This window comes from Lacerta agilis, chromosome 6 (genome assembly GCF_009819535.1).
Source record: "Lacerta agilis isolate rLacAgi1 chromosome 6, rLacAgi1.pri, whole genome shotgun sequence".
Taxonomy (NCBI): domain Eukaryota; kingdom Metazoa; phylum Chordata; class Lepidosauria; order Squamata; family Lacertidae; genus Lacerta; species Lacerta agilis.
The window spans coordinates 65684274-65822017 of record NC_046317.1 but is presented as its reverse complement, the minus strand read 5'-3'; the positions used below and the strand labels follow the sequence as shown (position 1 = coordinate 65822017).

Genomic DNA, 137744 nt, shown 5'->3' with positions numbered 1-137744 from the left:
GTCCAATTAATCATGCCTGCCTGTTCCTAACTCCCAATCATCCATCTGTTAGAAGAGGGGATAGGTGGTAGGCGTCCGGGTTGCATAGAAAGTTCCCAGTTCTCAATTCCCTAGGCCAGTAGCCAAGTTCTCAAAGCAAACAGAGAAACCTGTGAGATCACTCTTGCAGCACGTACCAGTTACTCTTGGGGTTATCTTCTTCTTATTATTATTCTGGCAGTATCTAGCATGTTTATTTTTTAATACATTTTTTATTGTTTTTGATTAATAAAACATAAAATATCACATTACAAAAATCAATCAAATACATTTGCTCCGCTGAGCTCGTGACTTCCCTCCCTCCCTCCAACTGGTTTTCTATTTCCTCATGCTATATACCTTTCTGATATCGGTCTCTGTCCTTTAATACATATCAAGTATTCTCCTGTTTATGGTCAGAAACTAGTTATTGTCCTATGTTGTAGGAGCTTTGTCAGTCCTGTTAGTGTCTTCAAGTTTTTACAATGATCTCTTAAATATTCACTAAATTTACTCCAACCCATCTGGAACTTTTGGTCACCTTGGTTCCGTATTTTTACAGTTATTTTGGCCAGTTCTGCATATTCCATCATCTTCATCTGCCATTCCTCAATTGTTGGTAATTCTTGTAATATCCATCTTTGGGCTAGCAACATTCTTGCCGCAGTGGTGGCATACATAATATTTCGTCTCCTTTAGCAATCTCTTCTCCCATCAACCCAAACAAAAATGCTTTGGGCTTCTTGGGGAAGGTATATTTTAACAACTTTTAAAATTCATTATAAATCATTTCCCAAAAGGTTTTCACCTTATCGCATATCCACCACATATGGTAAAAATCTCCATCCTTTTCATTACATTTCCAGCATGACTTATTTTTCATCCTATACATTTTAGCCAATTTAACTGGGGTCAAATACCATTTATAAATCATGAGATGAGAGGATGAGATGGTTGGACAGTGTACTCAAAGCAACTGGCATGAGTTTGGCCAAACTGCGGGAGTCAGTGGAGGATAGGCGTGCCTGGCGTGCTCTGGTCCATGGGGTCATGAAGAGTCGGACACGACTGAATGACTGAACAACAATAAATCATTTTCATAACATTTTATTTCAAGACTGTACATGCTGTAAATTTTAAGTTCTGATTCCATAATTTTGACGATTCACATTGGATATTGTGCCCAAAATCTATAGCCCATTTCGTCATTACCTCTTTCATCTCCTCATATTTAGTGTACAAGTCTAACAAAAAATTATACATCTTTGACAACAGTTTAATTTCCCCCCCCCAACAATTCAGATGGAAATTTATATTTGTTACTCTCAAATCCATAATTACTCTTGTCTTCACTAAACATATCATTTATTTGATATTGCAACCAACCCGTAATCCAATCCTCCATTTGTTTATATGGTCTGTTTTTCTATCCCTTCTCTGTTTCAATCAACATTTCACCATAGGTGGCCCACCTCCCTTCCTTATTTAATTTTTTAACAGTCAATGCTTCTATTGGGAATAGCCACCAGGGTGTTTTTCGTTCCAATTAACTTCTTATATCTGTCCCAAACTTCATAAATCAACTTTCGTATCATGTGGTTTAGAAATCCTTTGGGCACTTTCACACTTGGAGTTATATTGACTTCCAAGATGGGGTTTACAGGTGCGACGGAACCCCTCTCAAATTCCCCGTTACTATTTATTTCTCTGTGGTGGTGTGCTGTGTACTCTTACACACCCACCCCACCTGTACTTTGAGGTCCGTCTAAACTGCCAACATTCCCCCCCCCTCCACTCGGGGTCCTGTAGTAACAAGGGTACTCCAATCCAGCTACCGTGGCCAGTTATAGGCTTGGCTCTGGGATACTAGGATGTAAAGTCCTTTTGGCCTATAGTCCAGGACTTCACTCACTACTGTTACTTCAGCTCACAGGGCAACTATGTGGCACTTCTAGGCTTTTAGTCCCTGCACCCCTCCTTAGTGTAACTCCAGGACCTAACCTATCACCCTGTAAGTATTTTGGTCCACTTCTCCGAGTTCACCCTCTTTTGAGCCCTCCTAACTTGCTGGATAAAATAATCGACGATATATCTTGGCACAACAAGAACAAGGCTTTATTTTTCACCAAACATAACAGTCTTAATATTTCTTTTGTGTACGAGCTTAGTTACGATAGAGCATATCCTCCTTCAGTTGAACATCATTATTTCAAACCTAACCACCACTATCTTGGCCACACCCTCTACCTTCCAGTCACCACTCTCCTTCCGCCCACTCCTCCTCTCTGGAGGGCTGCTCCCTCCTTTTAAAGTGCGGAATGTCCCACCACCCAACAGCAAACTGTCACTCTAACAGAGTGCAACTTAACTCTTAACTCCCTGGGGATTCTCTGAAGCCCTTAACCTAGGACCAATCCGTTACAACAGGCCTTCCAGGATGCATAGGTTTCACCATTTGGCTTTCCACAATACAGTACAGTGTTAGATGATTGAATTCACTCTCACAAAAGAGAGTGGATGGCTTTAAAAGATTAAACCGATTCATAGCAGGTAAGACTTATCATTGGCTACTAGCCATATTGGCTACATTCTTATCTCCACTGTTGGAAGCACCATGCCTCCATAGCAGTTGCTGGGAATCGTAAGTGGGCAGAGTGCTGTTACTATCAGGTCCTGGGCTCTGGGCATGCCATAGCCATTTGGTGGCCATTATGAGAACAGGATGCTGGACCACATGAGCCTTTAGTGTGATCCAGCAGGGCTGATTTTATGCAGGGGGGAGATGTACTGCTGTAGAAGCAGATCTCTGTGCAATGTTGTTTTCAGTAATGTTACATTCAGATGGTGATCCAGGAAGCTCATTGCCAAATGGCTAGATTACCTTATATCTTGTGCAAAATATTTCATATTGCAGAACAATACTCAAGATGTTTCAAAATCTTGTGAAGTAAACAAAAAAGGGGATGCAAGGACACACACACACACCAGCTCGAACCCAAGAAGGTTCCCATGCATTTCACAACCCTGAAAAATACTGCATTGCTGACTCATGTTTAGCATGTGGTCTTCTAAGATCCCTATATTTTTCATATATACAGCTGTTAAGCCATGAAGTACTCATCCTATATTTCTTCATCTGATTCTTCAGACCTAAATGCAGAACTTTATCTGTGTTGAAATTCATTTTGTTTTGATTTACTTCTCCATTCTTCCAGGATGCATGGGTTTCACCATTTGGCTTTCCACAGTACAGTGCAGTTAGATGATGAAATTCACTCTCACAAGAGAGTGGTGGCTACCAACTTGGATGGCTTTAAAAGATTAAACCAATTTATAGCAGGTAAGTCTATCATTAGCTACTAGCCACGTTGGCTACGTTCTTATCTCCTGTTGGAGGTACCATGCCTCCATAGCAGTTGCTGGGAATCATAAGAGGGCAGAGTGCTGCTACTCTCAGGTCCTGGCACTGGCCATTCTGAGAATAGGATGCTGGACCAGATGAGCCTTTAGTGTGATCCAGCATCTACTCCACTCCTTTGTCTTAGTTAGGTGTCATCACACATTTTTGTCCTGTGGAGGCAAGTGGAATTTTGAGTGTGTCATGAGCACCACCCTCTTCAATAGGACCCTCTCTCTCTACTCTGCTGGGTCACTCCGTACCCTCGATGCAGAAATTCTGCAAGCACTTATCATGAACTCCTGTGCCCCCTGAATGAATCTCTTCAACTGTGAAGACTGTAACTATGACTAATTCATCTGAGCACCACAGGAGGGTGCAATACAGAGGAGACTCAGTGTGGAAAGTGTGAGGAAATGGACCACCAAACAGGATATTGATGATCACCTTTGTTTTTTTTACTTTGGAAATCTTAGGCCCTGCATACAATCTCCATACTGAAGCACGAGAAACCAATCAAAATGAATGTAATCAGAAACAAATGTTTTAATTAAGGATCATATTTACAAGGATTTTTCCAAGGTATTATGGAAATATATAATTCTATCAAGTCAAATATTGCAGGATCAATAACCTCTTGTAGACCAAGTTGCAATTAGTCAAAATATAATACAACCTATGAAATCATTATTAATAAGAAATTCAGCACCAGCCTTTGAGATAAGAAAATATAGATATGTTTGGAGGGCAGGTACTTTCAGAAAGAGCACTTGAGAAATTAAGATCAATTGATTGGGGGGGGGGGAGAATGCACTAAAATAACAGTACACATAGCTGAGTCTACTAAGCTCAGTCCATTTTTATGCTACACAGTAAAAATATAACAAGTAACACATCTTCAAAGCCGTCATTGCCACAGAGATACTAACTTTATAAAAAGCTCAACATTTAGATCTTGTGGCACTTGGGGATTTTCATTCGCTATCGAATTACTAAAATACAAATACACTGACATTTTCTGTCGTGAAGCATTAATTGTTTCTTAGCTTCATTTCCTTGGAAACCATGGCTCTTCTATTTCGCCTTACTACCTATTAGACTGGTAGACTTCAGTGCATTCAAATTTTGACTTAAGGTGGGCAGAGGGCAAAATACAACCATAAAGGCCTCTGCAGTGCAGACATGGAAATCTTAGCTGCTGTCCCTCATGTCCCAACAGCAGCAGAGGGGGAGGGAGTAATTCCAAGCATGTTTCTGTGGGATTCCAAGCCTTTCTAATCCCTTGACATGCCCTCAGATAAAGGGGGGAAATATGCCAGTCCTGGGACTGGTCTACTAGTTTTCCCTCCACTTAAGACCAATGGGATAGAATATATTTCATGTGGGAGGCAGGAGGAAGACTGCACACACACTTTCTGACCTACTGGTGTGAGCCCAACAGGGATGAAGATTTGAAAGTTTGTCTAACCAACCAGTGCTTCCCCCTGCGCATACCAACCAGAGAACCGTATCTTCATATGGTACTCCTCATCAAATATCTTCTTTAGAGAACCTTAAGCATAAACAGTTAAAAATTAATTCGGTACCCAATGCCAGTAATAGAAAACAAAGACTAAAAAATCCTACAGTGGTTACATATATCTTATGTACAAAAACACCCAATTAAGGCTAACTTTTGTGTAGATACTACACAAGCAAAATTATACTTTTGGGGGGCAGTATTTATTAATAGGAATGTAGTAACATTGGCTACAAATTATAGCTTCTCACAGAAGCAGCGACCAGTACGCTTGTTTAGAATGTCAAGGTTTCCTGCCCCCAAGCAGTACAATGGGCAAACAAGAAGTGGCTTGAAGCAATTGCTAAACCCTCATTTCCCCCCACTTTCTTAAGCAAAAAGAACCCCAGCAAATCACAGGAATTGGAAAAACGTATTGTCCAAATAAAGAATGCATGTCTTTTCTTGTTGCTGGTTGAGGGTTGTTGCTTTTTTTTTTTTAAATTCTCTTTCCATGTTGCCAATACTCAATTTTCAATCATTATGACTGCACACAAACATGGTGCATTTCCTACTCCTTTGACTTGGTGCGGGTAATTTCTTCTACCTGAGAGCAGAGAAAAGCATATGTTAATTTGGTGCTTCAAGCCACTGCAGCCTTTCCTATTTTGGGGGGACAGTTGTGGGAGAGAGATATTTGGGGTGCCTGACACTCAGAGATGGTTGCTTGTAAGCAGCTGCAATGTATAGCCAGGCTCATCAAACTATAAGCAGACATGTTACCTGAGGAACTAACAAATCAACTGCAGAGTATGAATGACATGCTTTTCATAGTTGGCTTGCAGTATGTAGGCATCGGTAGCAGCACTACAGAGAAAGCAATGTAAGCTCTGGAAGTTACAAAGAGTGCTTCTGTCCAAAGGCATATCTCATGGCCTCTTTAAGAAACGAAAATAAAATGAAATAGTAAGATAACAGAAGACAGTATTTTCCCACTACAGCCTACAATAGAAGATTGTAGGCTACTTTCACCTCTGCTGCTGTACCAGCAACAAAAACAATCCCAAACCAAATTTCACTTCATCCTGCAGAAAGTTAGCCATCCTACCTGCAGCTAAGAGTACAGCCCTTTAAAGTTATGCTCATGATTCAAATCAAAACACTATCCAAGCATCAGATAAAAAGATGACACCTCTTCACTCTCAACTAGGAAGTGAAAAATACCTGGTTTTACTATATGAATGACTAAAAGTAAGCATTGTCCAACTTATGTCACATTAAAATAATGTGTAGAAGGTAATAATGTTCTTTCAACAAATAAAAACCAAGCTATTTCTCCAAGTGAACTTCAAACCAAGAGAATAATCACACTACGGAACAACTGACTAGTTATTACATCTCTAACATGTGGTGGCTGCAATCTGAAAACTTTGGTCCTTCTCATAGTAGGAACTGGCTCCTAATTTCAGAATAAAACTTAAAAAGCAAATAGCTGCACTTATAAGCTGTAAACAAAGGATCTAACTCTAAAGTTCCACTTTTAAAAGGAAGTACCATAAAACTACTTCTATGTTTTGACTAGTCCACCATCCATGTAACATAAGCAAAAATTAAAAGTTGAAAGAAGACAGTGTTTTGAGCTACATGAGACAGATCTTAACAAGCTTTGGCCCACATAGTATTCTTGCAGACCTAATGATTTGCTCTTTCACTGACAACATCCTGAAGCCGTTTAAGTAAAACATCATCGTTCTCCTGGCACAGTCTCTTTGCTGGTGATTCTGTATCACTGTCAATTGAGATTGCTCTCTTCTTAGGCCTCTGTCCTCCTTGTTTTATCATATTGTTGATTTCCTTCAAACTCTGAAAATTAAAGAATTACAATCAAAGTTGGTAATTAAAAATAAAAGCAAAAAAGCTTAATATGTGTCTTTATTAGAGTATATTAGGGGAAAATCCAACCTTGCACAAACATCCCCTTCCTCTAATCTGCACTGCAGAATCTCAAGTCAGTTCTGCACCAACTCAACTAGATATTACCCTTAGCTTTCAAAAATGTTCAGAAGTGCTGTATAATATTAAATCTTTGGTTAAATTATTACAATCACATATAGTATTAGGGCACTTCAAAAAGGTACGGAGAAGGTTTTAAACACTTAAAATAGCATTAATCTTACCTTAGAAGGGCTCCCATTAAATTTATATAAAAGGGTAGTTTTAGGTGTCAAGCAAGCACCATTCTTATGTGGTGAAACATAAACAGAATGTTGCTGGGATATCCGCCGAGGAGATACAGGTTGATGTTTAATGCTTGGAAATGGGGAAAGGGAAGGTGCTTCGACCTTGGAAAGAAAAATTGCAGAGTTAAATACAGACAGGCCATTCTCTAATTTTGCAAATGTAAGATTTAACTGAAGAACACAAGCTCAAAAATGAAAACTGTGACAAAGTTTATTTGAAAATCTATACAATTTTCTACAGCAGGTATGTTACACTATTAATTTTGAAGGATCTTTTTCAGCCACCGAAGAGATTCCTGAGGCAGGTTCCATAACTTATTAACCAAAAATACCAATTCAGCATCAAATAGCTACCATTACAGTGGTACCTCGCTAGACGAAAGGCATTCGCTAACGAAAGGGTGACTCACAAGACGAATTTCCCTATGGGCGCGACTCGCAAGACGAAAAATTTTCGCATTTTTTTTTTGTCAAACCGCGCTTCCCCCATTCGTGCTTCGCAAGACGAAATTTTCGTCTTGCGAGGCACCAGTGTAATTTGATCTTAGGCTACCTAAGACTTACAGGAACCTGTTGTATAGCAGTTAAGAGGGGAACAATATAACATGCACCTCTCTGAATCTCTCTTTAGAATACACCACATCTAATAACAATTTTATTTAATATACCACATTTGTTATGTATGCATTACTTAAAACTTAGGTTATTTATCATCGCAGTATTACTGAAATTTAGGGCTGTTAGGTGATTTACGTACAGTGGAACCACGAGTTGTGGATGTAATCCATCCTGGGGGCACATCAAAGCGTTCGTGTAGTGAAGTTGGAAATTCTGTGTGTCTGGCAAACTTTGGTTCATGCTGGAGTGTAGCCTTGTGGGAGAAACGGAGCTGTGGTATTCTGGGACATGGGTGTCTGCCCCCCTTAAGATGAACTCCTCTGTCTCTGAGAGTGTGAGCTAAATTGCATCCTGCCCAGGAAGAGATGTTATCTGTTTGCAATGCAGATTTACAATGCAAAAGTGAGAACCTGACACAGCTGGGGGGGGGGGCTTGAGTGTTGATTGGGTTGTAAAGGCTATCAGGACTTCACAAACTTAGGAGCCTGGTACATGTCTCGAGAGAAGTGGGAATTTAGGGAGTGCCCTTTGCTCTCAAGGTCTCTGAAGACTAAACAAGGTTCAGCTGTGTGATTTCCTGACACTCAGGAAATATAGTTCCATTATGCAGCCATTGGTAAATTCGTAATTAATCTGAAGAATGGATTGGTCCCTAACCTGTGTCTCAGGTGGGATTGTGGGGATAAAGGGTTTGGGGAATTCAGATGCAGATTGCAGAACACCTTGCCCTGGTGCCAGTGAATGGACTCTTGACCACAGGCTGTGCTACATGAGACTTGGTTATTTTGTGAGTATGTTTTAGTTAGTCATATTTTACAATGTTTTTATTTTTCTTGTTTGTAACCTTCCAAGAAATGTGCAAACCTTTTGAGTTGTCTTTTCAATAAATTTGGAAAAGGACTTTTGCCTTTCTGTTTTCTTTGCCTTTGCCCGGGAAGCTAAACTGGTGCCTGACCACGCGACACCTACCTGTTGAATTTCTAGTAAAACTCTGAAAGTCTGTGTCACAGTACAGTGACTCAGGACTGAGCAAGACGGTAATAGAGGGGGGGGGTTCTCCTCCTTGTTTCCCCACTCGAAGGGTGCTCAGAGAAAGGAGATGGTGGCAGTTCTACCGTTTGGTTTATGTTTTGCAACGAAGGACGGCACTCTCCCCCACCTTGTCCAGTTCCTGCCAGTGCCTAGGATGAATGGGCAGGGGGGGTGGATAGTAACCGACCACTACAGTTCACATCCAGAAGCACCACGTCTGCGCACACGATTTAGCACTTCTGAGCATGCGGCAAACCCGGAAGTAATCCATTCCGGTACTTCCAGGTTGCCGCGGGACGCAACTTGAAAAGACGTAACCTGAAGCAGACGCAACATGAAGTATGACTGTATTGAAGGATCTTTCAGAGAACCTAACAATTTCTCAGGACATTTTGAATGCAAATTTGCAACCATTCAAATTATGCTTATGTAGAAAGCTAATGATCCAAAGTACACCATGGTACTACTTCTTATTGGTTACACACAGTAAGTTTCATAATTGATTAATACAAACAGATTTAATAGGAGTCCACATAGTTTTTTCCAAATACCCTTATCTATTACCTCTGGGTGATGTTTATCTGATGTAGGTTCTAATTTCAGTGCAAAGACTTGCACTCTTCCTAAATAGATGGTGTCATAAAACGTTGGAAGATCCCCTCTCTCCTCCTTTTCCAAGTCCTTGGGAATTTCTGGTTTTGTTCTCATAGGTGAACAGCTCATCTTCCTGGGTAAGTCTACTGAAATGAAGGTGTAAGAAAAATAACATAGGCTATTATTATTATTATTATTATTATTATTATTTATTTATTTATTTATTTATTTATTAATTAAAATGATGGGGAAAGATTTGAAATGGTAGATAAGGCAGATAGATAACATCTCTCTTCACCCACCCACCCAATCTACTATAAGCAGTCCAACAGCACAAGCCTTTGCTTGTTTACTTGGAAGTAAGTAACTTAGGTACAGCATCTCCAGTCTTAAGTGGTTGTAGTGTGGATTGAGCCAATGTATATAATGTCAAACCAGTAATAAAATCAGTTCACCATGTAATGAATTCTGGCCAAATTACCCAACACAGATGCTCATCTTGCTTTCTTTCATCTTGTAACTGGAGACCGAGGAGCTTCTGTGACAAGGAGTGACTTTCATCAGTTTAGGGTGGTATGCCAGCTATGGCATCCTGGACAGAAATAGCCCAACCCATGCTTTAGTAGCATCTAGGATTGACTACTGTAATGCATTTTATATGATGCTTCTGAAGGCTATTTGCTGACTGGGACAAGTTAATGGGAACATATTTCAACAGCACTGAAAGAAACTTATTGCTTTCTAGAACACTTCCAAACACAATTCAAAGTGTTGGTACACCTGCTCTCATGAAGGCCTGTCTATGCACTGGGGTCATCCACATTCATGACATTTAGGAATCTTGTAAAAACACATCTCTGCTCCCAGGCAGTATAGTATAATTTTAACTCTTCCCAACTTCTTTCGTATCATTTTCTTCCTATATTTTCCTGTATTCTAAGATTATTGTATACCCCCTCGGATGTTGGTAGTAGTACAGAAGTTTTAATCAAACTGCAATTTTTTTGGGGGGAAACAAATATCCAGGGATTGCATGAATGGATACACCTGCATGTGCCTAAAGAGATCCTTAAATTCCAACCTTACAGGACCATCCTATGGATGTTTACTTATGTGTGTTATGCTGGTTATTCCTACTCTCTCCTTGGTCACATTAATAATAAATAAATAAATAAATAATTTTTTATTTATACCGTGCACATCTGGCTGGGTATCCCAAGCCACTCTGGGCGGCTTCCCCCAGCCACACACAGTTGTCATTTTTCTATCTTATGATAGGGGTAGTTTGGTCTGAAGTATCTCTATCATGAAAGGACTTGGAACGTGGGCATCAGGGTGGTATTCAACTCAGTTTTAGTCAACTGAATACCCAAACGCCATTAATTTCAATAGATCTACTCTGAGTAAAACTTAAATGAATACTCCCTGCCCCGCCCCCAGGTTTTGAATGTATGTATTCAGGAATTTCATTTCCCCTTAAACAATTCAATTGAAGTATAAAAATAGTAGATCTATTTACTTACCTTCTTCTGACATCTCTTCTGACATCTCTTCAACTTTTATATCTGATGCTGCCTCTGTGGATGCATTTTTCAGTAAAACACTTCTGTAGACCTATAGCACATGGGAAAATGCAGGTTTTGGAATTGCTGGTAAATTGAAAGAAAAGGTTTACAATTTCTCAAAAGTGCAGGTAATATCTAAGTAACAAATGTAATATCTTTACTAAATGCCTTAACAAAATGTTTGTATTTTGAGAACATACTTACATGGCTATTTGCTTGTGGCTGGTTTCTATAGCATTTCATTATGTCCTGAAATGTTCTTTCATCTTTGGATACCTGAACAAAACATTGTCAAACTCATTACACAATAAAAACATTCCTGTAGACATGCATGGATTTGAAGGACTGGGAGAGCGCTTCTACATGCACAAGTGAGCTTCCAATGACTTCTCCTGCAGCTCTTTGTGTTGCTTGACAACTCAATAAATCTTTAGGAGGAAATTCCCAACAGAGCATAAGGAACTGGGCCTTTGAGATGAAATGAGCCAGTGCTAGTGCATATGAATACATGATGACTGCATATAGCCTAAATGAGGTGTCCGCCAGCAACAATCTTTATGGAGAAACACAAAGCTGGTGGGATGCTGTGCATTTGAGGTTTCTCTTAGTTGCATGCCATACGGCTAAGTCTGTGGCTGACAGTAGGAACCAAAATGTTCATAAATGCTTATGTTGTGAGCTGACCTGAGATCTATGGAGGAGGGCAGTATAAATTTAATAAATAATGATAAATAAATTACACGGTGGGAAGTAATTCTACGGAATCTCAAAGGAAATAACAGGAGTCATTTTTTTAATTATCATTGTAAAATGGCACATGGTTTGAATTAATGTCTTTTGTTGCTTACTCCCACTCGCATCATTTATAAAGATTGTGACAGCAAATATTGTTGGAGCTCACACCTAACTGAGCACTAGTATTTAAATAAATTCCTTGCTCTTACCTTTGCTCAGCAACTGCTTTGGAAAGGGGATGCCCAGCAAATACTTCCCACTCACCAGCTCCATAACTACGATTATGGGTAAATGGAGAAAAGGCCGTTTCCTACAGCTACTTAGTACATTTCTGTTTGTAACTCACAAGCTAAAGGTAAAGGTAAAGGTAAAGGCACCCCTGACCGTTAGCTCCAGTCACGGACGACTCTGGGATTGCAGCGCTCATCTTGCTCTATAGGCCGAGGGAGCCAGCGTTCGTCCACAGACAGCTTCCGGGTCATGTTGCCAGCATGACTAAGCTGCTTCTGGTGAACCAGAGCAGCGCACGGAAACACTGTTTACCTTCCCGCAAGAGCGGTACCTGTTTCTCTACTTGCAATCTGATGTGCTTTCGAACTGCTACAGGAGCTGGGACTAAGCAACAGGAGCTCACCCCGTGTGGGGATTCGAGCCGCCGACCTTCTGATCAGCAAACCCTAGGCTCTGTGGTTTAGACCACAGGGCCACCCGCAGTCAAGGTACAATTGGCTAAATTCCTACCTTCCTTATTCACTTGACAGTTTGAAGAGCTCAAATAAGATAAACATGAAACAACTATGTGTTGTTTTACACATTGAGAAATACTTAAATATTAGTTGGCATTTGCTTCAAGAGACTCTATAGAGGACTTGTGGTACAGGAAAGATTCTGAAAAGCGACCAGCTACATATAGCACCTCTGAGGAACGTAAGGACATCTTATCAAACTGCTACATAAAAGTTTTGAAGGCTCAGTATCAAAGCATCCAGGTTTTGCATGCAACAACTAATCCATGCTGTGATAGAGAGCAGGCCGCAATTTGTTCTTTATATTTGAACAACTTATACATCACTAAACAGGCAGCTGGAATGGTGATATGAAATTCATGCCAGAATATAACATAAAAACAGTACTGTATTCTGAACAGAATGCCTTACCTTTGCCATGATGAACAAAGCACAAATTAGGAGTTGATCCAAGTGCCTATCTTTCATTAGATCTGTACAATGAACCAATGTGAATTCGAAACATGTCCATATCTTCCTGCGCAAATCATTGGAAACATCCAGTTTTATGCACAGATCACGCAACCGCACACTTGCCAGATGATACACCTAAGATGAATTACCATGTAACACTAAGTGAATTTAACAGACTTTTTTTGGAATGTTAGGAATTTGAGGGACAAACAAGGAATAGGAATATGAGGAAATTGAAGTGTACACTATTTTCATTTGAGGCAATTTTGTTCTTTAACACAGACTGTTTTAGGAGATGTTTGAAACAGTGGTATGCACATGTCTCCTGCCTCCTTCAAAATGCTGTGGCCCACCATAAATGCTCTCCTTTAAAGCCACTCCCCATCTTGGCCCAAAGGCTTCTAACGCTAGCTTATAAATACAAGGTGTCTCTTTCCCAATGTGTTTGGCATATACATTTTCCCTTACACCCATTTTAATTGATGTTCATGCTCTACTGTAGGCTCATTGCTTAGTTATATCCCATCTTCATTTGGATCATTAAAAACATTTCAACCTTATCCCCTAGGGGCGATTTATTCCAAAACAGATGCTCTCCAGCTTCTGTTGGTCGTCGTCCCCGCCGCCACCACCCAGGGGTCAGTGCTTCCATTCACACAAGTGGAACTTTAGATCCAAGCCAGCATGTTGTGACTTGGAGTAAATCTATTTTGTACAATGTTGCACAGTAAATCCTGCTGGCTTTAATGTAGAATATTTTGTTAGGGCTATTACTACAAAGCATTATTTTGTGGCAGGGGGAGGGGGGCGTTAGAAACTTTAGCAAGAAATAACTTCTAGAAACACTTTCTACCTTTCTGAAAAATAGTGCAAGAGATCCAGTTTTCTTTGGCCTGCTTCCAGCTGCCTGATATGCCTCTTGTGCTTGAGTCATATGAGGATGACTTGGAGACACACTGATTAAAGCTTGAGCAGTGAGTGGGGCTTGTCCAAGGCTGTCCACTTTAGATTCTTCAGACAGGTTGACTGCAATTGGTATCAAAGTGATCCCTCCAGTATTATTTGCAATACCTAGGGTATGTCCACAAGTTACAATTTATGTATTCACAACATGCAAAGGTTAATTGCAAACAGAAAAATTATTTTAAAAACTTGTTATATAAGTGTATTGATGTGCATGTTATTTACTCATCAATATAGCTATACCATATAGTGCCTTTATAAATAAACACACCAAAGTGAATTTTCCACAATAGTTAAAAGGCATTCAGTGAACCAAAAGTGTTTATAGCCAAAAGTTTCACATTTATTACTCTTCTCCAAGATTACCAGCATTATAAGCTAAACTATAAATTGCAATATATATTCAACTTACCATGCAATGTAATTTTTTGTCCTGTTACTGTAGCTGTTGTCATTGCAAGAACCGTCTGCTCAGTTGAAACAGGCACATTTTCATCAACCAAGCTTGAAACCGGGGCAATTTTCAACCTAGTCCCTTCAGTCAGATTTTTTTCTGCAGGTTTTTCTTTTGGGCTTTCATCTCCAAAAAGTCTCCTCTTAGCACTTCCTGCCACAGGAGAACTATAGCGATCATGAACAGAAATGGGAGACAATGGTTGCATATCTAAAATGAAAGAGGGGACAATGTGTCACTACAAAATGCAACTGATCACAGAGGTTAACTTTATCATTTCAGTAATTAAATTTTGAGACGCAGAATAGTAATGCACCAATACCACATTTTCATAATTTCTAAATAATCTCTATCAATTTAAGTTCCTATTTGCACAAAAAAATCTTTCCCAGAGTCTAAATAACACTTTCTTATCTAGGCCAGTGTTTGTAAGCCTATAGTCTGTAAGCTTGGTTAGGTCTGCTTAACTGCTTAAAATGACCCATCAGCCTTGAGCAATCCCTCTTCTCCCACCTGCATGTTACTACTGCAAGCAAGCTGGAGTTCCTTCCAGTTTCTGGAGCATTCTGACCTGCTAGCAATCATGGTGCACAAAAAGCAGGAGAGGCACCTTAGCAAAAAACAGAGAGTTGGGTCCATCTTCCTCCCCATTTGCAGCACTGCGGAGGAAATCCCACTTATCCCTCTGCTGATTGGTGCAGATTAGTTGGGTGGGGGTGCCTGCCTGCCTCTCTATGTGCCTGGTCACTTTGGTGCAGCCTACCATTGGCATGTGCCTTTCAGGGGTTTACCAACAATGAATGCAACCTTTAGAGGCTTTTGACTGACAGTACTACCCAGATATATGTCTAGTGGCAGTTAAATAACTTTCAAAATTTTGAAGGAAGGAAAGGTTTTCAGAAAGAAAAACATTGAAATATTTTTCTTCTAGCTTTTAACTAAAACCCAGATGACCAATTCTAATTGACTACCTGGACAATGAGATGCTTTTAAATACAAGTTATTTCACACACAGAAAACAGTAATAAGATATTGAGGAAAGGGGAGAGAGATGATGAGCTTACCCCGTCTAAGACTTTCCCCAATATTTGTCCGAACCTCTTTTACTCGAGGATGCACTATAGGAGATACTGGCATCATGGGAAGATGTCCTAGTCCTCTTCCTCCATTCCCTGTTTCAAAATTACATGGAAATATTACCTGAGAAAGAAAATGTGACAATTTTGAAGAGGTAGGAATAATACTGTTTTACTGTCTATTATACAAATATTTCTTTAATGGGGAACTGATTAGTTCATCAGAAATTTCCCTCCTTGATTTAAAGGGTGAGGTATATGACAAATTACTCCCATGTGTTCGATTTGAAGTATTTGCCTGTCAACATACTTCTTCACAGGTAGGGACCTTGTTTTCTGATGCTTGGAGGGCATCCCACAGAGCAGAATCTTTTGTCCAGGCTAGGCTTTCAAGAATCTGTTCCTCAATGCTGTTGAGATGTTTTACCATATCTCTAGAGAGTCCTTCTTCTGATCGAATCAATATTTCAATCACCTGGAATGAAAAGAGTATTTTGATCACAAATCCACTTCACTAACCATTTTCACTGCCTCACATTAAGAATTGCATATACAAAGCATTTCCCCTACAGCTCATTTCATCTGGCATTTTGGGGGCTCTCCTGTGTTCTTTCAGCATTTTTCTCCAACCTCATCTCCAAAGTCTTCAAATTTCTCCGAGCCACATAAAAAATTTCCATAAAAACTGAATTGCTTTCAGACTATTTCCTTTAGTCCAGCAGTTTTTAATTTTAGAATTTCATATAAACTGCCCCGAGATCTATGGGTATAGGGTGGTATACAAATTTAATAAAGAATAATAATATAACCCCAAACATTTTGGATATGATAATCATCATCATCATTATTATTAACAGTGACACCTCAGACATTAAAAACTTCCTGATACAAGGATGCCTTCAGATGTCTTTGGACAGTCATGAAATTGTTTATTTCTTTGACATCTGACGAGAGGGCATTCTACAGGGCGGGAGTCACTACCGAGAAGGCCCTCTGCCTGGTTCCCTGTACCTTCACTTCTCTACAGTGAAGGATACACCAGAAGGCCCTCAGAACTGGACCTCAGTGTCTTGTCTGAACGATGAGGGTAGAGATGTTCCTTCAGGTATACAAGGACGAGGCTATTTAGGGCTTTAAAGGTCAGAACCACTTTGAATTGTTCTCGCAAACATGCTGGGAGCCAATGTAGATCTTTTTGGAGCAGTGTTATATGGTCTCAACAGCCGCTCCCAGTCACCGGTCTAGCAGTCCCATTCTGGATTAGTTGTAGTTTCTGAGTCACCTTCAAAGGTAGCCCCACACAGTACATTACATAGTAGCCAAGAAAATTACTTTACATAGAACACAAACACTCATCAGCATACAAAATTTTTACCTATCAAAAGATAGTAACTGATTGGCATTACTATCTAGCTGTCATCTCTGTAAGAAGTCAGAAGGAAAGATTTGCCAAATTGCAAACCAACTTTAATTCAGTTATGCCTTCTTTTACTAATCTTCCTAACTCCTTCCTTCAACCCTTTGTTGCATGGCATCTCCACCTTACGAAGTAGTATGGAAGCTAAACAATTTAATCACTAACATAAAAGTTCTATATTTGTTTCATAAGACTTTGTCCAATACTAAATGCCTGGGCCACCAACACATTAAATTTTATGTGTGCATCAAGAGGCTTCAAGTGTGCATCCAAATCTGTTAAGTATGCATGCAACAATCTTGCACTGCCAAGGCACTGTGACTGACTACTACTGTTCCTATCAAGCATGCAATTGATGGCAACACTGGCCTTGCCATTGCATAGTCTGTGAAACAGCTTAATATACAATACATGAAGTCAGTGCTTTGCTTGTGCTTTACCTTATAAAAATAGAATGGCCTGAGGTTAAGAATCTCAATGATCCAGGGGAAAGTTCGTGGTGAACTATATGCAAACAGCACTATCTCCAAACAACATGCCAGCAAGGAACGGTGGAAAATATCTTGATCTAAAAGGGCCTAGAAGGAAAAAGCAGAATGTTTAACCTCTCGGTTATGTAACAAATTTTGATTCAGCATGCTTTTTAAACCCTGCCAATCAAATTTGAGAGACTAAGGCTGTTTTGTCAGGAGGACTTGAGACTTAAGTTATATGCAAGGTGCTCCAACACTAGAGAGTTAACAGCGGACATTAGCACAGCTCTATGCCTAATAGTCCTGTTCTGCTTTCTCTCATTTTAGAAGTTCTGTCCATTATTCTACTTCAAAAAAGATGTTTCATATAGTAAGAACCTAGGTGAAATATAACAGGCAAGCATTATTTTCAAGTTTTCTGGTGGTAACAACACATTTCTTCAGAATCACCACTGGTTGTATTTTTAATAGCAGATTCTGTAGGTGATAGGGACAAAGGTTTCTGAAGTTCCAAACACAGCACCGAAATTTTCAATCTTATTATTACTGCTGCAGTAATAATAAACTAATACTTATATAAAATACTTCTATAAAATGAAGCTTCTAATAAATAGAATAACTGAGTATCTCCACCCTAAAAAGCTAACATAGGTGAGACCAGCTTTGTCTCTGGGGAAGGACCGAGGAGGAGAGATGGCTGCCTCTGTCTGGAAGGTATTATCATCTGAACAGCACATAAGTGAACTAATTAGAAGGGAAGTAGTAAAAGGGAAGGCTGAGCACATTCAAATTACCTTATACAGAACCAGTTCATTAAGGACATAAGAGCTCTGCTGGATCAGGTAAAAAGCCCATCTAGTCCAATACCCTTGCTCTTGCATTGGTCCAGCTAGCTTATTATTGCCCACTCTAACTAGAGAGCTCTCCAAAGTCCCAAGCAGAGTTCTGTCCTAGCAACGTTTACCTGGAAATTCTGGGAACTGTACCTAGGAACTTCTGAATGCAAACAATCACTGAACTCCTCATGCAATAAAATTTTATCTTCAGAATAAGAAAAAATTCTGAAAATTCCAATCCTTGGATTTTGTTCACCAAAATAGGCTTTCCATATTGCAACCCGCCCTGGTCAGTTGGTTTACTTACAGACATGTCTTTGCCATGTAGCCTCCGCATTTCTTGTACCATTATGGTTTCCAAGATTTTATAATAAAGGATTTCTGCCAATTTTAATCGGTTAACAGCAAAATCTGCAATTTAAACAGAAAGTGTTTCGATTTTTTTACAGTTTAATTACATTATACTTCTGTGGTAAGACCCAAAAGTTTGTGACTTCATATTGATGAAGAAAACATCAAATGGCTCAGGCTGCAATCCTGTGAGTAAGAGTAATGCAGTAGGGGGGCTTACTTTATAGTGAGCATGCATGGGATAGCACGGTAAATGCAACAGACCAGGCTTCCTCAAACTCGGCCCGCCAGATGTTTTTGGCCTACAACTCCCATGATCCCTAGCTAGCAGGACCAGTGGTCAGGGATGATGGGAATTCTAGTCTCAAAACATCTGGAGGGCCAAGTTTGAGGAAGCCTGCAACAGACAATTCATTCTAGCTACAAGTAGGACCTGGGAAAAAATGTTGCCGTGTGGAGTGCTCCCTGCTCAGAATCGCAGCCACTCTATTTTATTCCCTGTCCTCCTAGTTTTCCATTCCCTCGCCTAACTGACAGCCAGGCAACCAGCCAACATTCCTTGGTCATTTCAGGCATCTCTGGAATGTGGGGAGAGGGGGCATTTGAAGAGTTTTCTGTATTTCTGCAAACCTTTGGGTTCCCATAAGACTGCTGATAACTGTTTTGTATGGGTAGTCTTTATAGCTACCTAAGGAACAGCACTCTTCCCCTAAAGATGGAAATTAGTACAATATATTGAAACAGCTACATGAAGTATTCCCAACATGCCATTTACACAAAGAACTGAAAGTTGTGTTTTTGTTACCTTTGGCTTTGAAATATATGAAATTTTATATGTAATTGTTACTTCCATTCCTACCTATGTGAGATCCTGGCTGATCATCAGTTGACCGTGTATAGTTCTGACAGAAGACTTCCCCTAACTCTTTCACTCGGCTCATGATCGTTTCCACAGGATTTTGTATACAAGACCTATAGTATAAAACCAATAAATTAACATAATATATGAAATGTTATGTAATTATCCTTTGATAGAAAGGCTTCCACTTGCCACATTCTTTTGTAATTAATGCCTTCACTTTACTGCATTTTAAACTAGAATACATTGGCTGCATTTGCACATGTTACATTTTAGCAATGGTTTACTCAACAAAGCAAGAGTTGTCTAACATGCAAAAAAGTCACGACTTGTTTCTTCAAAGATTGGTTTGTTACCCAGATTAGTTTTCCAGCTGCCCTTGTAACCTGATGAATGTCAGGGGTGGGATGCCCAAATAAACCATGGTTAAACAAAGCTATTTCCAAAAAATAGCAAGGAGAGACAAGAAGGCCTTCTTAAACGAGCAATGCAAAGAAATAGAGGAAAACAACAGAATGGGGGAAACCAGAGATCTGTTCAAGAAAATTGGAGATATGAAAGGAACATTTTGTACAAAGATTACCATAATAAAGCACAAAAGTGGAAAGGACCTAACAGAAGCAGAAGACATCCAGAAAAAGTGGCAAGAATACACAGAGGAATTATACCAGAAAGGTATGGAGGTCTCGTACACCCCAGGTAGTGTGGTTGCTGACCTGGAGAGTGAAGTCAAATGGACCTTAGAAAGCACTGCTAATAACAAGGCCAGTGGAAGTGATGATATTCCAGAGACCAAATTGCAAACATGCGCTAGATTATGGAAAAAGCTAGAGAGTTCCAGAAAAACATCTACTTCTGCTTCATTGACTACGCAAAAGCATTTGACTGTGTTGACCATGGCAAACTATGGCAAGTTCTTAAAGAAATGGGAGTGCCTGATCACCTAATCTGTCTCCTGAGAAATCTCTATGTGGGACAAGAAGCTACAGTCAGAACTGGATATGAAATAACTGATTGGTTCAAAATTGGGAAAGGAGTACGACAAGGCTGTATATTGCCTCCCAGCTTATTTAACTTATATGCAGAATTCATCATGCGAAAGGCTGGACTGGATGAATCCCAAACCGGAATTAAGATTGCCGAAAGAAATATCCACAACCTTAGATATGCTGATGACACAACCTTGATGGCAGAAAGTGAAGAGGAATTAAAGAACCTTTTAATGAGGGTGAAAGAGGAGAGCGCAAAATATGGTCTGAAGCTCAACATCAAAAAAACTAAGATCATGGCCACTGGTCCCATCACCTCCTGGCAAATAGAAGGGGAAGAAATGGATGCAGTGAGAGATTTTACTTTCTTGGGTTCCATGATCACTGCAGATGGTGACAGCAGTCACGAAATTAAAAGACGCCTGCTTCTTGGAAGAAAAGCAATGACAAACCTAGACAGCATCTTAAAAAGCAGAGACACCACCTTGCCGACAAAGGTCCGTACAGTGGTGCCCCGCTAGACGAATGCCTTGCTAGACGAAAAACTCGCTAGACGAAGGCATTTGTCTAGCGGAAGGCTGCCCCGCTAGACGAAAAAGTCTATGGGGCTGCCTCGCAAGACGAAAAATTTTCGTCTTTTTTTTTTCCGTTTTGCGGAGCGCGGCTGTCATTGCCGCTCCACAAGACGAAAAACCCGCTAGACGAAAATTTTCGCAGAACGAATTATTTTTGTCTAGCGGGGCACCACTGTATAGATAAAGCCATGGTTTTCCCAGTAGTGTTGTATGGAAGTGAGAGCTGGACCATAAAGAAGGCTGACTGCCGAAGAATTGATGCTTTTGAATTATGGTGCTGGAGGAGACTCTCAAGAGTCCCCTGGACTGCAAGAAGATTAAACCTATCCATTCTGAAGGAAATCAGCCCTGAGCGCTCAATGGAAGGACTGATCCTGAAGCTGAGGCTCCAATACTTTGGCCACCTCATGAGAAGACAAGACTCCCTGGAAAAGACCCTGATGCAGGGAAAGATTGAGGGCACAAGGAGAAGGGAACAACAGAAGACGAGATGGTTGGACGGTGTTCTCGAGGCTACCAACATGAGCCTGACCAAACTGCGGGAGGCAGGGAAAGACAGGCGTACCTGGTGTGCTCTGGTCCATGGGGTCACGAAGAGTCAGACACGATTGAACAACAACAAATAAAGCTATTGGGTTCACACATAACATCAAACCATACTTAAAACAAGCAATGGCTTGTAAGCCAACTATAAGCTATGACTTTTCACTGTGGTTTGCTGTCAGAAAACAAACTACAGGTGAAACTTGAAAAATCAGAATATTGTGGAAAAGTTCATTTATGTAAGCAATTGTTTTCATTAGCTACTGGAGTTTAATATATGAGATAGACTCATGACATGCAAAGCGAGATATGTTGAAGCTTTTATTTGTTATAATTGTGATGATTATGGCACACAGCAGATGAAAACCCCAAAGTTGAGATTGTGAATTTGGGGTTCTCATCAGCTGTACGCCATAATCATCACAATTATAAGAAATAAAGGCTTCACATATCTTGCTTTGCATGTCATGAGTCTATCTCATATATTAGTTTCACCTTTTAAGTTGAATTACTGAAAGAAAGGAACCTTTCCACAATATTCTAATTTTTCAAGTTTCACCTGTATGGTTAATCTCCTGGGCTCATGTGTTCAAACAGATCACATCTTAGCATTATGTGTGAACCAAACTGTTATGAAAGGAAATAAAAAATAAAAAAAATCCTTCCAGTAGCACCTTAGAGACCAACTAAGTTTGTTCTTGGTATGAGCTTTCGTGTGCATGCACACTTATTCATACCAAGAACAAACTTAGTTGGTCTCTAAGGTGCTACTGGAAGGATTTTTTTTTATTTTTTATTTTGTTTTGACTATGGTAGACCAACATAACTACCTACCTGTAACTGTTATGAAAGGCTTAGTCTACAGAAAGTGAAGGATTAGACGTATATATTTGATGTTTATTTATTTATTTAGCTTAAAATTATTTATTCCATTCCCCATTTGGATGTGCAACATTGCCTTACTTCAGCCATTCCCAACAACTTAACAATTGTCTATTCTAAACAAGGAGTGACTGAACATTTTGAAGTATAATTAACTTCCCAAATTATCATTGTCTTATAATAATCTTAGCACAAAATAAGTGGAAAAAGAATGCCCTAAATGTAGTAAACCACTTCTCAAAACAGAGGTGCTCTGTAGTTCTAGAATTCCATTTCCATCTAACTTTTTCTTGCTGTAAGAGAACTGAGCCTAACTAACCCCCACCCGAATACCCAAGGCTGGGAAGCCATAAAGTTCAGTTCCTATAGAACGAACACCTACTGCTGCCATGACTAGGTGTAAGATTGTTGGATAAGGCAAGAGTATGATCAGTTTTAATTTTTAACTGCATTACTTATACACTTACTGTATTTCAAATCAGTTTACACAACTTCAAGGAACCAAACAGAAAGAAGCAACTTAATGAATTACTAACTTCAAGTGATAATGTTTACCAGTCATGATCCAAAGAGCACCTTTGGTTTGATTCCCCACCCCCTTTTCTTAAAAAGCAATCCCCATGCCATATTGCAAGCAGTTTTTTGACAGTTCCTTAAATTTTGCCATGTAATATTGGAGTTGTAATCCAGGAAAGACAGTATGTTTCTTTGGATCCAGTCCCCAGATTATGATTAAATCATTTGATAAAAACCAGAATGGGAGAAGACCTACAGATCTGAGAGAAAGAAAAGGAATATCCACTTACTCAAAAATAGCTATAAGCTGTTCACTAGGTGCATTTTTTAGCCCTGATACAATGCTTTGTAACCGGCTTACACTCTGTGTTGCGGAAGCAACAGGAGTAATTACTTGTTCCTTCTCTCTAAGGTATCTCCTGCCAGTCAATGGAGTTGAGGGTGTGAAGGATCTTTTCTACCAAGTCAAAGAGAAACATCTTTCAATTGTTTTGGCCCATGGTTAACTTCACAAATACTATCAAACTTTAGGTCACAGCTGCAGAACATGACACAACAAAAACATACCCAAAATAACAATCCCAGAAACTACTGACCATTCAGAATTGAACTGTATGTTACACTTCTTCTTTTTTTAGACTATGGGTTGGATCCACTGACAGGTGGGCTGGCCCCACTCTCCTATGAAATAGCTTGCTTAGAGTGGTGGAACAGAGGATCAGGTCCACTGGTCAGATTCAGTTCCCCACCAGTGGTACGCTCTTGTTTGGCTTACTGTACTGTATGAACAAGGCCACTGCATTGGTGTTCTCCCCCAATCTGTCAAAAAGTTATTTAGATCTTGCATTAATCACATCTTAATTAAAAAATTTTTTGTAAAGATGAAACCATTTATCTCTATTTTGTAGCACCTGTTTACTTTCTGCAAGAAGTAGTCAGGAAAACCAATTAATTCCCCTGTCCTTCTGAAAAGTGTTGGTATTTATTTCTCAATAGATATGTGGACAAATCACCTTTTAAAATGTGTTTTAAATGTTCTTTCATACATATGAGCCTGCCTAAGCATTAAGATAAGTTACAGAGGCCCTGCTTTTTGGCCTGTAGATGAGAGCTGTTAGGCACATGGATACTAAGAAAAGCACTCTCTCAGTGGTGGCACCACGTTTGGAACTCTCTCTTTAGGGACATATGAATGTCCTCATCACTGCTCATTAAAGAACAAGCAACAACTATGAATATATTTTTATTCCAGTTTGCTTTTGATTGAGTTGTGCTAGGGAGTTATTTTTTTCAGGTGGTTCCCATTTTTGTAATCTATGATTAAAATTTTGAAATTGTAATTATTTTATGTGTTTTATTACAATCTTGTAAAATGTGTTGAGGGCAGTGTCCCCTGAAAAGGCATTAGAAATGTATGTAAATAACGTACTATTGCTTTCTATGTACAGAGTTCATACCTCATCTACTTTTCTTGCTGGAAACTACAAAAGCAAGCCCACTTCTGTAAGCCAACTAACATTACCTTCTCAAAATGCTGTTGAAGGTAACACTCTACATGAGCTCTTGTCATCACCTTGCCAGATGGCATTTCAGTAGAAAACTTCCGAGGAGTTCCAATTTCTTCTTCTGCATCTTCTCCCAAGAAAACTCTCTCATCAAAGTCTCCTTCTGTCAGAACATATTCTTCATATTCTTTATTCAATGCTTTGCTGAAAGACAATATACACTATTATGAATTAATGTTAAAAGAAACCAAACTGGTAAGATTTTATATTTTACCCATTGCTATACACACATGCTCTCAGTGCTCCCCTACTCTACTACCTATGGCAGGCTGCCTCAAACTAAGGCCCGCGGGCCAGATGCGGCCTGAGGGACTCAGTTATCCGGCCCGCGGCGACCCCCGCTGCCTGCTCTTACCGGCACGGCTGCCCACTTTCGGGTCGGCGGAGCACCAGAAATAGCTTGTGCGCATGCGTCATTTCCAACACACTTCCGGGTCTGCAGAGGCCCGTGCGCACGCGCACAAGCTATTTCTAGTGCTCCGCCGACCCAGAAGTGTGCCAGAAATAGCATGTGGGCACGCGCTCCCCCGCCCTCCACGTAATCAGCGCTGGAGGAACCGCCCCAAGGCCAGGTTAGTCTGGCAACCCCATACCTATCGTTTTCTAGTTTCTACTAGTACAAGTTGAATTTTTTTTTGAAGCCCACTGTTGGGATAGAATGGAAAAAGGAAGGACTAGCAATTAGGGGGTCTGAAAAGGCCTTTTAAAATGTTTTTACATTGTTATTTATTTTCATAAAATTTATGTACCACTTGATTTTTTTTTTTAAAAAACCAAAACTCAAAGCGATTTACCAAAAGTAAAACAGTAAAATCAATTAAAAAACCAGCAGTACTTTAAAGCATACAAAAATTAAAGTACTAAACTTTCTAAGCATCTGGGTAGTTTTCTCTAAACAATAATGTTTTTAGCAGGTGCTGAAAAGAGTACAGTCGTACCCCGGAAGTCGAACAGAATCCGTTCTGGAAGTCTGTTCGATTTCCGAAACATTTGAAAACGAAAGTGTGGCTTCTGATTGGATGCAGGAAGCTCTTACAGCCAATTGGAAGCTATGGAAGCTCCATCGGATGTTCGGCTTCCAAAAGAACGTTCGAAAAATGGAACACTCACTTCCAGTTTTCAATCATTTGGGAGCTGGAACGTTAGACTCCCAAGGCGTTTGGGAGCCGAGGTACGACTATATAGTGAAGGTGCCTGTTTAGGCACTGCCACACTATACGATCAAGTTCTTTCTACTTGATTCAAATCTGGTAACACTAACAGGACCCAAACAAATGTACTTGGACATTGCAAATTGTTCACCACTTCCCTATATAATTTTAAATAGCAGAGCCTATAAAACAAGTTTTTGCTTTGAACAGGAAATCCACTAATGAAGTTCAACTCCTGACTCAATGGTCAAGGGAAGGGCCATAACTCATTGATCTCGCATCTGCTCTGCAGGCAGAAGGTCCTAAGTTTAATCCCAGGCATCTCCAGGTAGGGGCTGGAACAGATTCCTATCTGAAACCCTAGAGAGTCGCTGCTAGTCAGTGTAGACAACACTAAGCTGAAAATACCAATGGCAGCTTCTTATGCTTGCATGTCATAGTAAGCAACAAACCGTGGATTACCATGACTCTAGTAAATTAGCTCTATTCTGGGGCAAAACCTTGGTTTACTGTTAACAAGCATATGCATATAACTCAGTTTCTCCCACTTTGCTCCAGCCTGCCTGAAGCAAGGAGAAACAAACCACATTTGACTTAGTGTTTGTTCTTGGCTTCCACTAATGGTTTGTTTGGAGAGAAACATACCACAAATGCTGGTTCTCATGTAACACTAGTCCAAGTCTCATTATTTGTTTCTCCGAGCTGCAAGTAGGCAAAGTGAAGGAGGAGGGACTGAGCTGTGTGCATTAGTGTTCTGCTTGTTCAAAGTAAACCAAAGGTTTGCCCCAAAACCAAGTTAATTTACTAGAGCTGGAGATTGCAACATGAAGCAGCTTCCTAAATCCACATGCCTGGATTGTGCATGAAAACAAGATAACGTCCTTCAGGAATGCACAGTATTTTAAAATCCAGTGTGCATTTATTGCCATAGCTTGCAATTCATCATTAGTAAAGCCATTTCCAAAATGTTCTATCACCAGATTCACACACTGAAATAAAAGCATTTGGGTAATTTTTGAATGCGGAACTTACTTGTTGTCTGCAAAGTTACTACAATCCAAAAGACAGTCTCCTTTTAAAATCTAAATGAAAAAACAAAAAACCAGAAAAGCAGTTCAAATAATAAATAAAACAAGAACAAGCAAGCCAGCCTCTGACAGAACAGCTGTGTAGCATCAGCTCAAGTGGCTGACACTTAAGCATTATTTAGTCAGAACCAAAGACCATCCAGAAATGTTCTCCCCTATTTATATCAGACAAAGATAAATATGTGTTTAAAGCAGGCTTGAAGTTTTGATTAAAAATAAACAAAAAATTACCAAAAGCACACTTCTGCCAATCATCAGTCCTTTATAACCTACTCAATAATTAACAATGACTTTTGAGCATATACCTCTCTATCACAGAGCTTCGAGATATATGGTTTAAAGTAGTGTTCCTTTATGGTCTTGGCTTCTACCAAAAGACCATCATGTAATTCACACAGTGTGGCAATAATGCACGGAGGCCCTTCAGAAGTCCTGACATCAGCTGTATGGAAGTCTTCTGGCAAACCTTAACCAAAATGGGAAAAGCAAGTGTCTGTGATGAATTAGAAACTAATTTCAAGACATGTTCAAAAAAAATGCATTGGGGGAAATCATCATACCTTTAAAAGATGAATTCAATAGATCTCTCTTATGTGGACACAGAAAGGCATTTGCAAAAACCAGATCCAAACAGCACAGAAGCAAATGGTATGAGTTCACTAAATCACCTCCAATCATATTGAAATTCCCTTTGGAACAAACAACATAAACACAATTAAGACCATATAACCCTTCAAATGAATATAGGGAATCAAGTTAAATCATGACTTACCTTTTGTGTAAACAAATAATGTCCAACAAAAGTTGAATAGGTCTTTAACATTGCAGGGCACCCGCCTACAGAAATAAAAGTCAAGGTTAAGTTCTAGAAAACTGTTCTTCTGAAAATTGTTCTTTGAAGATATGCAGCTAGAGCATTAACTTGAATCTAATTAGCAACTACCATAAACTGCAGTAGCAATTTTAAACTTGAGTAGGACAATGGATTCCTCCATTAGCAATACTTCCATTTGTCATGTTCAAGAACCCTTCCACCACTATCACCATCCCACTGACTACCTAGTTCTTTTGTAGTCTAAACTACACTTTTTTGCAGAATGCTTCTTGTGCCTATCTCAAGTTGGGCACCACAGGAATTGTGTAAGATTACATCAGCCTTCACCAACCTGGTACTGGCTGCAGATGATGGAAGTTATAGTCCAAAACATCTAGGGGGTACCAAACTGGCAACGGCTGGATTACAATTAGCTTCATTATTATATATTTTTTGTATTATTTTACACAATATATAATCCAAAATACCCCAGCATTTCAGCAGTACCGGTGTTTCCTGCTTCTTTGTAGCTTTGGTTGTTCTTCATCAGGATTTTTAAATATGACCAGGAATATTGGCTTAAACTTCTTGAAAATCACTGCCGACACTTCAAAGTTTCTCTCCAGTCTCTCCACTCGCTCCCGAAACTCCTGAGGCATATTTGACATGTCCATCCATTTTTTCATTTTACTAAAAAACTGAATTAAACTTAAAAAAGAATGACATTGGATTGTAGTCTTTACTATAGTTTGTAACAGTATACAAGGTATGTACAGTTCTTGTATTGTTGAAGAAGACCCATTTACACATGCAAGAAAATCACTTGATTACAAAATGTTTACATGGCTCACAGTTGAATGTATGAGCTGACTTAACTGCAAAGTCCACGTCTGAGATGTCATTAGCACTGCAATCATCAAGTACACATACAGTATATGTTTGAACTAGTGTTAGAATTATGCTTTGACATATGCTTTGCTATTTGGTTTCCAATGCTAAAAGAGTTAGCCTAACTACATTCAATCTGCAAGAATCTTCTGAAACCTCAAAGTAGGCAACTGTGCAATTTGAAAATAAATTTCCAGTTTAAGTATTTCATGTCTAAGGTTACCTCTATATGCACAGACCCATTTTTAATAACAGTAAATTATGAACTTATGAAGCATAAAATCATAAGCACACCAAATTATTTAATGTCTTCAGACTGAAAAAAGCTAAAAGTGGTATGGGCACTCACCCATTTATTTTCAAAAAAGTAATACCTTAGTTTTGCTGAGCGTAGTATCCTGGTGAGTGAGACACAGTTTCCTTCCCTCAGGCCACTTCCTACAGTGGGGATAATACTCTTACGGCAAGCAACATAGAGAGCACAAGCCAACCAATGTACTGTTTCCCCCTGCAAAGATAAACAATGGCCTTTAAGAGAACAATCCTCAGCTTATACTCAGAAATAAAGAATACAAAAAGATGCAGCTTTAGAAACTATTATTTTCTTGACTATTCAGGGGAGGTAACAAAAATGTTTTTGATTCTTTTAAACTAAACTACTAAATTTCTCTTAAAGAGTAACTTGGTACCAACTCTGCTTGATGTACTTATTAGAAGATAAAATAGAATAAATAACATCAAATTCTAATCAAAACAAGCACTATGAGTTGGATAGCTATTCTGAATTTGTACGAACTCTTAAGCAAGCTCTGACAAGCCCTTATTCAATCATTTTCAAACTGATTTGAAACTGGGGCCCAGCCGCTTCGTCCCTTGAGGCGAATTAAAAGCCCTCACGCAGCCCGTCGCTCCCTGCCCACCCGGCTGCCTGCCACGCTGAGGCCACTGGAGGGCAGGTCGTGGGGAGGCGTCTGCTTGCAACCCATTCACCTATCGACGGACCGACCCACCCACCCTCCCTCCGCAGGAGAGGCTGGTTCCCACCTCCAGGCTGTAGGTGCCTCGCAGGGCCGTGAAATCCCGAAGGGCCTCGGCGGCGCTGCTGGCATCCAAGTTGAGCTCCTGGCAGAGGTGGCCTATGGCGGCCCGGATAGGGCACTGGGTGTCGGCGGGGTCGTCGTCTTCCCCCGGCATGATGCTTCCCCCTGTCCCGCGAGACCCCCGCGTAAAAACAGGCTTCCGGACCTCCCACAATCCTGTGCGCCGAGCGCGCCAAAACGGCCTCAGCCACTCAGCGAGCGACGCTCAACTCTCGGGCTCCTCCCCCCGCCCGTGAAGCTTCTTTTAAATATCTAGCGGCGTTTTCGCAATCGGTAGATTCGCAAACCTTTTCGATGGTCGTGTGCGCGGGGGAGGGGTGGATAAAATGCACTCAAGATGTCCCATACCCTACTGATAATTGGTTCCTCCCCCCGAATTTAAAAAATGGACATTCCACACGTAAACGAACAAACGCGCACCAGACAGCCTTTGCATAGGAGTCAAGAGGAGGGAAAGGGCAGGGTCAAGCGAGGGTGATCTGCACGTTTTGCTAGCCTTCCTATCGGTTCTCCAGGCTATCTGTCCAAAGGACAGCAGAGTAAACAAACACTTTCTCAGTAGTAGTAGTCACTTTTCCAGCTGATGATCTAAATAGATAGAGATAGATAGATAGATAGATAGATAGATAGATAGATAGATACCGGTGTTATTTCCTCATAGCAACGGGAAATTCTTATATATCTGGAATGCCTTCCTGATAAAATCTTAAGTTTCCAGGTTGGGGGAGTTGAGTTCTGGACGAGCTGGAGCCACACCTTTCACGACATAAACATAAACGGAGACGAGGAAGGGCTGCTATTTATTACCTAAGATGGTCATCCTACCCCTCTAGTGTTTTTTGTGTTTTGTTTTAAATAAGGCTAAGTATACTTGGCTTTAGTAGAATTGTTCCTGTATACAGTATACTACTTCCTGCGCTAACTCTGCCCTAACTTTTTGGACATTTCTTTCTTTCTTTTTAATGGCACTATCATGGCTATTAAAAATGCTTTATAAGCAATCCACTTAGATAGATGGGAAAAATTATGGAGCCAAGACATAAACTTAACTGCATGTTAACTGTTAAGGGAAAATATTATGAAAATGTGCCATCGCTGGTATCTTACTCCGGTGAAACTGGCCAAGATAAATAAAAAAATATTCCAACTTATGTTGGAGATGCAATGCAGAAGCGGGAACCCTAATTCATGTGGTGGGGGTGCAGATTAATAAAACAATTTTGGATTAAGATACATGAGGAATTAAAAAAAATATTTAAAACCACAATTTGTAAGAAACCAGAGGCATATTTGCTGAGCTTGTTAACAGAGGATATTCCAAACAAGAAGAACATATTCTTATATGGGACAGCAGCAGCAAGACTATTAGTCACAAAGAACTGGAAAACAACAACAATACCAGAGTTGTCGGAATGGAGAGTAAAAATTTGTGAATTTATGACAATGGCAAAATTAACAGCGTCAGTGAGAGGAGGCTCTATTAAAAAAATTAATAAAGAATGGGAATGTGTAGATTTATATATGGAGAAATATGGAAAAGAAAATTAGTTATTCACAAATACAATAGAATATTAATCACAAGGTTAGCAGAACATATTAGGAAAAGAATGTGTATATTAAGAATAAAAGTAAATAACACAGAATAGGATATGACAATACCGACAAGATCGCACATAGGTGAGGGAAGTAGGGAGAAAGGGAGGGGGAGGAAGAGAGAAGGGGTGAAGCATAATATTTGAAGGAATTAAAAAAATTAATGTAATATATGATGTTGATCTGTGATATCTTTTTCATTTTTATTCCTTTTTGTTATTTTCTTGTCATTATGTTTGATTTGTTTATCTGATTTGTGTGTATTGGTATAATTTTTCAATAAAGATTATTTTAAATTTTTTTGAAAATGCTTTATAAGCAATGCTTGGTCCTGGTTCTCAAAGACTGTTTACAAATAAGAGAGGAAAAACTCTGGCTGATTAAACAAATCAAGCATTTTAATTTACAAGCCTGAGGTAAGAAATAAGACAAACAAGGCGCGCGCACACATACACCAGGTTGTTGGTTTCAATTTATGCTTGAATTTTTTTTTCAGTTCTCATCTAGATTAGGGAGAACCTACACTAAAAAGTAAGCCATTGGCTCAGACAGTCAAAGGAGACCACCCACTATCTCAGTCCAAGACACTTCTCAGACTGGAGCAGTGCTATGGAGCCAGTGTCACCAAGGTAGGCGGATTGCATGTATGATTAGTGTTCAACATCACTCCCTCAAACTACCCAGAAGAACTTTTAACTTTCTTGGGAAATCGTGTGCAATGGATTTGTGAGCCATGTTAGTTACTGCATGATCTGGAACCATGCAAGTTCTATTGACTATGCCAACTGAAGCCACTCCACCATTTTAGGTTTTGGGGGCAAAAGGTTGTAGTGTTACCCTAGTCAGGTAGATAAAATAGCTGGCACTGCAACCATTTATCAACTTAAATGGATTAACAAATGAGTAAACTGCTCAGTTGTGGGTTACGTAATTCTAACTAAAGAAGACTAATTTTAATCCAGTAGGCTCTGACAATTAAAGGTACACATTGCTTAAGTATTCTCATTTTGGTGAGGAAATATGAAAAATTAAAAAATATGCAAAGGAACAACAACAACAAATTAACAGCCTCTCTTTCCAACAATTGGTAGCTTTTGTTTCTTTGACCATAGGTTGTCCCACATTTCCTTCAATATCTCAAAAATGTACACTTGATTACATGTAATTTAATTTTACCACTTAATCGTTTTTTAAAAAAAGGTGATCAAAAATACTTTAATCAACAGCTTTAAAAACAACTCATTGAGACAGCACACTTAGAACCCAGTTATCAGTCTTCTGAAATGAGTCATTAGCTGCTTGCCCTGGGGGCTCAACATTCTTTCTGCACTTTGGAAGGCAACTATTTTTTTCTTCTGTTCTTTCCTTTAAATATACTTGAGAGATGGGACATTTGGCTCATCAGTTGACTGGAAAATTCTATAGCTTGGGTGCTATGAATTAGGGCTGTATTGGGGGAAGGGGACAAGTGGGGTGGTTTCAAGATTTAAAAACTTTCAGGAATAGCAGTGCTTTTACACATTTGAAAAAAGGAGGTAATTGTAACTGTTGAACTGAGATGGGAAGTAAATGTTCAGATATCTCGGATAAATTATCATTCTGCTGTGATGGCAGGAAAAGATATTCAGAAGATAGTCATACCTCCTTTATAGTTCTCCATTCAAATAAATCATTCAGTAATCAGGGGGTTTCTTAGTTGATACTGAATCTAGTTCAAGGCATAAAATAATGGGCTTCAACTTCTGTAGTTTGGTAAGACAGTCTGTCCCATGCTGGTGAAAGCCACTTCAGGCCTGCCTCCTGCACAAAGAACAGCATTCTCCAGCCTCCCAAACAGAAGGGGAATCTATCAGACACAATCCATACCCATACAACATTGAGGCTGGTTGGTGAATTATATTATTATAAGAGATTCTGGATGACAAAATAGGTTTTACAACATATAAACATTTATGGGATGAAAATGAGATTTCTGCTCAAGTCGAACACTGCATAACAAAACATTTAATTGTTTTTATATTGTGGCTGTCCTATATCCAAAGGCTCAGCATTTGAGGTCCTTATATCTTGGCCAATCTGTTGCATGATGCAATAATCCAAACCTCCTACAGTTCGTTTCACTCTGAGATACATTGTTTCTGTTTCTTAAGGAATACTGGCAGATTTAAGAAATAAAGACATCACTATAAAATATTCCTAAGAGCACGATAGTGTCTTAGAGAAGCCTTACATTGGAAACAGTTGCACCCTTCACCATGACAGTTTTTGAATTGAAATTCTCAGGATCTAAACAGGTGAAACCACCACTACATACTTTATTTTTGCTAATTAGATGTGCTGTGCAAATTCACTGTGGGATGTACATGAATTACTAGATTATTTTAAATGATGAAACTCTCTTAGCGTCTTCTGGTCCTTGAGCTGGAAATATCTCTAGTTGTGTAGCTTGGAAACCTCCATTCAGCTGGGTACCAAAACAATATGGAATGTTAATGTTAAAGAATATTTGAAAGCACTGTCTGATAGAAGGATGGCTTAAAATAGTATTACGGTTTAGTTTGCTGAAAAGTATGTAAGTACTGTATTGTGCAATTAAATCAAATCTACCCAGTTATAAAAGTAATGCATAGTTTATACCGTGGGGCTTCTTGGGTCATATGGGAAGTAATATGAAATAAAGATAATCTACAGGCCAAAACAGTGCTCATGCTGAGAAAAAGGCAAGTCATGTTTAGTTCCAAGTCAAGCAAAACAATCAGAAATAGATTTCCTAGAAAAAACTATATACAACTTTCGCAAGGCTCTGCCAATATTTTTAAAAACGCATGATATAGGCACTAAATTAAAAAATTAAAAATCTGACTTTTAAATCTATTTATCATTTTTTACAAGCACAGACAGTTTATTTTAATAGCACATTTGATGAAGCATCTATGTTTATGTGAGTGTTCACGAAATAAGTTGGAAATCTGCATTTGTTCTCTAAGATGGTTATGGGGAAAAATATGTAGCCATTGATGCCTTTCATTGTAAATAAGCCAGAGTAGCTCCATCACTGCAAAAGAGTCACACATTAAAAGTCAAAGAGAAACCTACACACTCAGACACACACACATTAAATAAGAAAGATATATAGCACATGCTGACAAACTAAATAAAAGTTTTAGTCTCAACCCTGTTCCTTACGAGTGTAGCTCTGGCAAATAATCATTTTATATATTACAAATAGACTCCAGAGAGAGAGAGACCTGCATCCATTCACAGTAAGGCTTTCAAGATATATGAAGTTTTATAGCATTTGTATTTTAAGGATTTAGGGCAAGTACATGTTTTCTACTAAATAAAAAGTTAGTACTTAAAAGGTTCAAAAATATATCAAGTGATTTTTTTTTACATAAATAAATTATATTGATTTTGGATTTAACAGCTGAAAAAAACCTCTCTGCTTCCACTGGAGGCAAAACTGAACAAAATGTTAGTTAAACAGATAGCAGCATTTCTAAGAAATCTGTCAAGAGTGATACAGTATCTGTGCTACAGGGTGCTATTTAAATAGGGCCTACGTCATTATTCAATCTCTTGCAATAGCATAATCATAAATTGTTGAAACTGATTCCAACCCAGAAAACTCAGAATAAATTCACTGCAACATACAGACTTAATTTTAGTTCATGGGTAACAGACTTCTTTGAGATGCTAATTGTAACATGTACATACTTTATAATCCCAAATGTATAAAAGACAATGAAAAAAGCATCATAAATAAATAATGCAAACTGAAATAGTTATGTCAAAACATTTGGACCATTTGATAAATTAGCAAAACTGTAACAGAAAAAGTAAGTAAAAAATACAGTAAATTGTGACAAACCAAATGTGAATCTGAATACGAGCATACACGCCGAAGCCCCTCTAATGGTCTGCCATTTAAACATCGCACCACAAAGTGTGTATTTTTTCAAGTCTCGAACCATGAGCTATAAATTAGAACAAGTCCAAGTGAAAGAAAAGTGACATAGGAGTGGGAATAAAGAGGGTTATGTAAAGATTACCTGTGGAGGGCGTTTCAACACACCAAGCTTTGGAAGCCTACTTATGTTTTTAAAGGGTTTCATTTGAAACACTTACACAAAATGTATGTATGTGCAGGGACATTGGGAAATACCACTGAACAGTGAATGGGATCAAGAGGAATGGAAAGGGGGAGCAAAAACGTTTTCTTCACAGTCTAATACTAGAAACAGAGGATAAACTCAAGCTTTGAAACTGTCAAGAGTCTTTAACAAAAGCCCACCTCACAGCTTTAAAAATTCTGATTTCAAAAAATAACATTTCTTAGGGTAGAAGAATTGATAAAAGCCAATCCTGTTCCCTCATAAGAAGATTAAAACCAGTAGTTTATTCTTCATTGGGGGAGGGGGAATTATTGTTAAGGGCCTTTGTGAGAAACGGCTAATAGAAAAATTAAAAAAATAACTGGAAGTTATTAAGCTCCTGCCTCTGCATTTTAAAAAAAATAATCATGCAAGATGTGCGTCAGTTTCTCAGCAGGAGCTGGAAATGGCCTAAAATTAAAGAAAGGACAACTGAAATGCACCTTAAACGTAAAGCAAGATTTGGTTTTAGAAATATAAAAGTTCAGGTAATCTTTTCACTTACAGCAGTTTGTTTCCAAAACTTTGTAGTGTGAACTGGAGGAAATTATCTACCATTAATGCCTTTTTTTTTAAAAAAAAGAAAGAAATGAATATATGCATTTTCAATCATTAGTTATATACTTCTGTCTATACTACTAATCTAGTAACCATGATAAAATAGGGAAATACTTTAAATCAAAAAATACACATTAGCACTTACTATAACTGTGCTTTTTACCCCAAAATACAAGATTTTTAAAATTCAGTGTCTTTGTAAAAACATCTACCTTTTCCTGTGTTTGTGTTTCCATCATTAGAGAAGCATTGTCTTACTGAGATTATTTCTCCTCTCAAACAAGCAAGCAGTTTTGGCAATCACCAAGTACGTATTTACTACTGTTTTGGAGAAGGGAGGTATGAACAGCTGGACAACTGAACAAGAAATTTCTGCCTCTCGTACCAATTATAGAACACTGCTTATCTCTATGGCAAGACCCTGCAACTATTAACATGTCACCATAGTTATCTTACCAGGAATTAGGTAGATAATATTACTTATAGAAACACAGGTTTTTTTTATGAAGGTGAAGTGGGAACAGAGGGCTGTAACAAATATTTATGGGATGAGAAACTTACAAGCCACAATATTATTTTTTTCAGAATGAAACAAAAGTTCTAATTGATATCTTTAATATCTTTGAATTCCTCCTCTTCCTCCTCCTCCGCTGGTACATCCTGTTCATTCTCTTCTGACACAGATGGTGTTTGTTCTGTACAGTTTTGACTGTTTGCATGTTCCTTGTCGGACAGTGAGAGAGTTTCTGGTTCTGCCGTTGCAAGTTCCCCTTTAGTTTTCTTCCTCTTCCGTTTCTGACTTTCTAGGTTTGTTGCCTCTGAGTGTCTGGTTTGTTGAAGGCCTGGCAATGCCATACCAATACCAGGAGAAAGAAACATTGAGGGATAGATCAGTCCAGATGACATTCCTGGAATAAGAAACGGGTTAAAAGCTACAGGACTACTGGTAGTTATTGCAGGTTCTGACTGATCAGAAAATGAACTAGGACCAGACTTGTCTTCAGACAGAGTTTCTGTTTTTGCACCTTGGCCACTTTGTTTGTCTTCAGCATCGTTTTCTGCATGTGACGTACCACTTTTAGTTGTGCTTGCTAATGAAGTTGGAGCAGCTGAAGTACAAGTAGTTGTCATTGATGGATTAAGAAGTCCTCCAACACCAAACATTTGTGGTACAGCAGCCATGCCTGGAAGCATCATCGGCAACATACTCAGAGCACTTTTGACATCCTCGCCAGCAGGTATTGCTGCAAAGCCAGCAGGAAACCCAACCAGCCCAGTTAAAGGAATGCCTTGCATGTTTCTCATATTCTGAAGTCCCACTAAATCCATTCCAGCAATAAGTCCGTTCATGAATAATGGTCCCATTCCAGAAGAAGCATCTGCTACTATGCCAGGAGCTTTAAAAAGTTCACTCCTTGGCCTCCTTCCTCTCCGTCGAGGCCCAGCATCTCGGAGTACAGGCTCAGTCAGAATGCGATTAAACTTGCTTTCAGGTAAAAAACCCTGAGTTGGAGAAGAAAAGAAAAAGAATTCCAAATGTTAACACCCTTAGGAGCTCAATCACATGTGCCTTCAGCTGTGTTCTCTAGTGGAATATAAATCCCCAAGTGCTTCTCTGTGTGACAAACAAAACTGTATTTTGTGCGAAAACAAAGTCTCTGTGCTTTTGCTGGTAAAATAATCAGCAACCCCCACCACACAATCCTATACATGTCTACCCAAAAAATAAGTCCTATTAAGTTTAACAGGGCTTATTCCCTGGCAAGAGGGTATAGGATCAGTCTTAACGCTGTGATAATATGGTATTTTCTAAGGTGTAAGGCTGACTGAACACAAGATGTCCAAGTAAACATGCATAAGACTGGGCTGTAATTATAATTAATTATTGCTAGCTAATAGTTGCTTACTCTTTTTATTTAAAAAAAATGTTTCAGTACTTTTAGAAGGGCCTTCTCAAAGAAACAGTTGCAACCATCCTCAGATGAAGTTAGAAGGAAAGTACTTTTGACCACTGCTCAAACTGGAAGCCTAACCAAATTGTGAGCACACAAAAGATGCAAATCTGAATGATTAGGAAAGTGTGAAATGCATGAATTACCGGTACGTGATTTGTTATCTTCCCTGAAATTCAGGGATCAGTGAAGAACAAGGGATCAGGATACATTTTGAAAGATACTTTGTTCGCATATTTAATTCAAAAGCCAGCTCTGCATCTGCAGGTAAGCTGAGGTGTATGTATACACCATGCTCTCACACTTAACTATCTTTCAATTGTACTGAAAAACAAACAGCTGTGCTACCTATTCAGAAAACTAATTAGAAAAGAGATATGGAAGAGGTGGAGGGGAGTTACAAGATAGATATTTCTCTGAAAACCTTTTAACTTACTGAAAGCTTAACAATGTCAGACCAGTCTGCTGCAACAGCATACTCCATGTTTGCATCAAGCCATCTTGGCAGTTCCTTCAGTGCTGGTGCCATGGCTCCCCCTAACTATAAAACACAGTAAAATGATTACTTATTTTGCAGAAAAGACTAAGCAACACTGCATAAGTAATATATGGTGAAACATCTAGAGAAATCAAAGCTGAGTTACCCACTTTTTTGCTGTTTCCAGAGCGAAAATGGTACGTGGTAATTGACTGAAATCTGAGGGTGTTGTACAGGTTACAGTTTGTGCCAATGTCCTAAAAGGATTGCCCTTACAAGCATCTGCTGGAACCTACAGATGTAAATCAAATACACTCGTACCTTGGTTCTCAAACAGAATGCGTTCCAGGAGTCCATTCGACTCCCGAAACCGTTTGAAAATCAAGGTGCGGCTTCCTATTGGCTGCAGGAGCGTCCTGCAGCCAATCGGAAGCCGCGCCGGACGTTTGGCTTCTGGAAATCATTTGAAAACCAGAACACTCACTTCCAGTTTTTGATCGTTAGGGAGCCGAAACATACAAGTTCCAAGGGACTTGGCAACCAAGGTGTATGACTGTACAAACATAACATGCAGTCCCCACCTATGTAGGTGCAGTGGGAACTTTTGTGAATGTGAGGAAATATTTTCTTGTGACTGAGATATAAAATTAGCATACTGGACATTGGAGGTCACCCAAATGTTTTCTCCATGATATTTCATAACAGCTGGTATAGTCCACACTCCTGATCCCTGTGTCCCTCCTTAGGCTTTCCCTTATGAAAGAAATACTCCCCCACAATGTTTCTCATATTGCCTGGAAAAACACTGCAAGGAACATTGCTTCCTTCCAGCCAGCAGAGCGTGCCCATGAGAAAAAGCTGCAGTTTGCCATGTGATACAGCAAGCTGCACCTTCCATCTGTTTGAGTCAATTTGCTGGAAGGAAGCAAGTACAGTTCCAACCAGCTATGCCCTACAGCAGGCAGCAATCCTTCCTTACCAGTCAATTTGTCTGTAAGGAATATAGCAGTCTGGTGTGAAAGCAGCAGGCTAATTCCCCACGCCCCCACCCCATAAGCAGATCTACGTTGAAGTGGAGATATTCACACTTAAGTAATTCCTGTGTTGATCTTTGCACATATGCCCTTCATATGTAGGAAGAGAGGCAAGGAAAGGCAGACTTGAGAGAAACTGCATTTTCTTCTCCAAAACAAAATAAGCCAGTGAAGACGGAACTCAGGTTTGCAGGATTTGAATGCATTTAGAACTGACATTGTGCCAAATCACGTAAAATACAAGAATAATAAAGGCTTCTGCTTACCCTCCTCCCGGTACCCTTATGGACCACAGGCACGCGTTCCTCCCCTGTGAGAGAATTTATGTCCAATTTGCTAGGGTCCTTACAGCGCTGCCTCCTTTGTTTAGGCTTTTCTGAAAAGTTCTGAAAGGAATATTAGTGAAAATATAAGTGACGCTCCCTTCCAAGTAAACGTGCACAGGACTGGAATATGAGACTTGTACTTACTGTGCCAAAGCCAGGGATTTCAAGCGTGTAGTCAGACTGCTGTCTCAGCCAGTCCAGAAGACTCTTATTTGGAACAATCTTCTCTGCCTGGACATTAGTGCCTGGAACTGTCTGCGGACTTGAGGTAGTAATGGCTGGCCCATCAGGGTTAGGATTACTTGGTACAGTTTGGGTTTGATCCTCCTGAATAATATAATGGGAAGAGTGAGAAAGAAAGGCACTACTGAGATGCAGAAATAATACTGAATTTTCAAAATGTCACTGCAAAATGAACACAATATCTGATCCAGCCATGGCAACTACCCTAGCTAAACCCAGGCTGCAAGAATGGCAAACTATTTCCATGGGGAGGGGTGTGGATTTCTCCTTGATTAGGTTGCACAGGGGCCAGACCCCCACCCCTAGTGCCTTGACACCATTATTTAATAAGAATAAAACAAATCATTTGCACTTGGCACTAAGCAATCATTAAAGTACAGAGAAATAAAAGAGGATGGGGATTATTACTTACTGACAGCCCTGTCTGGAGGGTTCGCTCCTTCAAAAATATGAGATCTATCCCTTCCACATTTTTTCTCCTGCCCCGCCTCCTCCTCATGGCAGCATCATCTCTTCGTAGACTCCCATTGACGATCTGTCCTGTGACAGGATGAATTAACCCTGCCTGAAGGATACCAGACAAGTCCATGCCAAGGGACCCCTGCAGAGCATTCACTGTCCCTAGCTTAGGTATATTTGTGTTCAGGGAGAAAGGAGAGCTGCTTGCTGGTGACCCATCAGGCACTCTTGAGAGGTCCACTGCTGCATCCCGCCAGCCGTTCAACACAATGGAAGGGTGGGGGTGGGAAGCTACTAGCTGTTCAAGGCTCCTCTGTTTGGCATCTCTCTCCATCTCAAATTCATATGGTTGCCTGTGCTTGTGTTCCTCTTTGACGAAAGTGGGCGCCAGGAAACCTTCCTGTGTTTAAAACCAGGAGTGGATTAAAAGGCACAGTTACAATAATCTGTCCTAATGGAGACTGGATACATAATTTTCTAATATTCTCAAGCAACTTTTAAATTCAGCACCCTTTTCTAAAAGAAATACCTGAATGTAGCTATCAACTTTTTTTTTTAAAGGATGCCAGAATGATAGTGTCAGTAATTTTAAGAACAGTAAGATGATGCAGTATTGAGCATATGTTTATTACTTATGGACAGGAGTTTCAAACATTATACAAGTAACACTTTGCAGCAGGAAAAGATGTCTACCCAAGCTCACCTTCTGGACCTGAGCAGCTATCACTTCATTGCTGAAGCTGGGTTCGGAGGCCTCTGGTTCAGTGTAGCTGTTTCTATTGCCAGTACTGCTGGATAATGCAGGAGTCGGCATCACAGTTTGTATTTCAAATGGCTGGCTGGAAGAAGGCCACTTGCCCTTTAAGATGGCATGGCAGATGTTGTCTATGCGGTTAATGATCACTCGATCCTGTCAAAGAAGCAGATATGCTTCACTAGGTTGCATGTGCTGTAAGTTCTAATCCTTCCAAGAACTACAACTAGGCAACTAGTTTAGCTTCTGCTGCTCCTTTTCCAGGTGACACTGAGGTTAATAGCTTGACCAGCCTGTAAATTAACCATCCTGCATCGCAGAAGCAAGGCGGCAAGCCTGTTCATGTAATACACACGACACTTGGTCACTCCTGTAGAAAGGGTTCATTCCAGGGTACATACCATACAAAGTTTTAAATTGACAGCTTTCAGGCAAGAAAATGACTGGAGCCATTATGCAGATACACTCTCTATTTCTGTTGCATTTTAAAAAATCGCATTTGAAAGTATGAATGGACATTTACCAATAAGCAACACAAGCTGTAAAATAAACCTCTACAATTTACCCTTCCATCACACATCAATTTGTTCCTTTCTCTAAATCATAATTTAAAGCTACTAATGTAAGGTTGATGCCAATAATGTCCTGTTGGGACATATATACACAAACACACTGGGAGCAGGTTTAACATCAGTAGCATTCTGATGGTTATTAACTTGCCTCAGCAATATTTCAACAATGAGTGATAATAACTACACCGGGGTTCTAAACCCTGGACTGCAGGAAGTCAAATGCAGAGCACCAGGATGCCCCTTTCAAAATAAGATAAAGGGCATAGGAGGGAAACAATAAATAACAGGCCTGCCAGAGGCTCTTGTCATTTAGGCTGAAGTCCTGTTAGGCCACACACTCAGAACATGAGGCCAATAACTAAAAAGAGATAAAAAAAATTTTTCTTCTTCAAAGAAAACCTCAGTACTTCAAAACTGCTAGGACATTTTTCAGAAGTGAAGTGCCTGGCCTTTTACAGTGGTGCCCCGCTAGACGAAAATATTTCGTTCTACGAGTGTCTTCTTAGAGCGAATTTTTCGTCTAACGAAGCGGCAATGGAGCGCGGAGGTTTCCGCGTAAAAAAAAATTTTTTTTTTCGTCTTGCGAGGCAGCCCCATTGACATTTTCGTCTTGCGGGGCAGCCTTCCGCTAGCGAATGCCTTTCGTCTAGCGAGTTTTTCGTCTAGCGAGGCATTCGTCTAGCAGGGCACCACTGTACAAAGAAAAGGCTATAGCCCACTGGAATCTCAAACACAACTGTGTTTTTCACATTGCTTATTGAAGACACTGGACAGCTATTGATATTAACACCCATATCTGATAAAATATGACACTATAATGCAGGAAGTATAACAGAGAAATATTCAACTTGGAGAAATACTTCAATGTTGCTTCCAAAATGTTGCTGGATAATCTATTCTACTTCTCTCAATATGTTTTCAAAAGGGTTCAGACACAAGCCAGGGTGCACCTGTGTGAAAACAACATGGTAAGTGGATCTCAGTCCCTGCAGAACATTGACCTAAAGCCCTTAATCATGCATACTTAAGCTACCAAGCCACCTTAGGCCACTCTGAGAAAGAGTAGAGGGTCTTCTCCTGCAGAAGCTGAGCAATGGTAGGTGCCCGGACATCTTGCAGTTCATCAATCTCTCCAGGAACAGCAAATGTGGAACTCTTACTTTCATCTTCAGAAAACTTCTCAAAACAATCTAAACGGAGTGGAAAACAACACGTAAGCATTCGTTAAAGCATCAAATCGCTCTTTCTTTCAAAGGCATTCTGAGGCATTGATGATCTTCAACAAAGAACTGTATGGTTCTCTAGACATCTATGACACCCTCTAGAAGCTCCCATATATTTGAATAATAGTGTCGGTAAATTCAAATGACAGAATGGCATGTGCGATTCTGAATAAGATTGCTAATTATGGGCAGAAGTTTGATATGTAACACTAAGTGTCTCTGGAAGCTTGCAACAACAGAATTCAGCGCTGCTGCAAAATACCAGAAGAAAACAGAAGCAGTTAAATAATTCAGCTACTATGATTCAGTGGCCTAGCTTGATCCTAACCTTCAAATAGTATACATAAAAGCTCATTTTCACAAACTAACTGAGCCAACTCGGTTGGTAAAGGGTATAAAATGCAACATGCATGAAGCAAGATCCTATGGAGTTCAAATTTGTTAATCCGCAGCCACAGTCAGTTTTCTGGCACTTGTAAAGATATAAGATTTACCTCGCCAGTTGATGTCATGATAATACTGTATTTTTATATTATACTTAGTGTCAAGTTACAATTCACCTCAAAATGAAAATTACTAAGATACGCAGGAATGTTCACTAGCAGAAAGATACCACCCCCATTACTCTACCTTGATTTTGGCTGCTTTCATCCCTCTTCTCTAGGTCTTGATTCTCACACTCTTCCTCTTCCCTCTTCATTTCATTCCCACAGAGAGGCTGTGGAACAGGACTGCCCCTTTTTTCCTCTGTGTCATCTCCCCAGGGGTCTGCCTCCATACAAACAGGATGTGACTTAAGGAGCTCCATCTGAATTGCTGACGCCTGGCTTCGTGCAGAACGGTGGTAGTGGTGATGGTGGCAGGTCTGGATCTCTTGCAAGACTGGGGTGTGCTCCTCAAGGCTCTCAAATTCAGCTTGATCGTCCTCCCCAGCCCCATGCTCACTATCACATTTGGATGCTGCCTGCTCACTCGAGATTGACTCAACCAGCTCCTTATTCCTTTCCTTCATGAATGCATCCAGAGTAGTGAGAAGACATGAACTATGCTTTTGCTCCTCTTGCACAATGGGTTTGTCTTCACCACCATCTGGGGTCTTTAAGCAACCTCTCAAATCTTCCACAGTGTCAGCAGCTACCTCCAAATGATCTTCCTCTTCCTCCTCCTCTTCCTCCTCCTCTTCTTCGCTGTGGCTCTGACTTTGCACCGATTTCTCTTCCAAGCCCTTTTCATGCAACAAGCCCATGAATCTCTTCTCAGGATGGACTTTGATATCAAAGTTACGGAGACTGGGGCCATACACTCCTATGCTCAGGACCCCTTCCATGCCATCTCTTTCAAACGGTACTGATCCTGGGTTAGCGTACGGACTCTCCATGTGCTCAAGGGCATTACAGGGTTCCACAATAAAGCTCTTGGAGGGCTTAGCTTCCTTAGATGAGGGCTCCTGGGCTGCATTCTGAGCCTCCGTTTGGTCACTGCCAAATTGCAAGTGATCCAGGTAGGAGGGCTCTCTTGTGGTCTCAGCATCACAGCTAGATAGATCTTCATCCCCATCTATTTTGCCCTCTGCTATTTTGGTAGTATTGCTACTGACATCTGTGCAGCTGGGACTGTCTCGGGCAAGGGAGCTATGTTCGCTGTTGCACGCCTTCTCATCATACATCATGCACATCAGAGAGTCAGGCAAAGAGCTCTCATCATAGTTAATGGAAATCATACCCTGGACTTTCGACATGAAATTTTCACAGCTGCTATCCTGAGAGATGTTGTCTGTCCGCGAGAGACTATTGCCTGAGCCCACTAGCTTGATACAGCTCTCCATTTCGGTCTCCGGAGATTCATGTTTTCTTTCCACCTGATTGTATGAAGGGGAGCAATACAGCTTAGAATTTGCTTGGTGGTGGCAACACAAGTTTTCTGTTCCAAGGACCCCTCTCCTTTTGTGCTGAGCATAGTTTCTGTAGGCATCCAGGAATGACAACTGGGGGTCATTCATGATATAATAGTCTGTGCGGTTCAGCCCATGTTTAGCTGTACCGATGAGCAGATCCCGGTCATGCTTACCACACTCCCACCACACGGGAAGGTACAGGCTTGGGCGGCAAAGCTTGAGCCGCTCGTGCAGCTGCGGACACCTCAGCACTTGCTCACGGACCTTCCGTAGCAGTTCAATTCGGTATAGGGTCCTCGCGGCACGCTCCTCAGTGATTGGTTCCACGTAGATACTAGGATCAGCTGGGCCTACGAGTATAGAAGAGGGAGGGAGGGTAGAGAAAACCATCAAGGGTAGAATGGTAGTAGAAAAAAACCTGAAAAGGAAAGAAGCAGGGTAATGTCCTCCACCATCATCTAAATTTTCTAAAGTTTAGAAGCCCCAAATAGTTCCCACTCACCATCTTCTTTCCAGTGGGGCAAGCGGCAGACGTTCCTGCACATTGCAACAAAGCTATAGAAATATTTTTCTAGGCTCTCATCAGTTTTCTTTTCCAAACGTGAAATGGATCGGAACTGGGTCCAGTCGAAAACCTTCTTCTCTGGATCGTACATTACCCCAAATGAAGAGACAGTGCGATAGAAATCTGCTTGCTCTCTTCTGGTCCATCTGCAATACATGGGGAACACAAATCCACCCATTCATGAAACTTGCTTTAAAAAAAAAATCCAATTTTCAGTTTGTCGCAATTATGTATTAGTTCTGGTCAATCTATTTTTTTCTAGTTTGGAAGGATGTTTGGGATACAAATTGAACAAATGATAATGAAGCAGCTGAACAGTTCCCAGTTTTGGAGCTGGAGAGGTGGCGGGTGTCACTGTAGAACTTCAACAATCTCTCTCACTCCTGCAGCTTTAAAGTTGGGCGAGAGACTGCCTGCTCTTCACACCTGCCGGACTTGTCATAGCAAGCATACTGTATTTGCTGACTCCTGGTGTAACGAGAACATTCCCTACGTATTGGGGCGATCTTTGGTATCTTACGTTATGCCACAATCTGGAATCAAAGCATATGGGATTCCAGTAACAGTAGGAGCATCTGCAAGCTTGAAATTACAGCATGCAGGCTATGAGCCTGAGCCATCTACAATGTTTGGGAATAAGTTATTAGCAGTTTTTGCCCATTTATGTTAAAACAGTCCTTCCAGTGCTCAAATAAGATCAAGCCTGTTCACAGCCCACTGTTTTATATTACCTTTTCTGCATTTCCTTGTTGATAGGGTCCATCTCGTTGGCTCTCCTAAACATCTCCTCTTGCAGCCAATAACCATGGTTACAAGGCCCAATGATCTCAGGCCTAGTAGGGAGCTCTTTACGGTTGCAACGCTGATAGACAGTGACGAGACGTCGCAGTCTGGCTGTGAGGGCGGATGACACAGGCCAGCTGGATTTGTCTGGGTCGGAGCCATCCTGGGCTTCAAACATCAGCAAGGTCATTAGTATTTAACACAAATGCTGCAGAGTCCTTGAAACATCCCTACTGAATCATTAAGTACTTCACCCCACCTACATATGCCTCTGTCAAGGTGTACCAATTCTCTGTATGCATACAGAGAATTGGTACACCTTGACCATGAAAATCTAGCTGAGGAAGAATTAGCGAAACAGGGCCTTGTCCTGGAATTTATTTCAAATAGAATTTGCTTCAATACTATAATAATAAAACTGTTTGAAGACTTTAAAATTGATCTCCCGCCTGGCCAGAGTTCTTGGATTCTTTAATTTTTGTTAAGTTGCAAAGCACCTGGAATAAAAAAAGTATTATTGGAGTTTTTCAAAGGCATAATGAAGGATCTTTTGCAAGATAGGTTCTTGAAATACAGTTTTTATTTGCTCTGGAAGTTAGCATAAGCTGCTATTCTAACCAATAAATTTAATACCCCTACACTCCCTAAAATATCTAGATGCGCAGCCTCACCTGCCATGGTGTCCTCCTTCTTCTCAGTGACTTCACCACAACCATCTGAAGTCTCCTATAAAATGAAAACAAGCCCACATCAACAAAGCTTCTTTAGAGACACTGGCTTCTGGGCCGAAAGCCGAATACGCAAAGCCAACATTGAATTATGCAGTAAGAAAAATAATTTACATTGCCTCCACAGCAGCATATGTTACACATCCATAAAGACACTACTATGAAACCACCAGAATAACACTTCATATTGTCAATATGACCCAAACCCCAAACTTTAAGGGATGTGAAACTGTCAAGGGTGTTATTTGTGTGTGTTGTGTTTTCTGCAGTCCCAGAACAGATAATGGAAGCAGAGTAAGCAGATCTCTGCCTAGAAAATCACACTTACCTCCTGTTTCTGCAGCCCGTCCAGCTTCTCTGCACTTGTCTCTTCTTTATCCACGTTCCCTCTAAACAAAGCAATCCAAGAGGGGGTTAGTCTGTAGAAGCTTTGTAAGGCAAGGTCATTCTGACAGAATTCTCCAAACTTTAATTCCACTGAAGTGGAGGCAAGCAGTGCTGGCTATTATTACCTGTGCTATAGGTATGCATCTGCCTCATAACAAAGACTGTTGTGACAGCACAGTCATGGGCAGCCCAACAATCATTCCATCCCCACCTTCTGCTGATTTAACACTTGGGGATCACCAAAAGCACCACCCACTATGGATATGCTTTCTCAAGACTGTATGCATGAATGGTACACACTTAGCTTTTGGAGAGAACTGCTCCAAGGCATAACCTTTTGATGTAATTCATATAGACCAAGCTTCCTCATCTGCCAATCCACAGCATCACTAGAAATAGCTAATGTCACCGACAGCCTTTGTGTACAGCTCCCACAGCAATATCAGCGTGTAGTCTGGATAGTGTTCACTTAAGCAATTCTGCTCCTGTGACAGATCAATACCTGCCAGCCCAGCATAAGCTTACCTTTCTGGAGCATCCTGCACTCCATCGATGACACTCTGCTCTGCAGACAGCAGCATCTCATCTGGCATGCCTACCTTCTCAAGGAAGCATAGGGCCGGGTCAGCTCGCATAGCATTGTACCTTTCGTAACCTGACAAAAGCCACAAGTTTTTTGTTCAGTGATATTCAGCCGAGGGCTTCCAGCCTTAACGCTCTACTACTACATCTCCGCTAAGGTCCACGTAATCAGCAAGAAACAGGAGGAGGTAAGATAGGTGGTCTGCCCATTTTATATAATGCAGTGTTGTTGCTGAATTAGTTGAACTTTGTTATGTTACATAATACAGGCAAGGGTATGTGGACATAATACAGTCATAATACAGGTCGCCAGAGAAGGGCCCTATCAGGATTTCAAGTATTCAGTGCCCTGGATAACTTATTGCCCCTTACTATGGCAAACAGAGGTATGCAAGTTAAATAAATAAATAAATATGAAAGAGGTTTATGTTTATTATTCCTAAAATATCACATTACAGCCCACAATTATTATTATTTTTATCTAACCATTAAAACCTACAAAATATATAGTTTAATACAAGTCAGTTGTAACTATTCTCCCCCCCCTTTATACAGCCTAAACACCCAAAACACAACCTAAACTCACAACACACAGGCATTTCAATCCCATCATAAAATCCTGTGCAGGATTTACAGAGCAACCCTATGCATGCTTGCTAGGAATTAAGTCACACTGAGCTCAATGGGGCCTATTCCCAAGTATGAATAGGATTACAGCATGATCACAGGATTCAAGATAGTCTTAGAGCAGAATTTAGATCTTTCTTTAAGCACAGAGTACACACATCCCTGCCTACTTTCCATATGTAGAGAGGGAGAAGTAACAGAAATATTTTTTTAAAAAACTGTGAAATAAAGTTTTATTTTAAAAATATATTAGAAAACCTTTCAGATTCCATCTAATTCCCCTCTCCCAGACAGGCACACATACAACCTATTAATACTCCAGGCCATACAAAAAGTAATACCATGTTTGAAAACTCCAATAAGGAGGGATTTATCTGCCTCAGCATTCCACCAATCCACAGGGATTTCTATGTAGTCAATGTCTGGCAGGAGGAAATCCAGATCTCTGTGAAGGACAGGCAAAGATTACATCCCAAGAACATTCTGCACAGGCATTCCTCTCATTTATACAAATTATAGAATGAAATAGTCTTTAGGCCTATGACTAGCATGGAAGGGGTGTGATGGAACTCAAGGGGAAGGAAATTCCACAACAGCAGGGCCACCATCAAAACAAATGGTCCATAAAGGATCTCTCCAAACTGTTTTGCCCTTCACTAAGACCACGTATGTTTCAGCAAGTTCCAACATTTCTATAAAATGTTGGGAGTGTGGTCTTCTGAAAATCCACTAAGAAGTTCTATAAAATGTTCCAGATTCAGTTCCTGGTATTTCCAGGTAAGACTAGGAAAGACCTGGGTGAAATCCTGGACATTTGCACCAGTCAGGATCAACCAGTTAATTAAAATATTTAATTTTGTTGCTGTCTCCAGGATAGGTTTGGAGTCTCCTATCAGAGTTTTGCCATGCATGGATCTCCTTTCTAATTCAGCTGAGCTTATTGCCACTCTCATCTGCATGTATTTTCAGAACCATGAATACCCTGTAAAGACTCCACAGATTTCTTTCAAATATAATCTGCAGTAGGTAAAAATATGCACTCGCAGGGTTCTACAATTTCCTGCAGAGTGCAAAAACACCTGTGCGTGTGTGTGTGTGTGCATGCGCGCGCATACACACACACACACACACACACACACACCAACTCGAGCACAGCAACTCAAGCTGTGTATGTTTCCAACAGTAGGGAAAACAGTAAAGCATAATTCCAGAAGGCGAATGTAACATACTTGGCAGGAGTTCCTTCAAAGGCTTTGTCGGCTGCCTCCCCCAACACTTCAGCTTTCAAGTAGTAGAGCATCCGCACACGCAGCAGCACCCTACCGAAAGGAAGAGCAGCAAGTGATTCAGAGGGCAAAATCCTGAGTTTCCAACATGCTGTCCAAACCTGCCAAGCCAATCTGCAGGTCTCCAGGATGTGCCAGTTCATTTGCTGGCAGTGGAAACTGTCATTGCTGCCTTTTTAGAAAGCTGGCCTTGCAGGGACCAGATCCCAGTGCTAGAAGAGAAGCCACTGGGCATGCAGGCTGGCGAATAAGCAGCTGTGGTTTACGTTACACTTCACTCTTACTGTGCCATTAACTTGAGTTACTACCCAACATAGGTGCACACAAAAAGAAAACACATGAGATAAGGTGGTATGTGAGGGGGCAGATGATATGCTGCAGTCAATGAAATGTATTGAAATATAATACAGAAATTCCAGGTTTTCTAAAACCAGACAGTTAAGAAGAAGCACACTCGCTTGGTATCCCCTTAGTGCCAGCTGGGTTGCATTTGGGACACAGGGGAGCACAGTCCCAATCATGTGTCCACTGTGCACTGTAGAGAAGTGAGCAAAATTTGCCAGTTGCATAGCCTCTTCCAGAAAATCATGATTTTTTTTTTTTTTTTGCAAAAATCCACTAGGTTTTATTCAAAAATGTTCTGAACAAGCAGAGAGCATGCATTTTTCTCTCATGACTTGCACCAAAACAGAGAAGCTAAACACATCTAATGTTTATGGAATGAGTGGGTGCTTGTTTCCTGCTCTAGACCTGGGGGGGAACAGGAACGGTGCAAGCACATGTCCCTGAGACATTTTCCAATTTGTACACCATTCCATTTTACAGAGTCTGCAAAACTTGAGCTGGGGAACTATCCTTAATCCTCATGGATCCACAACAGGAAATCCCAGCTTCCTCTCCATACAGTTTTCCAAACTTAAATTTCTTCGACAGTTCTCACCAAGTTTTTTTTTGGGGGGGGGAGGGGGAAATTGACTCCTGGTTCCAGAGGCGTAAAAACAGGAGCAGACTTCCTCAAAAAAGGTTTGAGGCACCTCCATGGTGTACATGCACAGCAGCTGATAGATCAAATAAGACCCCACAATGGATAATCAATTCTGGAGCCCCCAGTCAGCAACCCCCCCCCCCATTTGCTCACTTGTTGCAATGTTGTTTTAGATGCTTTTTGTAGCTGTCATCGTGTAAGACAATCTCTGGATTGCAGGTGGTGAGCCAGTCAGCATTCTTGATCTCAGGGAGCAACATCTGGTTCTTGGTTTTCTTGCCTTTCCTTCCTCTTGGCACTGGGGCTGATAAGCCTGCAATAGGCAGGGGGAAGAATCATGAGCACCACTGCAGACTCAACATGGCTCTATAGCAGATCTATGGCCAGATCTTTTATCTCCTCATACCTCCTCATATGAACTGTGACAGATGAACAGGGCCCTCCACCTGTCAGTCATCTGACATCATGATGACATCAAGTGACTGAAAAGTGGGTGGTTCCGCCCACCTGCTGAAGTTGAGCCACAGGGGAGTGGGGATAGGGATATGCTTCCATCATGGCCCCACAGGAAATACACAGAAGTAGCACCCAACAGGACTGAACTGTCCATTTATTAGCTGATGATTGAAGAGTTCAGTCCTGCTCTCTACACAGTTCTGTGCAGGACTGAACTCCCTGCTCATTAGCTGATGAGCAGTGGGTTAAATACTGCTGCTTTGTTTGCATGTGCCAGTTCCCAGCAGGGAATCACAGGAGAATCACAATAGATAACTGCTCTGTGTTCAGTCTTAAATCTTTTCACACCATGTCTCTATGCAACTAATGCAGCTCTGATCTGAGAAGCGCCTTTGTTGTAGATTACAAATGAAGGTTCAATCACTAAATGGATGACTTAAAACTTTTACACTTTATTAGCAAGTGCTTTATTAGCTTTGGTGTAAGCTAGAAAAGGATCCCATGTCGGAAGTTTTTATTTAGCTCCTACTTTCATTGTATTGAGGTAAAGCTGAATCTTAAAGTAGGTGACAAAACAACAACAAAATGAGCCTATTGTACCTGAATGGTTCTGTAGGGCCTGGTTCTGTCCATCCTTTGTGGGAGTGATCAAATCCCAGATAAAACTCTTTATCTTCTCATCTCCCTTATAATGTCTGACACAGTAGACTAGGAGTGCTCGGCAGATCATTTCCATGTCTTTCTCGTTGAGATGCCATTTAAACCGGCCATGGGTCAATATGTCTTTCCAGCGCCCCCAGCTTGAAAAACACGAGATGTATCTTACATACTAATGAGGACACTTGGCACTTTTCCAGCATCTTCACACACTGCACTTTATCAACGAAGCCTGGCCAGGCTCAAGAAAAGGAAGAGAGACTCATAGAAAGGGAAACTATAGAGGAAAATGAGCAGGGTATTGCTAAAGGAGGGATCCAGATCACTGGGTCTGGATTTTGGACCCAGAAGTATTTATTCCTCCCACAGATTTCCCTCTAGGTATTGCAGAAAATGCCATGGCTGATAAAATTTGGGAAAGACTGGACACTTATTCTGCACTGAACACTTCACAGATTGCTCATACAAAGGAAACCACCTTCTAGGGCCTGCCTACACTATAGAAACTGTTGCCTTCCCAGGATAATATGGGGCTGGGCTCCCAGGAAAAGCTTAACAAAAAGACACACCCAAATATAAGCAGGTTCTTCTCCACACGGAAACATTCTGCCCGTAGGTAGCGACGTGTTCTTTCATTGAGGCGTCGCGAGCGTGTGGGTCGCTCATCGGAGTCACTGTCTAGTTCAGAGAACTCCATAAGTTCATCCTCCTCAAAGGAATTGTAGTGTTTGGTCTGTTTACGGACACGGGGCCTATCAATCACTAGGCTCTCCTGTGAAGGGAAGGAAAAAGAAGAACAGATATAACTACTTGAATCTGCACCCAAAGCTGCCTGGGATGGTTAACCATTTCTTTCTGAAACTGTAACATCTACAGATTTTTCAGAAGTAAGCACTGATATACATCTTTTTTTAAAAAAAAAAATCACAGCTGGAATGGCCAAGAGTTGGTAAATCTATTTTCAAGAGTTGGCCACAGACAAAACAGAGACTGTGCACCTGCCCCCACTTTCCTGTTTTTCAGAGTGACTCTTTTATTCTCTCCGCCCATGTTCATTATTGCACGCGTGTTGTGGCAGGAAAACAAGAAGAAAATATCTCAGTGGTTTGTTGCATAGCAGTATTTCCTCTGCTGTGGCTTCTTTTGGCCTAGCTGGAGTATTAGAAGGCATTATCCTTATGCTACATTCTATAGCCTCTCTCCATGTGAACCAACCTGGACCATGCAATCATCATCTGAGGCCCTTCTTCATGTGCCTCCTCTGCAAGAGATCCAGAGGGTGGCAAAACGAGAGCAGGCCTTTTTCTGTGGTAGCTCCCTGTTTGTGAAATGCTCTCCCCGGGGAAGCTCGCCTGGTGCCTTTGTTACATATCTTTAGGCACCAGGCAAAAATATTCAGCTTCTCCCAGGCCTTTAGCTATTCAAACAATATGTGACCTTTTAAACTGGAGGGGTGGGGTATTGCATTTGTTTGTTGCTATTTATGCATTTTTGTGATTTTATATTGTAAACTGACCTGTGATCCTCAGATGAAGGGCGGTATAGAATTTTAATTAACAAATAAGGCAGACACCAGAGATGACTGGTTCTGCCCGAGGTAGCTGGACCATACTGAACTAGTTTATTGACTGAGCAAGCAGGTACAGCGACTGGGCTCAGGAGGTGACACCCGCGTATGCTGTTTTTCTTCCAGGTAGCTGAACACTTCAGTGTTTCTTCCTCCCCACAAAAAACGCAGCAACCACACTCTTGTTTTCAGTGCCTCCAACTAGGAAGACTGACTGTGATGGCTGGAGCCACCTAATACCTTTCAAAGGTGGGGGAAGGGGGGAGTTCCTTTCCCTTTAACAGCAGCAACTATCTGATAAGCAAGCATGGAAGGAAATAATGGGAGATATGGTTTCCTTTTGGGGATGCAGTCTTGCCTTTGGCAGAGTACAGACAGCAAGAACAGCAATACTTTTAGTTGCTACAACTCACATCGGTATGAGAGAAGGACAATGCAAAGCTATTGGACTGCCAAAATCCAAAGCCTGAACCATTGTCTGCATCTCCCCCTGGCCCAGTACAAAGTGATGGGTTCCTTTCATTCTATGCTCCTATGCAAAAGCCACAGGTGTCAACATGAGCTTAAAGACAAAAGGGGTGAACATCCACCTCCAGTATTTTGAAAATACAGGGATTAATTTGTTAATGGTTAATTCATCAGAACTTTACATAAAACCTGAAAACAGCACTCTTTTCAAACAAAATGGTGAATGATGGTTGTAAAGGTAATGAAACTTAAAGAGATATAAAATATTTCTTTGTAATGAGGTTTCCCTCCAATGTCTGCTGTTTATATTGGCTTGTGCAGATTTTTCACCTTAAAAACAGCAATGTTAAGGAAATCAGAAAAAGAAAAAGAAAGGATAGAAAATAGTAGATCAGGTTTTAAAGAAAAAGACTTTAATTATATGCTTGAATTTTACATTCTTACAATGTCAGTTGATTTGATTTCACAGCACAGAGTATCTAAATTGCTAAGTGTGGGAGCTGAAGATAAATTGCATCTGGCGCTCAATTTAGAGACTGGTTTAAAATTGAAAGGCTGTTTAAAACTGTACCCAGCTTCATTCAGAATGTTAATACTAACTTCAATCACTGTGTTTTGTTTTGTGATGGATCTTGAAGAAGTAACGTTTACTTGATTTAAAAAGTTCTCTATTCTCCTCTGGATTTTTAAGTGACAGTGTTTTGTCTTATATTCAACAATTTTATGCAAGTGTGTTTGTGTGTGTGTGTCTTCACATGTGCACGATCATGCAAACATATGTATTGTAGACATACATATGTAGTAAGTAAATGTATTTCACACCACATGTCAGTGCATTACTATAGGCCACAATTCTAAGCAAGTTTGCTTGGAAGTAAAATCAACAGGACTTGCTTTGGATTAAATACCAGGCTACACTGAAGGAGTACATTAAATACCAGGCTACACTGAAGGAGTGGCCAAAAAGAAGGAAGGCTGACAGATGCAAATCTATAAACTTAAAACAGACTTCTTAACCCTGAGATGAAGAAGAATAAAGTTTAATTTGAAATAAGCTATAAGTAAAGGTTAGGTTGTTAAGAAAAACCAAAGTTGGGCCCAGTGAATGACTGGGGAGCACTTGATGTTACAGCATTGCTAAAGCTAAGCCACTATAGACCTTATCAGTTCCTTGGATGAGAGACCACTAGACTCTTCATGTATGAATTAGATACAATTAAAATAAATAAGTACTTTTTTGTTTGATACTTACGACATACCAGGCATTGCTAGATAGTTTGCAAAAGGAACAGGCTTTAACTTACAATAGCTCTCTCAACACATAACACAGACATAACTTAAATCTGCAAGTTGTGTCAGAGGCACTTGCTAGTCAAAGCTATCAGCTGAATAAAGTTATTAGAATCTGATATCCTGACTCAGGGCCAGGTTGTGCTACTGTGCCATACCTGAGTGGGTCAGAGATACTGCTCACACAGGACAACCCTCAGACCAAGGACCTCAGCATGAATTTATAGTATTAGAAAGGATTCTAATGACCCAAGTTCCTGCAGAAGAGATGTTCAGATGATCTGCATCAAGCTCCTGTCTTCCATAATATACCAACAGTAGCCCAAAGCACCATTTAATAGAGTTTACAGCAAACAGTTATGTAGGTATATATGTTTGTGCATGCATTTTATTTCTGGTTCCAAAATAGTAACATCATAATTACCTTCTCATTTTTTGCATCTGTATCCAGCTCTGCTATTTTTGCCCATTTCTGCCAGAAGTTGGGATCATCTAATGAAATGTCAGTTCTGTTTCCGGAAGCAACAAAACTGGCCTAGGAGTGAAATGAAAATTAACAGACTATACCTCACACAAGCAGCAGAACAAAGGAGAGCCATGAATCCTTTATGCAGAACCACTCAGAAAGAAACCACACCGGGGTGCAGACAGAGAATTTGGTAGTTAAATTAGAGCATGCCCAGCAATTGGCTTTCTCCAACATGCTAGGGATGTTAGGCCCTGGGATAAACAATACGTGATTGGGATTTCAAAATGGTGTTTTTTCTGGATATTTATACATACCAGGCATTGCATTTAGCAGGTTGGTTTCAAGAAACCCAGCTTGTCAGCCAAGCATATAGTTGATAACATATAGGCAGAGGTGAGAAACAAACACAGTGTCTCACCGCCAGAACTCTCTTGGTGCCAATTCTCCGCTATGCAGCACAGACTACAACTTGATTCTATGAAGAAGTTGACACCTTGGACAAACATCTCACTAATACAGGGAAGGCAAGGAGCATGGCTGGGGTCACACAGGGCCTGTATCAATGGTCAGTATCATTTCGCATCCCACACCCCACCAGGGGGTTCACTGACAAGACCCCCATGGACCTGCTGTGCTAAGAAGGTAGAATAACTGGGGGAGGCAGTTGCTCCAGTGTCCTGGAGCCAACAGCAGAGTCACAAGGCAAATGCTAGATAGAAACAATTCATACGACTATTCAGTCTAATGATTCAGCTCCGTCAAACACGTAAGAACATAAAAAAGCCTGCTGAGTTAGGCCAATGGCCCATCTAGTTCAGCATCCTGTTCTCACAGAGGCCAACTAGATGCCCCTGGGAAGTCCGCAAGCAGAACTCAAGTGCAACAGCACTCTGCCCAACTGTGATTCCCAACAACCAGTTTTCAGTGATATACTGCTTCCAACAGTGGAGGTTTGAACATCTTCTCTTCTTTGCTACACATACCCATTGTTCAATTGTAATTCTGATTCGTAACTGTGTTTCTCTGCATTTCTTTAGCAGACATCTTTAGTGTCACAGGAAGAAGGTAGCATTCTAATAGTTTTTGAGAGTCCTTAACCAAGAATGCAATGAAACCAGAAAAGAAGCTCAAACTTCACAAAAACAAATGCCTGTGAGAATCAGAGGGGCTTGCAGAAAATAATGGAGCAGAGCACAATCCCATTATTCCCAAAGGCATGCTCTCATATCCCTGCATGCTACTGAAAATCTAAGAGGACTATTGCAGGCTCAACTGGTTTTGCCCCCAAACAAACAATATACACCAACCTTGGAAAATGTGGAGCCTTTCCCTTCAGTCTGGATAGTGATGGTCTGGGTTCTGCGTTGCAGGATTTGGTCAATATCTTCCTCACAGAACTTGGAGCCTTCGTCTTCTTCATCCATCAAAGCCCCATAAGCGCCTTTTCGCAATAAATCTTCGACCTCAATCTTTGAGAGCTGCTGCACCTTCCAAAGAGACAAAGAGAAAGAAAAGAGAACCCCACCTTGGACAGCGAACAGAAAAAAACTCTGACAACTTCAAAAAGTAGGTTCTGGGATAGCTCAGTCAGTAGAGCATCAGACTCTTAATCTCAGGGTCGTGGGTTCAAGCCCTACATTGGGCAAAAGATTCCTGCATTGCAGGGGATTGGACTAGATGATCCTCAGGCTCCCTTCCAACTCTATGATTCTATGAAGTCTACAGAAAGGAATGAAAATTAGCACAGACCCAAAGGTCATGGTTCCAAAAGGCCTCCTTACCCCATTGTTGCTCCCCTTGCGATTTATGTCCTGCAGCACCGCTTTGTCTAAGCCTAGCTTCAAGCTGGCCTTGTCAAACATCTCCCGCTCATAAGAGTTCCTAGTGATGAGGCGATAGACCTTCACTGCCTTGCTTTGGCCTATCCGATGGCAGCGAGCCTGAGCCTACAGGAGAGAGACAAGGAAGGCATCACTGGAGACAGAGCTGGCAGAACTGGAGGCAGCGGGGGAGCTTTCTCCATCCACATCACCATCAAAATCCTTCCCCCACCACCTCTCTTAACCTTCTCATAATTGCATCTGAACCCATCAGGTGGAGGAAGAACAGCCATGCCATGGCTTCCCAGTATAAAAGACCGTAATAGACACCACCATAAGACTCACAATCCATAAGACTCACAAACAACCAAAGTATTTCCAAACCCAGGAATATTAGATTTTACTTTTATTGTTGGGAAAACTTTCACGAGTACAAAACTCACTGAAAACTAAAAATGCATGTACACCTGAAGCTGGTAGAGATACCCTATTGATGTGGAAGAGATGGGAGTGTCAGATTCATGCCCCTTCAATTACCCTTTTGCCTTCTGAGTAGTGAGTTCCACATTTTTCATGGTCACTCTACATAGCCTCTGTTCCCACAGACAGCAACAAGTTTTTAGCCAGACCTTTGGACCATGTGGTCCCATCTCAGAGATGTTGGCAGTACCTGCAGATCGTTTTGTGGATTCCAGTCTGAGTCAAAGATGATGCAGGTGTCAGCAGCAGTAAGGTTGATGCCTAGCCCTCCTGCCCGTGTACAGAGCAAGAACACAAAGCGGTCTGAATCCGGCTTGCAGAAGCGGTCAATGGCAGCCTGGCGTAAATTCCCACGCACCCGCCCATCAATGCGCTCATAGGTGTATCTGTGTAAACAGGGAGGCATAATAGGTCACTTTGGGAATAGTGCAAAAAGGAACAGCAGCACCACAGAACCAGGACTTTCTGCCTCCAACTGTGGCCAAATTAGCAACAGAGTTGTGTTGGTAAAGCTAAGCAAACCCAGTTTCCTTACTCTGGTGTTGTGGAAAAGAGCAATGGCCATGAAGCAGCCATCCCTGTTTCAAATCTCAGTCTGGCTATGAATTCTTTGGGAGACTTCAATCATGCCAATATCTTTTAACCTTACCCCAATCTCTATAATATGAAGAGAATACTGCTGGCCTATGTTACAGGCTTGTTGCCAGGATTGTTGAGGCAATGTGTATAGAATGATTTGCAGCCATGCTCTAAAGTGCTAATATATCATCTTCATCTTCATCACCACCACCATCTGAATCTGGTTTTTTTAAATAGACATGCATAGGATCTAGGAGTTACCCTGTTATCAGCAAATACACCTGGTACTCCAAGACCCCCCTCCTATAACCAAGTTGGTCACCTATAATAATCCCAGTTTCACCCAAAGCCCACTCCCCGCCCCCGGGCTTTCTACCAAGATGCTCTCTGACACCAATAGTCAAGAAGTAGTAAAGCAACTAGATTACTGTGCAGAGCTGGAAATATATTTCATATAGGCACTAGTACTACATATTCAAAAAACTATTCAGTTCTCCTAGGTCCCAAATTAAAGTTCTAAGCACCAGGCAACTTTAAGCCCAGGATTTTCCCAACTGTGATGTGCTACTTCTTGTGCTACTTCCAGCAACCTTTGTCACATTACAGAAAGCAGCTGGAATAAGATTCGAGATGGTGGCTGCAAGTGTGCTGCTTAGAGAGCGGGTCTCCACCAGGGAGGCACTTTTAAGCCAGCAGTGGCTGGTTCACTCAGAGATGCCACATTACTCTGTTGCAGCCTTGTGGCAACTTAAGCACTAACTAATGTGTTACTGCACAAGCTTTCATAGACTGGAGAACCATGGCTTAAAATGGGACTCTGCTCCACAAAATCTTATGCTATAATAAATGTGTTAAACCTTTAAGGTGCCACAAGACTTTCCCACATGAGAACGAACTTAAAATTTACTGGACTGCTTCTTAATTAGGAACAGAAGAAGCTGCCTTATACCAGATGAAAACTATTTGTCTATTTAGCCCCCTACTGTCTATTGTGATTAGCAGTGACCAATCAATCCTATTTTTAACAGGGGATGACAGGAATTGAACCTGGGACTATCTCCATGCAAGGCATGTGTTCTACCACTGAGCTATGGTTCCTTCCCTCTATGGGTACTGAATTCTCAGTAGAGACTGCTATCCCACATAGTAGTGGGTCAAGGCAGATTGTGACTCAAATGCACAGAGAAGAATGGATCCAGGGGAAGTGAGTTATGACAGCTGCAAGAGATGGAGGGTTTGTGCTTGCTTTCACAGCACAGCTGTTGCCTTCCTGCCTCCAAGGGTAAAGGAAGAGAATCAATGGGGAAAGAGAAAAACAATAAGGGGATGAAGGAGAGAATCTAGGCAGAGGGGGAGAAGAAAATGGTATATATAAGTGCTTTGGAAGATGACAGTAAGCCTAACAGCTTAGCATGCTCTGGAAGGATATCACTGATCCAGGTGATGCTCTGTGGTGCGAGCTCTTGGGCTGTACTGACCGTCTCTGGATGAGATAATCCTCCAGGATATCAAGGCAGCGCACCATCTGGGAGAAGATCAGCACCTTGTGCCCGCCTGCAATCAGCTTCGGCAGCAGCTTATCAATCAACACCAGCTTGCCTGCTGCCTGGATCATCGCCTGTAGCTGGAAGTCAAGAGCATCTGGACTGTGGGTTTTACGGAAATCCTCCAGGATCTTCTCCTCTGCCCCTGGCCCAGAGAGAGAGGGGGAAAATTCACCAGCGGTTCAAGGCTCATAATCAACTCCCAAAGCATTCCTAGCACATTATCACTTTGTTTTGGTGCTGCTCATTATTTACCATGGAGACTTTGGTAAAGGAACTGTGAAGGGGGTGCAGGTAGCCCGTATACCTCTAGGCCAAGGGTGGGGAACCTCTAGTCCTCCAGATGTTGTTGTTGACTAGAACTCCTCCTGTCCCCCCTGTTGGAACCATTCATGGCACCATCACCCCTAAGGAAACACCCCATTCATCTGCTAAAAGGAAGTTGCTACGGTAACTGTTGCCTCTTCACTACGGATGAGGAAACTGCAGCGGCACCACAGGTCAAATGTGCTGGAGTACCCAGATTCCAGCCCTACCCCTTACCATTGATGAGGTAGGGGTGGTTGCAGCATTTGCGCAGCTCCATCATGGTGTTGATGAGGTTAGGCATGTTGTGCTGGTTAGGACCCTTGGACAGGAAGCTGAAATTCTTCTCCAGGATAGCCCGGTAGTATTTCTTCTGGATGTTGGTCAGTTCTACTTCAATGATGGTTTCCTGTTTGGGTGCTAGGTTCTTTTCCACATCGTCTTTTAGCCGTCTCAGCATCATGGGTTTCAGGAGGGACTGGAGCTTTTTTACCTGTCAGGATCAAGAAGAAAGATAATCCATTAACACTGCATGGGATCTCAGCTCAGACAGCAATTCTGGAACATCACATACAAAGGCTCTCCACATGCCAGACCTAGCATACTGATTAAGTAAGCAACTGCCCAGAACTCAGACATGCAAATTCTAAGATGTCAGGGCAAAGCCCGCTTACTGCTCTTTTGTGAGCCTCAAGCAGGGAAAGTAGCATATGCAACAAATATGCCTAGTTGGGAGAAAGGTGGTACATACTCTATTACTATTATATATTTATTTATACTCTGCTTTCTTCCTGTCAGGGACTCAAGGCGGTTTACAGATAAGAGCAACTAAAAACATAGGGGGAAAAACATTGAAACAAACACACTCTACTATAGTGGGCCCTGGATCAGCACACCAGCTGAGAGTCAATCCTGCAACCTTTCCTATTTACCTGTTCCTCTGTCTTGAGGTCCCCAAACTCTTCCAGGAAAGCAGTCTCAGATGGGAACTGCTGTGGCTCCAAGAAGTTCAGCAGGCTGAAGAGCTCCTCCACCGAGTTCTGCAAGGGTGTCCCAGTCAGGAGCACTTTGTGTTCCTATTTGCCATGCAGGGAGAGATCAGGACAGGACACTTGCTGAGGCAACAGGATGGACAGGGCGCTAACTCCTGCATTGTGGCCCCGCAGTGCTTTTGCTTCTGGAGCAGAGGCAGCTGATGACAGGCCACTCTGCCAGTCAAAGGGTCTTTCAGCTCTCAGAGAAGCCAGCTTCTCACAGGCCATTCTCACATCTTTACAGCCAGCACCTGCCCTGCCCAAACCATTGCCACCCGAGGGAGAAGCAAACATTCTATTGCAAGCCAGATGGCTCCAAGCCATCTTCCTACAGGAAAGCACTCAACTTCCCAAGCTGCCCACTGTAGAAAGTGCTAAGAGTCCACAAGTTTTGACTGATGGTTTCATCCAGACACAGTCACTCTCCTAAGGGTATAACTGGAAAAGCTATGCTATGGTATGCCTCTGGTGTGCATGAGAGACATGCAGCACATAGCTAGAGGGCTGCTAGAAGTTCCCTTTGGTGGCTTTGAGAGCCATGTAGCGACAAAGCACAATTATCTTGGGCAAACCTCAGGGCATGCGTTGTGCAACTGTGGAGTAGGATCCTGGCCACAGTGAAGCAATAGAAATAGGTGTGCACTTGCACACCATTCAGTATCCTTGTACCAGGGTTGGATTCCCACAGTGCACAGAAGAAGAAATTCAATTTGGAAAGCCTCACCAGAGACATGAGTTTCAGTCCTTCCAGTAATTTGCAGTTCCTGTTCTTGAGCCGATGGGCCTCATCGATCACCACACAGCGCCACTGGATCTTCTTCAGCTCTGGGCAGTCAGCCAGGATCATCTCAAAGGTGGTGATGACTACATGAAATTTGAAGAGCCCTGAAAGAGGATTGCCCTGGAGATACCAAAACAAGATGGGAGAGTTTGCTAGCAGCTAGGATTGCTCATGTAGCAGGAGTCCCTCAGGTTCTTGACTGAGGCACCTGATGCCTGTAAACTGCCAGTCAAGCTCAACAGAAGGGGACTTGCAAAGCTCCACTTAAAACAGAGACCATGGAACTACATCACCAGTAATCTTCTACTTACTCAGCAGTTGCCCATACCTAGCATAACTCCACAGTTCACTGAGCATACCCATAAGTAGAGAAGGGGCTTCATCTATAACTGAAGGATAAGCAGCCCTTCTCAGTTAGGTTTCTCCCCCAAGGTTTCCAGGTGGTAGAGCCCCACTCCCTGCTTTCTGAAAGTTTTGTTCAATTCTGACAGTGGGGGGAGGTGCAGCCTGAACCTCACTTTCAGAACATCCCAAACATGTGCCGCCACTGAGTCAGCTGCACCACTCACACTACCCTCAACTACTCTAAATTACAAGTGGACTGGTCATCTTGGCTGTGTTTTATTTCCACTGTCAGAGGTAGGTTGTCCCTGAATACTAGCTGTTGCAAACTGCACTCAGGTCCTGCTTGCAAGCTTCCCATAGGTTTCCGGTTGGCCACCATGAGAACACTGGATGACATGGACCTTTTTAGGTATCTTACATTTTGTTGTTGTTCTTTTTCATGTACTCCTTGGTTTTAGACTCCCCAAAGTAGTAAAGTCTCTCCACCCTGCTCCAGAGCATTCCTGGGAACCCTGCAGGCCACATTCCCAACAGAAGTTAAAAAACACACCCAGGCACAGCAGTAGCAGCAAGGATTCCAGGGGTGCCTGGAGACCAGAGAGCATCACAAACCTGTGGATCCCGGTACACCATCTCATACTGCTGGATCATCTGGCGGCTTATCTGGCTGCCGTGGTACACGATGGCATTCATCTCTGTCCACGTGCGGAACTCTCTCTCCCAGTTTGTGATTGTGGAGAGTGGGGCAATGATGAGGAACGGCCCCCGAAGGCCCATCAGGTATATCTCAGAGAGGAATGTAATGGACTGGATTGTCTTCCCCAAACCCATTTCATCAGCCAGAATACAGTTCTTCCTATGGGAAACACCACAAGCAGGCATTACAATCCCTGGGAAGCACACAACTGAGCAAGGCCTCCTGCAGACAATTCCTGGCTTTAACACTGACACAGTGTGTTACCTAGACAAGTTGTTTGAACCTTCTGGTGCGCTTTCCCCCATCTACTTGCTTCTTAAGAGTTCATGTCTACATCCCACAGAAATGAGTCCCAAATTAACTAGTACTGATGGTAAACAGCCTCATACATTTGCAGCAACAGCAACATGTGCACACAGTATGGGGTTAGCTTCCCATGCTGCACGTTTCCAACAGTTACACAGTTCTCCTGCCTCCACATTCCTAGCATAAGTTATAGGCACATTTGTTCCAGCTACCCTGCAAGTGACTAAGAAGTCAAGCCAATTAAACTATATACCAAATCAACAAAAAACACCCCCAAAACCTAGCTGAATGCTTGTAGCCTCTGAAATATGCTAACAGCACCCCTTCAAACAACTCCTGTTGTTACTTCATTGTTACTGATGACATTTACCAAAGATGCCCCTGTGCCATCTGCAACTCACCTGTTGTACCAGTTGAAGAGCAGCCAATTCATTCCCTCCAGCTGGTACTCCCGCAGTTGGTTGTTGTTCTTATAGTCCCGAGTTTTCACTAACTTTTGCCAGGACTCAGAGGCAGGACGCTCCTGGAGGGGGAAATCAGAAAGGAGTACAGTGAATAGTGCAAAGACTAATCTTACCTTGGGAAATATATTTTCATAATTGATTAGCACTTCTAACTAGTTCTCACATTCTATAGCAAGCTACATTTTGTGTTTATGGTAGGTGTGGTATGGTACAGTACTGTATGGTACTGGCTATAGCAAAAGTGCCATGCATTCACAGATTCCAAGGGCTGAAAGGGAAAACCCCATCATCAAATTCAACCCACCTACCTCTACTGGCAGCAGAAGGGGTGAACCTAAGTGATAGAAGCACATGTGTTCCATGCCAACTTTATGATGGCCAGAATACTGTATTAGGCCAGAATACACTGGGAGCCTGATAAAGTAAAGACATGCAATGTGCTCACAAGTTTTCCCATAGTGGTTCAGGGCAAAAAGAACAAACTAGGGCACTTACATCATTCAGATCACAGTGTGCCACAGAACAGGAAAGAACAGAACCCCTGGGTGACTGAAGCCACATCCTACAGGCAAAAGTTTTTGTTTGTTTGTTTGTGTTTAAGCAAGCAAAAAGGTCTTGGGGCAAAACTCCTTACTGACCTAAAATATGATACTCATTAGGATCTATAACACAATGGAACAATACCAAAAACCCATCCACACAAGTCATTCTAGGGAAGCATTTCATTTTTAGTCCTCTGGCACAAACACATCCCACAAATGACCCCATCCAGAGCTTTGGATTCCTTTGAGGAAAGCAACATTTGTTTATTTTTATTTATTACATGAAATTGTTCCTACACCAGCTATTTCAAGGGGTAGGGAAAAGCTGAAAAGAGATATAGATCCCTAAGCCATGCTACACAGCAAGGGACATTCAAAGGCCACTGAAGTAGCCACAGCTCTGCTCAACATCAGCAGCACATTAAGGCACAGCTCCTACTCCATCCATGTCTTCACAGAAAGGAGACAGAATATGAATCTTTCAGCACAGTCCTTACTTCAACTCAGAAGTAAGTCCAGTGGTATTTACTCAAAAGTAAATGTGTACAAGACTGCAGCCAGACAAACTGGTGAATAAATCCTCCTAATGAAGATGAGTGGAACACACTAGGAATTTACGAGAAACATAGAAGACTGCCTCACACCAGGTTGGACTACTTAGCCAACAACAATATTTTTTATTGAATTTATTTCACGTCCTTTCGCCAAAATGAGCCCATAGGAAGCCCAACAAGCCAGATGTGAAACAAAAAAATTGTTTCCTTTTGGAGGGTGTCTTGTTTTGTTTTGTGGGACCCAGGTCATTTGCAATACAGTTTCATAATTTTACTTGTTTTATCATTGTAATGGCTTATCTACTTTTTCAAACTGTATATTCTATTGTTGTAACCTGCCCTTGGGAACTTATGGTGAAGGGCAAAGCACAAAGTCACTGAAACTGGAGGTAATATACAGACATCATGACTATCAGTCACTTACCCCTTCCATCTTATAAGCCTGACTGGATTTGCCTACTACAGTCCTCCTGGTTTTCAGAGAAGCTACTACCTCTTTTTATGGGGGTCAGCTCTGCTCATGTCAGTGAGCCATTAGTTACAAACTTATGTACCGAACATGACACCTACAAAGCATCTCTGCACCATCCAGCTGGAGCTCACAGCACAAAAGATATGAAGAGCCACTATCACACAACCACAAAATGATGATAAGCAGCAGTTCATAACACTTCTTGAATAGCCAAGGCTAAACTAGCAGGTGCTCTGCGAGACATCTGGATGAAAGTGGGGGAGGAAGGGCTGGAAAGAGAGGAAGGTTACTGCTGTGAGTTGAACAGCCTCAGCAAAGATATCAAGAGAAGATAAGGGTAGGAACAACAGTTTAAGAGAGAGTGCCAGGATGGAGAAGAACCTAACGCTAAAATTCATTCACGCAGAACATTTCCCTCCTTATTAAACTGAAGTTTCTCTCTTAGCTCTTACCAAGGATTTGATTTCTGGTTGGATTTGCAGAGAGAGAAACTCTTTGATCTTTCCAGGGTCGACATCTTCCTCCAGCTCCCAAGTGCTTTCCTCATAAGGCAATGAGCACCATTTCACCAGGTAGTGAGTCACCTCCTGCAATCCATGAAGAACAAAGGAGATGCAGAAAACAAGTGACAAAGCGCAAGTGACAGAACTCCTTTGGGAACCCTGTTCTGTACACATACCAAGAAAGCAAGAGCCTTAAGCAAATGGAAGTACATAAAAATCTGTTGCACAAATCCCTACAGAGAAGGAAACCGAGGATAACGAAGGTTTGCATCAAGACCGATGGGAACTGAGTGCAGGGATGCAATGCTGACAGATGCAACTGTACAGCCAGCTATCATAAAAACATTCCTAAGGCAGAGGAGGGGCTGTTTTTTCTAATAATAATAATCATAATAATAAACTGCACATATATATCTTAACTCAGGGGTGAGCAGAAGATCTTGGCCCAGTAATGGTTAGTTAGTTCTCATCTTGAAGAAGCATGCATACTCAGAATATTTAAAAGCAATTAGTTATGCCCTCCACAGTGATGAATAAATTGGATTTGCGTTAAACGGCATGACTTAAATTAATCCACACACACACCCATAGCTGAAGGAAAGAGGTGAGTGGGTTGAAGCTGGGACATTTGCATGCAACAGATATGCCCAGCATTAAGTATCAGCACCTGGCATTCTTATCAGTGCCACACTACTCTGGCGCTCACACTGCACACACTCTATGGTCCGTCATGAAAACAAGAGGGATTAAGGAGCTGTCAACTGCAAAGAGCAACCATGCTAGAACAACATCTACCTCCCCAGTGTCGGAGTCCTTCGTGTGAGCCACCTCCAAAATTCTATCAACTTCCACGTAGTCTGGGTTGAACATATCTTCATCAGGCTGGCAGAAAAGGATATAAAACAACAGGACATACATCAAGACAAGCTAAAACTTGACTGAACAAAGTAAGCATGAAAACAATAGCTTCTGAAGCCATTAAACCAGGATCTGTTGGATTATTGTGGTATTAGAAAGCCACACAGGCTGCTACAGGCACTGCCTCTTTTATAAGCCAGTAAAAAAGCATTAGTTGTCCGGTCAGCAACTCTGAATTTATTTTGGACTGAGAAAGGACTGAAGATCCTTGGACACTGGTTCTGCCTAATGACTCATTCCTACACAAGCTAAAACACAAGCAAATGAGTCTTCACCAAACTCTTCCAGCATTTCTAACAGAAGCAGCAGAAGCTGCTTACCTCACCTTACGTGCCTCATCTGATGACTCCAATTTATAAGCCAAGATACAGGCAAATGGAAGTACATACCTGAGTGACATAAAAGGGGGATTCTGCCCAAGCCTCTTTTGATGTTCATACTGGGGAAGAGGGGATTAAAAAGAAAAATGGAAACCAAATCCCCCTACTAAAAAAAACTTTTTTGCTCAGGCTTTCACATTTCTAAAACAGCGAAGGTGCTTAAGTTTAAGAGGGGAGGAGTATCCCTTGTGTTCTCAGGCTATGCTGAGATTCATTTGAGAGATGCGGATAGTATGTGGCACAGAGAGCTTGAAATGCAAACCCCCCATACACGGAGTGTGCTGGCCGATTCTGCGTAGAGTCCAGCCCCCTTTGGGTCAAACTTGAAATAGGTTCAGGGTCCTGCCCTAAGCCAAAGAAGATTTTACCTTGCAGAAGGAAGTTGGAAGCCCAAAACAGAAAATGACACCCCACACATCATTTACCAGCTAAGAGCCTCTCTTGTCTGAAAGGAAGCTCTCTGCTGCCAATGACTGCATCATCACCCTTCCTCAAGGTGATTTTTTTTCTTTTCTTTTTTGTCTGCAGAAGCCTGTGCAGGATTATCAGGGAAGGGAGAGCAGCAGCAATAAGGTTTCCTCAAAGTCCATAAGGTTTTTGAGTGTTCAACCAGGGCTTAACTAAAAGGGTCTTACACAGATGTAATGGAAAGCCACTAAGGGCCATCCTTTTCCTCTTCCTACTTGAGGCGAAAATTCCACAATGCATGCCTAAACACAAGCATGCAAGGGTGTGGCATCCTGTTAAATCTGTTAAAGAGAGGAACATCCATGATCAAGTTCCCAAAAATAGATTCTGGCTACCTTGGTTCTCATGGAACTGTTATGGGGCAAAATGTCACCATACAGAGCTCTGCCCCCATTCAAAATACAGCAACTTCGCATTTTCAACTATCTGGGCCAATAGACAGGCTATGGATTAACTGACAGCTTATAAATAATGAGCAGGTGGAAACTAGCAGCTATTTATTCTTGCCAGCGCTTCCTTCCTCTTTCTCTCTTTAACAGAGGTGGTAATTCAGGGAAGAAATGCAGAAATGTGATTGCTTATCACAGCAGTGTCTCTTTAAAAACCTCAATGGTTCTGGCACAAAAGAATATGGAAAGCAGTGTGGGAATTGGCTCTCACACTAGGAGACAGGAGGTGAGGACCCCAGTGCATCAAGCAGAGGAGCAGCTGCTCATTGCAGACAAAAGGGAATGATGTGGCACCTTCCACCAGAAACATTTCACACTCGTGCCAAGAACCTGTACAGACAAAGGGCTCAAAACTCCAAGGATTTGCAGCCGCAGTTAGAAAGCAATTTCAATTTCATATTGCTCTGATTTATACCCACCAGGGATGCATGGAAAAAGCTGCAGGTAGCAAGCCTGGCAAGAGTGATAAATTCATATTAAATTTCATTCTAAGTGAGACCAATCTACCTACGGAGCTCAAGCACATGTGCATATGCAAGTAAGTGGAAGAAGAGGCCTGGTGAAACTCTGGTCATTCCTGGAACCTCCTCTGAGGCAGCTGGGTCACAGCAGTGACAATGGGGGCCCTCCATACATGCCTGCACCTTGGTGGTGCTGAGAAAAAGCACCCCTGGGTAATGTAGCCCTGACACACGACACATCACATATTTCGAGGAGGGAGTGTCAGAGTAGCCCGCCAGGGTCAATGCTCACCTCAGTGAAAATGTGCTTCATCTGGGCCTGCTTATTGCGAAAACGCTTGATCTTCTGGGAGATGCGTGGGTCTTTCTCCAGCTCCTCCATTGTGGCCCATTTGCAGTGTAAGTAAGAACTGCAAATGAGCAGAAAACACCATAAAGGGCATGAAGAAACAGAGCTTGACAGCCTACCCTCCCTCCCCCCCAAAAAACCCAAGGGAACACAATTCTAGGACATCATAAAAAACAGAGCCGTAAAAGCCACAGGGTTGTATCCAATGCAGCGCTTCATAAAATGTCCCATCGGTGCCTGCACAACATAACTTTATCTCCCTCTCCTCCCCTAAACAACCCCTAGATCTGTGCTAGAGGTTCCCACCAGCCTTCTGGAGCACATATGGGAAGAACGCAGGAGGAGGAGAGGAGAGGAAGCCCCATCGTGCCAGTGGAAATCCCTTGTGCTGACAGGATGCATTAGTTGAATTCTGCCCATAACCAGAAACTTAATGGGGGGAGGGGGAAACAGAACTGCATGGCAGATGAGCAGCACGTGTAAGCAATGGTCAATCTCACTTTCTAATAAAGATAACTCACTTGGAGTGGGGAATTAAAGGGAAGTTCAGGTCAAACTACAAATAAGGAAGTAGGCTGCGAGAAGCAGACCTTCTACCCAAGTGAATGGGGGAGAGAAAAATGAAGACTACAGGACAGCAGACCACTGAAGCAGTGAAACTGAAGACAAAGCAAGAAGGTGCAAGGAATTAGCACTTGTTCCCTAAAGACACAGCAGTGAGGTTGGAGTGAGTGGAAGGAACAAATGAATTATCAATGCGTAAAGAAGCTGGAAAGAAGATAATCCACATGCCATACATACAAATTGCGGTACTTTACGTAGAACTCTTCCTGCTCGTAAGTTGCTCCTCCTGGGTAGGTCTGGAACAACAGCAAGTGCTCAGTAAGCCTCATTTACATGGAAGAGTTACTAGGACCACACTGTACGGCCAGCGTGATCTCACCTGAGCTGTTCTGCTCTAATCTAGCAGAACAGAGTGTAACAGACTCAAGCACCTTCCTGCATGATACATGGGAGGGCAAATGCCAGAGCCCAGTTGGCAAGAAGCACAGAGGTGGAGCAAGGAAAGGCAGAAAATTCTGTTTCCATCCCCAATCAGTAATGGAACTCTTGAGACTTTCAATAAACCTAGGCAGCAAGGAAGGACAATGCAGCATACAGGACCTAAATCTGATATTAAAATTCCCCCATGTGCTTCAGGAGCAAATAGCACAGGCAACACAACACTGTCAATGGACAAGAACTGACCACTTCTAACCCCAGAAAATATACAGAACAACCACTCCTGACAACTGTGTAAGAAAAGCCCTATCGCTAAGCAGACTGAAGACTGTCTTTAAAGCACATGCTTTATTCTACAGCAAATGGTGTAACCCACTTGTGACGTGGTAAATAATATGTCAGCCCATATTAATATGGAGTCCCAGATTTAAGCAGCCACATCTCCACCTCCTCCCTTCAGCTTGGGACTGGAGATAGGAGGCAGAATAAGTGGGCTTCTCTCTGTACCAAGCTCAAAGCACTAATTGGGTGCAGAGGCACAGCGAGACTCTGCCTTCCCTACCTCCAATTCTGAGGTGTTGTGGGCTTGCTTTCTGCCCCTCCCTATCTGAGCTGAGAGTTAGATTTTCCTGTGACCTTGGACTCCGTTTCTCAGGCACAGTAAAAGGTCAAGGACAATACCCGGTACAATTGCTTCATCAAAACAACAGGTTGAAAGCCTAACTATTTTGATTTTTTAAAAAACAAAAACAAAAACAAAAACAAAACTGCAAATCTTGCAGGAAGAATCATTATGGTAATTCCAGCTCCTTTCTCTAAATGTTATATACTCAACCACATGGGTCCACCTTCCTATTCCATGATATGCAGACTATGTGCATGTACTACATCCAATGCACAGTTTCTCCTCCTCAACTTCACATCGTATACAGTTGTACCTTGGATCCTGAACGCCTTGGTACTTGGACGTTTTGGCTCCCGAACGCCACAAACCTGGAAGTGAGTGTTCTGGTTTCTTTGGAACCTGAATGTCCAACAGGGCTTTGGAAGTCGAATGGACTTCCGGAATGGATTCCGTTCGACTTCCCAAGGTACGACTGTAATTACTCTATGAAGAGTGAATGCCTGATTCAGAAGGATACTTTTCTCCCTTACACGCAATCTCCCCACTCAACTGCACCAACCGCTTCTACTACTAACAGTACAGAACATTTGTCTAGGGCCCATACCATGTTATACCAGTTCATAGAGGCAATGTAGCCCCAGCCCAAAAAGCTTAGTCAGCATGATGTCAAACTCCTACAGCAACCCTACATGGGTTGCCATGGCCTAACTCTACCCACTAGAGACCTTTCGTCCAACATACATCGTGCAGCCTAGAAAGAGACCGGTTAGGATCTCATGGTAAGAGAGCCACTCACCTCCTTCTGCACCATCCTGGAGGCAAGGATCCTCTCAATGATGTTGGCATCATCCTCGGGAGGCTCCTGGGGATCCCGAGACAGTAAGGTTAGTTATTCTGATACAATAGTGGCATCTGATGCCCCAGAATTGCACAGGTTAAAAAGGGGGGAATCCTCAAGCTCTCAAATCCCAACTCTAGGCCTCTTCTGGAATTAAAAGACAGGCAAATGTGTAGGTCAGGCTTCATCAACCTGGCACCCTCCAGGACTACAACTCTCATCAGCCTGATGTCATCCAAAACATGTGGAGGGCACCAGGTTAATGAAGGATGTACTATAGTAATTCTGCTCATGTAGGGCCAGGCGCCCATGAGGTCAGTGGGGTGAGGAAGCTGCCTCAGGCAGAAGCAGGAGCCACCACACCACCCAGCTAGAGGAGGCTGCGGTGTGGCAGTACAGCATGTTCCCATTTTGCCTCAGGTGGTGCACTGCTCTTGGCTTAGGTGCTTTGTGGTGTGCTTTGCTATGACACTAGGACTAGGTATATCCACATTCAAATCCCTGCTCAGCCATGAAGCTCACTGGGTGACCTTGGGCTAGTCACGGTGTCTCAGCCTAACCTACCTCACAGTGTTTTTGCATGGATAAAATGAGAGAGGATACCATGCAGGCCACCTAGAGCTCCTTGAAGGAAAGGTGTGATAGATATGTAATAATAAATAAATAATAAAATGTGGAGTTGCCAGTGAATATGCCTGTACAACATACATGCTCACAAATAACTGCGTATCAAATCCATGTTACCATTTTTGTTTTGTTTTGTATGTATTAAAAAGTAACGCGTGAGGCCCTATTCAGACCACCACTGGAAACAAACTGGGAGCTTAAGAAGTGAAGTTAGTTTACATGTTTTGGTTACTTGTACATAGCATGTTCTGTTGTGTTGGACCCTCAATGATATGGCGATAGCACCAGCGTATACGTGTCTCTGCTCTCAAACTTTTGTCAATATTAACCCAGACACCCGCACGTCATGTTCCTATTACATTTCTCCTCCATATCAGATTATTTGGATGCAAAGAAGCAAACCTTGTTTCCTCAACAGCCCCAGCCTTACCTCTGCCTGCCAGGCCAAGGTAGATGCAGAGAGAGCAGAAGCCCGACCAGCTCCCAGAACAGCAATTGTTTCACCATCATCATCCACCACCTTGAAATCCAGGTCTTCATTGTACTTCCTGCGCTTCACCTGGCGGCCAGAGCGGCGCTTCTGTGTATCAAACAGAAGCTCAGATAAGAGAGGAGTGATGCACACCTAATTTCCTGACTCAGATCTGACACTTGCCCAGCTAATACAGAGAGCAGGAACAGGACTCAGAGCTTGGCTGGTGCTCTCCCAGCCCTTGCAAAACTAGGGCACTGGCAGGATGAACAAAGCAGTCGTTTGAAGGACACAGTCAAATGCCCCTCTAACCACACAGTCATTTTTATTTATTTAATTTACACATAAGAGGACAAATGTAATATAGCAAAAACCAGCCCTCCACCAGTACACTATTTTGTTTTTGTTTTTTCAAAGATATCACACCTTACTATTCCATAGAATTATTCACATACAGTGGTACCTCTAGTTGCGAATGGGATCCACTCCGGAGCCCCGTTCACAACATGAGCAGAACGCATCATGAAGTGTTGCGTCTGCGCATGTGCGCAGCACAATTCGGTGCTTCTGTGCATGTGCGAATCGCTGAACCCAGAAGTAACCCATTCCGGTACTTCTGGGTTTGGCGCATTCGTATCCCGTGATGAACGCAACCTGCAGCTAACGTATCCAGAGGTATGACTGTATCTCAGTCTGCCATACATGTTCAAGTACACAGCAACTGTAAAATCTCTGCTTCTTCTTTGCTAACATTCATCAATGCAAATAACAAGGGTCCTCCCATTCAATCTCTCATCCGAAGTCTTAGGGGAATGATGCATCCAATTCCATTTGATGCTATGTGGTGTAGCTAATAAGGCTGCAAAAAACTGTGCAGGGGTCTATTATGTTTTCCATTCAATTTAAGGGACAGCTTTTCTGCCATTACTATCTTCCAAGACCATCATTTCAAGCATCCTACACCAAGGATGGGACATGGGTGGCACTGTGGGTTAAACCACAGAGCCTAGGGCTTGTTGATCAGAAGGTTGGCAGTTTGAATCCCCGCAACAGGATTAGCTCCCATTGCTCGGTCCCAGCTCCTGCCCACCTAGCAGTTCGAAAGCACGTCAAAGTGCAAGTAGATAAATAGGTATCACTCCGATGGGAAGGTAAACGGCGTTTGCGTGCGTTGCTTTGGTTCGCCAGAAGCGGCTTAGTCATGCTGGCCACATGACCCGGAGGCTGTCTGCGGACAAACGCCGGCTCCCTCGGCCAATAAAGCAAGAAGAGCGCCGCAACCCCAGAGTCGTCCACGACTGGACCTAATGGTCAGGGGTCCCATTACAGTGGTGCCTCGCAAGACGAAATTAATTCGTTCCATGAGTGCTGTCATATAGCGGAAATTTCATCTTGCGAAGCACGGTCAGAGGAAGCGCGGCTTTACGGGGGGGACGGGACCGCAAAACATTTTCGTTTTGCGAGTCACAGCCACAGGAAACTTCATCTTGCGAAGCACCCTTTCGCTAGCGAATGCCTTTTGTCTAGCGAGTTTTCCGTCTAGCAAGGCATTCGTCTAGTGAGGTACCACTGTACCTTTACCTTTACACCACGGATAAATCTGGAGCCAACTCTTTAACATCAGTCCCTCTGGTCCTGGGTGCTGTACACCACAAGACAGGGGAATCTGCTCTTTCACAATCCTATGCATGTTGAAAGGCCCCATAAATCCCAGAAAGAAAACCAGCACATAGCAAACTACAAGGCAGGTAATGACTATTACTCTGGTGGCTGAGAATCTGCACTTAGTCAAATACATCTAAAACCTCATGCCCCTCACCTCAGTTGTTTCCTTCCAACAGCAAGTATCCTTCTGATTTCAACACCATATGCTCCTGGAAATCTTCACTAACTCCATTGGCAGTGTCTCCATAGACAAGGAAAGGAAAGGGAGGCAAATGCCCTTTCTGTTTGGGAAGCTCTAAGCACAATTCAGCTCACTCCACAGAATCACTTTTGCTGTCCTGTGTCTTCCCTGGAGCTGCCCTTGAGTAAACCATCACTCCCTTCATGCTGCAAATACTCTCCGAGCAAACTCCCTGTTGAATTCACAAATCACTGATTTAACAGAGCATCCCCTTCAGCATCCTTTATCTCGTCTCCAGCTTTTCTTGACCCATAATTTTATTGGGTCTGTTAAGAAGCAAATTGATCACAGTGCTCCTCTCAGCTAAAGCAGTCCTAGCTACAGAGACAGAGCTGCAACTCCTATTAAAGGCTCAGTCTGAGGGTGGTAGCTGCTGAAGCAACATCTGAGCACTGCTCATATGAAGTATTCAGCCTGAGCATGGAGCTGTCCAGGGTACCTTTGCCTCAGGTAAGGTCAGCAATCGCAAGAGTAGAGGGAAAAGTTGAGAGGAGAGCATTCTCTTCATACCAGTTGTATCTCGGATGCATGGCTGGACGGTGAGATCTTATTATTTTTAAAGGAGGAGATACACACACAGCACCCCCCCTATATTTCACTATACTGCATAATCAATTCTATACTATATAGATTCCGACCTCTCTCCAGCACAAGCAGTAGCAGGCACAAGATCAGTACAGACCATGCTATCCATGAGGGGAAGGGGTCACGTAGTATTAAAAAACAACAAGGCCTTTGCATTTTGGACATACCTACACAGTTTGGCAAATTCCCACACTTCTGGTTTTGTGCACAAACTGCTATCAAGATGTATCCTTTGGGATTCACATTGTAAGGAATGTGTGATTAAAAAATGAGCTCTCCAACTAAATAGGAGGAACATTACTGGAACAGCAACTGGCCATATACCTGAAGAGTCACACACAGAATTCCAATGATAGCAGTCATTCTTTCTCAAGAGAGAGCCTCCCATGCCCATAAAAGTGAAAGCCCAAGCATACCTGGCTGTCAGCTGATTCAGCAGACTCCTCAGGGCTCTGCCCAGACACTGAAAGGAAGCTTTGATCCAGCTCAAGGCTATCCACTGAAGTGTCATTTTTCCTTTTCCCTTTTTTTTTCTTCTCAACAGGAGTTGGTCCTTGCTCCGTGCTGCAGATATAAATGAGTAGTGTCAGAGGAATATGAAATCACAGGTATATTTTGCAGGACATCGGCTAGGTGTAAAAATTGGTGTTTCTGCCCAAAATGCCACCCTAAAATGTGTCTCCCTTTGTGCCTATTCCTTTGATAGTATCTGGTCATTTTCAGTGAGGATCAAAAGGGTCACACACAAAACCATGCCTTTGGATGGCTTTCTTCCCATGGCAGTTATGTTCTTCCCAAAAAGCACATCTGCATCAATCCATGGTTTGGTTTAGCATTACATGCACACCAGTTCAGTGTCAAATTAAACAGAACCCTTGTCTGGGCTTCCAAGTTCAAAACAATTTAAAAAACAAATGGGGGTGGGGAAGTATGGCTAGGAGAGGTTGATGATGTTACATGGCAGTAGGGTGTTCTTAAGACAAAGAGAGTCAGGGTTGAACAAGAGCTGACGAGTCTTGCTGGCGGAATCAGGTTACACTTTCTCCCTTTCCAGGAACAAGTAAGCAAAAAATGTTTGCAAAATCTTTTCAACATGAAAAGGAGAAAAATATTATAGCAAGCAAATACAGAGACATTTTACCGCACAGCATTTTTTTTCTGTCTTGTTTATGAAAAGGCAGTCTCAAAAGTGTCTGTGTTAAAAAAGAAAAGTGGGCAGCTAGAATAAGTCATTCAGTAAATCATCCATTCCATGTATCCAAAATCCACATTATGTCAATACCCTTATTAGGTCAACTGAAATGTCACAAAATAATGGCAAGCTTTTCAGTTCCCCAGAGCTCTTCATCAGGCTAGGTAGTAAAAATTGCAAAGTGGGTTTCATTATCAGAGAGGATATTCCCTCTAACTGCTAGGATAAAGCTACCCAATTTTGTTTCTGTTGACTTAAAAAAACACAAACCCTAGCATACCAACTAAAATTGATCTCTACCACTGATAATATTATAACTGCCTAGTTTTCTCTTTATTCCTGTTCTCCACCTGCCAAGGTAACTGTGTGCTTCACCTAAGGACAGATACAGAACTGAGTAACAGCTAGCTGTTGCAGTTCCAGAGATGGGGAATGAAGCATCATATTTTCTCCTTCCCTGTAGACCTTGGTGCAACATGAAACCTGCATAGCTTCTAAAAGAGCCTCATACAATATACACTGCAGACCTTCAAATAATTAGGGGGGGTAGAGCACGCCGTGATAGCAGGAATAGAATGAATAACCTTTATTTGCTGGAGTTTTGGAAATTTGGTTCCAGCGAACAGTCAAAGTTTTAAGAATCTGATAAGGGCCTGTTCCAGCTGCTTGGACCATTAGAGATTCAGCCACTGGCCAAAATGAGCAGAATTCTTTGTTTTTGCTCCTTTCTTGTGCCTTGTTTTCCTCTGCTACAGCTTAACCCAGCCCTTTCCAGTTGTTTTCATGCATCAGATGGTGCTCAAGGTGGCTAACAACACAAATGCAATAAAATACAACAAAAACAATAAAATACAAAACAAGTCAGGTAAAAAAGCAAGAAAAACAACTACTTCAAACCAATTTAAACATATTTACAATAGTTGGGTTATGAGTGCAGGTCCTGTCTAAATAAAAATCTTCTTGCCTACCAACAGGAGGTCACTAAGAGATGGAAATAGCCAGGCCTCCCTTCTACAGCAGCCATCAAGAAGGTCCTCTCTTAAGTTCCACCAAATGTGGTCCAGATGTTAGCAGGACTGACAGAAGGACCCCTCCTCGAGAATCTTAAAACCTGGACAGCGTCATATAGAAAAACGTAACCTTTCAGACAGCCCAGTTCCAAAATGTGTAAGGCTTTGAATTGTGCCCATGAATGGACTGGTAGCCAGTGAGACTGTTGTAAATGGGGGGGGGTTTAGCCCCCATAACAGGCCCCGTCAATTTATGCCTCCACCAGCTGCAAACCAGACAATGCACAATCAGGCACAGTTCAAGCCAAATTCCCTACGATGTTTCTCAAATCAAAAGTTGACAAACTTCAAGCATGTAACTTTTTTAAACATAACCCAAAACACAGCTGAGTTTCATGTTCAGGGTTTAAATGTCCTTTCCCTATCAATGATGCTTACTTCCAATGCATTGGTCTCAGCAAAGCACTCAAGAGGCACCAGGCAAATACCAGATCAGTTTCACATATCTGGTACCAGCATATACAAATCAAGAGAGTTGTACCAATTTACCAGGTCGAGCAGGTGGTGGTGGACAGGAATAAGATATCCACAGGGACCACAGAAATCACATTTCAAGTGTATTATTCTTTACTCAGGGCTGTTTTTATCTTGTTTGTTTTTGCTTTTGCCACTCCTTTAATAAGAAATGGTTTGCTTTGGTTTATCTTTCTTTGCCTATTTTAAAATCATGTTTCCGCTGAACCTTCCTGCCCCTGTTTCATGGGAAATTGCTGCTAGCTGGAGGTTGTGCAAAAAAAAAAAAATCTTGCCAACAGCTTTTTCAGGCAGTTGTGACGCAACCACATGCCTGTGAATGAACCAGAAGCTCTGGAAATGCACTGATGCTGTAGCTTCTGCTTCAGTAGCAAGTCCCCAGACATTGATTTTGCAGTCACAATTAACAACGGTTCCATTCATGAATGCTGGAGCTAACTGTGATTAGAAATAATTTAGAGGAGATTATGCCACGATTACCAGCCGCTTAGAGAATTTGCAGCAATTGCTCCATTTGCATGTATGTTTTATACTGTCACTTCAGAAGGAATGCTTCCCTGCTATCTTCTTTTTAAAATGTGTTGTCACAGGACCAATGGACGACTTGAATCCTTATTGAGAATCTAAGTAGCAAGAATGACCCTTTTGTCACAAGCAAGTTGCTCCTAGCCGTGGTCCACAAATTATGAAGAGCGACATAATATATGGCAGTCACAAGTGTCATAGACAAGAAACCCACCCTCTGATGAATTTAACATTCTAAAACTCTTCTCCTTTTTGTACTCCTCTCCCACTGTTACCCCACCTGGGTGGGCATTTCCCTCATTTTAAAACCCCTGGTAAAAGTAATTTCATTTATTTTTTCCCTACACTTTTAAGGTCCTTAACAAGAATTCCACAGGACAAATAGGGACAGGGTAGGCCCAAAGATGCAGCACCTTGGAGAGTTCCAAGAGAGCCTGCAAATTGAAGCCTTTCATTCCTCCAGGACCAGATCACAACCTCCCAGGCTCTGCCCCTTTCTAAAGCGACGTTTTTGAGTCCTTTGGTCTCAAGCCTCGCACACCTTAATTCCCTCCAGAATGAGTGACATGGACACACATAGTGTCTCTGGTGAGGATGAGGACAGGTCCTTTGGGAGGGTGCAGGCACAGAGGTTGTTGACTGGAGGTCTTAATTCAGGGGTCTCTAGCTCACGGTATCCAAGTTCAATAGGTTCTAGCTAAGGAATAGCCATTATGCTGGTGTCCGGATATTTATCTCTGGCTCCAGATCTGACTGCCCACTTCTCAGTCCAGCTGTTCAGGGTGGGGTACATGATAGTTCTTATGGTATCTTAGCCAGAAGGCTTATATAGGGTCAGGCTGGCTTAGCTTCAGCCATAAAACTGCACCATCCCAATTCCACACTAAGGTGTGATAACAAGCATGATTTCACATAAACCGATTTTTCTTTTTAAGCATGATGAAATCCACACATAATTTTCTATCTAATGTGTCATGCTCCTGACTACTAAAGAACAGCAAGTCAAATCTTCAGCCCAGATGGCAAATGAACATTGAACACTTTCACAGGTTTCGAGTGAACGCAAAAATAATCACATGCTGGGACAATTAGTCCGCTTTCAGATTAGCCTGGTGCTTGTTCTTTGTTTACCTGCATGGTGCACAAGACCAACCATAACCCCAGGAAAGCATGGATTGCTGGGGAGTGGAGACTTCACCCCTGGATTCTTAAAGCAAGTGACTCTGTGAAAGCCTTTAGCCAAATCAAAGGGAGAGAGAGCAACAAAGGCAGTAGACATTACCTACACCTATCTTGAATTAAGGACACTCTCAAGGGAGATCAGCTCTTCTCTCCTGACCAGCTCATAATTAAAGAAATTAGTTCAGGCAGCAACACAAAGAACCCCAAGACATGCACCCACGTTCATTAAGGTCCAGCACTACAACAGGCACAGAAAAATAATCACATGTCATTTTGAGGAAAACGAGCTGTATTCTAGGAAACCCATGTCACCTGATAGCCTAAGGAGGGAAGTGGGTTCTATTTCTGACTCTGTCACTGATGAACTAGGCCTTGCGATTCCCCCCCCTCCCCTATTCCCACATTCAGTTCCACTCCCCCCCCCCAAACAAGGATGAATAAAGCTACAAAGAGGTCAAAATTCTTGCCTCATTTATACTTGGGGGTTTTTCTGTAGAAGACTCCCACCAAAGACAGATTTCAACTAAGCCACCTCCTATTTATTGCAACCATTTACTTACTTTTCTTCTCAAACCAAAGTACGTGACATCGGGGGGGGGAGAGGGGGGGAGTATGTGGCATCAAAGGGAAAAAAGAAGGGGAAACTGCCCAACCTCAAACACCAAGTATTACTGCAAGAGGCAGTCAGAACTTGAGATTTAGGTCCCCTTTTCATGTGGTCAGAGAGGCACAGGGGCCGTTTCCAAGTAGTGCGAGCCCATTTAGTTTTAGGCTGTGTGTGAATTATCACTATTAACTACATGAATATCCTTCCCTGCCTCCCAAAGGACTCCAGGGTGAAGAATACACACAAAAAAACAATTAAAACATCTGAAAAAAATTCCAAGACAGATGCAGGCACTACAATATGGGCAAGGCCAATCACATGGTTTTTCTCCACCTGACCAGCTTTGGGATCCCATCATAGCACTCCCATACCACTGTGGCTACATTTGACAGGAGCCTTAGATAAATCTAAGTAGGGAACAATCATTTTAACTGTGTTCAACGAAAACAAATTACGCTTCCACATTGGCACAGAAATGGGAACTCTTGCAGTTTTAACAACCATACTGAGAAGGCAGACACATGGTTCTGAATAAATTACTATAAATATGATTAATAATGCTATTGCTAGCTACTAATTTTATGAAACCCCAAAGTGAAAACATACTTTTAAATATCTGGTCCCTCTAGCACAGAGACATCAATAAACCAAATAGGCCCTCCATCCCATTTTGCTAAAATCACCAAGCCGCCTTTATTCCACAACAGCATTAAGCAATTTGTTTCCTATCAACATCTGAGTCATTTTCCTATAAGCAGTGGGACTCAATTCTGGAGAAAAAACCCAGGAGCTGCAAAAAAGTGAGTCTATTGACTGCATTTGACATATGCAAAACTATGAACTTGCTCACCAGCACATTGCAGGTTTTAGGTCAAGGGTGTTTCATTCTGTAGTCCTCTGGGATGCACTATGCTTTGTGGTATAGAGAAGTGTAGACGCAATAGCCTGTTCCTAAAAACCACCCACAACATTCAGGCCAAAGCAGAGAGAGAAATGGCTGTGGGGGAAACAAACAAAGGGCAACATGAACTGTGCAAATACCCACCTGGTCTTCTTGGGTCTGGCTTTGGGGGGAGACTCTGAGTTGCTCTTCTTCTCTTTAGGCTCCTTTGGGACTTTGGGCTCCCGAGGCTTCCTGGGTTTCTTCGCCCCCTCCTGCTTGGGCTCCTTGGCCTTCTTAGGCTCCTTGGGCTTTTTGGGTTCTTTTGGTTCCTTAGGCTCTCTCTTTCTCTTTGGTTTGGCTTCTCTTTCACCCCCTGGTTCCTGCTGCCCCAGCTCTTTTTTCTTCCGTTTCTTCTTCACCCCAGTGCCCCCACCCCTGTCGTCCTGCATCCCATTAACGGATGTCACCATGTTCTGCACAATCTCATCGGGCACCTCAACAGGCACCACATCCTGCTGGTCCTTCTGGGCCAGGCTCACGCTGGCCAAGTCAGAGATTGTCACCAGCTCATGCAAATCTTCCTGATCGGTACTGTCAGCAAAAGGGGACCGTGGCTTGCATTCAAAGGTGATGGAGGCATCAGACATTGGGGAATGACTCAGCACATTAAAATTTGGCAGCTGTAAAGAGAACACAGAAAGAAATGTCACCACACATGTACACAGGAGTGTGTATTGCTGCTGAGAGCTTGAGAGCCAACCCTGGCCACTGTATTTAACAAGGTAAAGACAAGTGACCTGTCCTTCTCGCATGATTTTGAATAAAAGTTAGCTTTGACAAAGACAGAAGAAAGTTTCACTCAATTAATCCACACTGATTTGAGAGTTTCCATCCAGGTCTTAGGCAACCTACCACGTTACTAGGATTTTTCTCTGTGCTACAAATAGTGCATTCCCTAAAAAATGTATGCATGGCTGGCTGCCTCAGGACTATGGATTATGACACTGAAAAATGCATATGCCTGGCAAAAGAAGAGACACTTGATTATTAAAGGATACATACATTTCCCAACTCAGAAATCAAAGTAAATGCTGGAAAAGGTAATATGTGAAGCCATTCTCTGCACACGTTACAGAGTTGGAGGAATTAATGCAGAGTTTGAAGGGAGCCCAAGGGGCATCTGGTCCAACCTCCTGTGATGCAGCAATCACAGCTAAAGCATCCCAGACAGATGGCCACCCAACCTCTGTTTAAAAACTCTTCAATGAAGGAGGGACCATCACCTTCTGAGGTAGTTCATTCCACTGTCAAACAGCTCTTACCATGAGAAAATTCTTCCTAATGTTTTGTCAGAATCTCCTTTCTTGCAATTTGTATCCACTGGTTCAGGTCCTACCCTCTGAAGGAGGAGAAAATAAGCTTTCTCCATCTTTCATGACACAGCCTTCCAGATATTTGAAGCTGCTGTTGACCTGACAATTCACACCTGCTGCTGGCCTGCTATGCTAGCCGGAGGGTGTAAATGACTGAGCTGCCACAGCAACATACCATCTCTGCTTTGTATAAAAGAGATGCAGCAGGCACTGTCTCTAAGATAAAATTTTGGTTCTCTGGGAAATTCTAGCTACCATCGCTGGCCTCTAATCACTACATCACAAATAGCCAAGATCCTATACAATGATGTGAGTATGACTATGAAGAAAGAGGAAAGGGTGACAAAGGTCTTGACACAGCTGTTCCCCCAGTTGTTTTAGAACTCCCAGCCTTTCAAAACCACTGTAAATTATTGTTAGTAGTAGTAGTAGTAGTACAGTGGTACCTCAGGTTACGGACTTAATTCGTTCTAGAGCTGAGTTCTTAACCCGAAACCATTCTTAACCTGAGGCACGCTTTCGCTAATGGGTCCTCCTGCTGCTGCCACGCCACCACCGCACGATTTCCCTTCTCATCCTGGGGCAAAGTTCGTAACCCGAAGTGTTTGTAATCTGAGGTGTTTGTAACCCGAGGTACCACTGTACAGTGGTACCTCAGGTTACAGACGATTCATGTTACAGACACTTCAGGTTACAGACTCCGCTAACCCAGAAATAGTACCTTGGGTTAAGAACTTTGCTTCAGGATGAGAACAGAAATTGTGCGGCGGTGGTGCAGTTACAGCGGGAGGCATCCCAAGCAAAATAAACCCTTTCCCACTATCCTGCTAGCCCTAACTTTGCCTCATACTCACTTTCAATCTAGCATAGTGGTCCTCCAGATCTTGCCAACTCCCATCAGCCAAAGGGATGGTGGCAGCTGTAGTCCTGTAACACCTGGCGGTACATAGGTTTCCTATGCCTGACCTAGTACAACTTCACTAAACTCGCCTTGGCAGGTACCAGCATGAGGGAAAATGTGTCTCGAGGCTATCGCTGCCGGAGCAAGAGGAGTTTAACATGAAGATAAAGCTTTGCTATTGCCATCAACAAATAAACAAGTACCAACAGATAACCATTTACCACAGAGTGGCCACTACTTGCAAACTTTGCAAAGAAGCACATGCAGCCACACGTGAACCTGGTTGTACAAACCTGGCTGAACATCTCCAACCCATCAGATATCCAGAACAGTAAAGATGTTCTAAAAATCACTTCACTGTGCAATGCAGTGCTACAACCCAGATTATCACATGGCTGCATGGGAAAAATCCAGTGGCAATGAAGCTACATTCAAGCCAACTCCTGTTTTAAATTGAGTTTTCCTATAAAATTCCTGTTTATTTTCAAATTCAGTGTAACACATTTCAGCTGCTGCATCATTCCACAGCAAAGACATAACAGTACACCCAAAAACGTAAGAGAGCATTTCACTGCAGTGAGGCAGAGCTGCCAATTTCAGCGAGAAAGATATGGCTCTCCTGACTCCTGGCACGGATTAGCAGGAGTCATCCTCAGCCATGTAATAAAAGAAACAAACAAACAAAAAACCTTAGGAAACAGGATTCCTCAGCATCTTGCTATTCTTAAACTGGTAAAAGTCAACAAAAATGATTCCGAACAAAGGGATCTACCCAACGTCACACAAACAGAAGGATCCGCCATACAATGTAACACCCAAAATGGCCATGCACAGATCTGCCAAAATGTAGCTTCCTACTCACGTAGTATGAACTCTTGATGAAAGATGAGGTGGCTTTTCTAAAAAGTCAGTATTTTAAAATGCTTCTGCAAATAAAAAGGTTTTATATAAATGGCTTCGGCTCAGTATACCTGAAGGAGCATCTCCACCCCTATCATTCTGCCCGTACACCGAGGTCCAGCGCTGAGGCCTTCTGGCGGTTCCCTCACTGCGAGAAGTGAGGTTACAGGGAACCAGGCAGAGGGCTTCTCAGTGGTGGCGCCCGCCCTGTAGAACGCCCTCCCATCAGATGTCAAGGAAATAAATAACTATCTGACTTTTAGAAGACATCTAAAGGCAGCCCTGTTCAGGGAAGTTTTTAATGTTTGATGTTTTATCGTGTTTTTATTATTCTGTTGGAAGCCGCCCAGAGTGGCTGGGGAGGCCCGGCCAGATGGGCGTGGTATAAGTAAAAAATGATGATGATGATGATGATGATGATGATTTTAACCCAGCACTGAAAGGCATATAATTTCACTGCCAGGCAAAAGATTTATACAATCTGAAGAGAAACCAGAGTATATACAGAGAAGACTCTCCTCAGATAATGGGTAAGGGCCATAGTTCAGTGGTAGAGCATCTACTTAGCATGCAGAAGGTCCCAGTGTGAGAGCCAGGATGGTGTAGAGGTTAAGAGCGGTGGACTCATAATCTGGTGAACTGGGTTCGCTTCCCCACTCCTCCACATGCAGCTGCTGGGTGACCTTGGGCTAGTCCCACTTCTCTGAAGTCTGTCAGCCTCACTCACCTCAAAGAGTGTTTGTTGTGGGGGAGGAAGGGAAAGGAGATTGTTAGCCGCTTTGAGACTCCTTAGGGTAGTGATAAAGTGAGATATCAAATCCAAACTCCTCCTCCTCCACTTCTTCTTCTTCTTCTTCTTCTTCTCCCCCCCAGGTTTAATCCCTGGCATCTCCAGATAGAGCTAGGAGAGATCACTGACTGAAACTCATGGAGAGCTGCTGCCAGTCAGTGTAGACAATACAAAGTGAGATGCACCAGTTGTCTAACTCAGCTAGCTAGGGATGATGGGAGAAGTAGTCCAACAACAGCTGGAGATCCAAGTTTGAGAAAAACAGCCTTAACTTGTAGAGCCAGAGCAGTGTTTCATCTGCATTGCCGGTGCGGATATTGCCAGAATCTCCTTTCCGTCATGAAACCCCACAGATTGGCCCTGGGCAAGTCATTCCTCTCTCAGTCTAAGCTACCACACAGAGTTATTGCAGCAATAAAATGAGATAATCCCATGTACATTGCCTTGAGCTACTTGGAAGAAGAGCAGGATACTGATGTGATTTTAAAAATAGTTTGGAAAAGACTAAACCAATGGCATTTAAACACATCTGCAACTGATGTGGCCATCTGCAATAACTGATTGCAAATATGTAAAATAATACTGGTGTCCTTTTATACAGGGAATCTGGAAATACAAATCATAAACATGCTGCAATTTAAGTAAGAATATTGTGACTAGAATTGAGCTTTATATAGTGCATTTACTTGCAACAGTCGTGCCCTCTCCTCCATTGATGTTTATAGTGTGTAATATGTAAAACAATGAAAAAAGAAAAATAATAATGAACAACTGCAGCCCCAGCAAACCTTATCAGAGTCCTGCAGCAACCTCAGAACTGAATTAGATTTGTTACACCTGTACAACTAGATTGGAAGAACCTTGAAGTACAAAATAGTCTGAGTAGTTAATGATCTTAAATGTAGTTTTCAAAATAGCTGTATGAAATGGGTAGTTAATGAAATGTACAGCTCTTTCATAATTGAAAAATCAACCTAGTTAAAAATACAGTTTTAAAATTAACACTGAAAGAAATGGGATGAAGCAGTCGACTTTTCCTTAAATCGGTATTATAAGTCAGTCTGCTCCTATTTCTACACAACTTAATAAAGAAGTTACCGTAACTATTAATATGCATTTGTATAATTCCTAACAAAACTCTGTTGCCCTTTTCTGACAGATTTGCTTGTTCTCTTAGGTTTGAAGATTATTTCTTAGCTAGTTTTATATTATTTTTAAAATCTTTCTTAATCACCTGAAGAGGCAGGATGGCTAAGCATACAATTTTAACAGCATACACCTGTAGTCAGATATACATAGGAACTACCACACCTCTGGAAGATAGGACAGGTCTTACAATCCTTCTTCATTTATTTGGCTCTGTTGAAGCAATGGCTCAGCATCTAATGCTGGTTTGCAGATTCGCAAATAGAATTTGTATCTCTAATAATAAAAGAGAGCAGAGAATAGAAACATCAGCAAAAAATCTGTCTGTCTGTCTGTCTGTGCGTTCATGTTGCACAACTTCCCAAAACTTGTCCTGGATCTGGCACTATGAATCTCAGTGAGAGCCAATGGGAATTCAAGTTCACCCAGAGCAGGATGGAGGAGGAAGAGAAAAAAACCTACCTGCTTCCAATCAGGAGCTGCTGAGAACACAGTGAGAGAGAGATGCACTTTAAAGGCAAACTGTCAAGGTTAGTAGGCCTCAAAAGTATGACCTACTTTTTTTAGCTGCTTGCCTGTGTGTATTTGCAGAGACCAGTGTTCTTTAGGCAAGCTCTGAAAAAAATACTTCAATAGAGGCCACTAAAATTTAATTAACCCACCACCCAATGAGCTCTTCAGCTCCACATCTGCAACCTTACAGCACCAATCTATCACCATGAAACACTGTACTAAACTGCTTCACATGTGGCCTTCTCTAACACAAAGATCAAACAGGTACAAGAACTTGAAATAACAGAAATGGTGTGTCCCAGCTTACACCCTAAAGAAGTAAAGGGTGCTTAGTCTGACATTCATTTTTCAAGCTGCACATGTCCTCATACAGGAGAGGGGAAAACAGCCAGGCCTTTACTTTATTTTTTTCACTGAACAGGTTTCAAAGAAAAAAAGCTGTTTTGGCTTAAAAAGCAGACTGCCTCTCCAGCGCTGGGAAATACTAGAAGAAAGAGAGAAAGTAAAACCCTTAATACTGAAGTAAGTTTTTCCCTTATCTGTGAACATACCCGAACTTTAGATTCTGGCCTGAATCAGAAAAAAGGTGTCCCCATTCTAAAAGTATAAAATACCCTATACAATGCACAGATGTATACTACTTTGAACCTGAAATGCAAAACACTGTGCAAAAGGCAAACCAAGGACAAGGACAAGCCTGGAAGCTTGCAATCTAATTTAAACATAAAACCAAAAGGGGAAAGATGGGGAAGGGAAGGAGAAGGTAATGCAGTTAAGGAAAGGAAAACAAAGGGTTTTTGTTTTTTTTAAAAGCAGGTGGATCTTAAATAAGTCGGGAATAAGGAGGATATCCAACTACCTTGGGTACTGAGTGCCAAAAGAGTTGTGAAGTTAGTAAGGCCAGGGATGAAAGAGGAGATCATTGAAGGCCAGGGATGAAAGAGGAGATGATTGAAGGGTGTGAGATGAGATAGAGAAAGGCAGAAGAGACAGAATGAACAGATTAGAAGGTTATAGTGATGGTGAAAAGAGAAGAGGCAGGGAGGTATTGGTGATGGTGGGAAACACAGGGTTAGGCATGCAGGAGAGGGGAGTGAAGAGAGAAATATGTCATCTCCTTCCTGGTCATGCCAGTCTCACGTGGTCAGCAACCCAAGTCTTCCTCACCCAGATGTTCCAGGCCACGTTCTCCCAAACCTCTTGCCTGTTCCTTGCCTTCCAACACACTTCCTCTTTAGTTATTAGTCAGCTCTCAGAACTAACCATAGGAACAGCCTTGTGAAACAGATACAATAAAATAAAACCCACTGAATTGGCTAGTTACCAGCCTCAATCCACTGCCATCATGCAGGGCAGGCCCCTGGTAACTCTGGGACATTTCAGGGGAAATCACAGTGGTATTATAGGTGCCGTATCTAATTTCACATATCCCTGCATGTTATAAATTTCCCTAAAAGTCCTGTTAGGTGCAGGCTGTAAATGGAAACATTCCAGGCCAGTCAGCCCTGACCTTGCTGAGATTCCTCTGCTCACCAGCTTTGCATCCTGTATCATCAGAGCCACAGAACTATAGAGGTGAGACAAAGCAAAGCTTAACCCCTCATGGCAACATCTTGCCATTTCAGGGAGAAACATTTGATCTGTTCATTTTTCAGAATTCATTTTTCACCCATCTCCAGAGTGATCCTATCTCTCATAACAATGCGACTTCTCACAACAACACTTAACATTGGCAGCAGTTAAGTGTTCATGCTCTTCACTCATCAATAGGCCCTTCTCAACTGTATCAGACACTGTATCATTAATCCTTTCTGTATATACAAGAAAAGAGTCAGGTGGGTTTTTAGCTAAACCAGAGAGCTCAAGCCTATTGCACAAGCCCAAATGTGGATTCCACAAGAGGGTTTTTTCTCTGTGGTGTACCTCATATGTGGAACTTCAACTGCTTTAAGCGGGTATCTTTCTCCCTAGTTGTATTCCAATATTAGTTCTCTTGAAACAAGCTTTTAATTCAGTTCTTGCTAGAATTTAATTTATTATATTTCTTTATATCTCACCTCTTTCCCAGACTGGAACTCAAACCAGCAGCTTACACAAATTAAAACAACACAGGTAAAATACAGAAAGCTAAAGACCTACAAGATACTAGTTAAAAAAAAACCTATAATAAAATTTAAACAATATAAAAAGAAATTATTGAAATACAAATAATATTTTTGCCTCTAAGGGTTGTATCCAGCATTGGGAGCTCCGCAACAGAACTTCCCCTCCCTCTCCTCCCTACCCCACTTGCTCCCAAACTCTGTTCTGTGGTTTTCGCCAATTGTCCAAGAAGATCTGAGTGGCACATAGGGAGAGAAGAGAGGAAATTCTCTTGTGGAAATCAAAAAGAACAACCCTTCATGTTTTTCCTTACTGATGCTGCTCTTGGTCTGGTAGTGGTGTTTTAACTAGGGGACATTATTATTTTCATGCTTATTTTAAATTTTGTAAGCTGCAGCTCTTTTTGGGAGGGGAAACAAAAAAACACATATTTTGGTGTAAGTAAATAAATAAATTGCCACCAGCAGAGACCATACAAGAGCAATCCTCACTACTTATGAACAAAATCAATAAGTATTCAGCTAGAAGCAGATTGCATTCCAGATAAGCCATCTTTGACTAGCATAAGGCATGTTGACATAATAATTATATCTTGGTATTCTAAGTTAACAAAACAACTCACAAAAGTGTCTCATTAAAACAATCAAAACGTGGAGATAAACCACAATGGTAGCAAGGACAGCCCAACAACAATTAAAATCTAAGAATACAGTGGTACCTCGGTTTAAGAACAGCCTGGTTTGAGAACGATTTGGTTTACGAACTCTGCAAAACCGGAAATAGTGTCCCTGTTTGAGAACTTTACCTCAGTGTGAGAATGGAATCCGAATAGTGGAAAGGCACTGGCGGTGGGAGGCCTCATTAGGGAAAGAGTGCCTTGGTTTAAGAACGGACTTCCGGAACGGATTAAGTTCATAAACCGAGGTACCACTGTATTAGATTTTAATATGCAGCAAGGACACAGATAAATCCCTGAAAAATAAAAACTTACTAACCCAAAGGACATTTTGGTGGTCTGCAAACTAGCACGGGAAGGCACTTCCACTGAAAAGGCCCTCTCAGCAGTCACTAACTCACATAAACTCTGACAGCACCAAGAGAAGTGAAAACACATGTGTGAACAAGCCATTAGATGGACACCAATGGACCAAGTCATTCAGACCGCTCTACAACAAGCCCACCTGTTGATTCTTAGGCAGGTTCATTCACCTAAGAAACTCCATCAGTGAAAGCATGGCATAATGACTTCCACTTACTCAGTGGAGATTTTTCTCCTGTCCTCACTCTGCACGCCCCAGTGGGGGGTCCAGGAAATTCCCTCAGAGAAGTGAGTGGAGGGAGGAGAGGGGTGATTGTTCTGTCCCGCAAACTGAAATGCTTGTGCAGGCAGAATGTTCATAATAGCACAATGTTGAATTCCACCCTATGTCTTGTTGGTTTTATGATGGGTTGTTTGGTTTTTTCTTTCCCCCCTGTAATTTTAACTACTTCGCTGCGTTCCCTCCCCTTCTTCTTAATGTAACCATTCTGAGAATTTGAATGAGAGGCAGTTTATGAAGGTTCAAAGTTGTACCATCAGGGACAATAAGAAGCTTCAAGAGGGATTTTTTTTTAATCCAAACAGCACAGGGGCACTAAAGATTAACCAAGGGTTAAAAACCCCTTTCCATACACTCCTCCAACCTCCCGATCCAGATTAGGAGACCCCACCACCACCCTGCAGCTGTTTATTGTTAAGAACAAAGCATGCCCAGACCTAAGTTTGCTATTCAAACACACTACTGTGTAATGTGTAATTTGGCCCTGAAGTAGCTAGCCATATTTGCTGTTTTATTCAGAAAAACTACACATGCAAAAGCGGACCAGAGCTTAATAATGCATTCCACTTCTGATCCCTGCACATTATGTCAGTCTCCTCCACTTCTAAAATCCACACTAGCCCCAAATTTAGGGGACAAGCCTTATTATTAATAATTTTATACCTCCAGGTTAAATTGGAGATTTTTTTCAGTCCCAGAAGAATAACCAGTTTTGCTGCCCTGAATGCTCTCCTTTCTCTCCAAGCCCAAAGCTCTCAAGTTAGTCAACAAGTGAAGAAAAACCAGTGGAACAAGAATGCCCCCTTTGCTCACACTGGAGGAAGGAAAGGGGGGGGGAGAAAAAGCTTTGACAATATGCTGGTATTATGAAGGCAGAGTGTTGGGGGACACACAATGATTCCTCTGTCTAATATTACCTCATCTGCAGCACAAACCCTTGAAAATCACTTAAAATATTTCTCATGTCAAATCCAGAACATCCAGCTGAGCATTTCTTTTAGTCAGCCTCCCACCTAGACTTCCTGTATGGGAAACACACAGCATTAGAGGTCAGTTTTGGCTGTTGCAGATGTGAAAAAACAACCAGTGGCTGTTTCTCTCCCTGTAAATTGCAGCAGCCTTTCTGACTGCCTGTCCTTTCCCCTTCCAGGGATCATCGGTTCTTGCAGTTCACAGAGGAGCTACATCCCACAGTCCACCAACAATACCTACCCCTAACAGCCTCACTAGAAATTATTAGTAGGAGGCGATGTAAATGCCAAGGCTTCGATGGTATCTTACATTATGTGGATACAATAAAAATAGACTTGCAAGGGAAAGCATAAATCTTGGCATCCCGGCTCCAAAGCATGCAAGGAGAAAAACACCCAAGGCAACAGACTCTCCAAGGCTAAAAAGAACTAGGCAGTGGTGCTATCAAGGCAGGACTGTAGGACAGATATCAAGGGTCCTATTTAGGAGAATGAATTGGGGTGGCAGGGCAAATGCAGCCATCCTGGCTTACCACGTTTTGAAGCAAGTGGGGCATATACATTACCATCTACAGAGGGGTTCCTCCCTAAGCCCATTAAGTTGCCTAACTACATCACTGGAATGAGGCAAAATGTGTGTTTGTGTGAACAGGGTGCAAGAGCAGTCCTTTATAATTCAGCTACAACAACCAGGCCTACATGCTGGCACCGTTTCTAATGATGGTGTTTTACTGCGGCTTTACAATGAATCAGACCAATTGTATGTCTAGCATGGTATCTGTCTACCTGGTCCCTTTCTGTAAGTAGCTTCCCCCCATAATTCCTGCCCAAATTATTTTTAAGTGGAGGCTCCAAAGACTGCACCTGGGACATCACACATGGAGGACATGTGCTCTGCCACTGAATTATGGGTACCCCTGCTGGTCACTATTTCCTGTATCTGTGTCCCTCAGTTTCTGCCAAAAAAAAAAACAACCACCCCTGCATTTTCTAAATCCTGGATACAGAACAAACTGCAAAATAACGATATGCAAACTAGGCATGTCAACCTGACTTTAGACCGTTTGAGGTGCATATTTTTAGGAGCTATCTTATTTCTGTAACTGTAAGTTGTTTTAAGCTGTTGTTAATGTTGTGTTGTAATGTTGCAACCCACCCTGGGACCTTAGGGTGAAGGGCAGGTAATAAATTAAAGAGTAGCAACAGCATAAATAATAATAATGTGCTGGATACAGAAAGTGAATGCTATGAGAATGAGAAAACGGCATTTTATCATCCATTAAAAGAAGCAGCAAGTTGCATCAATTTGCACAATGCGTGAAAAAGGGCGTGGCTGGGAGAAGTGGAAAAAGGCTACCAGCAAAACAGCTGTTTCTTAAAGAACAAAGAAATACAACATGACCAACTAAGAAGTGGCAAACTGTGTGCTGCTCTGGAGACAAGAAATTGGATACGGTGTTAACTAGAATGATGGAAGAAACCTTAGCAGTAGGATCAGCAGGTGAGAATTTCATTTCTTTTTGTTCCTTTGTTTTTTTACATCTGAAATATCAGAAAGGGACAGAGTTGTTGGCCAGCATCACTTTAAAACTTTGTTTCAGAACAGGCTTAGAAGGGAAGATTTATTCCTTTCTAAGAAGCTCACTTTAAAAATCCCCATTAAAAACAGGGCAGGACACAAAACAGCACGGAGCAGATTGGTTTGTTCCATGCTTCCAAAACGTTATTTCACCCAAGGAGGTGATACTTCCATATATTAAAGAAGGCTCCTTCCTTTTATCACATAGGCCAGTGTTTTTCAACCTTTTTGGGGCAAAGGCACACTTGTTTCATGGAAAAAATCACGAGGCACACCACCATTAGAAAATGTTAAAAAATTTAACTCTGTGCCTATATTGACTATATATAAAGTAATTCTCTTGAATAGGAATCAAATAAACACAAATCTACCTCACATAGGAGGCAGCATGTTGGGAGCACATGCCCTGCTTTCAAGCTTATTTCCATTGGGCTACTGTGAGAACAGGATGCAGGAGGGGGGCAGACCTTTGGTCTGATCCAGCAGCCCAGTTTTCTTATGGAATTAAACAAGAGGAAATGAAAGAGTCGAATATTTGCTACAAAAGAATGCCAATGAGTTTTATGCTGGCCACACACAGCACTGATGCTGAGAGATCTTTATCAGCCCTAAGTGCTGCGTGTCATACCTTGCATAGCTTCAACAAGGTCTCCAGTTATAGCAGCAATTCACCAAAATCAGAGCTAGGAGGACAGCCATAAATAGATAAGTAGAAAAGAAAGCTGAGTTTGGCAGGCTCTTCAAATACATATTGCCCTGCCCCAAGCCATCATTTTAATAGACGACAAATAGGAAGGCAACAACGGGTTAATAGTGCTTGGAGGGGCATGTTTTGCCCTTTATCTGCCGCCTTTCTTCTACTCTGGGACCCCGGCAGCCCCCACGAAGCTCTCCTTGAGGTCCCTCAGCAACCCCCACCCCACCCCCCGCATTTGACGGTCTACTTCGGGCAGGAGCAGCGCAGCGAGCGAGATGTTGGGGGCCGGGGGGTCCGTAGCCCTGGGAGAGACAGGCCTTCTCCCTGCGCTCAGGTTGCAACAGGCCGCTGGCTCTTGGGGGAATCTTGTTCCCTTATTGCACGGGCTGCGAGGCGCTTCGCCATGGCTGGCGGGAAGCCCCTCCGCCCAGCTGCTCCTGGCGCTGGAAGCTCTTCTATGCAGCCCTGTCGGGCCGGGCAGCGCTGCACAGAATCCTCGGGGCGAGAAGCCCGTTCAGGAGGGCGCGCATCAAGGAGCGCTGCCTGTTCCCACCGGGCCCCCGTCCTCCCCACAGCCACGCCGGTGTAGAGGCAGCGAGGTGATCCCCCGGGAGAACCCGCCGGCAGCCTCCTCCCCCGCGCCCCCTCCTCCTCCTCCTCCTCTCAGGCGGGCGCTTGGCGAGGCTGACCTCAGGTGCTTGCGCGGGAGAGGGGACGGAGGGCTGGCTCCTCCCGCCGCCCGGGTCCAGCCAAAGGCCAATGAAGAGGCACCGAAAGTAGGGCCGGGGAGCCCCTCGCGCCCCGCCTCCCTCCTCCCCCTCGCCTGTCCTGCCGGACCCTGGCCGCAGCCCCCTCCTCCCTTTTGTGTGTCTTTTCACACTGTGTCCCTGCGCAGCCCGAAGCGGGGAGGGGGGTGAAGAAGAAAGAGTCCCCCGGCGGGCGGGCGCGCTGGCCGGCGAGGCAGAGAGAAGCCATTCGGCCCTCTGGACGGACGGACGCGCTGCTCGCCGGAGGAGGGCGATGCCCCAGAGAGGCTAAATGGCGCCCCGACGGAACCCGCTCGCCGTGGAAATTTGACATTAAAAAAAAAAAAATCTTTCGAATTTTTTCAATTTTTCCCACGGAACACCAGGCAACATCTCGCGGCACACTAGTGTGCCGCGGAACAGTGGTTGAAAAACACTGACATAGGCCACAGTGAGTTTGCCTGTGTGCACACACAGGAAATACAATGACAACTGCTTCATCAATCTCTCAGGCATACTTGGTTGCTAAATGGCACCAGCATAGCAAAAGCAGCAGATCCAGAAACACAAAGGAAGGAATGGACATACTTTAGGCCTTTCAGTGGCATGAAGAATTTTTAGTTAATTTTTTGGCTTTCAAAAGATAGATCAAATTTATATACAGCGGCACCCCGTGTTACACACGCGATCTGTTGCGGATCGCGCTACATAACACGGGCGTGCGTAACGTGAATGCGCCCCCCCCCCAAGAAAGAACCCGGAAGTAGCACGATTTGAGTGCTTCTGCGCATGCACGAAGTGCGCAGAAGCGTTCTGTGCACCCGGGGGTCGCACGCGCATCATGCACGCTCCGGAAACACTTCCGGCTTGCAGGCATTCTTAACTCAAACGTCCACAACCCGGGGTGTGTGCAACCCAGGGTTCCACTGTAAATCCACATACTACCTACACATTAATGTATGTGCCATTTTTTGTGATAGGAACGAAGTGCAAGTTACTATTCATAACAAAAACAACACTTAGCACTTGAATAGTGCTTGTAAGTCTTCAAAGTGAATTTAGAATTGTAGAATTGGAAGGGATTGCCAAGGGTCATCTAGTCCCTTGCAATGCAAGAATCTTGCCCACAGCTGTCATTATCTTGTTATAATCCTTACAGAAACACTGCAAGGCAGGTATGGGGAAGCTTGGGCCTGCCAGGTATTGCTGAACTACAACTCCCATCAGTCCCAGAAAGCATGGCCAGTGCCCAGGGAAGGTGGGAGTTGCAGTTCAGCAACATTCGGAAAACCAAAGGGTGCCCACCCCTGCTGTAAGGTGAGGCAATATTATTATTCTCATTTTGCAGAAAGGAGGACTGAGGCCGAGAAGGAATTGCTTGTCTAAGGTCACCTAATGGATTCCTGGCAGATGCAATATTTGAACTAGGGACTTTCTGATTCATAACTCATTCTCCTAGCCACTACACCACAGTAAGGAATTTAACAACAAACTGTAACTCTCTATGGGCTTGCATTTATATTTTAAAAATTGTTTATCTTATGATAACACTTCCTAGGATTTAAACTGCATGATAGTGGGATTAGATTTAAGCAAGCTATTCATATTAAGAGGTTTGGGGACTCTGCTGCTCGCAGGAACTAAAGTTGTTAAGGAGGTTCCTTTCACCATATGGCAAAAAGGACTCAAATTCCTCAAATCCAGTTGGATAAACGACCCTAGGGAATGATTCTCCCTCTCCCTCCCTTGCACACAAACACACACACACACACACACACACAGAGAGAGAGAGAGAGAGAGAGAGAGAGAGATTGATTGACAAAGGAAAGGGTTACCAACCTGTTTTTCTTTCTTCTGTATTTTCATTATCATCAAATTTGGGGTGTATATTACTTCTGTAAAAACGCAACACATAAAGGTCACAATAACATTGAAAGCACACAAGATCTGCTTTTAAAGTCTTTCTAATACAATACCCTCTCTGAAGAGCTGTGAAACACTCAGATATGTCCTGCTCAAAAATACCCTGTATTATTCAAGAAGGAAGGGCCTTTTGGAGTCTAAACAGATAATCCTGAGGCATCGATTTACATAACTGGGAGCCATACACCTATAACTCTACAGCAGGGATGGGGAATCTGCCATCCTCCAGGTGTGGTTGGATTCCCATCAGCCCCGGTCAGCATTGCCTATGGTCAAGGAAGATGGTAGCTCCCCACCCCCTGAAGGCTTATCAGGGGTCTGTCCATCCCTGTGATGTCATACAGGGATTTCTCAAGAGTGTTAAGTAGAGGTCTTCCAAACCTTAGCCATTCAGATCCTTTGGGAATCTCATACTGTACATTATGCACCTTAATGATATTTCTAAGATTTATTTAATTCTACATTTAAAAATGTAATGGGGGGCAGTTAATGCATACAACATACTGATACACTAAATAGAGAGGGAGAGAGTTGGTTAGTAACCTGCTGAGTATAAACAATATTAGATTTTATGCAATGTGTGGAATTGCCTTGAGATGTAGGGTAGTCAGATGGGTGGGGTACAAATCATATTATTATTATTATTATTATTATTATTATTATTATTATTATTATTCCTGGGGCTTTATAGAAACAAAAGAAAGTACTCTACCAATTAAAAATATCCTTTCCCACTTGGAAAACACCTGCTTGATGAAAATATGGCCCTATAAAAATCCAGCAACAGTTGGGAGACCACTTCCTGCTCTCCCATACCTATGCAGATTGAGAAACATGCAATTACCTTCTCCAGGAGCAATACATTGCCTTCTTTGAGGATGAGAGGGATGAAGGATCTTGTTTAGTTGGAAAGCGGGGAAAAGAAGAATGTGCACACTCTGGGGTCAGAGCCAGGCCATTCTCGTTTCAGTATCCTGGAAGGGGAAGGGACATAACCAAAAGAGACATAGTCAGCCTAGCAGCACAATTAGGAAATAAATGGTATCCATTAAATATCAAAACAATACATGTGACAGAGTGGTGTAGTAGTTAGTGTTGAAATAAGACTGGCGAGAAAGAAAGCTCACTTCAGTTTCCCAAGTACTGAAATGGGTGGTGCAGTTCACAGTGCTGGCAAAAGAACAGGGCTCTTCATAAGAGTCTCCATCCTCAATCGTTCAATGGACTAAAGATTCTGTTTTGACAGATAACAACTGGCAAATAAATATTTAGAAACATTTGGCAGTATACACAGAACTCTATGCTTACACTGCTTGTCCCTCTCTCTCGCTTGTGCCCAGGCCCAGCAACAATAATAGTTCCAAACTCTGAATATAAAAAATTGCTATGACCCGAGGCATTTATGATCACTATTAAATCCAGGTTTTTTTTAGCATTTTAAAATTAAATAATTATTATTTTTTTGTCCAGGGGGCTGGGAGCGGGAACGAATGTACGCCCAATGCCTGAACCAATAATCCACCTATATCTGTAGTCAATAAAGTTGAGCCGTCTGTAATTCAAATCACAGTCTGCTTGAGTTTATTAATCACATCTTACATTTAGCCACGGGTGGGTGGGTGGGTAGAAAGCCACTGTGACTGGTACCATGATAAACTAACTTCATGATGAGTTCCCCCAACTTTTTTTCCAGAAAAAACAACACTGATTACATCCCAATCTTTTCTCTTTTCTCTTGCCCCCTTTTTCCTCCTTTCCGCACCTCTTCCTGTTCGTATGTTAAAAGAACAATCAATATAAGTGTTAATAAACGAACAAACAAGCAGAAAAATAGAGCTACATGAGAAATGACCTATACACTGATAACTGTTGGGCATTGCTTGGTCCACACTGTGACCCAGTGTGGTGCAGTGGTTAGAGCGCTGGACTAAGAGCTGGGAGATAAGGGTTCAAATCCCCACTCATCAATTAAGTTCACTGTGTGGCCCTGGGCAGAGTCACCGCCTCTTAGCTTGACAGGGATAACATGAGAATAAAATGGGGAAGAGGAGAAGTACATATAGGCTACTGAGCTCCTTGGAAGAAAGGTGAGAGATATATGGACAAATTGTGTGAAAAGGACAATAGTGACTTTGGAAAAGAATGGGAACCCTTTGCAACATACTTGCAGAAACAAAAAAAATATGGACTCGTTGGCAGGATTTAAATAAATATCTACAAATTTATTTACAGAGAACAAGAAATATAATTAGTGATAACAGAACATTATGTATAAGCAGCAGATGTAACAAACCAGAAATGGAAGTTGGGGGATGTCAACAGGGAGGGGGAAAGTAGAAAATGAATGTTAAACGATGATATTGAATAACTGTTATGAGAAAAGAAAATCAACAAAAATTATACACACACACACACAGAGAGAGAGAGAGAGAGAGAGAGAGAGAGAGAGAGAGGTACCTCTGTTTACGAACTTAATTCATTCCAGAGGTCCATTCTTAACCTGAAACTGTTCTTAACCTGAGGTACCACTTTAGCTAATGGGGCCTCCCGCTGCCGCCGTGCCACCGTCACACGATTTCTGTTCTCATCCTGAGGTAAAGTTCTTAACCCAAGGTACTACTTCCAGGTTAGCAGAGTCTGTAACCCGAGGTGTTTGTATCCTGAGATGTTTGTAACCCGAGGTGTACCACAGTAAATGTATTCAGTAGCCTAACTATGGTAAATGAAATAAAGCTAGAGTTGCTGGTTGACTGCTAGGGCAGAGGGAAGAATAGACCAAAAAGGCTATGGCCACCAGATTATTTGTTAATTTCTTTTATTGTGGATAAATAAATCCAACACACATCTCTTTTTACTAAAAATTAAATCTCCATTTGGAGATCATTACAGTTTCTGGAAGAACAATATCAATGCCCTTCTGAACAACCCTGCTTAAACCACGCTCAGCATTTTTTGCTCAGGCGGAGAAACTGGGCTGATGCTGCTCCCATAAGCAACGAAGATCTCTTTTGTGTCTCTTTTGCTTTCCTTCTCCAAAGTGGTTCCAGCCGCACAGTAGCTCCCCAGCTAGGAGGCAAAAGCCATGTGACAAAGAACACGGCAAGCAACACAGCAGCAGAAAGAAGCCAGAGAACAAGTAGCAGGCCAGTTGAGCACAGCATGCTGGGAATTTTCTGCAGGTCAAATTTCCACCGTGCATGCATAATATGGGCTTCATTACTGCCATCTTAATTGGGTGGAGTGGGAAGGGGGGAATCAGTTATGGAAATAATGCCTCAGCAAAGCCAGAGAAAGGTGGGGTCAGGGAACCCAGGAAGGCATGTCTGGAGCAAGGAGAGGATTGTCTCAGCTTCCTGAAAGCATTAGGCAGCCTCTCCATCTTTTTCTTTTTCTAAATCAAGCTTGCACAAGGCTGCAAAGCTACCCAGTCTCCACAGGATGGCACCAGCCCAGAAATGCTGGACGACCCAGCAAAGTTGATTTACTTTACCTCTTATTTTACAGCCCAAGAGCCAAAAATTTGCTGCATCCATTAGGTACACAGATTTTAACCAAGAGATGATTTGGAAACCAGCTCAAGTACACCCTTCATAAGTATCAAGAGTAAAAGAACCTGCCTTAGCTGTGCAAATTTAACATATCATCAAGTGCAGATGATGATCTCTCAACTACCAACAAGCGTGCAGCGTCAAAAGGATAAGAATTCCATTACAAAACATTTTATCTGTAAGTCGCCATACAACGGTGGGTGATAACCAATATTGATTAGAGTAAATCCACTTAAGTGCATTAATTTCAATGGGCCTTACTCTAAGTATATCTAACATTAAATATTACCCAGTTTTATAATAAAATAAAATAAAATAATAATCACAGAATAAAAACAGTATAAAAATTCCAGTGGTAGAAACAGCACACAGCATCACTAAAAATATATAACAGATCTAAAAACCAGTGGATTGCAAATGTATTCACCTGGCACTGAAAAGACCACAAGGAAGGTGCCAGGCAATCGTCTCTGGGGGTGGCATTCTATAACCAAGTGCCAATACAAAGAAGGCCCTTTACCTGGTAGCTAACCACATAACTTCTCTTGGTGGGGGCACCTGCAGCAGAGCCTCTCAATATTCGGTTTAGTACAGGAGGAAGAGATCTATCAGGTAATATTGTCAAGCTTTTTAGGCTTTAAACGACAAGATCTGCACACTGACTTAGGCTAGGAAGTGAACTGGAAGCCACTGCAGATGATTAGCATGATACGTTCTAAAAAGCCAATATGGAGAAGGGTCAAGGGGGCAGGTGGCCAGATACAATTCTTCAAGCAGCTGGTCACATCCTCAGGCCACAATAATTGAAACTGATCCAGTACAAATGAAACGGACAGTGCACTGGACACCACCACTGTCCAAATCTGAAATTATTTGTCTGTAAAGTGCCTTGTAAATTTGTTACAGCAGGTCTCCAAAGATGTCAGAGCAATGTCCTCTTGCCTGGATGACAAAACCTTATTCATCTGCCAGATGGATGTGATGGTGGCAGAGAAGCAAGCTTTCTTCACCACCACATGGTAGTCCCAATGGTGCAACCTCATCTGTACTGAGATGCATGCCACCTGAGCTCTAGCTGCTGACCCTCTTGTTTCATCACATGCTGGTCACTAGAGTACCATGCTGACCTACATACTCCATAGAGATAGCAAATGGTACTCTGGAGCGATCGTGTCAACGGCTCTGTGCATCTCACCATTCCACAAGTGAGACCTGAGCTTTAGCCAAGTCAGCTAGAAAATCCCTCCCAGCATTCAGGAAGCCATCAGATTCCACAAGTCTCAGAGGGCAGACCATATCAATAGGTACCTCCACTCTTGCAGAATAGAGTAGCTGCATCCAAACCACACTTTAGTCATTTTTAAAGCAATATTTGTACATTTATGCAATGTAAAGTTAATTCATCACCTTAACTAAAAACACGCAAACATGTAAGATTTCTCAGGTGCCTACCCATCAGTACTGTGCACAGCTGCCTTCTGCTGTAAACTAGCAGAAATAAGCACAGTGCTGGAGAAAAAGGAATATATTTGCAAAAATCATGGCACACCACTTGAGCAATGCTTCATTTGTTATGCAGCTTTACTTGCCACAATATCTTCTTACTGTCCAGGAGCTTAAGTCCCAGTTGTATATCTCCTTTCTTATTGTTCTTCATCTATCATCAGTACTATTTTTTCTGCATGTTTCTTCCTAACTCGTCCTGCTTTACATTCTATTCATTTGTGTCTCCATGTTGTTGCTTCGATGGGGATAAAGACTACATTCCTACAAAGCAGGTTTCTCTTTGTGCCCCAAACCTTCTTTTGACCTCCAATAACCAATTGTGTACTTTCACATTGGCACTTTGGCAGGCCATCTCATGAGGGACATGAATTTTCCCATCAGCACTAAGCACGTGCCTATCCTCTATCCCTAAAGAGCCGCCAGATTCTGCACTATTCCTGCCTGCAAAACCTCCCAGCATCCCAATTTAAGAACCATCTGATCACCTGTACACTCTGACAAGCAGATATGCCAACATCCCCGCTTCTGCATTACATACCCAGAGATTAAAATCTCTGTTTAATCTCAAACGAGACTGCCTAATTTTCTAATGGAGCTGCGGTTTTCTCATGAAGATAAGGATGTTTTTGCTGCTGCGCCACGTAAGTGTTTCGACTGCTTAATTTGAACTTCATTGTCAATTATTAGACAGGTTTTGTGCTTCATTCCATGATGGTTTTTATCTTAACTCAGAATACTATGGATGTTCCTTATCAAGATGCAAAATCATCCCATAAGCAGAAGCAAGAGCATCAAGCTGCATTCAACACAGCCAGAAATAAACATTTCCTAACAGGTGAGACTATCAGACTGGGCAACTGAATCATCACTGAGGCTGTTCTAAGTAGCCGACTCTCTGCTAGTACCGTTGCTGGGATTGAAGCACCTGCCTATTACCCTGCTCTCTTTGATTTATTTTCATTTTCCCAAGTGTGACACATTCCTCCAACGAGGCTGAAACAAAATCAAGTTCCAATTATGCATCCTTTCCGTCTGGATTCTCCTGGGAATTTTCAGAGACACATAATACATACAGGAGAAAAGCTGTTACCGAATCCAAAAAATCCACTTCAATCTACTTTAGAACAGATACTCCTCCATGGTAGCCTCAAGCTACACAGCTGACAGAGTAAGAAATGCAAGGACCACAAATGCTCCACTGTATAGCCATGGCCAAGTTTTGCTGGACCGTCGGCAGCAGATTTCAATCAGAAGTTGTCAAAAATCTCTTACCCATCGTGTACTTTTCAGCCATGAAATGTGACTCATTCAGACCCATGAGGCCAGATTTGCAAAAACAAACAAGCAAAAAGATGCACAAACAACTTCTGCATTGCAGTTGAAATCACAATCGTGCTAGCAGCACTACAGTACTAATCTTCGTACTAGCAGCTTGTCTGTATGCCATTATGTATTCACATCACAGCAACAATCTGTTAATTTGTCCACCGCAGATTTTTAAAAGTACAGCTAGACCTTTAAGGTGCATTATAACCTCAGGGACTCTGGGGCTCAGCAGAAGCCTGAAGGCCTGAAACGCTACTATGAGCTGTGTGTGCTAAAGTCTCAGAGCCTTCTTCAGATACAGAAAGAAGGAGGTACATTGTAGTATCAGCCACCTGGTAGCATAAAACCCTGGCCTTCTGGCCTTCTGCCTTTCTCTCATCAACAAAGCTGTACTGCCTTGCTTACTGGTACTTCATGACCAAGATACCCACTCAAACCCTCCAGGTCCAGATTATACTATGGCCACCCCACCTCTGAATGGGTTCCAACTGGATCCACTATACGATCATGCAAATTTGTTAATAAAATCTGGAACTTAGTGGTGATCCCTCCCAGTATGTGTCTGCAATAGTCCTCAGCGTACAAACTGGGTAACCTGGTAGATGAAGCTCAAGATTGCAGGGAAGGTTATCCTGAGTAGAAAGAAAAGGCAATCTCACAGAACTAGGATGCAGGAGAGGACACTAGCAGATAGCACATTCAGGTGAAGGATCCATAACTAGTCAACGCACTCTGCTGAGTAACATGGTAGAGAGTGGCATGTCTGCAACAGGAAGCAGGGAGGGCATATAGTTCTTCTAAAAGGCAAACAGTTATTTCTAGCTTGAGGCAAGCTACTCCTGTGAAGAAAACTGTTCTTCCCAGCTACTAAAAAACCCCATGTTGTTACTGCAGAGTGGGAGTGAGTGGATAGAGAATGCTGGTTTAAAAACTTTCCACAATATACTTGCTACGTGCTGAATCTAGGCACAGCCCTCAGCTCCCAACAGCAGATTAAAAAAACTATTTCCCTGCCTGTTTTCTCAATATCACGTGGTTTGGGCAGTCACCTGAAGGTGAGACATGTGGGACTTGTTCTAATGGCAAGGCTCATAAGGTGGAATTCAACATCGCACACTTCCAATCATTCCATCAGTACAGGCATTGGAGCTTTCCAGATGGAATGGTCTCCTCTCCTCTCACTGCATGCTATTCTGGGGGGTTCTCCTGACTCCCACCCACCCTTGGGGGGCGAAAGAGGAAGAGAGAAGGAAAGCCCTGTTGTACAAGCAGAAATCATTGCACAGGGCTTCTGCTGAAAAGAGTGATTAGGTGAATCCCACCCATGGTTTAGTGGTTAAAGAGTGCTGGACTAGGCTCTGAGAGACGCACGTTCAAATCCCCATTCAACCATGAATCTCACTCAATGACCTTGGGCCAGTCATTTACTGCAAAGATAAAATGGCGATGGGGGAACCATGTGTGCTGCCTTGAACTTCCTTGGGTAAAGATGGGATATAAATGTGGCGGTGGTGATGTCGTCTGGCTGGCCCAAAATTATTTATTCTTCCTCATCACTTAGGGGTAGGGCTATTACAGATGTAAGGAGACCATTTACAGACAAGGGTTCCATGCAAATATTCACCAGGAGAAGGTGCATGTGAGAAAAAATAATTGGGTGGAACTAAATGTGGCATTAATACAATTGTTCCATGAGTGTAAGAATTTCAGCTTGTCAGTTACAATCTTCCACCTCCTCGCCCCCCACACTGTTCTGGGGGCTCTCCAGAGTAGATTTGTGAGAGGCCATACAATAGCTGACACACACATTCTTGACAGCAATAGTGCAAATACCAGGGGAAGAGGATCGCAGTTAATGGGCACAAGTAGATTCATGCCAGTTCTCTGTCCCTTAGCATTTCATGATGCAAAAGTGCAGATGGAAAGAGAGACAGGAAATGACATGGTCTCTACAGGGTGAAGCAACACCTGAAAGACAACAGCTCCCAAGGCAGGCAACATACAAAAGCAACAAAGGACAACAGAGTGCAGAGAGCAAGCAGATTCCATGCAGAGGAACAGAAAGCATACTTCCAAAGCATGATTGGCTGGGTTTTTTATTTATTTATTTTACTTAAATGTTTTTAGCAAAGCCCTTAAAAAAACAGCTTACATAAAATAATCACACAATATCACCTTTCATTAAAAGCACCTGTTTGACACAGTACTTTAAAACAATATGTAGGCCAGCAATGTGCCATTATAAATCAGCTAGAACAATTTCAAACAATTTCAGCAGCTCATAAAATCTTTATGAAAAAGCAGCTTGCAATAAGTGGGTATTTAAGATCCCTTTAAAATCCTGTAGTGATGGGTCATACAAACAGATGTGTTGGGAAGGAATTTCACGGAGGAGAGGCTGCCTCTGAAAGAGCTGTGCCTTTTATGCCCGCCAATCTAAATTTTACAAAGTGGGACGTTAAAGCTTTGTAACTGCATGGGTGGGTTCATATTGGTGAAGATAATCAGTCAGATTAACTGGCCACAAACATTTTACGGCTTCAAAGATCAATACTAGCACTTTAAACTGGGTCCCAAAATCTACCAACTCCCAGTGGAACTGGTAAAATATAACAAAATAAAATAAAAAACTCCTTCCAGTAGCACCCTAGAGACCAACTAAGTTTGTTCTTGGTATGAGCTTTCGTGTGCATGCACATGAAAGCTCATACCAAGAACAAACTTAGTTGGTCTCTAAGGTGCTACTGGAAGGAATTTTTTTATTTTTTATTTTGTTTTGATTATGGCAGACCAACACGGTACCTACCTGTAACTGGTAAAATATAGGCATTAAATGTTCCAACCACCTTCCACACCACCCCCAAAATCCAAGCAGACTCATTTTGCACCCAGTGAATATATAGCATCTATGCCAGTGCATCATGCTGAACAGGAAATATACAACTTGGGCATCTGACCGATGTATCAAAAATACACGGCCAATTATTGTCAAATAATTGTGAATTATATTTAATCTTTGTTTATAGTGTTTTTGAAACATACATATGGAACAACAACAGAAAATAACCGTACGGCTTGGTGCAAGCCCAGCTAAACAGAACCCATAAAGAAAAGAGCATCACTAGGATCAACACTAGAAATATCATGGTAACAGGTTCTTCCATAATTTGTTTTTTTTTTTTTTTTTTGACCAGAGAGCACCACAGTTCCACCCTGTCAAGTCACAAACATTATTTAATACATTAATTTATTAGAACAATAGCAAATTACACCAACTGCAAAACAAAACAAAACCAATTTCTCTAAGAAATCGACGTTTTCTATTGGAAATAATTTTCGAGAAATTTTACCTCTTCAATTTACACGTATTGGCACAGACCTCAAGAAAAGTTTAGTGAAGAAATACTGCAAATAAATAAAAAAAGTGCATCTGGTAGCAAAGGTAATTCTAAAAAATCCCCCAAGGCAGTCAGATTGCCACCAGATGTCAAGCTGGAATCTGGAACTCTGTATCAGAGGATTCCTACAGCAGAGGGATCCTCTGCAAAATGAGCACCCTGTTGAACTTCATAAGGCTGAAGGCAGAGATGCAAGGGGCCAAGCAAAGGAGGGAGGAAGAGGAGTAAGTATTTCTGGGGTTCTCGTGACTGGCTTAAAATCATATCAGTACACACCTTATAAGCCCAGACACATAAGAAGAGTCAGCAAATTGTTCAGTTTGGTTTTTCATTTTTTTATGCTTAATTTATTGTTTAAGACTACTTTTGTTGCGTTGAGGTTATGTATTTTTTTCATGTTGTAAGCCATCTTGAGCATGTTTTGAACTATGGAAAGGTGGCATACAAATAAAAGTTTGTTTGTTTGTTTGTTTGTTTGTTTGCATAAAATACCTATTTTGTTCACCATCCTCTTTCATATAGCAGCCAACTAGAAATCTTTTGGAAGCTGATAAACACTAATTGAGACCAAGACTGGGTTTTCCCCCCCAATACCTGATATTCAGAGGGATGTTGTGTCTGAACCTGGAAGTAGGTAGCACACAACCATCAGTATCCATTCATAATCTTAGCTTCCATGAATTTGTATTCAGAAATCTGTCAGAAAGCCTTCACTCAGAAAGTATTTTGTTAATGCCACTCAAACCCCTTGTAGTATCCAAATGTACATATATTATTTCTGTTATACAGAGCAGGAAGGAGCGCAGAGAGAAGAAACGCCATGGTGCATCTGCAGCAGCACAACCGGATGCCTTCATCCTCCCAGCCGCAACAAACTATGTCTATCCCATACAGCAGGCGCTGAAATCTTCCAACAGTTTGACTTCACCCGCAAAAGCACAACTCCTCCATTGTCTCCCAAGACAGACGGATGCCAACAATAACAGAGCAACAAAGTGAATCCCCATAGGATCCCTAGCACATACAACAAGGTGAGGGAAATATGAACTCATCATCCCAATGGCATGACCTGGACAACAGATCAGGCTACCAAGGGAAGAGGCTCAGAACAACCACTATTGTCTCCATCTCTCCAGGAAGTTCAAGACATGGTGCACATGGGCAGCTAATTGCCATCACCCCAGTCTAACAGCTATCTGAAACTAAGAACGGCAATGATCTCTTGTCAATACTTACCTAAATTATTGGTGAGAAAACAGATGTGCATCAGCTACACACATCAAAGGTACATGTCTATGTTAAAGAAAGAAAAGTCCCCTTTCTACACAAGGAATAGATATTCTTTATCTAAATATAATGCTTTGTTTATCTTAACTTCCCTGTGAGCCAGCCATTTCTTTGGACAATTTTCTGAGTGATGAAGTAAGTTTCTGTATTTTTATCACATTTGTGAAATCAATCAACTGGTTTGAAAATATGTAATTCTTTAGTTTTCACACTGTTGTTTTTGTTTATTTGTGCACTATTTGGCTTTTTGTTTGTTCTGTCATTTTTACAACTGCCATTTTGCAATGCATTTGGCTCAATGTAAAAAAAGGTAAAAAGGTAAAGGACCCCTGGATGGTTAAGTCCAGTGAAAGGCAACGATGGGATTGCGGCGCTCATCTCGCTTTTAGGCCAAGGGAGCCGATGTTTGTCCACAGCTTTACGGGTCATGTGGCCAGCATGACTAAACCGTTTCTAGCACAACAGAACACCGTGACGAGTGCCAGAGCGCACAGAAACATCATTTATTTCCTGCCGCAGTGGTACCTATTTATCTACTTGCACTGGTGTGCTTTCAAACTGCTAGGTTGGCAGGAGCTGGGACAGAGCAACAGGAGCTCACCCCGTTGCAGGGATTTGAACCACCGACCTTCAGATTAGCAAGCCCAAAAGGCTCTGTCGTTTAGACCACAGCGCCACCCGCATCCTTTGCCTCAATGTGCCCTGGGTGGCACTGTATGGAAACCCCCTGAGTTTCCATACAATCTAATCTGTGCCTGCTGTCTTTCCCATCAACACACCTGTACTGAGACACATTCAGCATTAAAAAAATGGGTCAGCTACTGAACACATAGTTTTGTCTTGTTTTTAGTTCACCCAACAGCCAGGGAAAACCTGAAGATGAACTAAAAGGTAAGTTAGTTGTTAAACCCACAAATATATTTTTAATGCTGTTGTTTTTTAACATATTTCTTATTAAAGATTTCTGGGTTTACATTAGTGTTACATTAGGAAAAGGGGGGGAAGTGGTGGAGGGGGGCTTCGTGAGTGGGGGTGGGGTCAGGTGGCAATGTTTCTATTCTACTTACCGTAATGTATGTGGGGGGGGGGGTTGCATCAGCATCACTTGTGTGGGTTCTCTTTACTATTCCCTTGCGTTCCTTTGGTGGTAAGAGAGGTTGGGGTTGGCCTAGGGTGTGGTTGTTTGTGATTGGCTGTGGTGAATTTTGTTTTCATGTGTGAGTGGTGTGTGTGTGTTGTTTATGAATAGATATTTTTAAGATTTAGATTTTGAAACACAATGTAATCCATTGTAAAATCATGCAACTGCTCCCATATGTTATCTCTCTGTCACACACACATACATGCACACACACTCTCACATACACACACCTGCAAACAATATTACAGAAGAGCATGCATACTACTTTATACAGAGTATAAAGTACTGGTTCATTTGGCCTAGCACCATCTTCTTTCCCAGCAGCAGATTCTTAGGATCTCAGCTCCCAGCCCTGAGACCTGAAATCTTTTAAAAAGAACTAACACCAGGTAATGCCATGAATTGAACCTGCATGCAAAATATGTGCTTTACCACTGAGCTATGGTCTTTTCCCAGTGTTACACATGTGTTAACATTTATCACATCTCCAAAACTTAGCAGACTCGAAAACTCCTAAATGATACCTTGTTTAGAGAAGCAAAGGTTAATGTGTAAAATAGGTACAATGACTGGAATAAAACTGAACAGCTGCACAACCCGGGCCTTGGACACCTCATTCAAAATCCTGCCCATTTCCAATTAAATCTTCAGGTCACTGAAGGAATACTCACAAGTTTTAAAGCCTATTTTTTACAGGCTGCAAAGTTAGTTGTGTCCATAAAATCGTTGAATTTGCTTTATGGCAAGGATTTTAATGCCAATTCATGGGCTCACAGATGTTTTGCGATCCAATCAGTAGCTAAAAGCATCCCTCCTCAATTGCCACAAAGCATACTAATTTCCCTCAAGAACCAAGGTGTCCTATCAAACACATCACCATTTAACTGAATATTGAAGCCATGCCACTGACTCCATACACCTGACTCCTTCCCAGCACCTTTTAGTGAAAGCTGTACTTCCAAATGTATAAATCACCCAAACAAATTGTTTATATTGAGTCAAAATCAAGCCTGAACTAAGCTAGCTTCCCAATGAAAAAATATCACACAGAGAGATGACAATTTTACAGACACAGCAGAGTCCCCATCAGTAACAGTCATCAAGCTGGGACTGGTCAGGGGTTTTAGCTGTCTTAGAACATGGCAGCATCAATCCTGACAGATATGAGTCAATGGAACCACACTGTACTAGCCCTCCAGAATCTTGCACTGCCATTATGGTTTATCCTAATACAGATATTGACCCAATGCAGATTTTGGACAGTTTGGGGATACATACCATGTTATTGCAGAAAAGCTGTGACTGCTAATACTATCAGAACTGTCATCTAGCCCAACCCCCTGCAAACACACACACACACACACACACACACACACACACACACAAAGATGACAATGAAAGTAATCTTGCAAGCAATTCAGCACACTTATGCACTGACTCTAATGCTTCCAGTGTCACAATTCAATGGATACCAAGGATTATATAAGATGCTCTGCCAATAAGCCGCTCCACTTTTACATTCTAACATCCTGATAGCAGAATTAACAGATATACGACAACTATCTTATTTTAAATTCCACTTTTGAAGCAGCAATTTCAGAGTAAGTTTTGCAGTACAAGCTAAGGCCAATGGCTGCGGCTCCATGTTCACTACATCAATATCCAAAACAATACTAATTACGTGAAACTAAAACTCTGCCACTAGACTATTCTCTGGGATGAGGCAAATAGTACCAGTTATATGTTCTATCTGATCTGTGTTGGCTACCTTCTAGTTTCTGAGCTAGATTCAACGTGCTGATCCAAATCTTTACAACCCCAAACGGCCTGAGACCTGGGTACCTTAAAACCCATCTAAACCCTTAGGTTTCTTCCACTCCATATTGGATACTTCTGCTCCACATTCCCTTGCTAAGTATAATGCAGTGACCGAGCACATGAACGAGTGTTTTCTGTTGTGGCTCCTACCTACACTTTGGAATACTGATGAACAACCACCAGCTCCCTGTTAACTTATGTTTTGTCACGGGAAGGGTGGCATTTTGGCTTAAAATTTTGGCCATGGCTGGTTTTTGTGTATGTTTTCTCCCAGTGCCTTTTTCATTGATTTATTTTATCTTCTGTTATACTGTGGCCATTTTGGTGATGACAGTTTATTGGGGGGGGGGGAGTTTTTGTCTTATGATGTTGCTGTTATGATGGTTCATGTTTTCTCTCACACTTATTTCAGTTTTGTAATTTGACATTTTGTTGGTGCTTTACAGTGACTTTCTTAGCAGCCACAGACGAGGGAAAGGAGGGCATTGTTTTTAAAATTAAAATGTGTTTGCTTGCAAGAAAAATGGGGTAAATATACTTAAAATAAGTAAGTAAAACGCACATTTACACATGACATTTATGACTTGCAATGTATTTCCAAAACAACCCACAATACTGGAAAGCTTGCCAAACCTCGGTCTATATGCAAAACAGCAAGCTGGACAGGTTAGGGCTTTTAACAGGAACCTGCAGGTGTAGCTGCCATATCAGAGATTTTGGCTGGCAGCAAGGCTGTTAATTGATGTACATGACTTGAAGCATCGCCACCTGTCTTGCTGCCCTTCTCCAATTCCATGAAGTAAGCAGAGATGCATACAGCATCTCAGGTCTGTGAGGAAAGCTCCCAGCTTTTGTTCACAGCTAGGGCAGCTCAGCCGGACATGTCTTGGCCAGCAAAAACGGCTGCCACTTGAAAGCAAGGTATCTGTGGTGCAATCCAGTGGGAACTCAAACAACAACATTCCTGTGGTCTGAAGGGGAGTGGGGGGGGGAGGGCTTCTCTGTGAAAGATGCAGCCAGCCATGCCAGGCAATTCCACAGAGGAATGTCTCCTCCCCTTCCCCGGAATTTGCTAAGATGCTTGAAAGGAGAGAGGGACAGGTGCGTTTTGCAGCAGAGAGAGATAATTCAGCGCCTTCAGATATGGAGGAAGCAAACCTCCTCTCCACAGCATTCTGCAGCAAGTTCTGTTTACGTCTACACTGCAGCTGCCGGGCTCTTCTACGGAGTGGGGTGTGTGTGTGCATTTGCTGTGGGAAACCAAGCTGAAACTCCAGCGTGGCAGAGTAAGAAAGCAGATCTGTTTTGTTCTCACTTCGCTGCCTCAGGAATCAGAGCCATAAAGCTAGCAGGATGTGTCCCGGGCCTCCTAGGAAGCGAACAGGCCCCACTTTCTCTGCACTCCCTTCCCCAATGCCCCACCTTCCTTCCATTGTTGGGGCGCACAGAAGGATGCAGGGATTTGTGCCAAGTAGAAAACAAAACAGCAGCTCAGTAGCAAGGGCAGCAAGGCAATCAAAGCACAGGGCTCACAGCCGACATGCATGCAAAAATGTGCTGGCCCAAGGGAAAGTGGGCAGGGGAAGTGTGTCTGTGTGTACACTGCCCTTTAAAACAAATCACGCTGAAATTCAGCAACAAGGTAACCCAAATTCTGCACCAAAAGAAGCTAACTGTACACGTGATGCACGTCTATTTTGATTTAACTACTGAAGTATGTAAAAGAAAGCAGGTTTCCATGGGGATGCTGTGGCCCTCCAATGTTTGTTGGGCTTCAACCCCCATCATCCCTGACCACTGACCATGCTGACTGAGGCTAATAAGAGCTGGAATCCAACAACATCAGAAGAGCCACAGGTTCCTGATCTCTGCTTATTGGAAGATCGGAATTAAGAAAGAGGAGGCTTTTTAAATGGGGATATTTAAACAGGGCTATTGTTCTGTGTACATTTTTTTACTGCATTGTACGTTGCTTTGGGGTGCTTAATAGGAAGCAATTCATTAATATGATAAATAATGAATAAGAATATATCAATGGGCAAGATTCACCTAATCAGCCAGGTCAGCAGAAGCCCTGCACAATGAGCTCTGCTTGTACAATGAGGCTTCCCCCCTCCTCCTAGCACCCCCAAAATTGGCTTGGGGAGCAGGGTCAGGACAACCACCAGAACCATGGATGGAAGAAAACACTGTTGAATTCCACCCTGTATATTTATCATAACCTTCTCTAAGTTCAAGGGATAGTGCTTGCTTCAAAGACTCCATCAATAAAGAAATCTGCAAATGTGATGAGCATCCCCTCAATTCCTTCATCCAAGTCATTTATAAACACGCAGAACAACAACAGGCCCGGGACAGAACTCTGTAGCACATCACCTATCACTTTTTTCCACGATAATCAAGAATCATTAGTGAATGCTCTTTGGGATTGGTCAGTCAACCAGCTACAAATCTACCTAACAGTTACCTTGTCCAGTCCACATTTTACCAGCTTCTCCCCAAGAACATCATGGGGGCCTTTGTCTACAGCCTTACTGAAATCAAGATACACTAACTCTATCAGAAGAGAGAAGGCAGGCTGACTCATTTTCTGCATGTATGTATGCATGCACCTTCACTGCAGATGGTGACAGCAGTCACAAAATTAAAAGACGCCTGCTTCTTGGGAGGAAAGCAATGACAAACCTAGGCAGCATCTTAAAAAGCAGAGAAATCACCTTGCTGACAAAGGTCCATATAGTTAAAGCTATGGTTTTCCCAGTAGTAATGTATGGAAGTGTATAAAGAAGACTGATCACTGAAGAATTGATGCTTTTGAATTATGGTGCTGGAGGAGACTCTTGTGAGTTCCATGGACTGCAAAAAGATCAAACTTATCCATCCTTAAAGAAATCAGCCCAGAGTGCTCACTGGAAGGACAGGTCCTGAAGTTGAGGCTCCAGTACTTTGGCCACCTCATGAGAAGAGAAGACTCCCTAGAAAAGACCCTGATGTTGGGAAAGATGGCGGGCACAGTGTTCTCGAAGCAATTAGCATGAGTTTGGCCAAACTGTGGGAGGCAGTGAAAGATAGGTGTGCCTGGTGTGCTCTGGTCCATGGGGTCACACAGAGTCGGACACGACTGAACGACTGAACAACAACATGCATACACCTCGGACAGCTAAGTTGCACAGATGCTGTTAGAAGTTGCCAGAACAGGAGAAAGCAACAATACACCGGTACCTTGGGTTAAGAACTTAATTCGTTCTAGAGGTCCGTTCTTAACCTGAAACTGTTCTTAACCTGAAGCACCACTTTAGCTAATGGGACCTCCCGCTGCCGCTGCGCCGCCAGAGCACAATTTCTGTTCTTATCCTGAAGCAAAGTTCTTAACCTGAAGCGTTATTTCTGGGTTAGCGGAGTATGTAATCTGAAGCATATGTAACCTGAAGCATATGTATCCTGAGGTACCACTGTACACAACATGAAGAGTGGAATGGCAACTGCTACAAAATCAAAATCCCAGCAATGGATTTGAAAGCCCATGCCAAGGCCACAAAGCTGACAAAAGAGGGCTAAACTTCATCTTCAGAGATGCACCAATCCTCCTCCCTTGCTCCAGATCACAAATCCATTCCTTTTGCTTGACCTCACCAGCTTACCTGAAACTAGGAGCTTTTCCATAAAGGGATCTTGAAGTAAGCACTGAAACTGCAGGGCCAGAACAGATGGTAAAGCAAGCTAGAGCAGAGCCTATGCAAGGCATAACTGATTTCCACTCCATTTCACACATACTTCTTACATGTATCTTGAACAAGAAGGGGGATAGGAGAGGCCCCTTCAAGATACCGCAGCACCATCTTCAGAGGCACCCCTGAAAATATCAACCACCACCATTCCAGAATGCTCTTGTAAAAGCGCAGCAGGTCCTCCACCATCAACAGTATTAAAGGCCGCCAAAGATCTAAAGTGATCAGTAGGGTACAATTACAGTTACTGATTTCAAAGCAAGCCTAATCAATCCATCAAGGTTGTAAAATAGCATCTCAATGCCATACCAAGTATAATATCTAAACCAGCAGGAGCTCAAGAAACAAGTATCTCAAAGTAACAGAGGAAACTCTTTTTAAAGGAACTTGCAAACCAATGGCCACAACTTCTGTTATTCAGTTTAAAAAGTATTTTTACAGAGTATTGAATTTAATCACTTGACATAAATGATTTAATTGGTTCTGCCATATTTTTAAAATTTTCCAGCACCTCCGCCACACATTCTGTCCTCATTTAGCAGAAAATATAGACCATTCAAAATTTCTCACTCAATTCAATTCTCTGTAAATTTAGCAGAACAATTTTTGTTATGTAAATTATCTAAGTTTTCTTCAAGGGTCAAAACATGAGGACTGCTTCTCGGGCTATTTGCCATATGGACAATAGTCCTTCATTTCAATGAAAATCACAAGCGAGTTTGCAACTACCAGATAACTTCTTTCCTCTAAAACCATAAATTCTCAGGCCACTTATAAACTTTTTTTGTTCTACAAATCGAAGAACACACGTGATTCATGTTTTAATACAGTTTTTCACTTTGGATGCAATGGATGTGCCTGTTTTGTGAGCAAAATTATGTGCAGTAGATCTGTGTTATCGGGGGGGGGGTAGTATTCGTGCAGGGCAAATTCCTATATTGCAGGGGTTAGACTAGATAACCCTTGTGGTCCCTTCCATCTCTACAATTCTTCAATTCTATGAAAGTGAAAATATGCTCACTGCTCTACAACCTTTCTGTTGATCACCTGAATGAAGCATTTGTGCAGTGGTCGATGGATAGCAATGTGGGTTTTCTAGAAAATTTTGAAGTGTAAAATAAAATCCAAGACATTCCCCCCCCCCATACAAATTTGGCTAATTAGCACTGAAATTTTCTGATGCCCTAGAGAGTGATCTAATTTAGCATGTTTATTACATGTGTTTAGTAAACCATGCTTTAAAAATGCCCCCATTTTTTGTCTCAATACAATACAATTTGACCTGAAATATTTAAGGGAGGAAATTAACAGTGCATTTAATGCGGTTCCAATGCTCTGTTAAGAATAAAGTCTTTTTGGAATGCAAAAATTCAAAGACAACAGCATGTACACCATATTTTCATTGCATTGTTTGCAGGGGGGGAGCACTGAAAACTTCTGCAATGTTAATAAATGTTAGTATCCCCCAAAACTGTGGATGATGTTCTGACTTACCTACTTGCTAGGGAGAAAAACACTAATTATAATTTTGGAAGCTGCCAAACTTACCTTTTATTATATTTGCCATTGGCATCTATTGGTTGCTACTAATAAACTTATGAAAAATACGTTTTTCTATGGCAAAATAAAGCACCAGAAAATTTCCCATAGACCACAAATTTAAAAGCATCTCTTCTACAGTGCTTTTAATGGCAAGTCCAATTATTCCAGAAACAATCTCCCTTAAAAACTGGTATCTTTACATCTTTACCAAGACCTGGCTGATCAGAATTATTCAGGCACTCACTGCCCCTCTGAGACAGAAAGAGAGATTTGCATATAACATGTACAAGCATCTCATGCTCAGAGCCATTGTCTATTGAGCCATGAAACATGTTTATCTTCCCTGTGGGATTTTTCTTAAGCCTCAAGTGCATACATGGCGGACTACATGAGAACAAGAAGTTCACATGAACATTTTTGTTTTGTTCTGGTTGTCCTGAAAACTGCACTGAAGGTTCAGAATTGTGAGCCAATCTGTCCCCAAAATGCTGCTGGCCATAAAAAGAAAAAGAAAAATAAAGGTTTATACTTTCACTTATGGTGTCCCCCCCCAGTGGCAGCTTTTTGGGCAACGCTGTTCTTAGAAATTATTTTAATAACAAAACAAGAATTGTAACGAGCCTCTTTGCCAGCATTACTGGGAATATGGGATGGGCCAAATGAAGACAGTTTGGATAAAGAATTGATTCTATATTTATTGTCAGCTGCCAGGATGGTTATTGCAAGAAAATTGAAATATTCAGAGGGATTAAATAAGCATTTGTGGTACAGTCAAATATGGCCCATGTTGCTGCAGAAAAATTAACTCAAAAATTAAGGTACACTAGAGGACAAACAAAAACAAATTAACTTTCAACAATGTGGCAATAAATATTTTATACATTAATGATGGTAAAAATGTTAAAACGTTTACTATGAAATATGCTGCTATTTGAAATTCTTAGTAACTTTTCAGCTTTAAGTGAGACTATCATAAAACCTCAAGGACTGTGTGTGTGTATATATATATAATACTACCCCTGTCCACACACCAGGAACTGTGAATGAAATGACCCACATTTGCATTTGTATGTGTGCATTTCAATTTTCATTTTCATTTAATTGCATTGCTTTTCTTTATTCTTGTATGCCAGTGAAGTATAGGTTCTTGCTTAAATCATTAAAAAGCTTTTCTTTTAAAAAAATGTGTACTACAGATTTTCCACATTTTTAAGTATGTAAAAGTAAAGGATATAATATGCAATATATTGAGTTGTATAACGATTCACAAATAGTTTAATATTTTGGTTACAATCATAGCACCTGGTGCTCTATCATAATGGATATATGTTGGTTTATAGTAATTCTGAATATTGAATGTATAAAACATAACCATAAAATCCAGTTTCCTGCTGATCCTTAAGTCGGTACTCTATTTAAAATGACACACGTTCAGTTCCTGAGTTTCGCTGTTAAATGCAGTGATGCCTTCTACACCTGCACAATAATGTGAAGACAGTTTTCCTTTTATAGCAAAGGCTATAGTTTTGGTTTGTTCACAACGACATTTTCTGTGCAAACCCTCCCACCCCCAGGCAGTAGCGGAGGAACACAGTGTGAACAATTCGGCAGACTGCACTAGCTGCTCATTCATGGTAACCCGGGTTTCTGGCAATATTCACTAACCTAGTACCCTCCAGCTGTTTGGGATGACAACTTGGGCGTGCTGGCTGAGGCTGAGAGGAGTTGAAGTCCAAAACAGCTGGAGGGCACCAGATTGGCAAAGACTGACTTAGAGCAGACTTATTGTTTGAGCACAGCCATTTAAAGCTCAATAATGTATTGAACTTTAAAAGGACGCGAGTGGCGCTGTGGCTTGCCGATCAGAAGGTCAGCAGTTCAAATACCCACAACGGGGTGAGCTCCCGTTGTTCCGTCCCAGCTCCTGCCCACCTAGCAGTTCGAAAGCACCTCAAAGTGCAAGTAGATAAATAGGTACCACTACAGCGGAAAGGTAAACGGTGTTTCCATGTGCTGCTCTGGTTCATCCGAAGTGGATTAGTCATGCTGGCCACATGACCCGGAAGCTGTCTGCAGAAAAACGCTGGCTCCCTCGGCCTATAGAGCGAGATGAGCGTGAAACCCCAGAGTTGTCCGCGACTGGATCTAACGGTCAGGGGTACCTTTACCTTTAAGGTATACTTTAATTCAAGAAGAGACCTAACAGAATACGTGTTTATTACACTTATAATGCTTTTAAGTAATCAACGTATTTCTTTGAACAGCAACCAATGCACTGTTTGTGCACTGATCACCAAGATTTTTTTCCCTCTTACTTAAAAGTTAGTTCTATCAACAAATAATTTATACTAAAACTAATTTATACAAAACTACGGGAAAAGAGGAGGCTATTTTGTGGGAAGCAGTCCAAACAGGCCAACCACATTCTAGAAAGTAACTTTAAATGTGTCTGAGACTGATGAATCCATAATCAATGGCTTTGCAAAATCACTAGACTTCTTGCAGACAGGCAGGCAAGTCGCATTGGCATTTAGCATTGGGGTGGCAAAGTCAAAAAAAGCCAGATGGCTACCAGCTGAATATTCAGCTCCATGAGGACACACACGAATAAAGAGAAGAATGGACTACAGCACTACTGTCGCTACCAGAACTCAGTTAATGCAGTTGAGAACTGAGTTTACTGACCAGTCCTCTGCAAAAGGTGCTGTAGCCTGCAAACAGTGGATATAATAATCCAGCATGCAGACATTACCCTTGGTTTTAACAGTGCACTCCAAGGAAGCTCTATAGAGAATAATCAACCCCTATTGTTGCAACAAATTCAACCTAAGACTAAAGAAACTAGTATTTGGGGACCATAATAACTAGTAGCAGATCTGAAAAAGCTAGGAGTGATAGCTACTAGCTGTTGTTGTTGTTTAGTCATTTAGTTGTGTCCAACTCTTCGTGACCCCATGGACCAGAGCACGCCAGACACTCCTGTCTTCCACTGCCTCCTGCAGTTTGGTCAGACTCATGCTGGTAGCTTCGAGAACAATGTCCAACCATCTCATCCTCTGCTGTCCCCTTCTCCTTGTGCCCTCAATCTTTTCCAACATCAGGGTCTTTTCCAGGGCATCTAGCTGGTAGCTAAATGCCCTTAAAAGGGACTGAGACAAATCCATAGGAACAGAAAGCCCGAGGAAGAATTATGAGGAATTTGAGAGCTTGCTTGCTATTTTGTGACATTTGGGTTGGTTCTAATAATGGTATTGCCCAGCTATAGTTTTTGGAATCATATAAGATTGCCTCTGAATTTGGAGGTTCCATTTCATTATTGTGGCTTACAGGGCCATCATTGGCTATGTGCTGACAGAACATCATCTGCTGGAGAGCATAAGTGGTGTAGGGATGCTGTCCTCAAGTCCCACTTTTGACTTTCCCATAAGCACCTATTGCTTCAAGGTATTTTATGGGACATGGTCAATAAATGGGATAAAAAATAATAATAAATAAATCTAGCTGTGGGAAAGAGGTGGGTGGACTGATTGGGCTTTTCTTATGCTTACTGCAATACTAGGTGGTCAATATGTTATCATGCCCAATTCCTTTGCCAGCAGCAGCCCTGATTTCCTCCAAAAACAGCTGTTATCCATTTCTCGACCTCAAGCAACTGTTGAGTGTTGAAATTCCAAGTGTACAATCCCTCAGGCAAAAGTGTCCCTTAATCCTATTCGTGAGTTATACATACTCATCACCACCAACACCATCTTTTTAAAAAAGAGTAACAATCAAGTTATTTTGCAAATAAAAATAAATCAGCCATGTACTCCTATGCTGCAAAGTAGGAAGGCTATTTTTACCTAAAGGTAAAGGTAAAGGGACCCCTGACAGTTAAGTCCAGTCACAAACGACTCTGGGGTTGTGGCGCTCATCCCGCTTTACAGGCCAAGGGAGCCGGTGTTTGTCCGCTTCCGCAGACAATTTTTCCGAGTCATGTGGCCAGCATGACTAAGCAGCTTCTGGCAAAACCAGAGCAGCGCACGGAAAGGCCTTCCCGCCAGAACGATACCTATTTATCTACTTGCACTGCATGCTTTCAAACTGCTAGGTTGGCAGGAGCTAGGACCGAACAACAGGAACTCACCCTGTCGCAGGGATTCGAACCGCCAACCTTTCGATAGGCAAGCCCAAGCAGCACGGTGGTGTAACCCACAGCGCCACCCGCTAGAGGCCCTCAAAGTCAAGGCTGCCTCCAAACCTCAAACACCATCAATCTGACAAAACCTATGAGGCAGCATGGAATACGACACTCCTCCAAGTTCAAGGTCACGCATGTAAGATCAGGCATGTGTATTTTCCAATTCTGAGGATGCAAGGCCCATTCTGCTGTAAATGCACACTTTACACCTTGCAAGGCATTCTACTAAATTTAGCACAATTCACGGAAGTGTGAAAAATCAAGCACGTTATTAAGTGTTTGCTTTAAAACCACAATCCTTCAATATATGACAACCTGATCTATATTTATAAAGATTCACCTTGAAATCTTGTTAAAGATGTTCCTTACTATGGCCTGAGCATCGTATAAGAAGGAGGGGAAACAGCCTGCATATAAAAAGTCATTAAAGTTTGATGAGGGCTCATTGAGTCAGCATATTTCTAAACTTTATTCAAGTGACATAATAAATTGCACTAAGCTTAGGGTTTTACACGGGTTGAAATAACGTTAATTTCAAGTAGATTTATTTTTAAAGCACTATCATTTTTCTTCATTGAAAACTACCATTCATGTCTTTTAAAAGAATTATTCAATATTTTATTCACCTTTCAGGTGCACTGCAAAATCATGGGCATAATTCAACAAGAAGGTCTCCTATGCAAGCTCTGCTGCTCTTGCATATCTCCCATTCACTTCAAGGAGGAAAGCACAGGAGATCATTCTCCTGGACTGTGCCCTTTATGTTCTGAGATGCTTAGATATCACAGTCCTCAGAGCTCCAAGCACCCACTGAAGCAGGCGGACAGTGGTGGGTCAGCACTTGATTGTCCTCGCATGCAGGAGAAATCCCTAACTCACTGAGGTTTAAGATCCATCAGCTACCTTCACCTGGTTTAGACAGCCAATCAAAGCCATTCCCAGGGTGTGGCCACTGTCACATGCTGACAGCTTGTAGGAGCCACAGGTGAAAGCTGAGTGCAGGGTGGGGAGCAAAGGTAGACAAAATACCTTAGAAGGAGCATGACATGTCCCCCAGCATAGGTACTACCCATGCACGAACACCCCAAAAATATATACAGACACAGATCAACGTCTCAATCCTGTAAGAAAGAAGCACTGTGACACATTTCATAGGTTACCTTTTAAACACAGCAAACCACAATGTGCTAAGTTTTGCACAGTGTACATTAAGAGTAGGGGGCCTTTTTTCAGCCAAGGGCTACATTCCCTTAGGCAATCTGTTGAGGGCATCCTCAACATCCCTGCACTAGATCATGGGTTCTCCAATGTTGTTAACAGTATTTTTGCCTGTCAAAACAAGTTGAATAAGCAGGGCCTAATGGTCCAAGAGAATGCACTGAAGACCCTAATGGTGCAACTGCACAGAAACGTAATATCAGAATAACCTTCTGTTTGTTTGTTTGTTTGTTTGTTTGTTTGTTTATGGCTAACATCACAACCTTCCTAAGACCCCAGGACCACCTATGGGTACAAATACAAAAATTTAAATCACAGTATATATTTTCTATATAATAATATTGTATTAATTTGTTAATTCAAAATAGAACTCTGAAACACACTGACCATACAAAACCTTGGACAAAAAGGCAAGCTTTCAGCTGGCGCCTAAACCTATACAATGTTGGCACCAACTGAACTTCCAGAGGGAGCATGTTCCCAAGCGAGGCACTGCTGCTATTGTAGCCCCATTTTAAAAAAATCTGCACACGAAGACATTTCCAGCTCATTTTGCCTTTACAACACAGCAACCACATTTCCAAGCTTTCTCCGTCACAATGAGGACTAGAAACACTTTCTCTTTCCAAAAGAGAAGCTGGCCTTCACAGGATTCTAGAGATATGTAGCACAGAATCTGCAAGTCAGCCATACGTTTCCCAAACGAGGCTTATAGCCCGTAAAAGGAGTGTTTCAGTTCTTAGAAAATCTCTGCCTCAAAAACCACACCCACACAGGCACTGTTACTATAACATTACCGTTACAGACCAAAAGCACAAGATAGAACTGTTCAATTTGGGGGTGCCTGCTTATTCCTTAGAAGACATGCATATAGACTTGTGGTGTTAAGGCTGGCCCATTGCCCTCCCTTCCCTTTCACAGGCTTCTTTCAAACTGCTTCCACATGGCTGCAGTTGCTACTTGAGTTGAAAAATCAGTGGACCTAAAGTCGCCTGCCTACAAACAAATACATTTTCTCCTGTTTTAAATTAATTGAACTATCTTCCATTAAAACTGTAAGAAGGTGTGCTAAAGGTCAAAACAACAAATGCAATTCCCATTTTGCAAGCGTTCAAGGCCTTGCCGATTGCTGACTTGCACACCATTTTCAACCCCAGAAGGGGGCAGGACAGGGCAGGGTGGGCTTATGCGTCCCCCGCCCACGCATAGTATGACCCGAAACGCAACACCTGTGCAAATGGGGAGTTGCCTGTATTGGAATTTGCTACTCAAACATTTTGTGAAGAGTTTGAAGCTCTTGAGGTATAAAAAAGATCAGTGCTGTGATGCCCTTGAAAGATGCCCAGCTTTGCTAATCTATAGGCTAAAGGAGTAAGGAGAAAGGGGAATCTATGGCAGGCCAGTCTGGAGGCTGGGGGGGTCATCAGATGATGACCTCACTTTTTTCTCAAAAATAGTCGCAGACCACTGAGTGTAAGCTGTCAGATAGATACTTAATAATTACATATATTCATGTAAGAGGATAGGGGTTTATTCTCCTCACCAGTATGCCCCATTGCTTTAAAAAACAGAGCTCACCACCCCAGTTTATACACAACAGAGGCAGACCCAAGTTTCAGCAAATACTGCCATCATAGTTTGTGTCTCAGAGGTCATACAAAGCACAGATGCCTCAAGCTTATGGTTTCTGCAGCTGTTCTTAAAAAGAAGTTCACATTCTCAAGCAACCATCCCGACAGAAAGAGAAAGCATTTTGCTTTGCATAATCCACCTGTAAATCTTTACAATGCCTCTGAAGACATAAAGGGAAAATACCGTCAGAAATATTACTGGCATGCCTTTTGACAAATCAAAATTATTAAAAACTAACAATACTGAAGCACGAAACTGAGGTCTTTGCTATAAAAGTAAAGCAACTTGTAGTATAAAACAAAACAAAACAAAAATTCTTCCAGTAGCACCTTAGAGACCAACTAAGTTTGTTCTTGGTATGAGCTTTTGTGTGCATGCACACTTCTTCAGATACCAAGTATCTGAAACGAAAGCTCATACCAAGAACAAACTTAGTTGGTCTCTAAGGTGCTACTGGAAGGAAAAAAAAATATTTTTTATTTTGTTTTGACCATGGCAGACCAACATGGCTACCTACCTGTAACTGCAACTTGTAGTATGTAAAGGTTCACTTTTTTGGTTATGAATGGAGTGAGACAAACCACGAGTCTAGGTTCGGAAAGAACGCTAAAACAAAGAAGGGCTTAGCTCTAGGCTGTGCAGCAGGAGAAAAGGAGGAGCTGAGCGGTAGCTATTTTTCCTGTGAGTATCCACATGATAGTGCAATTGCTAACATAGTAGAAAAATCAGCTAGAGAACTAGTACGGCCTAGAGCAAACAGAGGAAGCACAAAGGCAGCCTTTTAATAAATGGCTTACTCCAGAGTCAGACTTCATTTATCACATTTGTATTCCATCCCTCCTCCTAACAGCTCAGGGTACATGGTGTTATCTCATTCTTTCCTGTACAGCTGCACCCCACTAAACCATGCAAAGCTTAGTTGCACATTGCATGGTGGGAAAACAAAAACACATTGTAAAAATGTTTGCTCAATTTATGATGCCACACTAGTTAATATTTACCACAAAGCCCTAAAAGCAGTCAGTCACATTCTTCAGCACCTTTTAAAATGCTACTTTCATCTTAAAAGGTAAAAGGGACCCCTGACCATTAGGTCCAGTCGTGTCTGACTCTGGGGTTGCGGCGCTCATCTCGCGTTACTGGCCGAGGGAGCCGGCGTACAGCTTCCCTTACATGGAAGTATTTTCTTGAACCACACACTTCTATAATATTCGGCTTGATTGTTTTAGTTGAATGTTTACTACTGTATCATTTTTTGTGTATGGCACCTAAAGTACTTTTGACAGATGGTTGGGATGTAAATTATGAAAATAAACAAATAGGGGGGCACTTGCAAGCCATACATATTCATCTGTTCTTGCTGTGCATAGATGCGCTGGAAAGCCACAACTGAATAGTGCCTCTTAGGGCATGTACACCAAATGTGCATCTGCAGACATCACACGCACCCAATGTATGGTTTTCCACCTTTTCCCCATATACAGTGGAACCTTGGGTTGCAGAAGTAATCCGTGATGGAGGCACGTCCGCAACCCGCAGTGTTTGTAACCTGCAGTGCCACATCTGCGCACAACACGATTTGGCGCTTCTGTGCATGCGCAAGCGGCGAAACCCAGAAGTAACCCTTTCCGGTACTTCCGGGTTTCCCGCGGTCCGCAACCTGAAAACACGTAACCCAAAGCATTTGTTACCCAAGGTACTACTGTACTTAGCACTCACATGACTGAGAATGTGTGTTTTGTGTGTGTTTCAGTCAATAGCCAGTAAAGAATGAATGTATATGAAGTGTCTGAACACTCTAAAATGCTATTATTATTATTATTATTATTATTATTATTATTATGTTAGTGCTATGATATGTGAAGGAAGACTATCACCTTTGAAGTGGCTCTTAGAAAGCAACTATTGGTGATTTTCTTTCGCTTTGATACAAATAGTTGAAGAAGAAATAGCACACATTTCAGGATGTTTGAATGTAAACAAGAGAAACACTGAATCAACCTCACCCTCTCAGTTTTGATTTTCTGAAACACATTTTTATTCTTTTTAGACATCAGCATAATGTCTAAAATATTAGTATAGTATAACACTATGCATCTTTACTCAAAATTCAACTATGTTTAATAGGGCCCTAGTAAGTGTTCATGTAGGATGGGCAGATCACATCACAAACCGGCACCTGTCTATATCATTATTTTAATAAATTTATTGCTCTCTGTTCCACTAAAATAAGTTCACAAAGCAGCAAATTTCACATATAGCACAAATGTAAATAGAAGCAATCCGTAACAATTGAAATACAAATGAAACTGAAAAGACAAAAACAAATTGCATCAAGATAATCACTTAATAGCCAGGAAAAATCTTTTTATAGCAACGTTGTCCCAGGCCTGGCAGCAGAATGAAAGCAAAGAAGCGGTTTGATAGATACCGGTATTTCTAAGAAGAGAATTCCAGAAGATAGTAGCCAATTATTAGTCATAGTCAGAGCAGATGCGTTGAAATTAATGACTAATTCAGGTCCTTTAATTTTAACGGGTCTACTCTGAGTACAATGGAGTAGAACCCAAAGACTGAGTACAATACAGAGGAGTCCCTTTTCAGTTGACCTAGCCAATGAACCCACAGTACCGGTACTTCTGTTCCAAGCCTTTGATTGGTCCACTGGGAAGAAATTCTTCCTGTGCAGTTCTGTATAAGCCAAAAAGCCCTTCCAATAGGTAATACCATCTACTACAACAAAGGTTATTATTTATATACCGCCCATCTGCCCCAGCCACTCTGGGCAGCTCCCAACAAAATATTAAAAACATCAAACGAACATAGTATGCATGCGCATTCAACTGCCACCCTAAAGGTATCCGCGTCACCCAGGAAATCGCAGCCGCAGTCTGGAAAGGTCCCTTCCTGGTTGACATGAAGAAGCTGTTTTCAACAAAGCCCAGTGACAGAAGCACGCAGCTGTGTTGAGGCAGCATTGGGTGTTGAAATTTTGAGCCCGGGGCAACCACTCCTGTGCCCCCACCCCCACGCTACACCATTGGCCTGAATTCTAAAGGGAGACCTTGCAGAACCAGGTGGTAAAACTTTTCCTGTGTGATACTGGTGGCAGGGAGGAAAGTGAATATGTTTTAATCCAGCTCATCACCGCGGCCTATCCTAGCCACCAGGAGCTCTCCAAAATCATAGAATTGTAGAGTTGGAAGGGACCCTGAGCATCATCTCATCCAGCCCCCCTGCAATGCAGGAATATGCAGCCGTCCCATAGGGGGATCAAACCTGCAATCTTGGCGTTATCTGCACTGTACTGTGACCAACTGAGCAATCCATGGTCCCAGACAAAGGATTGTTTTTGCTTACTGGGGAATAATTCAAACATGTTATCTTCCTACTTGTAGCTTGAAATAATACTGCCCAGGAAAAGAACTACCATTCAATATTTATTGGTGTGGCTAGCATACCCAGAAACCAGCGCATCTTTATTTTTCTGCTGTAGTGCATGCTCTGCTTCCTTTACTCCTGTAATTACACACGTACCTGGCTCCAAATCCAGCACCATTTTTGCTGCTGCTTCTCCTTCAGCTAAGTTTTTTTGCTTGATAATTTCTTTCTCCCAAGCATACAGTATGTTTATTTGATGAAACGTTTATTTGGAGCCTTATATTTTTTTTAAAAAAAATCCTTTAAAAAAAACACCCTTAGAACTACTCTTAAAGGGATTAGGGGAGTAACTCTGCAATTGACATGACTGTCACAAAGATGAGCCAATCAGCAGTCTGCACAGCCAGATTATCATGGGAAGAGAAAGAATTGGTTGTTCCCACCTGAGGAATGCTAACTTACACACACACACACACACACACACACACGAAAAAGGCAATTGTGGATGCACACCTTATGCAGCTTTCAACAAGAGATTTCAACCTATCCTGACAAAATCTCCTGTCACCTACAAAAGCTCAAGTCTATTTCCAGATCTGCCTCTTTGAATGAAAGTCTACTGCCTCTAATCTCCTCCATCATTTTATTAATGATTTCTCTTCTTGCATTTAGCTCTCCTTTCCACCACCAAGTTTTGCAAATGCTAAAGAAAATGAAGAGATGCATATTTGTAATGATACCGGTTGTGTATTAATTAAACTGGAATCCACAGGGAAAAAACAAATTTACAAAATAAAAACTAAAATTCATGTATCTTTGCTAATGAAGGATGAGTATGAAAGTAGTTTTACTTTCCAATGAAAATGTCCAGCGAGTGGGATGATGGACACATACAAATAAATTAAGTTTTGTAGCAAAGTCTCAGAGCCCCATGCTTTCAAGACATCAGAGAGGAAACATCCCAAAGAGATTTAGTGATTTCATCAAAGGTCCCACCAGGGATTGCAGAGACAATCTCTCACCAGGGAATACGAGGAACAGGTTGTTCAATTCCTGTTTGGTCCCAAGAGACACGACATCTCAGCCTCTCCCAATACTAGGGTGCAACTCTGAATAATATTACTGAAATTTCTCATTAGGACTGCTCTAAACAACTTAGCAGTACCACTGTTCCGCCTTGGAACTTTATGCAAAATGACAGGATAATACATGTATTATTAAAAGATACAGGCAACACCTTGCAGTAAATGACAGCTGCAATTCTATGCATCACTTACATACTATGAGTAAACCCAACTGAACGAAGTGGGACTTATTTCAAAGAAAACAAGAACAGGACAGTCATTTTACTAAAATATGGTGTTCCAAACTAACAGCAGTTGACAAGTACACACTACTTTAAAAAAAAAAAAGAGGGACCTCTTTTTCAAGTTAAGTCAAGAAGCACTGTATCACTGACACAACAATCCTGCACATTTTCCTTGCAGCACCAGGATAATATCCCTGCAATGCTACCAAAGCATTGCAGTAACAAGGATACAATGGACAAGCAGGCCATGATTCTTCATCCTAAGAACATGTTTTTGGCTCAGCTAAAATCTAGTTCTCACTAGATGTGGTAAATCTGTGTCGGAGCTATACCGCTTTAGATGGGTGAGGAGCTGCTCATCACTAAATGGTTCCTACCACGACCAACAAGATCCCCAGGCATGCACCTCCAGATGGTGGAGATGTCAGGCGCCATTCTGGCACCCAGGCACCTTCACTTGCTTGCAAGTGTCAAAAGCCAGGTGCAAAATGCGCCTGGCAACTGGCTAATTTCGAACACTGACAACAACAACAACAACAACAACAACAACAACAACAACACCCTGTCTCCACATAGAAAAGCTGGTGTCAAAGGGTCTCCTAGCTTTGTCAAGACATGGGTTCAAACTAAGGGATCAAACTAATAAATTTGAAGAATCTATGCAGGCTAGCAAATACTTACTTACTGTTTTCATTTATTACACATTTATTTCGTATTTCCTCCAGGGAGCTCAGAGCAGCATACATTCCCCACATTTCATCTTTACAACCATGGTGCGATGTAGCCAAAGCTGAGAGGCTGTGACTGATGCAGTCCATCAATCACATTGACCCTAGACTGGCTCTCAGAACATCTAACCCTGCTGTCAAGAGTAGCATCACAAATATCAAATGCCTCACCAGTCTCAGACATTCCCAACTTTAAAGTTTTAAGCAATTTATGTGGTATATTATAAAAAATGGTTTCACCAGCCAGCAACAACGTTTGATTTCCCCCCTCTTTTTTATACAGTGGTACCTCAGGTTACAGACGCTTCAGGTTACAGACTCCGCTAACCCAGAAATAATGCTTCAGGTAAAGAACTTTGCTTCAGGATAAGAACAGAAATCGTGCTCTGGCAGCACAGCGGCGGGCCCCATTAGCTAAAGTGGTGCTTCAGGTTAAGAACAGTTTCAGGTTAAGAACAGACCTCCAGAACGAATTAAGTTCTTAACCCGAGGTACCACTGTATTCTGTTTGGGAGTGTGTGGGTTTCCCTTTGACTTCTTACTAGCATTTAGACCGAGAAGTTTATTGATCAATACGAAGAAATCCATTCCGATTACCAGTAAAAAGTCATTGGTACAAGACATAAAGAATTCCCCAAAGAAGTGATCAAAATGATGAGGATTAAGGCTGCGTAATGAGACTACAAGTTCACAGGGAGACAGCAACAACAGAGTGAATGAGAAGTGACTCTAATGCGACTTGCCATGCCTCTTCTATTGCAACTACCACTGCAAAGTCACAAAAGATCTGTGTCTGCTCTGCACACAGCAAAAGAGAAGGAATGGATCAGCTGGCAACAAGATAGTTGCCGCTTTTACAGCACAGAAAGCCTTGCTCATTAATTGCTTTCATTAGCAGATTTCATTTGTGTTTTCTAATCCACTTCAGGGTTAGAAGATGCCCTTGCTTGCCCTAGGTCAGGAAGCCATGGGTGATGATATTCCAGATTTGAAATTAATGAGTTGTTTTGCTGGTTGCAGTGTTAGGAGGCTGGCAATGAATTGACATTTTGCTACAAAAGTGGGGGAAGTACAAAAATGTCATAAAAATCACAGCTTGTATAGTACAGTATCAGTCTAACGAACGCCAGTATACCACAGCAGAAATGCTTCTTTTCTGCGGTGTTACCTACCAAGTACTGGTAGCAGACCAGGTCTATAACCATTCTTTAGTATGTAAACTTCATACTCCATGTGGAATCCCAGGTTATTGGAAAACATTTCTCTCAATGATAAGTCCCATTTCAGTATGCATCACCCTGTTTTACAGGTACACTTTTTAAGTCACTAGTCCAAAGGGACAGTGTACACAGTTTGCAGGTTCCATGTCTCCCCCTCCAAGACACAGACACACACACACACACACACAGCCATGCAGGCTTGCTGTGTACCATTTTTGTAAACTCTGGAATGCTTACCGAACATGTCTCATAGCTCAAAACATACAGCGCTGTGGCGGTCACAAAATCAAACAAGATGGGGAGTTGCTCTTTCACCCTGGGAATTCAGGGCCTCCCGATTTGCTTTCTAATCTGCAAATATTTACAAGTCCTCTACAAAACATCACTACCTCCAGGCGGCATAATTCAGAAGGTGGCAACACGGACGCAAAACAATGAAAGGAGGAGTAGAGAGAGATGGATTGAGTTTCCAACTCTCCTTCGATGCTAATCTCTCCCTAGCCCCGGAATTGCACCAAACTTGGTCATGGTTGCAGGAATGCACATGACTCATGGCCGTATTGTGGATGGGTCTGCAAAAGAGGCAGGTGGGCTGGACTGTGCGTGTGTGTGCGCGCGCGTTTCTGTGCGTGAGCGCCTCGGAGGGAGGGCTGGGGGGGGGGGGGAGAAAGCAAACTGCAGTGCGTGGGACTAGACCCAAGGGGAGTCGCAGCTGGGGTTGGACGGCGCATCCTCCCGATCGCCACCCATGCAAAACAGTGGGCAGGCGCAGAGAACTTCTGGGGGTGAGAGGGTCAGCGACGGCAGCCACAGCCATAGCCCACAGCCTGCCTGCACACAGGGGGAAGAGGGAGGAGCTGCAGATCATCTTCCCTCCCTCCCTCCCTCCACCCCCCATCCCCCGCTTGCTCTCCTCCCCGAGCCTTGCGCTTTAAGGGGGAAGGTTTGCGCTGCAAGGGGAACCTGCGGGGCATCCCTGCTCGGCTCCACATGGGCATCCTCCCCCGCCTCCTCTCCCTCCTTGCAACTCTGCGCAAGGGCACCATCACACGTAGCACCCCCTCCCCCGGCGCCCAGCTCTGCTTCCCAAGGACAGAGCATCGCCAACGCCATGACAGTGTCTGAGAGGAGAAACTAAGCGCTTGGCAAGACCCCCCCTCCTCCTCCTCCCCCCCCCGCCCGTCCGCCGGCCGAGCCCGGGCCGCCTGACCAGCCGCCGGCTCCTTGGCCCCTGCCGCCTGCCCTGCCCGGCGAGCGCAGAGTTCATTCATAGGCTGGCCCCGGGCCGCCTTGCGCACCCCGCGCACCCCTCACTCGCGCACGGCGCGCCAATAAAAAGTTCAGAGCCCAACTTACCTAAAATGGCTCCTGCAGCAGCCAAAATACAAACAGCTATTATTTGGTGAAGTTTAGCCCAGACACCCTGCAAGGACAGCCTAGCCTGGCCCCGGCACGCCCCCGCGCTGCAGCCACTGGCCACCCGCAGCCCCCCGGCGCCTGCCATTGGAGAGGCTGCCCGTCAGCCAAGCGCAGCCCGCTCCAAGCTTGGCTGCAGCGCGCTTATTGCTAGCTCCATTGTGCTCCTATTTGCATTGATGTGATCGCTGCCGGGATTGGCTGTGGCAGGGACCGAGAATTTCCCCCCCCCCCGCACCCTCCCCGCAATTCCTTTTGCCTCCCGGATCTGCAGCCCCGGTCCTTCTCTGCCCTGCCTCCCGCCCCCTTCCAGCTCTCCAGCTCTGTTGCCCAACGCAACTGTAGCTGCAACTTTCCAAAGGCTAGCAGAGGAGAGAAGGATTTCGCCCCCCACTCCCGTATCCTCCAATCAAGGGGTTTTTTACTTACTTCAGCCAGCATTAAAAGCGGAGGAGAAGAAGGGAGGGGAGGAGAAGCGGGGGAGAACCTCTCCCCCTTTGCATTCCACGTCTTTGCTCGCTTTTCATGTCCCGGATGTGAGATTTCCTGCATTTAAAGCACTGTCTGGAGGTGGAATGTGCAACCTCCGAACAGGACGATGCGGGTCTTTTTTTCGCGTGTGGGAAGGAGAAATGGGCATAGTACTGGGGGAGGGGAAGGAGACCAACTTTCCTCGTTCTAAGAGATGTGGGTAGCGCCAATCCTGACGAACTATTCCTTAGCGTAGCTTTCCTCTCCTCCCCCTAAAAAAAAAAAAAAATCTGTTGAGTAATGGCTGCAGTGGGAGTTAATCAAACACATTCTGAAGACCTTTCTTTTGCTAACTGGTTTTAATGTAATTTTTATTGGTTCCAGGCTAATGTGCGCAGTTGATATGCCGGTTGAATAGTGCACCTATGGAACATACTAATTCCTGGAAAAGAAACATTGAAATAAGACCTCTTGCCTTCTGCCAGTTATGTTATTTTCTTTCCCCCATATGTAGGCTGGTGAGTAGGGTGTCATTCTTTGGAAAATATGAACAAGCTGATACAGCATGAGCAGAGTAGATCCTTGCCAAACATCTGTATGCCGATTCAGTCGTGGAATTACTTCACAATGTGCCTAGTGCCCAAATTCACCCACGTTTACCACAGGGACAGCTCAGTGCAGCCTTGTTGTGGCATAGCAAAAGTGGATGGACTTAGCAGATGGGGGGGGGCATGGCACAAAGCAATCACACCAAGTGCTTTGCCATATGCTAAAATGGGTGCTAGGGCCTAAGTTTTGCATGAACTAAGTTTCTGGTTCAATTTCTGATACTGAAGATGCCAGGGATTGAACCAGGTAGCCGTATGCAAGGCAGATGCCCTACCACTAAGCTAGAGCCCTTCCCCAGTATGCATATGTTTACTGGACACACGCACCAAAAAATGGCATTGTAGGTGAGAAGTTGATTTCTTGCACAAAATTAAATACAAATTATATATTTTTAAAAAAAACAAGAACAACAACTGTTTAAGACCTCCAGCTGGAGTACAGTGGTGCCTCGCAAGACGAATGCCTCGTGCAACGAAAAACTTGCTAGACAAAAGGGTTTTGCATTTTTTTAGGTGACTCGCAAGACAAATTTTTCTTTGGTCGTGCTTCGCAAGACGAAAATTTCAATGCATTCCTATGGTAATTAAATTTCAATGCATTCCTATGGGAAAGCGTGCTTCGGAAGACGAAATTTTCACAATACGAAACGACTTGCGGAACGAATTACCACTACCAGCTGGGAGTAGAAGATCCTAACATTCATACCCATGCTAACTAGGGAGTAGCCCACTTAACTGGTCAAGCTGGTCCTTCTGCACAGATCCGTTCAACCAACATTCTGGATATGTCCATTTGGTCATATAAATCAGTCCTCAATCAAATTAAGGATAGACCAAAGTACCAAACAAATCTGCAACTTTTCCAAAGTCACTGAAGCATGCTGTTTACTCACATGAGAAATAAATGTGTCTGCTAGACTGATAGAAATTGTAGTACAGTAAGGAAATCTCAGTACACTAAAGTTTGCATAAAATTTGACAAAAATGTTACAGTTCCATGTTAGAAGTTAAGTTTTCTAGTTTACATCTTCAGACTTCGGTTTTCTCAGTTACTTCTGTGAGGTGAGGTAAGGAATTGGTATATTGCAATAAATTCCTTTTCCCTCCATTTACAACTGTTGTCATCAAGAAGGTACATTACACTACTTATTTCTAATCACATTCTGTTCTGTACTTCTATTTGCCTGTTATAGTTCTTCTAAATCCATCTTCATATTATCACACTTCTTTACTTTCTCACAGCTCTTGTCCTGGACAGATTTACCAAGCATGTCATCTTCCTTATTTCTCCAAATATTGTACTAAAATTTCCGAAAGAAATGATGAACAGAGTTACACAATACTTTCTCCTGCAATTGTTCTCATACCAAACATCTAATTCCTTCTTTCACTATCTCCTACACATTCATTTTATAATATGAATTTTATTGATTTTTTTTTAAACATATGCCACCTTGCATCCTTTATCAGTTGCAATGCACAATCATACCTGGGTTCAAATAAGGAGAGTTTCATATATTTTCTGCATGTTAAAGAAATCCTGTGCTTCCACTGTAGCAGCCCAAGCTATTGTTTACCTGGCCTATATCATATACTGTTTTTAGAGATCCCATCAAAAATGGTAACTGGTTCCGTTCTTAGAAGATCACTGGAGCAAATAATATCATGGCCATGTAAAGAAGACGACATAATTTTTGGAAGTCAGCTTTACAAAAGGCACCATGCTAGGTCTTTCATTTAAGTACTAAAAATTCCAGTGGATGAAATCCAACTGCTGCTGCCCATGTGCTGATAAATGGGAAATGAGGTGAAACTACAGATCAAAAGAAACCAGTAACATTTGTTTTACATTCTGTTCCCTTCTAACATCTGTGACACTAGCATCTGAGTAACTAGAAGAAGTGTCTAAATGTCTGCTTCACAAGTACGGTATTGTTCAGATCCTTTGGAGAATTTTCCTTATCAAATGCTGCATCTGAGATACAGATATAGATATAGATATAGATATGTCTACTTTTGGGGAAGCTTGTGATCCACCCCTACCCCTTTCCAGTATCTTATTATATGTGATTTACAAAAATACAACTGCTACTGATTTTTTAATGAAGTGTCCATGGCCCTGTGGATTTTTTGCACACTGCCAGTGACAGTGGCAGAACCTGAACAATGTTTCAGCAAACTAGCATTCAACAAAAACTGCATCCCTTATACTATGGGCAAGAACAGTTAAGCCACCAAGCTATTTTGTCTATGGAGTGTCAACTTGGAAGAGAATTTGGGGAAATTATACATTCTTTTGTAATGAAAAAGACCAGAAAAATAAAAGTTTTAAGTTAACTAGTTTATTTATCAGATTCAGATGTGTGCAGTAATGTTCTTACATTAGTATAGAAGCAGAATGCAACAGACTGCTGATGGAAGCACATTGCCAATAACGTGACACGATTATAAAAACAATCTGCACTGGCTGCCCATCTATCACCGAGCCAGGTTCAAGGTTCTTGTATTAATTTACAAAGCCCTGAATAACTGAGGTCCAGGGACTACCTGGACCCTTATATTCCAGCTCAGTCACTGAGATAATCTGTTAGGAGCATCGCTGGATGTTGTCATGGGACTTCAACCTGAAACCAAGCCTTTCATGTCATTGATCTAGTTGAGTAGGGTGCTCCTTAACTAGCAAATCAGGAGGTGTATTCTGTATTAGCCTTTGAATGTTTGCTGCAAACATTTCTGTTATACGGTAGTTAGCTGGTGATCTGTTTTAAATTTTAATGTATTTTTATTGTGGTCCTATAAGGGTTGTAAACAGCTTTTTTTGTTTTTTTAAATAAATAAATAACAGTACACAAATATTTTTATAAAGTAAAGATAACATCAACAGGATAATACTTTTATTAGGAGCAGCAACAACAAAGTTACAAAATATAAATCTTTATAAAAAATTTATATGAAACAAAAATAGTGAATGATTTTTTTTCCCAGGTGGATGGTAGAAAAGTCTCAGAGTGGGCCATGTAGTAATTTCAGAAACAATGGAAATGTGGTTTTCAGATGAAAATAAAAATATTTCTTTCATTACTCATGAGATTTCAAGTGTAGGATGGGACGGGGCCTGCATTACAAGTTTGTACTGGGGCCCACCAAAATGATGCTTGAGCTCTGTTCCATCCCAAGGGAATGAAATATAAAGCCATATTTGACAGCTGCCCCCATAAACCATGTAAACTGTCTAGACATTTGTCAAAGTCTGAGCCTCAGTATTTTCCATAATCTACTATAAATCTTGGTACATCAATGTTTGCTATGTGTTTGGACACCTCTAAAGATAACCTAACCAAATTTTGCATAGTGATTCCCAAGATCAAGAATAAAGTTTTTGTCTACATTTAGATACAACTAGATGCCATTTTGAATCAAGATGGCAGTCTAAACTTTTTAAACTTCAAATCCTATCAGCTCTAGCTAGCATGGCCAATGGTCAGGAATAATTAGAGTCGTAGTACAACCACATCTAGAGAGCCACAGGTTAGCCTCCCACTCTTCCTGCTGTTATTACGGTAGTTGTGAAGTTGAACAAAACAGGGAATTTCTGAACAGCTGCAGCTGCTTGTGAAGAGACAAGAAAATCTGTATCTACTATAATGATCTCTTTTGCACAATTATCATGAGCCCCTTCACTCACGACGCTTCAAAATCCAAAAGAGATCCAGGAAGTTACAGAGCTGTCTGATTGCTCCAATAGTGAGAAGTTTGGGAAATTAATGAGAAATATTATCCATGCTAACAACAACAACAACAGCAACAACAACAACCAAACTATATTTTTCTCCAATATCTATGCTTTTTAATATAGTTGCAACTTGCAAGTAATGCATGAAACACAAGGAATGGATAATTAATGGATAACTGCAGAGAAATGAGTCATAGCTAGTATGTGGGAAAACCAAACAAACATTTCTTCTACGTGTAATTTGAATATGGGACATAGTCACCATGGAAAACATAGCTCATCAGCAGTCATGGACATGGCAAATGTTGTAAATGTTCTAATGACACCACTCTCAATTATGCATCAGCACAACAAGATGGGGCAGCATATAAACCAAACCAAAGTACAGATTATTTGTATCACTTTACTTGGAAAAATGAATAAATCCCATTTGTGATAGATGTTGTTTATTTTGAGACACTTTTGTTATGTCTCTCTTTTTCCAAAGTTATTTTTTCCCCTTTGGTTAATTCTTTGCTATGTTGAGCAAAGAATTGAGAAGATGATCAAAAAATAAGCCTACAAGAGCAAAAATGAGGCAGATCCTTATGCTGTCCCTTCCTTTTCCAGGTTGAGCTTCCAATTCCAATTTTCTCTGCATTGCATCCTTTCTTCACTAGATTTTACAGAGAATCCAGGTGACATGGTTGATAACAAATAGTTGCATTGCAATGGTTTTTTGTGTTGTACTCACATGGCAAATTTTTAATGCAATTTTCAACACAAGCCTGTCCAGTAAGGACATGCAACATGCTATTGCGGCTTTTCAGGGCTCCTGTGCCTTTAATTAAAGTCACCTACTTGCCAGTTCTGTACCTTTTATTGCTTCCTGTGAGCTTAGTAAATAGTCTGCTATTTGGCCCTTGAACAGTCTTTTTACATTTCTGTCAAGGGGCTTTAATTATTGGCTCCTCTTTTTCTTTCCATTTTCCTATAGCTACATAGTGCTACCTCACTATATGATAATTTGTTAGATAATATTGTGCTATATTACATGCTGCATGGCACCTCCATTTTAATTCCCCTTCCAGGCGGAAAAGCAAATGCCTCACCAATATTGGAAGACTCTAGTGCAGGACAAGAACAACCTTTTCCTTAACATTTGGTCAACTTTGCTGCTCTCACTGTGCTACTCACTGCATTTTCTGCCTCTATAAGTGCCACTGAGATAAATATGCATGGTCCCCATGTATGAGTCCAGTAAATTATGCCTTTTAAAATTTGTTGCGATTTGAAGTATTCCTTATTTTATGGCAGAGAACCAAAATATATTCTTGCTTGCTGTATGCAGCTTAGCGATCATTATAATTAAGTGGTATATAAACTGCCAAAATCAATAAATAAAATTTTTAAAATTGAATGCAACAAAGCTCAGGTGAATTTGTAGCCAGGATCAGAAGGGTAATTGAGGTGTACTCAATAGCTTTGATATATTTGTGGTGATTCCGCCCCCCACAGCTTTATTATTTCTTGAATTTCTATCCCACCCTTATTCCTCAAGGAGTCCAGGGCACCAAACAGATAAACCATTTAAAAGCCCCCCCCCCCAAAAAAAAACCACCAAAGCAACAACATTCCAAAACTGATTAAAATATCCTAAATCACAATAAAAACATACTTCTATCCAATTATCTTGTGGTGGCCAGGAACAGAGTTTTTCAGCCACCAAAAGCCTGGGTAAACAGGAATGTTTTCAAATTCCTCCTGAAAGTTAATAATGATGAAGACAGGTACACAATAATGATGAAGACAGGTACATATTGTTGTATTTGGTATATTGTTGTATTTGGTTTCTGTTGGAAGCCGCCCAGAGTGGCTGGGGAAATCCAGCCAGATGGGCGGGGTACAAATAATAAATATTATTATTATTATTACACCTCACTAAGGAGAATATTCCAAAGCCAGGCAACCACCACTGAAATAGCTTGTCACAGGTCAGTGCCAACCAAGCAGCCCCTTTCAACAGTTAGGACAAAGGGCAGTCCTTTGAAGGAGTCCTCCATTTGAAAGGTTATTTGGTCTGTCCAGTTTGAAAATAAAGTCCCTATAAAGGAAGAGCAGGGGCACTGAAGATGTCCATTAACAGCACGATGACAGCAGACCATTCACTTGGTCACAATATTTCTCACTATGGGGGAACATGTTTCAATTTCAATTATACAAATTATGTCTAAATCTTCATATCTCTATCTATCTATCTATCTATACAGTATATAATTAACATAAGCCAATTTTTGGACATCTGTGTCCTCTTTAGTATTTTTTGGGTGGAAGCAATGCCTTTTGTCTTTTTTGGCAATGTTAAAAATGCCCCCTCCCCCAATGAACAGCGCGCGCACACACACAGCTGTTTTTTCAAAAATCCCATCAGTTGCAAAATAAAATTTCCATGAAGCATTGTAGAGAAGAGTCTGCTGTCCAAGAAAGATGAATCCCAAGACAGGCAGAATTTGTGTGGTTCCTTGGAACCAGCACCCTGTGTAAGGTAAGGATCTTATATTCTAAAGAGCATTGGATAGGCATAATATTTGTTTTAAAAGGCTGCTCTGTTTAAAAGCTGACATTTTAAAATGAAGAGGCAGTTTTTT

General features: G+C 42.0%; 2 protein-coding genes across 11 annotated transcripts; both read right to left on the bottom strand.

The window, feature by feature from the left end:
* Positions 1 to 6308: 6308 nt before the first annotated feature.
* RBL1 (RB transcriptional corepressor like 1) lies at positions 6309 to 29571 on the bottom strand. 4 transcript variants are annotated; one of them, XM_033153235.1, is made up of 22 exons: positions 29381 to 29571; positions 28711 to 28844; positions 27956 to 28156; positions 27407 to 27471; positions 27195 to 27323; positions 26940 to 27100; positions 26579 to 26628; positions 24353 to 24539; positions 23121 to 23287; positions 19326 to 19438; positions 18423 to 18526; positions 17247 to 17384; positions 15700 to 15864; positions 15378 to 15513; positions 14272 to 14523; positions 13750 to 13967; positions 12855 to 13031; positions 11167 to 11238; positions 10921 to 11011; positions 9368 to 9540; positions 7091 to 7255; positions 6309 to 6776 (listed from the first exon to the last, which is right to left on the bottom strand). In XM_033153235.1, exons 1-22 carry the CDS (start codon positions 29528 to 29530, stop codon positions 6606 to 6608), a joined length of 3219 nt encoding a protein of 1072 aa, XP_033009126.1. In that variant the 5' UTR covers positions 29531 to 29571; the 3' UTR covers positions 6309 to 6605. The 4 variants fall into 4 exon arrangements, with proteins under 4 accessions (XP_033009126.1, XP_033009127.1, XP_033009129.1 ...); XM_033153236.1 differs by having other exon boundaries at positions 9368 to 9545; positions 10935 to 11011; XM_033153238.1 differs by having other exon boundaries at positions 9368 to 9542; positions 10935 to 11011.
* A 4167-nt stretch (positions 29572 to 33738) lies between these two features.
* On the bottom strand, positions 33739 to 130898 carry CHD6 (chromodomain helicase DNA binding protein 6). 7 transcript variants are annotated; one of them, XM_033153229.1, is made up of 39 exons: positions 130735 to 130898; positions 96772 to 96901; positions 95844 to 95899; positions 81129 to 81646; positions 75450 to 75597; positions 72501 to 72650; positions 71402 to 71467; positions 69780 to 69838; positions 68922 to 69039; positions 66749 to 66835; positions 65903 to 66037; positions 63820 to 63941; positions 63028 to 63271; positions 62014 to 62190; positions 61188 to 61331; positions 60493 to 60748; positions 59884 to 60094; positions 58017 to 58212; positions 57308 to 57472; positions 56834 to 57016; positions 55482 to 55592; positions 52302 to 52504; positions 51676 to 51875; positions 50773 to 50932; positions 49578 to 49667; positions 48690 to 48793; positions 47665 to 47794; positions 47081 to 47141; positions 46696 to 46750; positions 45973 to 46192; positions 45179 to 45387; positions 43413 to 45026; positions 42601 to 42749; positions 40937 to 41143; positions 40187 to 40633; positions 39676 to 39858; positions 39472 to 39591; positions 38130 to 38234; positions 33739 to 37244 (listed from the first exon to the last, which is right to left on the bottom strand). In XM_033153229.1, the coding sequence occupies exons 3-39, from the start codon at positions 95874 to 95876 to the stop codon at positions 36342 to 36344; spliced, it is 8283 nt and encodes a 2760-aa protein (XP_033009120.1). In that variant the 5' UTR covers positions 95877 to 95899; positions 96772 to 96901; positions 130735 to 130898; the 3' UTR covers positions 33739 to 36341. The 7 variants fall into 7 exon arrangements, with proteins under 7 accessions (XP_033009120.1, XP_033009119.1, XP_033009123.1 ...); XM_033153228.1 differs by lacking the exon at positions 130735 to 130898 and adding an exon at positions 130246 to 130447; XM_033153232.1 differs by lacking the exon at positions 130735 to 130898 and adding an exon at positions 130246 to 130447 and having other exon boundaries at positions 56834 to 57013.
* Between the last annotated feature and the right edge of the window lie 6846 nt (positions 130899 to 137744).

Coding starts and splice junctions, on each gene's coding strand:
- RBL1 (XM_033153235.1), bottom strand. CDS start 29,530: ATGCCGGGGGAAGACGACGACCCCGCCGACACCCAGTGCCCTATCCGG. Junction 19,439..23,120: donor CAGCTTATAGCTATTTTTGA/GTAAGTGGATAT, acceptor TTTATACTATAG/GTCTTGTATACAAAATCCTG. Junction 6,777..7,090: donor TTAATGGGAGCCCTTCTAAG/GTAAGATTAATG, acceptor TTTAATTTTCAG/AGTTTGAAGGAAATCAACAA.
- CHD6 (XM_033153229.1), bottom strand. CDS start 95,876: ATGATAATGAAAATACAGAAGAAAGAAAAACAG. Junction 60,749..61,187: donor ACCTCAAGACAGAGGAACAG/GTAAATAGGAAA, acceptor TGATCCTGACAG/GTAAAAAAGCTCCAGTCCCT. Junction 50,933..51,675: donor GGCCCTACAGAACCATTCAG/GTACAATAGGCT, acceptor TGCCTATTGCAG/GCTTATCAGCCCCAGTGCCA.